The following is a 143211-nucleotide window of genomic DNA, read 5'->3' as shown; positions in this document are numbered from 1 at the left end:
GTGCTAAGGATGCAGCAGTGGACGGGTCAGGGGAAAAGAAATTCCTGCCCTTCTGCATGGGAAGCCTGGGAAGAACAGTATTTTTACGGAGCAGGGGAAATCATAGGCTTAGCTTGGGACTTTTCTTTTCTTTCCTTTTTCTTTCTTTCCTTCCTTCCTTCCTTCCTTTTTTCTTTCTTTCCTTCCTTTTCTTCCTTGCCTCCCCTCCCCCTCCCCTCCCCCCTCCTCCCTATCCCCTCCCCCTCCTCTCCATCCCCTCCCCCTCCTCCCCTCCCCCTCCTCCCCTCCCCCTCCTCCCCCTTCCCTCCTCCCCTCCCCTCCCCCTCCCCTCCCCCTCCCCTCCCCCTCCCCCCCTCATCTTCCCCTCCCCTTCCTTTTTTTTTTTTTTTGAGACAGAGTCTCATTCTGTTGCCCAGGCTATAGTGCAGTGGCATGATCTCGGCTCCCTGCAACCTCTGCCTCTGGTTTAGTTAATTCTTTTGCCTCAGCCTCCCCAGTAGCTGGGATTACAGGCAAGTGCCACCACAGCAGGCTAATTTTTGTATGTTTAGTAGAGACCCCCAGGGTTTCATCACGTTGGCCAGGCTGCTCTCCAACTCCTTACCTCAGGTGATCCACCCGCCTCAGGTGATCTTGGCCTCCCAAAGTGCTGGGATTACAGGTGTGAGCCACTGCACCCAGCCCTTTTTTTCTTTTGCACTTTTCAGTTTATTTTTATTTATATATTAATAAATACATGTATTTATTTTGTGAGCCTTTCCCCCACAAAAATATATTACGATCATCGAAAAGATTAGTCCAAAAAAGCCAGGTAAAACGAGTTTGGAAAGAGGAAACAGGCTGTTATGAAGAAGGTTGAATGTCAGCTTACCAGCAGGCAGGGTAAAGAAGGAAGTCATCTTGGTGAAGAGTTTTTCCACAGAATCTGGTTACGACTACTATTAGAGTATTGTTAGTGTCAGACACACAAAAATAATGCCTTAAACAGGATATATGTTTACTTCTGTCTTATGTTAAAAACAAAACAAAAATCCATCTGGGGTAGCTTGGAAGCCTTTGGTTGTGTGGCACTGAATATATTATTTTGAAGTGCAGATGTTAAGTAGTTGGACATGTGGGTTTGGAGTTTGGGGAGAGATGGGGCTGGAAATAATCATTTGTGAGTCATTGGTTGCAGATACTGTTCAAAGCTTTGGTGTCCCCAGGGAGACCAAAGCTGAGCTAAAGGCTTCAGTGGTGCTGGGGGCTGAGAGTTCATCCAGGAGGAGCTGTACCCACCCCACCCAGACAGGCCCCTTGTCTCCCGTAGCATGCCCTCCAGGACACTGGGGAGAAAACTGTGCCCAGACCTGCCAATGTCACCATGGTGGGACCTGCCATCCCCAGGACGGGAGCTGTATCTGCCCCCTAGGCTGGACTGGACACCGCTGCTTAGAAGGTACCAACAGAAGGGGAACTCCAGGCCCCTGCCTCCAACTTACCCCTTACCCAAAAAGGAGACTAGAGTTTCATGTCCCCTCTGATGCCTGCCTGCCTCCTTGGCTGTCTCCCCAGGCTGCCCTCTGGGGACATTCGGTGCTAACTGCTCCCAGCCATGCCAGTGTGGTCCTGGAGAAAAGTGCCACCCAGAGACTGGGGCCTGTGTTTGTCCCCCAGGGCACAGTGGTGCACCTTGCAGGATTGGTGAGTTTTTTGCCCCCTCCTTCCCACCCATTGTCTCCAGGGAACTGGGACCTAGGCCCCTCATACTGTCCCTACTTCCCTCCTGGGCACCTCTCCCATGCAGCAGAGCCAAGATGCCATTCTGAGTGACCGTCCCATCCCACACAGGAATCCAGGAGCCCTTTACTGTGATGCCTACCACTCCAGTAGCGTATAACTCTCTGGGTGCAGTGATTGGCATTGCAGTGCTGGGGTCCCTTGTGGTAGCCCTAGTGGCACTGTTCATTGGCTATCGGCACTGGCAAAAAGGCAAGGAGCACCACCACCTGGCTGTGGCTTACAGCAGCGGGCGACTGGATGGCTCCGAGTATGTCATGCCAGGTGAGTTGGCATGGGGCCTGGGGCACAGATGAGTGGCTGGCTCATAGGCACAAGAGTGGATGCTGGGCGTGACCCAAAGGGAAGATGAGGAGTGGGGAGGAGGGAGGAAGGGAGGTCAGGGAGGCCAAAGTACTGATCTCCAGGGACAGAACAGCTCTCTTGGACTCCTGCCCGTCACTGAGCTCACCCTGTGCTTGTGTCTGTCATGCAGATGTCCCTCCGAGCTACAGTCACTACTACTCCAACCCCAGTTACCACACCCTGTCACAGTGCTCCCCGAACCCCCCACCCCCTAACAAGGTCAGTGCCGGGGGTGGGGGTGCACTGTGGAGGGAAGCGTGCAGACCTGATTCTCTGGAAAGCTCTGTCCTTGCCTCTTGCTCTCCCTCTTGCACTGCCCCCTTAGGTTCCAGGCCCACTCTTTGCCAGCCTGCAGGCCCCTGAGCGGTCAGGTGGGGCCCACGGGCATGATAACCACACCACCCTGCCTGCTGACTGGAAGCACCGCCGGGAGCCCCCTCCAGGGCCTCTGGACAGGGGTAGGTGCCGAGAGGCCAGGGCCTCTGGTGCGGGTGGACGTGTGCAGCCCAGATGCCGCATCCGAGTGTGTGTGTCTGGAGGCGGGGGCTCTGGGCCCCAGTTCTAGAGGAAGCACGAGCCTGGGGAGGGGACAGAGGATTGATTACTGGTTGCCTCCTCCTTCTCAGGGAGCAGCCGCCTGGACCGAAGCTACAGCTATAGCTACAACAATGGCCCAGGCCCATTCTATAATAAAGGTATGGGCACAGGGGCAACGAGGGAGGTGGCTGAGCTGGGGCTAAGGAACCAGTGCCTCCGTGGAGCCTGACTTCTTTCCTCTATCCTTAGGGCTCATCTCTGAAGAGGAGCTCGGGGCCAGCGTGGCTTCCCTTAGCAGTGAGAACCCCTATGCCACCATCCGGGACCTGCCCAGCCTGCCAGGGGGCCCCCGGGAGAGCAGCTACATGGAGATGAAAGGCCCTCCCTCAGGATCTCCCCCCAGGCAGCCTCCTCAGTTCTGGGACAGCCAGAGGTGGCGGCAGCCCCAGCCACAGAGAGACAGTGGCACCTACGAGCAGCCCAGCCCCCTGATCCACGGTGAGCCCTCCCTCTCCACTGGCAGGAGCAGCAGAGAACTGGGAGAAGGGAGGCAGAAACAGAGAAGGAACAGAGGGAGAGGAGAAGGCATAATGTGGCACCAAGAGTGAGGCCTTTGGGGTCAGCTTCGGGGTCAAATCAGGCATGATGGGGAGGCGACGTGGCCTCTCAGAGCCTGTGTCCTCATCTGGAGAACAGTTTGGTGAACCTACCTTGCCGGACTCAGGATTGAAGTGGGGTTGTATAGCATCAGAGTGGTGGAGCTGGTACCCAGAAAAGTAGGGAGCCAGGCAGGTGATAAAGTCTCCTCATATTATGGGAGGTGGGCAGGCTGAGGTGGCTTTCTCCCCTGGCAGCTGAGGAACTAAGAGTGTTTTGCTTGGAGCCACACGGCCAGCTGATGGTAAATTGGTGTATGTATCCAGGCCCTTCTCTTTGCCTTGAAGAGGTTGAAGAGGAGAGGAGTGAGGTGGGAGTGGTCGGAGGGAGAGTGGTGGGAGGAGCCACTCCCTCTCATCCTGTCCTTTCTGTTTCCAGACCGAGACCCTGTGGGCTCCCAGCCCCCTCTGCCTCCGGGCCTACCCCCTGGCCACTATGACTCACCCAAGAACAGCCACATCCCTGGACATTATGACTTGCCTCCAGTACGGCATCCCCCATCACCTCCACTTCGTCGTCAGGACCGTTGAGGAGCCAGGATGGTGTGGCAGAGGCCAGCAGACCTGGCTGTTGCTGCCCAAGGCTGGGGACAGAGCCTAGTGTACCCCTGCCAGGAGCAGGGAGTGGACCGGCAGGCCGTGAACATGAAGAACACTTAACGGAGCAAGTGAATGGAGAGATGGGAGCCTCGTTCCCGGATTCCACCATGGGAAACACTGATCAGCAGGATGCCTGGCTCCCTTTTCCAACCCACTGCTCCCAAGGCCCCCAGGGCCCTGTGTATATAAACTGGTGGGTTGGAAGTTGCTGGGTAACTGATTTCAGACGTGTGTGGGGTACCTTTTCTGTGCACGCTCGGGCTGGGCTCTGTGCGTGTGTGTGTTTCTGTGATTTTAGAAGGGTACCTGGCACAGGTTCTGTCCTAGGACACTTACCTTTTAGTAGGGAGACAGACCCAACCCAATTAACTCTAGCAATAGCCTCCTAACTGGCCTCCCTCCATTCATTCAGTGAACCTTCCAATGCACGGCTCAAAATTTCAAAATACAGGCTGGTTAGTTACTCCCTACCTGAAAGCCTTCATAGGTGCCCCTTGGCTCTTCTGCCAGTATCAAAACTTTTGAAGGCCTTAAAGTCCCTGCTTGCCTGGCCCATCTGTCTCTCCAGCCTCACCTTAAACTGTGTTCCTGTCACTGCACGCCAGTCACACAGGCCTCTAGGTCCTCCAGTAGGCCACACTTCTTTCTAGCACAGGGACTTGCACACTTGGAGTGCCCTTCCTCCCCCACTCACCTGTTCACCCTTACTCTTCCTTTACACCTCCTCCTCAAGGAAGCACCCACCCTCCGTACGGGTTTCACAGCCCTGATTGCAGCTGTGTTCACTCACCAGGTACCTGCAGAAGGCCTATAGGGTGCCAGGCACTTCTTTAATGTGTTCTTTCTTTATGTGATTATTTGATTAATCTCTGCCTCCCCCACTAGACTGTAAGCTCCCTGAAGGCAAGAATCCTGTGCTCAATATTAGCTCTCCCTTGGTACAGAGTAGGCACTCAATAAATGCTCCCCAAAGGCTGAGTGGCTGACTGAATTAAAGTACCAGTGACATGCAGTAACTGCTAAGATAGATGAGCCACCTGTGTGCTCTGACAGTTATAGACTGAATAAGTTGGAGACTTCCCTAAACGGTGGCATTTCCACAGGGTAACAACACAGAGCTCAGATGTGGGAAGGTGCCAGGGGCAGGGGGGCAGAGGGGCTGGGGCTGAGGGCGGGTGAAGAGGCTGGAGACAGGATTACAGGAGAGAGTACAGGCATGCCTCGATTTATTGCACTTTACAGGGAGTGGAATTGTTAAAGAAAATGAAGGTTTGGGGACATATAGGTGACAGCAATAGGTTAAGAAAAGTGAAGTAAAGAAATTGAAGATTTATGTCAACACTGCTTTAAGCAAATCTATTGGCACCATTTTTCCAACAGCATGTGCTCGCTTTGGGTCTCTGCATTGCATTTTGGCAATTCTTGCAATATTTCAAGCATTTTCATTGTTATTATATGTGTTATAGTGATCTGTGATCAGTGATCTCTGATATATTATTGTAATTGTTTTGGGGTGCCATGAGCCGCACCCATATAACATGGCAAACTTCATCAACAAACGTGTGTGTTCTGACTGCTCCATCGACCAGCCGTTCCCCCACCTCTCTTAGGGCCTCTCTATTCCCTGAGACACAACAATACTGAAATGAGGCCAATTAATAACCCTACAGGGGCCTCTAAGTGTTGAAGTGAAAGGAATAGTCACACATCTCTCACTTAAAATCAGAAGCTAGAAATGATTAAGCTTAGTGGGGAAGGCATGCTGAAAGCCAAGACAGGCTGAAAGCTAGGCCTTTTGCACTAAACAGCCAAGTTGTGGATGCAAAGGAAAAGTTCTTGAAGGAAATTAAAATTGTTACTCCAGTGAACACATGAGTAACAAGAAAGTGAAACAGCCGGCCAGGCGTGGAGGGTCACGCCTCCCAGCACTTTGGGAGGCCAAGGCAGGTGGATCATGAGGGCAGGAGTTTGAGACCAGCCTGGCCAACATGGTGAAACCCCGTCTCGACTAAAAATACAAAAACTTAGCCAGGTGTGGTGGTGCGCACCTGTAATCTCAGCTACTCAGGAGGCTGAGGCAGGAGAACCATTTGAACCCAGGAGGCGGAGGTTGCTATGAGCTGAGATCATGCCATTGTACTCCAGCCTGGGTGACAGAGCAAGACTCTGTTTAAAAAAAAAAAAAAAGGTGAAACAGCCTTATTGCTGATAGGAAGAAACTTTTAGTGGTCTGGATAGATCAAATCAGCCAAAATATTTCCTTAAAAGCCAAAGCCTAATCTACAGCAAGACCCTAACTCTCTTCAGTTTTATGAAGGCTGAGAGAGGTGATGAAGCTACAGAAAAGTTAGAAGCCAGCAGAAGTTGGTTCGTGAAGTTTAATGAAAGAAGTTTAAGAAACCATCTCCATAACATAAAAGTGCAAGGTGAAACAGCCCATGCTGATGTAGAAGCTGCAGTAAATTATCCAGAAGATCTAGCTAAGACAATTGATGAAGGTGGCTCCTCTAAACAACAGATTCTCAGTGTAGACAAAACAGCCTGTATTAGAGGAAGATGCCATCTAGGACTTTCATAGCTAGAGAGAAGTCAATATCTGGCTTCAGAGCTTCAAAGGACAGGTGTTAGGGGCTAATACAGCTGGTAACTTTAAGTTGAAGCCCATGCTTATTTACCATTCCAAAAATGCTCAGGCCGTTAAGAATTATGCTGAGTCTTTAATGTGGCGTGGTGGCACATGCCTGTAGTCATAGCTACTTGGGAGGCTGAGGTGGGAGGTTCACTTAAGTTCAGGAGTAGAAGGCTATAGTGAGCTAGGATCATGCCATTGGACTCCAGCCTTGGTGACAGAGCAAGATCCTGCCTCTAAAAAGAAAAGAAAAAAAAAGGCCGGATGTGGTGGCTCACGCCTATAATCTCAGCACTTTGGGAGGCTGACTGGGGAGGATCACTTGAGGTCAGGAGTTCGAGACCAGCCTGGCCAACATGGTGAAACTTCATCTCCACTAAAAATACAAAAAAAAATTTAACTAGGTGTGGTGGCACACATCTGTAGTCCCAGCTACTGGAGAGGCTGAGGCAGGAGAACAGCTTGAACCTGGGAGGCGGAGGTTACAGTGAGCCAAGGTCGTGCCACTGCACTCCAGCCTGGGTGACAGAGCATTAATCCATCTCAAAATAAATAAATAAATAGAAAAGAATGCTAATTTTACCCTGCCTGTGTCCCTGTGCTCTGGAAATGGAACAAAGTCTGGACGATAGCACATCTGTTTACAGCATGGTTTACTGAATATTTTAAGCCCACTATTGAGCTCTACTGCTCAGAAAAAAAGTATTCCTTTCAAAATATTACTGCCCCTTGACAATGCACCTGGAGATATACAAGGAGATTAATGTTGTTTGCATGGTTGCTAATACAGTATCCATTCTGCAGTCTGTGGATTGAGGAGCAATTTCGACTTTCAAGTCTGATTATTTAAGAAACACATATTTGTAAAGCATGAGTTGCCATACATAGTGATTCCTCTGATGGATCTGGGCAAATTCAATTGAAAACCTTCTGGATAGGATTCACCATTCTAAATGCCATTAAGAACATTTGTGATTCATGATGGGAGGAGGTTAAAATATCCATGCTAACAGGAGTTTGGAAGAAGTTGACTCCAACCCTCATGGATGACTTGGAGGGGTTCAAGACTTCAGTGGAGGAAGTAACTGCAGATGTGGTAGAAACAGCAAGAGAACTAGAATTAGAAGTGGAGCCTGAAGATGAAGCTGAATTGCTGCAATTCATGATAAAAGTTGAATGGATGAGGAGTTGCTTATGAATGAGCAAAGAAAGCAGTTTCATGAGATGGAATCTACTCTTGGTGAAGATGCTGTGAGCATTGTTGAAATGACAAGAAACGATTTAGAATATTCCATAAACTTGGTTGATAAAGCAGTGGCAGGATTTGAGAGAACTGACTCCAATTTTGAAAAAAGGTTCTACAGTGGGTTACATGCTGTCAAACAGCATTGCGTGCTATTGAGAAATCTTTTGTGAAAGGAAGTCAATTGATGTGGCAAACTTCACTGTTGTCTTACTTTAAGAAATTGCTACAGGCACCCCAACCTTCAGCAACCACCACCCTGATCAGTCAGCAGCCATCAACATCAAAGCAAGGCGCTGCACCAGTGAAAAGATTATGACTCACTAAAGCCTCAGATGATATCAACATTTTTAGCAATAAAGTATTTTTTAAATTAAGGTATGTGCATTGGGCTGGGCGCTGTGGTTCATGCCTGTAATCCCAGCACTTTGGGAGGCCGAGGTGGGAGGATCACTTGAGGTCAGGGGTTCAAGACCAGCCTGGCCAATATGGTGAACCCTCGTCTCTACTAAAAATACAAAAATTAGCCGGACATAGTGGTGCGCGCCTGTAATCCTAGCTACTAAGGAGGCTGAGGCAGGACAATCGATTAAACATGGGAAGCAGAGGTTGCAGTAAGCTGAGATCACGCCACTGCACTGCACTCCAGCCTGGGCAACAGAGACTCCGTCTCAAAAAAAAAGTATATGCATTTCTAGACATAATGCTATTGCACACTTAACTACAGTATAGTGTAAACGTAATTTTATATGCACTGAGAAAAACAAAAGCGGTGTGACTCACTTGATTGCCATATTAGCTTTATTGCTGTGGTCTGGAACCCAACCCTTAGTATTTTGGGGGTATGCCTTTACTCAAATGGGGCCCACCAGAGCAGAACCATCAGAGTCTAGAGTAGGAGTCAGGTGATGACTTTGAATCCCAGGTTTGTAAGGAGTGTGACTCACCTTATAAACTCGTTAGCGGATTAACTGAGTCCCCAGAGTCCTCCAGGAGGCTAAACAGTTGGGGGTCGAGAATAGAAACCTAGCACCACACCAACTGGATGGGTTTTGCTAGACCCCTTCCGCCAGGTGCTCTCTCCTTACCGGACAGGTGGGTGGACTCTGGAAAGTGGACCTGCCCCCACCTGGATTCTCCCTGATGTCCTCCGACTGCCCACTACCCCGCCCTCGCCGAGTCCGCCCTGCTCCCCCGGGCTCAATTCCAGAATGCTTTGGATTGCCCGCCCTCGCCCTATCCCGGTCCCCGCTCCAGTCCTAAGATCCACTCGTTTCCCTCGCCATGGCTCCGCTCAGGTCCTGGGTCACCCTAGCCCTTCTCCCTTAGCACAGGTTTGGCCAGCCCTGGCCCTCCGGGGCCCATCAGCTCCTGTGATCTTCGGCCGCCCTAACCCTGCCTGCTCCGCCGGGCTCTACCCGCCCCTCCGGCTCTCGCTCCGCCATCCGCCCTCCCGGGCTTTCCCCTCGCCTTGCTCTGCCCTGCGGCGCCCCCTGTCGGCCCGGCGTGCTCTCTGCGGTTGCCCCTTTCCCTCGGGCCCTCCCGCCTCGTGCGGTTGTCTAGGAGAGGGACGCGTAGGCGACGCCACCCCGGACCGGTCAGATCCGGTCCCTGGACGCGGAACAGAGATCCCCTGATTCAGCCACCTCCAGAGTGAGCCCCATAGAGTGCGGTCCTACCTTCCCGCCCCGACGAAGGTCCCAGAGACGCTGCAGACAACACCAGCATGTCGAGCGAGCAGAGCGCGCCGGGGGCCTCACCCAGGGCCCCGCGTCCGGGGACCCAGAAGTCTTCTGGCGCGGTGACCAAAAAGGGAGAGCGCGCGGCCAAAGAGAAGCCGGCGACTGTTCTGCCTCCCCTGGGAGAGGAGGAGCCCAAAAGCCCTGGTACGCTGGCGCCGGGGTTGGGTGATCGGGCCTCCGGGCTACGTCTTCCTGGGTTCCCACTAACTACTCACTGCTCCATGGCTATGGCTCAACTCATACATACCCAGGTTGAGTTCCTGAATCTCGGCTTGATAGATGTTTGAATTGAACTTGATCTTAAAGAACCCACACTCTGGTTTGGGATGGTGACAAATACCAGTAAGATGTGATAAGATATAGAAGAGAGGAAGGCCCGGGGGTGAGGGCACCAGGGGGGTTGCCAGGAGGTGTCTTTGAACAGAGTTTACAGGTGTTCATTCACTGATTCAACAATTACTTTCCAAATGCCAGCCATGAGGTCAGGTATGTCACGGAGGAGAATGAGATGGACATGGTCCTGCGGGGTTTACATCCTCTGGGAAAAGAAAATGAGTAGAATGGTATAAGTAGATGTACGGCCCTTTTTGATGTAAGTGATAGAACCCCAATCAAACTAAGCATGAAGGAGAAATGTATCAGAAGACTTTTTGATACAAATCTGCCAGCTTCAACATCACGGGGACAAGAACTTGCTGTCTCTGGAATCAAAGTAAAACAACTTGGGAGAAAGCTCTGATGGTCCAGCATTAGTCAGGTGCTATCTCCTTGTCAGTGCTGGTGGATGAGGGGAAGGAATTATAAGAGCTGGAGAAAGAACATCTTCTGGAAGGGAAGACAAGACAGTATAGAATCCCCTACAAGTATGAAGCCAGTTACATTCAACACACACACACACACACACACACACACACACACACACCCCGATGGCTGCTGTATAGAAAATGGGGTGGAAGGAGGCAGAGAGATGAGTTACCAGACTATTTCAACAGCCTAGTCCCGGGACAGTGGGAGTTGGGATAGGGCAGTGAGAATGGTGAGGGGTGATTGGGTTAGGCCTCTCAAAGAAACACTTTTGAGGTAGAAGTAATAAGAGTTGGTGAAGGATTGGACAGGGTAGGGAGTGAGCAACATAGCAAGAATGATTCAGGCTTCTGGACTGGGCACTAGGTGGGAGGAGGTGCCATTCATGGAGATGGGAAAGCCCAAAGGAGGTGCATGTAAGGGAGGAGCTCCAAGGGGTGATGCCAGCTGGACAGCTGGACACATGGGTCAACAGTGACTAAGATAGGTTAAGGGTGGAGTAGTGACTTTGGAAGCTGCTGATGTTCTGGCATAGTTAAGTCCTGGCAATGAAAGAGACCCCATAAGGAGGCAGGGAGTATAAACAGAGAAGAGGAGAGGGCTCAGGATCCAGCCTTACAGGTAGTAGAGGATGAGGAGTTGGCAGGGGAGCCTGAGCAGCCAGCAGAGAGGTAGGAGAGAATGGGAGGGACACCTGCACAGGCACCTGGATAGGACAACATGGAGGTCACGGTGGCCTTAGCAGACATCACTGTGTGCTGTGGTAGGGGCAGATGTGGGCTCGTGTCCGGTAGAGAGTGATGGCTGATATAGGAAGGTGTAGGGATTTAAAGGACATCCTATCTAATGGCTTTAATTCTCAAGAAGCTATGAGGTGAGATCATTAGCGAGCATGAGCAAGGGATGTGGGAGGGAGAAGAGCTGTGCTGTCTGACAGGTAGCTACCTGCTAAAGTGCAGAGAGAGCCCATTTCCACCGCAGCATGAAGTACTGTGGGGCAGCACTGTTTTACAGCAGGGCTTCTCAAGGTGCTGTCCTTGGACCAGCAACTTCAGCATCATCTGGGAAGTTGCTAAAAATGCAAAACCATGGCCCTCACCTGGGCTACAGAATCAGAATTTCTGCAGGATAGGGCCCAGGAAATTTGTTTCAAGAGGCTCTCCAGGTGATTTTTAAGATGTTAAAGCTTGAGAATCTCTGTTCTTGAGAAGGGAGGTATGAGTGAAGCAAGGAAGCATGAGGGGCTCCCCCAGCAGAGGTAAGCTTGGGAGGGCAGGGAGGTGTGCAGGAGCCAGCCAGCCCAGGGGGACATTGCAACCTCCCTATGCCTTCTTATCTGCTTCATCCATTTGGCTGTGTGCCTGGGTTCCCACTGATGGCTGGACACAAGAGGAACATGTCTCTCATGCCTTTCCGCATGAACCCTGGAGCCTCTCTGCATCCTGCCAGCCCCGCCACGCCCTCAGGCAAACTCCCTACTGCTGAGCTGCAGGTGTCCCTCCCCCACACAGCTCCTGCAGCACCTGCCCCTGTGGCCAGCGTGGTGTTCCATGGAGCTCCAGTCTGTCTGGCACTTGGCAGGGACTCCCGTCCCATCTCTAGGAGGCACTTCTTCCTGGGATGCCCTCAAGTTCGCATAGCACAGCCCTCATGTTGGGATGTGGTGGGCATGTGTGAATTAACGTAACTCACAAATGAGTTAATATTTCTAAAGCATTTCAAACAGCACTGGACACTAGGAAGTGCTATATAAACACACTGGACAGGGGAAGTGTTAAATAAAAGTATCGTTCTGCCTCACTTGGGTGTATGCGTAGGGAAGGAGTGGGAGTGGAAAGGAACTCACATCGGGCCTGCGCTTCTTTCTCCCAGGGACCCTGAGCAGTTCCAGCAGGGAAAGAAGTCTTGTGAGAGGAGGCTGGGCTGGGGACACCTGGGAAAGGCGGAGGCCCAGGCTGGGAGTGGAGAGCAGGGGTGGCAGTGGCTTTGACCTGGGAGTGGGAAAGCCAGCACACAGAAGAGGCGACCCCGTTGTCTACCGTGCACGCATGCCCCTTAATCCCCTTTCTCCGAGCTCTTGCTTTCCCCGTTTCCTATCAAGTGTTTTCAGCGTACGTTTTTCCAGGCATTTGCAAGTTGAATGGCTGCAAAAATGTCGATCTGAGGAGGGCCCCTCCGCCTGCGCTGTGAGCTTGGGGATGCAGGGGTGGGCGCTGCCCCTTCTCTCACACCCCCGCCCGCCCCTGCAGAGGAGTACCAGTGCTCCGGGGTCCTCGAGACCGACTTTACCGAGCTCTGCACGCGATGGGGCTACACGGACTTCCCCAAAGTTGTCAACCGGCCCCGCCCCCACCCGCCCTTCGTCCCCTCCGCCTCTTTGTCGGAAAAGGCCACCCTAGGTGAGTGACAGTGGAGCTCCCCGGTGCCTGCCAGGGTCGCTTCGTCCATCCTCAGCCTCCCTTCCCGCTCCGGGCCAAATGGAGGGACGCGGGGCCGTGTGTGTGTGAGTTGGGGGCGGGGGGGATTCGACGAGGCCGGTGGGGAGGTGGAGGAGTCTCCCGTCTTCCTTTCCAAATCCCAGCAGAGGCGCGCGTGGCCAGAGAGGCAGCGCCCGCAGGCCGGCGCCTCCCGCGCTGGCGGTGTCCTCCAATCCCACCCGGGCACCCGTGGGCCGGCCCAGCGTGGGGCCTGGGGAGGTGGTTGTTCCCCTCCCTCCTCACCTCTGCCTTCCAGACGATCCGCGGCTGTCGGGGTCCTGCAGCCTCAACAGCCTGGAGAGCAAATACGTGTTCTTCCAGCCCACCATCCAGGTGGAGCTGGAGCAGGAGGACAGCAAGTCGGTGAAGGAAATCTACATCCGCGGTGAGCCCCGCTCCCCGCACCTGCCCCAGCTCCCTCCCGCTCCCCTGGCGCCTCCCAGGTCTGAGGCGCCTGCCTCCTCTGGCCCGTAGGTTGGAAGGTTGAAGAACGGATTCTGGGTATCTTCTCTAAATGTCTGCCCCCGCTCACCCAGCTACAGGCCATCAAGTGAGAGGCACTGGGGGGATGGGCGGGAGGCCAGAGTGGGAGCTGGGGCTCCTAGTGGCTTGGGAGAGAGAACCAAGGGGCATGGGAGACCCTGGAGACAGTGGGGAGGTGGGAGGTGGGGGATGAGGAAGGGCGCCGCTGGGAGGTCGGTGTAGGGAAAGTTTTCCAGTAGGAGGCAGCGTTCTAGCTCTGTTTCTGCACTTACCGCCCACGCCAGCTTTTGGAAGGTGGGGCTGACGGATAAGACCCTGACCACCTTCATCGAGCTCCTGCCTCTCTGTTCATCCACGCTCAGGTCAGCAGAGTGGGAGGCCCCTAGTGCCTGGGCAGCCTGGCTGGGCGGGTGGTCAGAGGGAAGCAGTGTGGGGATGGAAGTGGCAGGTCCCAGCTCCTGTGGGCCTGGCTGGCATCCCTGTGGAATCAGAAGCAGGCAAAGTCTGTTGGATCATGATACCCCCATTAGACAGGAAGCCAGGTCCGCTTTTCTACCCACACCAGCACCCAAAGAGCCTGACCTTCAGGGGCTCATCCTGTCTCCCCTGCATTAGTCTCATTACCCTCTACTCCCTCCCCAGAGGTTCTCACTCTCCTTCCTGGCTGCCTGGGGCCCTGGCCCTGTACTAGGGGCTGGTAAGGCAAGTTCTTATCCTTCAGGAACTCACAGTCCAGGGAGGGAGAGAAAAGGACAAAAGAATAAATACTGCAGGGCAATGTGGAGACTGGGGATGGAGGACTGGTTCATCGGGGGAGGGAGTGGGCAGAGAGAAGTGCTACCCCACTTTATGGATGTGGGGCAGGAAGACCTGGAAGACTGCCTGGAGGAGGTGGTACTGAGCTGAAGGAGGCCTAGGAGCAGGCCAGAGAGGGAATTGGGAAAGGGCATACTTGTATGGGAAGAAGCAGGAGCAAGGTATAGGGCAGGTAACTACAGGTGTGGTTGGGAGTGTAAGGGGCAAGGCTGATTTGGTCCTGCCCCTTCTCTAGACTCCCACATAACCCTGCCTCTTCTTGCTTCATGGGGGGGCTACCCCTCCGTGCAGTGGCTTGCCTGTCTTCCTTCTGTGGATGACATGGATGGTCCTTGAGGGCAGGGACTGTATCTTCTTCAGGTGGGGGTCCCCAGCACTCTTTGTAAAACACCATGAAACATGTTTCATTCCATCATGGGAATTAGCTAGCAGAAAACAACTATATGAATTCATCTGTAAATAATGTGTAAAAGTAAGTCATAGCAACATAAACAAATTTAAACTGAATGTAATCAAGTTTGTGTGACAGATGAGGCAGGCTGAAAGGTTGAACAAAATAAGAAATCATGGGAGCAAATAGTCATTTCTAGCCATTAGTTCAGTTTTTGCTGTAACTTAGAAAAGGACCTCCACTCTCACAGCACTGTTAGAGAAGCCACTGCTGTGTGGATGCTCATGTTGTAGTTATCTCTTGCTGTGTGATAAATTAACCCCAAGATTCAGTGGCTTAAAAGGACATACATTTATGATCTCATAGCTGCAGTGAGATGACCTGGGGGTGGGCTAGCTGAGTGCTCTGGCTCAGGGTTTGAGGTTGCCTTACAGCTGCCGACTGGGGCTGCAGTTACCTCAAGGATCAACTGCGGTGGAGAATCTGCCTCCAGGCTCACTTGTGTGGCTGCCTGGGCCTCTCCACAGGCTGCCTCGAGTGTCCTTACCACATGGCAGCTGGCCATTTGAGAGAGTGCCAGAGACCAGTCAAGATGGAAGCCACGGCCTTTGTAGCCTAAACCTGGAAATGCTGTCCCATCTCTTCTGCCATGTTCTATTCTTTAGAAGCCAGGCACTTCTTTCCCTCCACCCCACCCCTCCTCCTCCTCCTCCTCCTCCTCCTCCTCTTCTTCTTCTTCTTCTTCTCCCAGGTTGGAGTACAGTGGCACAATCTCCGCTCACTGCAACTTCTGCCTCCGGGGTTCAAGTGATTCTTCTGCCTCAGCCTCCCAAGTAGCTGGGATTACAGGCACACGCCACTACGTCCCACTAACTTTTTGTATTTTTAGTAGAGAGGGGGTTTCACCCTGTTGCCCAGGCTGGTCTCAAACTCCCGAGCTCAGGCAATCCGCCTGCATTGGCCTCAAAAAGTGCTGGGATTACAGGCGTGAGCCACCGTGCTCGGCCAGAAGTGAGTCAGTTCTAATGTGAAGTCCACACTCAAGGGGAAGAGATGACCCAGGGGCATGAGTTCCAGGAGGTGGGGACCACTGAAGGCCATCTTAGGGGCCACCCTACCTTGGGTCACCAACTTTGGGGAGCAGCCCCTTCACAACACGCACACCTGTGAATTTTTAGTCTGGGGAATTGTCACATATCTTTCCTATATTGGGGGCAATCCTTCACTCTGCTTGCTAGCTCCTCTCTGTTCCCCTCCCTTACCTGGCCTCAGTGGTACCTTCTAGTTCTCAGATCTCCCCTGCCCTCAGGAAGGTGTCTCTGGAGGGGAACCCACTGCCGGAGCAGTCCTATCATAAGCTCATGACCTTGGACAGCACGTGAGACTCCCTGCCCTCATACCCTTTCTCTGGGCCTGTCTCGAAATTCCAAGCCATTTTTAGTTCCTGCCCTTCCTTGTCCCCCTACCATCTCGGCAAGGGCCGTCGATTCCTGCCCCTACATCCTCAGACCAGACGGCCCCCTCAAGCCCTCAAGTCTCCCCTATTCCGGCGGGCGCCCTGTACCGTTTCCAGCGACCCACATTCTCCCTCTGGCTGCCCCAGGATTGCGCACTTGTCTCTGCGGAACAATAACATTGACGACCGCGGGGCGAAACTCCTGGGCCAGGCACTGTCCACGCTGCACAGCTGCAACCGGACCCTCGTCTCGCTCAACCTGGGCTTCAACCACATCGGGGACGAGGGCGCGGGCTACATCGCGGACGTGCGTGCGCTGCGGGGAGGGACCTGCTGGGAGGAGGGGCGCCTCGGGCGGCTCACGCGTCCCTGCCCGCTTCTTAGGGTCTCCGGCTGAACCGTTCCCTGCTCTGGCTGTCCCTGGCCCACAATCGCATCCAGGACAAGGGCGCCCTGAAGCTGGCTGAGGTGGGTGTGCCGACCAGGTAGGGCCGGGGCGTGGGCGGGCCAAGGGAGCCGACCCTGACTCCGCCGGCGTCCGACCGCTGAGAGCCAGCCTCGTTCAGGTCCTGCGCGCCTTCGAGTTGACGCACACGGAGGTGGTGGAGCGCCGGCGTCTCCTGCTGGAGAAAGGGACGCAGGAGCGCTCGCGATCGGTGAGGAGTCACAAGGCCCCAGGACCAGCCGAGAGCCCCTCTGACCCTCGAGCCCACTCCCCAAGTCCGCTGCTTTTCAGCAAACTGGCCATCCGGTTTAATCTCCACCATCTGTCGTGACTGTCTTTCCCTCCGATTTCAGCACAGACGTTTGCCAGGCCCCTGCTGGGCGGGCTCTAATTACAGAACCACCTTATGGGCAGTATACGACACTAGATTGAGAACATCTGGATTCACTAGATTGAGAACATCTGGACCTGAAATCCGGCTCATCCATATCCCAGCTTGTAATCTTGGGCAAGCTACTAAGCTTTTTTTTTTTAGACAGAGTCTGGCTCTGTTGCCCAGGCTGGAGTGCAGTGGTGCAATCTCGGCTCACTGCCGTTTCTGCCTCCCGGGTTCAAGCGATTTTTCTGCCTCAGCCTCCTGAGTAGCTGAGATTACAGGTGTGTGCGACCACGCCCAGCTAATTTTTGTATTTTTTTAGTAGAGATGGGGTTTCGCTACGTTGACCAGGCTGGTCTCGAACTCCAGGTCTCAAATGATCCGCCTGCTTTGGCCTCCCAAAGTATTGGGATTACAGGCATGAGCCACTGCACCTGGCCTGTGTTACTTAACTTCCCACTGCACCTGGCCTGTGTTACTTAACTTCTCATTAGTTTCCTCATCTGTAAGTGGGTAATTGTACCTATTTCATGACTGTTGAGAGGATTTAGTGACCTATTTCCTGCAATGCAGTTAAAATAGCGCCTGGCACTTAGCTCAACAAAAGCTGCTATTTTTTCCCCTCAATATGAGAATCTGAGACCCTGCCTCACCCTTCATATCACCCCCACCCAGGTCCCTCTGCTATTTCTTCCCCAGAGCATCTCACCCCAGAGGAGTCCTATACAAATTATTAGGCAGGGAGGTGGGTGGGAGGGTGCTTTTCAGCTCAACTGCTCCCCAAGTATGCGTACAGCTACCTTTCATGCCCCCACTGAGGCTCTGGCTTCTTTCTCCTTTCCCTCCCATTTGTGAGCACAGCCCTCCTCCTCTCGACATGGGGACTCCAAAACGGACCGTGAGAAGAGTCAGATGGTAGGGATCAGCAATAGTGCATTGGTGGACAAGACAGACAAGACACAGACAATGAAAACCCCTAAGGGCCTGGGCAAGAAAAAGGAGAAGTCATGGGTAGGTGTGCAATGGGACAGAGCCTGGGCGCTGGACGGACAGGGGAGGGGGCTTCCATCTTGTGCAGAAGCGGTGGAGGGAAGAAGGCCACATGGGCCTTTGAAGTTCCCCCTAAGGCTGCAGGTCCTAATCTGGGCTGCTTCCCTCACCACTGCCCATCCCCTCCGGAGGTGGGACTTCCACCTCTCTTCTCACATTCTCCACAGGAATTGGCCAAGAAAGAGGAGAAGTCGGGGTCTGGGCAGTCACCCACACAAGGAACACCTAAGAAAGAAGATGCCACAAAGGCAGGCAAGGGGAGTAAGTGCGGGCGCCCTTTGGCGGCACCTTCCTGTGTGGAGGAGGGAAGAGTGCCTGGACCGTGCAGGAGGCTGTTCTGGGCCTGGGTGCGCCTGCCTGGAGCTCATCTTGCCATGTCCCTCTGGGCTTGATTTCCTTCTCACAGAGGGATGATGTGGAGAGCCGCATCCAGCCCAGACATCCTGACCCACTGCTCTCCTCATCCCCTTTGTTGGAGCTGGAGCTCTGTGGCCCTGTCTTCAAAGAACTCACCCACCTAGCTGGGGCCCCCTCCAGTCATTTTTTTTTCTTTTCTTTTTTTTTTTTTTAGATGGAGTCTCACTCTGTTGCCCAGGCTGGAGTGCAGAGGTGCAATTTGGCTCACTGCAACCTCCGTCTCCTGGGTTCAAGCAATTCTCCTGCCCCAGCTTACCCAGTAGCTGGGATTACAGGCATGCGCCACCACGCCCAGCTAATTTTTGCATTTTGAGTAGAGACAGGGCTTCACCGTATTGGCCAGGCTGGTTGCGAATTTCTGACCTCAGGTGATCCTCCTGCTTCGGCCTCCCAAAGTGCTGGGATTCAGGTGTGAGCTACCACACCCAGCCCCCTCCAGCCATTTCTGTTGGACTCAAACCCAAAGTTGGGGGGTCTCTTTGCCTCACCTAGCCTGTTCTTTCTGGGGAGGGAGGCTGGGTGGCATTAGAAGTGTGCACTGTGCATTCTGGCTGCTCTTCTGGCCCCAGAGGTAACCATCCCTGAGCAGAAGCCAAGCAAGGTAAAAGGGATCAAGAGCGGGAGCAGAGAGAAGCGCAGCATCCTCCCGGAGTCTGAGGTAAGCTGCCAGGAGGAGTGGAGGCAGGGGGCACACCCCTGGGATTCCAGGCTTGCCTGAGACCTCTCACCCTAGCCCCTCCTGGAATGTGGTCTCCAGCCCCATGCTGTGGCAGCAGCCATTTACTTTCAAATTTGTCCTCCACTCCTGTCCCAACCTCACCTGAAACCCCCTCCCATCTCACCCTGGGCTTCTGTGGGAATAGTGGGAGCAGGCCCCTTCTACTTTTACTTGTCTATTAGTAGCCCACACTTTGGATCTGCTGTCTCAGCTCAGCCAGGCTGCTTCCCCAGAGGCCCTCAGTTCCTTATCACCACCTCCATCACTTGCTTGGACTGTTGCATAGGAACCAAGTGTCTTCTTTTTTGCCCTTCTCAGCAGCTCCCCGAGGAAGGCAGCGCATTTTTATGGTCATGGCACTGCCCCACGCTACCCTGTGCATGGGTCCTTCTTCAGACCCTCTCTCTTTTGCCTTTGGATCTTCTATGCCCCCTTTCAACTTGGACCAACTTGCTGCTTGCACTGGAAGTCTTCCTGGGCTGCCTGCAGTGCTCCTACCATCCCTCATCCCTCCATTCTGTCAGCTGCCTGAGCATCTGCCTCTCTGTATTTTTCTCTTCCATCGGAAGACTCCCTGCACACCCTAGGCAGGGAAGGGCCCCTCTCCTTCCAGGAGTCTTCTCTGGCACCCAAGACAAAATCTTACAAAAGAGGATGTTCAGAGGCAGGAAGAGGTTGGGGTTGGCTTTCAGTTTCCATTTTTCATCTCTGCCTCTGTCTTGATCAGGCTGCTGATTGTCACTAGGACTATTGCAATTTCTTTTCATCGCGCCTGTCATTGTCAGTCACTTCCCTCCAATCCATTCTTCTCATTGCTCTAGGTGTTAGGAAACACTTAGTAAAACCTGAATGTGACATACTGTTTCATGCTTCCAGAGCCTTTCCACCTGCTTTCTTTGCCTAGAACACCTTTCCCGTACATGATGTGCATTCACAGGAGACCCTTCCTGGCCTGGCCTAGGTATTTCCTTTCCGTGCTCCCACAGTGCTCTTGAGTTTGCCTCTATCAGTGCTCACTCTAGACCACGTTACTTTCACTTTCTGGCTCCCCCACACAAAGGAGCTTCTTGAGGGTACGGGCTTATTTATTTTTGTATCCCCAGCACCTGGGACAAAGCCTGGACTATAGCCGGCAGTCAAAACATGTATGTTGAATGAATGAATGAATGGCCTGTTGACCAGCTCCCCTGCTGTCTGCTGCAATTAGTATTCTGCTTTAGCAGCTGGTTGTTGAGGCTACTGAGGTGATCAACCCTCTCCTGGAGCCTGTGGAGCACCGAGATGGGAAAGTTTTCATGCCTGGGAACAAGGTCCTTTTGCACCTCAACCTCCTCCGTATGTCTGCCAACCTCCCCTGTCCTCCTGCCATGAGGCTACCTGGGTCCTGTCCTGCCTGAGGGTGTCTGCCCTGACTCTATGGAGCAGACCTGGTCCTCCCATCTTTGGGCTACATGTCCCCCAAGGCTCTCTTGCACAGGGCTTGAGGGGCCAGGGGAAGTGCTGAGTCTGGGAGGCTGGGGACAGGCTATTGGAGTAATGAGGGGAGTTAGATGGGGTGTGTGTGAAGAGCTGGGTGAAGGGCCAGGTCAGGGAAAGGTGTGCCTGGGCCAGTGAGTCTGGAGCGGGGAGCTGGAGGAACTGGGCTGCTGGGGATGTCTGGTGTGTCAGGTGCCAGTGAGGCCTGCGGTGCTAAGAGGCCACCTGTCTGCACCTTCCACCAGGGAACCGCATCACAGAGGTGGGGCTGGAGGGCTTCCTCGCCACAGTGCAGTATCAGATGCAGTTCTCCAAGGCCAAGAGTGTGTCCAAGGGTCCAGTGGGGCTGCTGTGGCTGTCCCTGGCTGTGAGTCCCTTTCACTCTCTCCTGCTGAAGCAGAGCTTGCCCCTATCAATCAGCTGTCACACTAGACAGCTGCTGCAGGCAGCTTGTGTCTCCCCATTTCCAAGGAAGCTCTGTAGTTTCTCTGCTTCTTTTTAAAAATCACAACATAACCTCCGTTCCTTTTGCTGGAAGATCAGCAGTATTAATCACTCGCTTTTTCTGCATTTCCCCCAGCCCCTAACCCACCCTGCCCCAGGACCATTTTTTTTTTTCTCCCAGAGGACTAATCTTCATTCCTCTTGTCAGATGTCAGCCTTCCTTTTCTTTTCAGAAAAACTGCTTCGCCCCACAATGTCCTGCGTACGCCATAATCCAGGAGCTGATGTTGCCAAGGGATCCCATCAAGGCCAAACTCAGGGAGGATGAGGCCATGGCATTCTTCCCCTAGCCCCTCCCACCTGCTTGCCTCTGAGACTCGGGCCACAGAAGCACCTCCTGTCCCTGTGTGGGCTGACCTCCCTGGGGGAGATCTCAGACCAATAACAAAGTCCGTTGCTATACTTTTCCTTGAGGTTGTCTGAAAACTTTCTTCCAGAACTACTTGGAACATTTAGATTTTGTGTCTGTCCATGTTACATGGCCAAGAATGGCAGAAAAGTGGTCTGAATTACAGTTCTGCTGGGGACGATCTCAGCCCCTCTGGCCTCAGTTAGCCAGGGGCATTGCCCTTCTGCCTCCTGGGAGCTAGTTCTTCCTTGCTCAGGCAATAGCCATGCCCCACTGTGTTCCCTAGGGGACATGCATGATGCCAGGGTTTGCATTCAGAAAGATTTGGGATAGGGATTAGTAACTGACACGCACAGGCTTGGGAGGAGAGTGGGAGCAGCAGTAGGTAAAGCAGAGGAATTAAGCAAGCTTCCCCATCTGGCTGGCCCAGGTGTTTGACTACTTCGGAGGAGAGGTAAGGTTCAGCTTAAGAAAATGAACAAAGGCTTGGCAGGCCACTTTGGGGAGGGTGCTAAACGCTCAACATCTACATAGTAAAGGCTAAGCATTGAACATGAACCCTAATAACCCGCCTGCAAAAGTCAGCAATCTGAAACCGGAGGTGTGAGGTTCTTGAGCCAATTCACGGTCCCCAAACCTTTACCCTTCAGTGCTGCCTCCACTGAGGTCACCTGCCATTGCCCAGAGAGCACAGGACTGGCTTTGGGGAGCCTACCTGTAACCTACAGCAGTGTCCGAGAAGGCGCAGATCCACAAGGACCAGGCTTCCTTCCTCACTTCTGAGCAGATTCAACCTGTTCCACATTCTCTAGTCCTACTTCCCTCATTCCACTGCCTCTGCCTACCTAGAATTCCCTTGTTCTGCCATCTTACTTTGTGTGGCTCAGTGGCGCTTAGGCCTGTCTCCTGCCTCTGAGTGCCTGGAGCCCTCCTAGTCTGACTGCCCCAGCTGTCTCTGCAGCTGGTTGTGGAGCGAGCTTCTCCAGGAAACACCCATCATTTCTTTGAATTCCCAACACTGAACACATTGAGGTGCTGGATGGTCACCCCAGCTTCTGCAGGGAACCTTGCCATGTCCTCCAGAGCTTTGGTGACCCCTTCAGCCCATATCCTTATCCCACCCTTCATCATTAATGACTCCTGTATCAATTCTGATGCCCAAATAGACTGTACCCTAATGAGGACACAGCTGAGGATTGTGAGAGGTAGGAGTCAGGGTTAGGGCTAGAAGAGAGTTTGTCACTTGAATCCAACACTGAATGCCAGGAGACAGAGGTGATATGGTTAGTCTTGGTGATGTGGCTGCGTCTGTGGGAGGATGTGGATGGATGACAGTGACGAACTGGCCAGGCCTGAGGCAACCCTCCCCCTTAGGTTTGGCTTTTGAAGTCCTCAAGCTCATTGAGGGCAGCTCATGAGACCTCTTGACTATGGTCCACTGTTCCTTTATATACATATATATGTGTGTGTGTGTGTGTGGAATCAGCGTCTTGTCATGTTTTCTCCATGGGGGTTGTAAAACTTAAGTTTGCCCAGCCTCTAGTTCAGCGAGTACACATCTGAAGCTCTGGGAGAGAACAGGCAAGACCTGGGTCTAGGGGTGAGAGGGCTCCCTCTGGTTCCCACTATCCAATCCTAACCAGTCTTATAGGGAACAAACACTGTACCTTTTATCACAGCAATTCCAAGAAACACACATACCACCATTGAAGAATATTTAACTTTTCTTAAAAAAAAAATCTTAACCATGAAAGGAAGAAAATAAGAGTATACATTATCTTAACAGCAAAACAGTCATTTCCATATCTATATTTTATATATTATATATATATTTATATATATATATGTATATATACACCTAGCACAGTGTGTATATTCTATTCATCAGGGAGAGTTGGGTGAGGACATGGTGATGGGGCCAATGCTGCGGTGGCCCCCTGGATGGTCCTGGGTGAATTCAGGGACTCAGCATTCAGACCCGCTATCCCCACCTCCTGGGCCCAGTCTTCAGCCCCGTACCTGCTTCACTGGTTTTCTACAGGGACAGGGTGGGGAAGGGGGGACATAGGTGGGGTAAGAAACTCCCCATGGTCCCCATCTTGTGACGATGAGAAGTCCAGGGAGGGAGGGAGTAGCCCGGCAGCAAGCTGTGGAGGGCAGGCTCTGGAGCCAGGCGGGACGGGGAGCCAGAAGACCTTCCCACTCACAGGGACAGGGACACTCAGGCCTGGCTCCCCCTTTAGGCTCGATCCTGGAGCTGGGTTGTTAACTAGGAGATAAAAGTGAACCCCCTCTTCCCTAAGCAGCTCCTTCCATATCACTGCCTCCAGCACTTCAGGAACAGGAACAAAAAAGGTCAAAGTTATTTACAATAGCAAAGATGCACATACGATACATACATATTTATAGGAAACCAAAGTGACAAAGAGGGGAGGGGAGGCACCCACCTCCGCCTGGGGTCTTATGGAGAAAGAGGGGAGGAAGAAAGTGCATTTACACAGAAGCCTCCTCCTTTCACTTGCATGTCTGAGGGCAGCGCACGTACAGGCGTGCACGCACATGTGGGGTGAGGGCAGACCATGGTGAGTGGGGGCCTTTCAGATGCAGTCAGCATGCTTTGGAGACACAAGGCCTTGGAGGGTTGGGCTGAGGGAGGGAAAAGACACTGAAACTTGACTCCGATTTGAGCAGACCAAGCAACATGCGGGTCTCCCCCCAGGCCTTGGCTAGATCCTAGTTTCCCCAACTGCCTCCTCCACAGGGAGGAGCGTTGGGATCCCCCCTACCCTGCGCCCTGGTCTCAGGCCAGTCCCTGAAGGAGGAGTGGGGACATAGAGGATTTGGTGGTTTGCACGGTTATGGTCCTGGTGACGCGGCTGCGTCTGCTGCGCTGTCTTCCAGGGGGGCGTCAGAGCCTGTGGGAGGAGGATGAAGGTAAGAACTGGCCAGTCTGAGGTGACCGCGTCCACATGTTCTGTCTAGAAAGTCTTCAGGCTCGCGAGAGCAGCCCCTTCAGCACCTTCCTTCTCCTCCAGAAACCCCAGTTTCTTGCAGGGCTTGAAAAGGGTTGTCTACTGAACTCCACTTTCATCAGCCCCTAAAGCCCTTAGATCAGGTAGGTACATGCCTTGTCTTCCTGAGTTATGACACAGCTGTGTCCCTGGCTCACCCAGTGCGGTTCTGAACCATTTAATCAGCACCAGTCTTAGGCTGGCACTGTGTGTGCACCTGCAATCCCAGCTGCTTCAGAAGCTGAGCAGGGAGGATCACTTGGGCCCAGGAGTTTGAGACCAGCCTGGGCAACATAGCCAGGCCAGCCCTTGTCTCGAAGAAATAGAAAATATTTATATTACATACACACACACACACACACACACACACACACACACACACACATATATAATTTTAAAAAGTACAGGTCTTAGATGTGAGACCAGGCTCCTCCTGGTTTGATACCTCCATATACAAGGAAAAAGAGGGCTCAATTCTAAGCTCCCCATTTTTCCGGGGAGCTTCTGTGGGACTTCCCTAAAAAGATCCCTCTCTGAAGCTGAGGGAATGAATTCGTTTCACTCAAGGGGAAACCAGACTCTCAGAACCACTATCTCTCACTGCTTAGTGATGTGTCCTCACCAGGTGGCGGACTTCTCCCCCATGGTAGGTACTGAGAGGGACCTGGCTTCACTCACCATCCTCAGGGCAGGGCCCCAGTTCATGGCTGTTCCTGGAGTCAGAAGCCAGGGGCTCCTTAGTGGGAGGTGAGAGGGAGCCGTCTGTCCATCTAGCTGCTTCTGTGTGGAAACTGCCCACAGGCGTGGTGCCACCAGATGACTCTCCCCCAAGGGACTTGAGCAGTTCTCTGTGGGCCAGCTCCATATCCTGGAAGAGTTGGTGGGGGAATGTCTGCTCAAGTCCTTCTATTCCTAAGGCCCCTGGGGAAGGGGTCACACTCTGATCTGTGCTGGGCCTTGGGGATGGGGGTGTGATTTAAGGGTGGCTGGGGGAAGATTCCCGGGCCAGGACAGGATCTAGGGCTCCCGCGAAGACACACATCTCACTCATGGGGAATGGTTTTGGAGTGATGGACTGAAGGCCTGCAGGGACCCAAGCCCTGTTTCCCTTACCTTGAGCCTGTTGAGCTTGAGGGTGAGCTGCTCAATGGTACGGAAGATCATGCCTACGTCCCTGAGGGCCAGGCTTGGGGGAGAGCGGCTGAGGCGTCTTGGATCTCCATTGCCTCCCTGCAGCTGAGGCTGAGGCTCTGCCTGCCCTGCAGGGACGCTGTCAGGCTGAGGGGGGCTTGTGGGTACCCCTGAGTGGTCGGTGCTTGAGTCCAGGGGTCCTGCTGGCATGCTGACATAAAAGCAGTTCCCTGTCCCCACAGTAAGAGAATGAGATCAGGAGGCAAACAGAGAAGTTGAAGCTATCCTCCCGCGCCTGTGGGATTCCCTAGCCACCTGACAGAGCAGGCCAGGCAGTCCTCTCCAGATGAACTTGCAGCACACGGGCCTTGCTCACTGTCTGCCAGCCCCCTAAAAGCCCTGCTCCCGAGACTCTTTTTTTTTTTTTTTTGAGACGGAGTCTCGCTCTATCACCAGGTTGGAGTGCAGTGGCACGATCTTTGCTCACTGCAACCTCCGCTTTCTGGGTTCAAGCAATTCTCCTGCCTCAGCCTCCCAATTAGCTGGGATTACAGGCACGTGCCACCATGCCCAGCTAATTTTTGTATTCTTAGTAGAGACGGGGTTTCACCATGTTGGTCAGGCTGGTCTCGATCTCATGACCTCGTGATCCGCCCGCTTCGGCCTCCCAAAGTGCTGGGATTACAGGCATGAGCCACCGTGCTCAGCCACTCCCGAGATTTTCTAGATGGCACTTTGTTCAGTCTGGCCCCAACCCAGGGGAGATGCTGAGTGGTGAACTCAAGGGAGAAGTGGCAGAGCTGCAGTATTTCATTTGGGGAAATCCGAGTGGCTCCCCGTCCTTGAGTAAACAGATTGTGGACTGGTTTCAGGTTCTTTTGAAAGGAGCAGGCAGCAGCCCTCCTGCCCTGCCTGACTCCAGCTCTGGATGAACTGCAGCCCGCCCTGCCCCTCTTCCATCCATGCCGTGATCCTCTGGAGGTCTCTTGACCCAACCAAGGGGTATCAGAGAGAGCTGGAGGAAGGGCATGGAGGGTTCCTGACAGGCAGGAAGCACAGAGAACCACCGTGGAACCTGGGGGGCCCTTTCAGCCGATTTCCACAGTGACACTGGAGCGGCGGCTGAGGTGGGGAAGTGGCTGCTCGAGTATCAGGTGAAGGACACTGGGTCCCCAGAACCAGGCCAGGCTTCCCTGCCCCTCCCACAATTGCACACAGGCATTTATCCCTGCCACTCTGAACAGGAGCCTGGCCAGGTGGACTCTTAAGGCAGCACAGGGCCTGTCCCTGTCTTTAGAGCCAGATCTTCCTCCTCCTCCCCATTCCAGGCAGCTGAGGGAGCTTGTGGGTGTGTGTGTGACCACGGGCAGGGGTCTGACTCTGCCCTCACAGGTTCCACACTCCAGTCCTGGCCTGTCTTTAGCTCCAAGGAGAAAGTTATTACCCGTAGCCTTTGTTCCGCCTTCCACTTCAGGTGGCCCAGGCTCTGACTGGCCACTCTCTGGTAGTGCAGGGACAACCTTGCTGCCTGCCACCTCAGCTGCACCGACACCACCACCACCAGGAAGAGGAGAGATCAGAAGACAAGGAAAGGGAAGGGAGAGAGAACAGGAAGGAGAGAGGGCAGGAGGTGGGGACAGGGGGAGGAGAAAACGGGAAGAACAAGGTGAACACAAGATCATACACGATGACATCCCAGGCAGTGCAGAGAACTTTCCACCAATTCACCGACAGAGAGAGAAGGAAGGTCAGTTCCCAGAAACCCAGGAGACAGGCGGGCATTGGGCAGATGGAATGAAAAATGCTGCTGGAAGGGAGGCAGAGTGGAACCTCAGGGGAGGGCAGGCCCACTAGCACGGAACCCCACCCCAGGTGTGCCCCAGGTTTTGTTCTACCTTTCTTGTCACCCTCTCAGACCAGCCCACTCTTCCCGGGGCGGGGACCTTCCTCCCTGGGCTCACTGCTTGGGCTGGGCAGACCTGTCGGCCTCCCTGTGAGCTTGTCTTGGCTTTTCTTGTCTCAAGGCTGCCCATGGTGTTTTGCAACCCGGGGTGCCCTCCCTGCCACCTTATTCACTCCCCATACCCCTCACTCGCCAAATGTCTTCCCAGCTTTGTCTTCCACCCCTTCCAGTCCCAGCTGCCACCTCTACTGCCCTAGGTGCTGTTGCCTGGTGTGAGGGGCTGCATGCATCTGCCCTGTCTTTCCCAGCCTGAGGCTCCTGAGAAGGGGGGCTCTTTTCCCTGGGACCAGATGAGTGAGGAGCGCTAACAGAGACTGGTGCTGGTAGCTGGTTTGCGCCAGGCAGAAGGAAATGTCCTTATGTGTTACAAAATGAAGTTCAGAGATGATTCAGAATTTTGTGTAAAGCCACACAGATATTAAGTGGCAGAGCTAAACTCTGAATCTCGACTGTCTAACTCCAAAGCCTGCCTGGTATCAGCGTGTCTCCTTCGTCCAGGACCAAGTGTAAGTCTCTGCTCACATGGTACCCAGGGGGAATATAGGGAAGGAAGCAGCTATTCGGAAGACTTATCTCACCTAGCAAGGGAGCTTGTCTCCCCACTGGACACTCTCATTTATTTTACCTTTTCTCACAACTTTGTAACCTCCTGCTGCCTCTGTGCTTGCAGCCTCTTCAGCCGGATTCCTGTCCAGTTCTGGAGACTCCCATATCCCAGAATTTCTGGTCCTTGGGGGTAGGTGTTCCAGAGAACAGAGACCCAAGTCCTCCTGCTCCGGCCGTTCACCCTCTGGCCCCGCAAGCTGGGTGTTGTCCTCTTGACTCCCAGGGGGCGCCTGCCCTGGGGAGCCTGGGTCCCAGGGGTGAGAGGTGACACTGATGACAGAAGGTGTGGGTGTCAGGTCGTCCTCGGGCTCCCGGGCAGCCTGAGTTTCCATGGTGTGACCTGGCAGCAGGCTCCACAGGATCAGGTGTCGCAAGTTCTCCACTGGAAGGGAAACAGGGTGATGTCTTCCCAGCATAGGATGGCACACCATGCCAGAAGGATCGCTGTGCTGCCCCACTGACCCCAAGGCGGTGACCTCAGGCACAGGTGAAGCTGGAGGGCTCTGGTCAACTAGCTGGTGGGGGTTGGGTGGGGAATGACATCTGTCTCTGCATCCATCTCTCCTCAAGCACACCAGGGAGAGCCTTCAGGAAGGTGGAGGGTGCAGGCGCCTGCCAGTTCACACTGGCTGTGCAGCTGGGGACCAGGGGCTGAGAGCAGGGCCTTGGAGCACTCACCATCTTCCAGAGCGGAGTCAGCGAGCCCTTCCATGAACAGAGGGCCTGGGAAGGCCAGGTGGATGGGGTTCCTTGTCCTGATGCCCCTGTTCTCTCCATCCAGGGATGTGGAAGGGCAAGGCAGGACACCCAGTTCTTCCTCTACACTGCCCTCCTGCTCAGGGTCCTCTAGCAGCACTGGGTGCTTCCCTTGGACCCTCTGCTGGGGCCCAGTGCCTGTTTTGGATGAGAGAAGAAGGCAGGGAAAGGGAGAGGGCTTGTATGGGAAAGCCTATGCGCAGCTTTGGAGCCAAGGGGCTGGGAACACAGATTCGTTCTACAGTTGTTTACTGAGAACTTCCTGTGGCCGGCACTGTCCCAGGCTCTTGGCATATGACAGTAAGCAAAACAAAAGATCCCTGCCCATGTTGAGCTTACATTCTAGTGGATGGACATACAAAAATAAGACTCTTCAGCCAATTATGTAGTTTGTTAGAAGGCAGTAACTTCCACGGGAAAGAGGAAGACAACAGCAGGGCATGGGGCTGGGGGCTGGGCAGTGCTGGCTACAGTATTAAACAGACTGGGCCAAGAGGACACTGGAATGAAGACACGAAGGAGGTGTGGCGTTAGGAGGAAAAGCATTCTAAGCAGAAGGAAACAACAGACACCCAGCCAGGAAGCCCGAGATTTCTCCTGAAACCCAAGACCCCAGGTTACTTCACACGCAAGCTCTCAATGAGAATGCTGTCCCCATCACAGTAACTGCATCTTAAGCCCTTTGAGCTCCCCAGCCCTCCATGTTTTCCATCCCCATAGTTGCAGTACGCATCTCTCTCCCCAACAGTAACCCCTGGAGGATGCAGGGCCCGTGGATCCCGCCAGACTGCTCGTCGTCTTCCATGGCTGACGCTGTCACCCAGAGAGGCTGGGTGGGAATCTCTGGTCAGGTGAGCGAGTTCATCCTTTCTTAAGTCCGTTCACTCTGCTCTCCTTCCTCTTCCATACTCTTCCTCCTGCCCTGTTTCTTCTCTACTCTTTATCAAAACCTCACACCCTGGGCCTCGATGGACTCTCCCATCATCCCCATACTCACACCCAACCTGTGCCTACAGAAAAAGGCCTGGGCAGGCTCCCACAGGACAGTTCAGGGCCCTTACCTCCAGGCAGCTCCTCGGGTTCGGGTTCACCATGGAACACATCTGAGTCATCCAGTTCTACCCTGAGGGAGGAAACCAACTCAGGGTAAGATGTCATGAGATTCCACCCCGGACTCGTGTGTTAGAATGGGCAATGCAGTAGGATCCGAGAAGGACGGTGTGGGCCTCCTCACCTGGCTGGTCTGCTTGGCAACCCGGAGAGGAGGGGGCCTACTGGCTGAGCTTCCCTGGTCCCCTGCTCTACATCCCCCTCACCCTACTTCAGGCTCAGCTCTATTACAGCCAGGTGGCAGACTGTGGGGGAGCGGACAGGGACAGGAAGCAGGGATGGGGGCATGTTTCTCCATCTGCCAGCGCTTGGAGCTGCCTGCTCCCTGCTAGCATTTCCCTGTTGTGGCTGTCCACCCCTGGGGTTGAAGGGCTTAGAAGCAGCAGGAAACAGGAGGTTTGGAGTGGAGAGAGTGCGGGGTCTGGAGGGCTAAGTGCTGCACCTGCTGGGTGTGAGGCCCTGGTGGGCTGGCTCCTGGGAGCCTGGGGGTGGAGGATGGATGGGCATCGGGGCAGCTCCGGGGTGCCTGGTGGCATTCCGCACGGCCTCTTCTAAGAGCTCCATCCATCTGTTGCTCGGCAGGAACAGAGAGGACTGTAGTGAGAGCAAGATAGTGGCACACACCACCCCGTACTGAGCTCACTGGAGCAGGGCTTCCAGGCCCTTCTCCAGGCCCTAAGAACCCTCTGCCTGGCAGGTGCCCACCTCCCTGTACATCCTCCGGGGCTGCTCCCTTGGGGTTATATTACTTGCAGCTACCAAATCCTGGACACCAACCCTTTGTTACGCTCTGGGCAAAGCATTCTGTGTTTTCTCTCTAAAGTAATTCTCTAACAGGTAGCATTAGCCACATTTTGAAAGATGAAAACCCTGGAGTTGGGAAACTGTCTGACTCGACCTGTCTCCTTCCACTGTACCACGCCACCTCTGGCAGCTGCTGTCAGAGAACATGGGTTGGGTGGGAGGCAAATGCTTGAGAAGGATGCATGAATCTAATTCGCCTGATGGTGAAGGGAGCAGGGCAGGAAGGAAAGCAGCAGCAGCAGCAGCTGCTGGAAGACTGCCAGAAACTCATTCTCCCAGAAGTGGGCCTGGTGACCAGCTCAGGGGTGATGACCCCTCCCAGCTTCTCTACTTCTGTCCTACCTCCCACTTCCCTTCCCAACCCCCTGTCCAGGCACTGCTCTGGGGCCCAGTCCTGGCCTTGCTCATACACACCACCCTGGTCCCAAAGGGACTGTGGTTACGGGTAACCCCTCAATCAATTCTCACGTGTTCTTGTCTGATGATGTCAATGCAACCAGCTCATAGATCTGGGGTGGGCCCAGCTTGGAGGTGCAGATGATGAAGAAGGCCCGTTTATCTGCGTGAGGAAAGGAAGGTAGAAGGGTCTGTACTAGGGATGGGAGGTGTGACTGCAGCCTGGGCCAGGGTGACAGAGTGGGACTCAAAGCCCTGACCCTCAACGTGGATGGATAGTGCAACACGAGACAGATGTGGATCATGAGGACCATTTAGAACCCACTTACACAAGGGACAGAGGAAATTCCAGGACCCCTAATGTCATCTTTCACAGCCACCCCCATTCCTCTCCTGCTCTAATAATAGTGAAGGCTGATGTGTGTATGGTGCTTAGGATTTATAAAACTTTTTGTTGTTTTTTGAGACGGAGTCTCACTGTCGCCCAGGCTGGAGTGCAGTGGTGCCATCTCGGCTCACTGCAACCTCCGCCTCCCAGGTTCAAGCGATTCTCTGGCCTCAGCCTCCCGAATAGCTGGAATTACAGGTGCCTGCCAACATGCCCGGCTAATTTTTGTATTTTTAGTAGAGACAGGGTTTCACCATGTGGGCCAGGCTGGTCTTGAACTCCTGACCTCAAGTGATCTGCCTGCCTCAGGCTCCCAAAGCTGTGGGATTATAGTTTATAATTTTATAAAACTTTTTCATACCTGTCATTCCTTTTGATGCCCCCAAGAGGTAGGGTAGGTATCACTCCTATCTTACAGACAAAAAAAGTGAATCTAGAGAATTTTGCTCCAGAGCTCTTTCTCACACACACTGCACTTCTCATTGAAACGTCTCTGTCCACTGGATCCAGCTCTGTACCGTGGGTACTAACATCTTCTGTAACCAAACTCTGCCCCAGTCACTCTTGTAGCAGAAAGGCTTGTCCTACTTATTCTGCCTAATCCCATTCTTCCCAATCCTGCTCAGACACTCTTACCCCATCCCGGGTGTGCACGTCCCATCCAAACCAGCACTGTGCTTGAGGACTGCTGACAATCCCTGTGCCAGGTTGTCTATCTTCCTCTTGGTCCCCATCCTAACCCTCATTCTACCCCACTTTGGGCCAGTCCTCTTGCTTAGGCTGGGACAGGAGGAAAGGAACACAGGTGGACAGGTAGGTCCTGTAAAGGCTCCACACTGACCCTACCTCACCCAGCACTCGCTGGACATGGTCCCTGAGCCCCAGGCCAGCCTGGACCATCTCCCCAGGTACCTGTGGCCACAGAGCGGATGAGCACAGCATTGAGCTTGAGTACGGGGCTGAAGGTCTGCTTGCTGTCTGAGGAGCCCACAGCTGTCTTGCTGTGGCATTTCAGCAGTAGCTTCTCGTCCTGTTTCTGCAGCAGCACTAGGAGGTCCTCCAGCAGCAGCACATGGAGGTCTGGAGGGGTATGGTTGTGGGGAGGCGTTCCCTGGTGCCCACTCATCCCTCATGAGCACAATGCAGGGCCATAGGCTCTTGGAGGCTCTAGGAAGCCCTGGGAGTCTGGTGACCCCATTTCTCTCTCTGGTTACTCCCTTTACATGTCCTGAGCTATCACCTCCAGTCATGTTTCAATGCTTGGGAAAGACAGAGAGAAGAGCCCAGGGAGGCCCACCCACTGCAGGTTCCCGCTCAGTCCCAGTCCCCTGGCACATACCCAAGGTCTTATCCTTGCTGATCCTCCAGGTCAGGGGCCCCTCGTGGATCATTTTTCTGGTTGTAAGATCCAGGCTCTGTTAAGGAGACACCATTCATTCATTCATTCATTCATTCATTTAAGTGTTTGAGAACCTACTGTGTGCCAGACATTGTGTTAAGGTGCTGGAAATTGGTAAGAAAAAGTCCTTGCTCTTACTCTCTTGTGGGGGATGAAGACAAGCAAAAAAGTAACTGTGAAGTCATGTGCCATGTGCCAGCGGGGGGATATACCAATGGCTCTGACTTGGGTCTCCCACCTGCCCCTACCATGTGCCAACTACAGTCCCAAGAAGATCACACACTGCTTTTCCTGCCCATGCCTCCAGCTTGATTCCCTCCCAGAAGATCTCCACCTTACCTCCAGTTTGACCCGATCCCCTGCTCTCTCAGGCTGAGTTCCAACATCTAGTCTTTCTTGGGTAGGGCTGTCTACCTTGTCCATCTAGGGACAGGGTGACAATCACAGGGTATATGCCTTCTGGGGCTCCATTGTGCCACCCTATCTGGTCTTTGTCTCCTACCTCCAAGACTCTCCAAGCCCTGACCAGAGTTCTGCTCCTAAGGGTGCCCACAAAGTGTGAGGGGTTGACTGTGATGCAGTCTCTGCCTCCTACCTTGAACTCTGCTGCCAGAGGGTTGCTGGCCCTCTCCAGGGCAGTGGCGTCCAGGCGTTTCTGGTAGCCCTCTAAACGGTGGCGGTTCTCTGTTTGCTTTACCGCTTCATTCACATACTTGAGAATCTCCCGGCACTGGTCCCGGGCCCGGCACAGCTTCTCATGCTCAGAGGTGCCACCTACCAAAATGGACAGAGGAGATGGTTGGGGCTCCTGCCTGAGAAGTCTAACATGGCATCAGCTATTATTTGCCTGAATTCATCCATGGCAACTGGCTTGCTTCAAACCAGCAGGCATGGGTGGAGGTGAGCCACCCTTGCCTCACACGAGGACCTCAAGTGGTAAGGGTAACTTTTACTGAGCATCTTCAGGTCTCAGACAGACCACTGCTTTGAAGACACTGATAGCTCTTGGGAATTCCTGCCTCTACCACAACCAGCTCTACAGATGCAAGGGACAGAGACTGTGGTAAATGGCCACAATTATGCCACTAGAAGGCCTGTTCAAATCAGACTGGGGTTCCTAACACCTCTCTGTCCTGACTCCAATGTCTGAAATTTGAGGGTAGTGAAAGATACCCAGGATCCCAGGGAGAGTGACAACCTAAAGCTAGATCCTCTCGTTCAGTCTGGTCCCCTGCTCCTCTAGTGTTACCATGTAGGCTGTGTCTTTTGTGCACTGCAGGGGGCACGAATGGGGATAAAATCCAGCTGCACGCAACCAGAGGGACCCAGGTACCCTTGAATGCCAGCCTGTGTTGGGCATCGGATGCTTTCCTTGGATTTGCACAAAGGCCCACACAGGTGGGCCTTCGATGGTGGCCCCTACTCCTCCCACTGTTAAACACCTTGTATTTTCCAAAGGACATTTACGATCATTTTCTTCTCTGAAATACCCCACAACAGAACAAGGATGAAGACACCAAAGACCACAAGGTACAGTGATTTGCTAAGGTCACAAAGCAGTGCCAGAATGAGGGTCTGGCACGAGGCCCGCTGCCTGTGACGCCAGCCCCTCCCCAGGCGCTACCCTCTGTGTGCTTGATGATGCTCTCCAGCAGCAGCGGGTACTTGGTGAGCCGCTGCATCTCAGAGATGATGAGGTCTCTCAGCTGCAGCCGCCGGCACTGAGGGTGGCTCTCAGCCTCCTAGACAGCAGGACACATAGAAGGGAGGAGATGTCAGCGTGGCTGGGAGCTGGCTTATGGGCTCAGGGCCAAGAAGGGTGTGAACATGACAAACAGGTCCTAACACCAGGTGGATCACTCAGAAATAGTAGTGGAAGCTTCTTCCTTAAAGATGTAGAGAAGGGTTTGTGGTGGCAGGGAGACACCAATCCAAAGTGATATGGTCAAAACAGAAGGGCAGGCATATTGCTGCCACTCCATAGACAAGGAAACTGAGATCCACCTCAGTGCACACAGGTGCTGGTGGGTGAGCCAGGCCTCTGACTGCTAATCCAGGATTCTTTTCAACAAACAAAGGTCTCTTTGTCTAGAGTCAGTCAGTTTTGAGGAGCTTGTGCAGAAGGATAGAGGGAGTTGCTGTAGAGAGGGAGGATGTGGCCAGAAGGACAGAAGTTCAGGAGATCCTTGGTGACCCTGACGGAGATGAAGGAAGGCCAAGGCATGGCCAGGGACGCACCTGCATGAAGAGCTGGAATCGACTCTCCTTGCGTTGCTTGGTCTTGATTAGCTCTAGGGCTATTGACTGATAGGAACAGAACTGTGCAGCCACTTGCTGGAGTTCCTCTCGGGCAGGGCCATCAAACTGAAGAGGCAGAATGGACATGGGGCCAGGCATCACACCCCTGCCTGGGCCCAGACCCCTGCCTATCCATTCCTTTGCCAAATTCCCTGGCCTTGGGTAATGAGACCCTGCCTCCCCCAATCTCCTCCTTGCCAAGAGGGAGAAGTTTGGAGCCATACCCGGGCCAGCATGAGGTCACTGATCTCTTTGATGATGGGGCCTTCCTCCCGGAGCTTCTTCATGGCTTCACACCAGGAATCTGGGGCGAGAAAAGAACAACTCGAAATGCCTGGGGTTGAGCTCAAGTGCCAGAACCTTTCTGACAGAGAGAAGCGAATCTCTGACAGCAGTGCCATGGGAAGGGTCTGGAAACCATTTTACTTTCAGGGTGAACTCCAGTGCTGGTTTCAGGCTGTCCACAGATCTTTTTCTCACCAGGGATTGGTGGGGGGTTATCTACTCAGGGAGGTCCTGGCAGTGGGGCCAAAGTGGAACAGGAAGCTGAAGGGAGGCAGAGGAGGAGTCTGGAGGGGCACAGGCTCCTTACTGTGAATCTCTATGAGTTCAGGCAGGTTCGGGAAGAGCCGGGCCAGCTCCTCCCGGGGCATCAGGTTCTCCTTCTTCATTCGCTGGTAGAAGATCAGGTCCAGGACCCGGAGTGTGCGCAGGTGGGAAGCTTCAGTCACAAACAGCTCTGAGTGGTGGTTGTGACAAGAAGGGTAGAAAGCCAGGGAGAACATGGATCAGCAAGTATCTAGAGTCCCTGCCTGGTTCCCACACCATTCTAATTTTGGGGGAGCTTCAAGTGCTGGTTTCAGATTATACAGCAACTGTTCTCTTATCCCAAGGGCCAGAACTGAGGGGGACCTATAGCAACAGGCAACATGGACCTGCTCCAGCACACAGGGGCCCCCCACCCTATTAACCTGTTTCCCACCCTTGTGTCTTAGGCATCCTGGACCCATTCCCACATGTGTGAGCGGAGCTGGGGGCAGTGGAGCACGTTCTCACCATTTATGACCTCTTGCCGGTCAATCTCCCTCTGGGTTAGCCCAGCCACCACATCCTTGCCCACTGTATGCTGCCAATTTTGGGCATCTGGCTCTGGCTCCAGGTCAGACAGCTGGCCCAGATCATCCTCTAGGAGGTGGGGAAGGAGGGCATCCGTGCAGAACCCCAAACTGGGGGACTCAATGCTCCTGGGGGAAAACAGGCAGCTCAGCTTCACTCAGGAGGAAGAACTCACATGGAGGGTTTGGCCCTCCCTCTTCTGCCTGACCTGCTTGCCCCGTGCACATGGGAAACCAGCAGGCCCGGAAGAGGAGACACCCACCCAACCAGCCCCTTGTGGGTAAGAGGAGCAGCTGGATGCGGATGGGACACAGAGACACCAAACAGAGGCATCACTGTGCCCATCACTTACCTGCGGCCCATTTTGGGAGTGAAGGGAGGGGTTGGGTTCTCAAGAGACCTGTGGAGGGAATGTCAACTCTCAGCAACCCTCTATCCTTGCACCCACTCCCGAGATGTCCATGGGTGCAGCCACTGTAGCCCTGCCCACCTGGTGGAGAGGCTGGAGGCAGAGGACGAGGCTGACTGGTGCAGGCGAGTAGCCTCCGCAGCAGCATCCATGTCAACATCACTGCGAGAGCGGGGCACGTTCTCCGCCTTTCGAGACCGTTTCATCTCTTCCCGGCCCTTGAGGCTTTCAGAGCGGCCCAGGCGAATCTCTGAGCGTGAACTGGGGGAAGGAACAAGAGACTTTGGGAGTTGGGAAGTCAGTGGGCCATGCTTACATCCTGGCCAGCTCTTACCTGTGACTCCATTTCGAGGATGCCTCCATGCCACAGGTTCTCCCCTTGAACATGGCCAAAGCACCTGGATGGCAGTGGAAGCTTCTCAATGATAGACCATTTTTGCTGCTCTACAAACTCCTCTCTCCTCAGCCTAGCCTGATGGATGGACACAGTCATCTTCCTCTGGAGTTATTAGGAAGGGATCCTAACAGGAAGATGAAATCTGGGGCTAATGGAATCCGAATTATAGTGTGTCCACAGGCCTGAGACACCATGCTCCTGTCAAGAAGGTGGTAGACATCATTGTCCCTCATCAGGGACCACAAGGTCCCAGCTCTCTGCCCATGGGGCCATCTAGTGGCCAGTCCATGTTGCCCTGCTTTGGAGTGGTTCAGCTGCCACCTTTAACTCTGCTTGAGGCGGACCTCTTTGAAGAGGTCTTAAGAGGACAGTAGAGTCACTACATTCACAGCTCATTTTAGGATTTTCCACACGGCCTGTCAGAAAGTTCTATCTGCTGCTGGATTCCTAGCCCTCCAGTTGTGATGCGATGAGTTCCATTCTTAACAGTACCGTTCCTAAGATTCCATTTCCTCTCAGGAGCAGACAGGCTTGTGCTTCCAGGGGCCTTTTTACTGACAGGCAGGACCTGCTCCTTGGCCTGCCATGCTTGGCTACTGTCTCTGGGGTTTGATGAGATGCTGATGACTGGGTGTTGCAGTCGAGTCCTGCTGTGCATCAGCCCGAGACAGCTGGCACCTCTGACCCCTAGCCACCCCAGGATGGTCCCCCCACCTCCATGCTGTGGCCCTGCTGGGCTGCTTCTCTGATATTATTAGTAATCTACATCCTGCTCTGCTTCTAGGACCACAGGAGGCCTAAAAATGTCTGCAGAGCTCTTAATAGCACAGCAGGTTGCCGCAACGAGGAGCTAAATGTCTTGGTCTCCATTCATCGTGCCCAAACCACCAGATGATCCAAAATGGAGCTCATCTCCTAGGGTCCTGAGGGTTTCATCTGCAGGGTTAGAAAACGTACTGCCCACTGATCCCTTACTGAATTCACCCCCCAGAATTCTGCTAGAACAATCCCAACCCAGACTAACTGAGAACACTTTTCAGTGTCCTAATGGGTCACTGTACCAGCACAATAAACACCCAGTGGAGCTACTGGGGCTGCAGAGCTAAGCACCTTCCTTCACGCACCCAGAAGTAAGTAACGCTCCCACCAAGAAGTGAGGCATATCATCCAGCTTTGCCCCCAAATTCCTAGGGTACTGCCTTCTAGAACTGGGGCATCTTATACCTGTTGAGTATCTACAACAATCTCTGACCCACCATACTGCTAATACTGTTTCTTCTGAGATTGCCAATGAGTTTATAATCATCAAATCCAAAGGTTTCTGCTTAGAGTAGCTTTAGGATCCTAGTGAGTGTCTTAGGGCAAATTTACCTAGCAATGCCAAGAATGCAAGTTTGTAAATGGTCTCAAATATTTTCTCAAAATGTTGATGTCTTATAATCTTAAAATATTTGATTTATCTACAACATCATGTGCTACCACAGGAATCACATAATGTGCATATTTAACTTACCCATTCATGTTAGAACTCAACCTTCCCCCAGTACAAATCTAACCTTTATCTCCTGTAAATCTGTCAGTTCTCATGGGAGCAAAATCTTTTCACACGTGTTAAGCTGAAAAAAGGCTTCATATAAACAGAAAGGAGTAACCTGCATTCAACCAGGAAAGCTTGGCTTATGGTTTGATAATTAGTTATTTCAAAGGCAAAATAGGCCAGGGGCAGTGGCTCATGCCTATAATCCAAGCACTTTGGGAGGCTGAGGAGGAAGATTGCTGTGGTTAGGAGTTCCAGACCAAGCTGGGCAACATAGTGAGACTGTCTCAAAAAAATAAAAATAAAAATAAATTAGCCAGGTGCAGTGGTGCATGCCTGTATCCCTAGTTACTCAGGAGGCTGAGGTGGGAGATCTCTTGAACCCAGGAGGTTGAGGCTGCAGTGAGCTATGATTGTACCACTGCACTCCAGCCTGGGTGACAGAGCAAGACCCTGTCTCTTAAAAAAAAAAAAATCCCCCAAACAAACAAAGGCAAAATGGCTTGAATATCCACACTGCTTCATACTGACTCGCTTTCATGCCTACCTGTACTCTAGCTCAATGCTCTGAGGCTTGAGTGTCCGCAAGATTATCTCCCTCCGCACAAGACTACGTTACTATACCTGTTTAAGTCACCTTTAAGGGTGGCACGAATACTTGTGACTACAGGCATGTGATTTGAAGTGCTGGCTATAGAGTTTTATACATAACTTGACTGGTGTCATGCCATGATCAAGAGCAACTAAGTCCAAGAACATGTTTTCATACCAGATGAGGACTCTAGTGAGAACCTGACCAAAGAAGAATATGAGAGATGCCAGTCTCAATTCCCTTTTTTCTTCTTGAAAAGGGAAAAACAGTTCATTTGTAATCAATCCACTTTGCCTGTCTTTGCTGAGGTGGACATCTGATGCCTAGAGTTACATCACTTGTCTTTAAAGGACCCAGCAGAACCTCATCTCTGGCTCTCTTCTTCACATGCAGACACGAAACGACTTTCTTTTGCCTGCCTAGGTCTTTTTTCCCCAGGACTCCCTCTTGCCCCCACTACAGTCTTCCTTATCCTTGTCACTTAGGGTTTCCTGATTGGCCTCTTTATAACATCTAGCTCGATCTTGGATGAAGGCTACTGAGTAGTCAGGTGATAGATCCAAAGGGAATTTGAAAAGTGTGTAGTTCTTGGGATGGAAGTCAGGGATCTGCTTGCTCTTCCACTGGCTTTTTCACCAGCACACAATGTGTCTCCTGAAGATACTATGGGTGGGGAGGAAGTTCTGTAGATGGAGCCTTAGAAGCTAGTGGAGAGGGGTAAAGTAGCTGGAATTAAACCCCAGCATCAGCCCTGCCCATGCGCTACTCTTCGAGCAGCTAGTGAGTCCCATCCAGCCACTGCTACCTGTCACTCTCCAGCAGGTCCTCGGGAAAACTTCCGGTCGAGAGTCGCTGTGTCCCAGGTTCTGGGGCGTCATACTGCTGGTTGTTCTCAAAGTGCTGAATGATGTTCCTCACATTGCCTGGTTTGACTAGAAGCAAAAAGAAAATGAAGGACATCAGGCTTGCTGTTCAGGGACGGCTTCTCAGGCCCAGACTTCCCCAGATCCCAGAAGACAGAGCAATGAGCAAGCGTGGATGAGAACAGCACTGGACCAAGAGTCAGGAGATGTGTTCTGGTCCTGGCTCTTCTATGAATACGTTTTGTGGCGCTGGGCAGTCACACTATCTTTCTGGGTTTATTCTTCCCTCGTGCACAAAATGAGAGGGTTTGGAAGTATATTTTCCATAAGCGTTCTTTTGGCTCTCACATTCTTCTGCTTGAAAGTCATGATTAGTACCCAGGAATACCAAAGCACATCTACATGTAATTTGGCCATGTTGCCAAATTATTAGGCATTTCTCAAATTTAAATGAATTTTTTGTTTTTCTCTGCCTCTCCTTCCTGTCCTTTCTGCCCTTCTCTGGCCTCCATCACTACATAATCAGACTCTTTAGTACTGTAAGAGATGACCTAGGAGGAACAGAGGGGAGACTTCACTGGCATTCAAATTCCAGCCCCCTTTCAAAGCTCAGACAGAAGAGAGCTGTGCTTGTTCAGACAAACAGAGAGGGCAGATGGGAGAGTGAAAAGGCACAGGTAATGCCACCTACAGCCCCTGGGGAACTCAGACCCAGAGTTCCGTGGCTCTCAGCAGGAGGGAAGAGAGATAAGGAGTTCACCTTCAAGTCAACTAGCTCAGTTCTGAGCCCAGCGATATTAGAACAGGGGTGGGCTAGAAATGCTGGCTGCCTGAGACTAGCGGAAAGGACAAGGGGAAATGGGGAGGCAATATCAACAGCCCAGGGTCTGGGCCCTGATCCTACTTCAGAGATTCTGACATCTACATATACAAACTTACAAATCTGTCTCAAAATCTGACTTTCATAAGAAAGCTTCTAAGTCAGAGAGAACAGAAAAAAATTTAGCTGCTGTCTTCAAAGTGTACAATTTCACGGCCTTTAGGCAAGTGGCTTGGGAATATTTTTCTAAAACTGTGCAAGTGGCTGTGGGTGCACATTACAGGAGTAGGGGCTATTACCATCACTCTCACTTTGGAGATTAAGAGCAGATCTGCCTGTCCCAGCCTGAATGTGCATCTGGGTCTTGAAGCCATGCAGATGCCAGGGTCAGCTGTGCAGCTGCAGCCCGGAGCCACCCTGGCTGGGTGATGATGTGGGAGCCTGGGAACATCCTATAACTGAAAGCCAGCAGGCTGAGTCCACTCTTCCCTTTCCCATGGGCCACTTGGAAAATGCTCAATTATGTTCTAGATAGAGTTATACCTTAGCTGTGGTAAAATACAGGCGTAGCCCTGAGAGCTGGTATAACTGAATGACCCAGAGTAACAGGGGAAAAACAGGTAGAAGGAAATGGATTTTTAAAAAGAGCAAAGTGGCTAGGCACACAGTGCCTCATGCTTATAATCTCAGCATTTTCAGAGGCCAAGGCAGGAGGATCGCTTGAGCCCAGGAGTTTGAGATCAGACTGGGCAATATAGTGAGACCCTCTCTCTACAAAAAATAAATTAGCCAAGTGTGGTGATGTACGTCTGTGGCCCCAGCTACTTGGAAGGCTGAGGTGGGAGCACTGTTTGAGCCAGGAGTTCAAGGCTGTAGTAAGCTATGACTAGACCACTGCACTCCAGCCTGGGTGACAGGGTGAAACCCTGTCTCAAAAAAAACAAAAAAAAACAACCAAAAAAACTGAGGAGTGGATTTCAAGGCCATTCTTTTTTTCCCCTTGTTTTATAAACTTTTTTTTCATTAATTCCTTATTTTTATTGCTTAAAATGGCATACAGTCTAGCAGTTTAGTAACTTTTAAATTAATTTTGAAGATAATATTTTTAATTTTCACTTTTATGTAAAACAAATTACACTAACAGAATAGTTTCCAGATTGCATCCCATTGCTATCTCGCTATCTCTCTCTCTATATTTATTGTTGAACCTACAAAGTGTTAATCAATTGCATGCATATGGACCTTATTAACAGGAAATGAACTTGCTCAATTCTGTGACATTTCACTGTAGGCTCTAAGCTTCTTATGGATTAATGTGTATCACATTAATGTTTTAAATACATGGATTCTGGAAGATACTAGGTCCTCTAAAATACATTTAGGGTCATTCTTTTTTCACTGCTGTGGTTATACAGTGCCGGTAGTTAAATGTCAAAAGAGATGGAGGTGCTATACTGAGGGGCTTAAGTAGATGATACGAACAAAAATACCCAAGAGAAAAACTGTTAGAGACCCATACTTTACATTAAAAAAAAATCACCTTCAAAAATGATATTTTTATTATTTTAACTGAAAACAAAAATCTGAGGCACTGACTGGGTGTGGTGGCTCATGCCTATAATCCTAGCACTCTTGGAGGCCAAGGCGGGCAGATCACCTGAGGTCAGGAGTTTGAGACCAGCCTGGCCAATATGGTGAAACCCCGTCTCTACTAAAAATACAAAAATTAACTGGGTGTAGTGGCACATGCCTGTAGTCCCAGCTACTCGGGAGGCTGAGGCATGAGAATCCCTTGAACCTGGGAGGCGGAGTTTGCAGTGAGGCAAGATCACGCCACTGTACTCCAGCCTGGGCGACAGAGTGAAACTGTGTCTCCAAAAAAAAAAAAAAATCTGAGGCACTTCTGCTTCACTGCAAGACCCTTCAATGTGTGAGGGTTTCCCTCACTTATATAGAACTCTGGATTTTTAGAAACTCATCATGGAGATGTGACTGAATTATAGAGAAAAGGCCTCAGGCTGTGGAAAAACCGCCAGAGGAACCAGAAGTCTAGTCGTGGCCAGAACTACCAGAAGGCGCTGTCCCTGCGGGAGAAGGGGCTCTGCCCCCTGGAACTCTGGGTTAGGAGACAAGGTCTCGTACCTGGCATGAGGGTGGTGCCCTCCCCAACCACCCACAGGGTTTGCAGCACACAGCAGCTTTAGCAACAATGAGCAGCACGTAAGAGAAATGGAGAGAAGAAAGAAAGGGAGGGAGGAGTAACAGGATGGGAGATGATGAGAAAAAAACAGAAAAGACAAGATTTGGGAGATGGAAACTCAATGCTAATGCAAAGACAAACCCAAAGAAAATGGTCCTTTTACCTTCCACAGGGGACAAGGGAATATGAAATGCTAAAAGAAAAACAAACAAAAACAAAAGTAAACCATGAAAAGTCAAATCAATGTTTTAAGAATCAAAATAAAAATTACATCAAGCCAGAAAATGAAACGGTAGTGGTGAAAACCAAGGCTGATCCAGAAGAATCCCTTTCCTTCTCCTGCAATGCAGCAATTTCAGAAAGGGCAGCCGGCCCACCCCACTACCCCTCACAGATTCCCACTGATATTGGGGGGCTTAAGGTACTGACTGGGAGGGGACAGCAACAATTTCCAGACAAATGACACACACTGGGAAGAGATCGATATAGCATCAGTTGAGTTTGGGTTACTGATGGCATTAGGGGAACCTCTGGGACCCAAACTTGCCCCCAACCTGACTAGTTCTACTCAATAGTGACTCAACCATCCCCCTCCTGCATCTGTACTATTGCAGTCCTGTGTGCTGGGACCAATTATAGACCCTTGGATGAAGGTGAAGGGAGTATTTACTGTCCACAGGGCGATCCTTGCCGAGAGGAAATGTTTCTCACGTGGTCGTCTGGTAGCTAGAACTGCTCTGGGTTCCTAGACTAAGACCCAGGGACTGGGACGGTTTCCTTGGCTCAGAAATATTCACCTGAACCTCAGAGATCCTGCACTGGATTTGGCAAGGGGAGAGAAAGTGGCTGTGGTCTGAGTTTGGATCTGCGGTTCCCAGAAACACAGGAAGGCCCTCTGCCAACATACTGGTACATGAAAGGGCTGAGGTCCCTGCCCAGGGAATGCCCAAGGCTATTGCTCCCCAAATACTCACTGCTTTGAGAAGAGCTTTTGGGCTTCCCAATGTATTTGAGGATGGGGTTTCGCTTCTTGTCCTCCAAGGCATCTTTTTCTTTCTTGGAATTGCTGCTCTGCTGAGACAGGAGACACTGGGGTTTGGAGGAGGCCCTGATACTCAGGCATGGCTGCTAATCAATTCTGCCATTGTCCCCCAAGGCTGGCCCTCAGTAAGTAACTGGAGAGTTGACTCTTGCTGGTACCCTAACAAGCACATTCACCTCTGACCTGGGTTTGGAAGGGACTGAGAGCTGCTCTAGTCTGGGTGTTCTCACTGAGTCCACATCCAGATGAAGGGATGTAGCCAGAGACCTGCAAAATGGCTTTCCTGACCTACCTCAGCACAGAGAACTGCACCAAGAGGAGATACGTTCCAGGATAGCTGTTACCTTCTTTTTATTTTTTTTGAGACAGAGTCTCACTCTGTTGCCTAGGCTGGAGTGCAGTGGTATGATCTTGGCTCACTGCAACCTCCAATTCTTGTGTTCAAGCAATACTCGTGCCTCAGCCTCCCGAGCAGCTGGGGTTAAGGCATGCACCACTACGCCGGACTAATTTTTGTATTTTAGTAGAGATGGGGTTTCACCATGTTGCCCAGGCTGGTCTCGAACTCCTAAGCTCAGGCAATCATCCGCCTTGGCATCCCAAAGTACTAGGATTACAGGCATGAGCCACCATGCCTGGCCCTCACCTTCTTGGTCTTAGGGAAGAAGGGTAGCCACTTGTCCTTGTCAGGAGCAGACTGGGCCTTTTCAGCTGTGTTGGAAGGTCGTGCCTCTCGAAGACGGATCCCAGCATGGCTCATGTAGGTATTGAGGGCAAAGTCCATGGGGGCGCTGTAAAAGAGGAACAGTGTCCTGAATCAGAGAGCTCAAGTTATCTTCCCTGTGCCAAACAATCTCTTCACCACCACCCAGTGGAGTGGGGAAGGGGTAGTTACAGGTGAAAGTATTCAAAGAAAAGTCTAGAATAATTAAATGGGACAGCAGGCAGAAGCTGCCAAAAGTTGGACTGTGTGTGACCTTCTCCACACAGTGAGCCCACAGGTAACCAAGAATAAGACTTCTACCAGGAGAAGTCTTACTCTTTCCCTAAGCAGAACTCTTCCCCATGAGCAGATGATGGTCAGTGGAAGAACACGCCAATTCCCTAAAATGTAAGTAAATAATTTCCTGCCTGGTCAAGATACAGGCAGACGTGGAAGACTGGCTGAGGTCTGCAGCTGATACTCTCAGGCATATGTGCAGGGGTGGGGAGGCCAGGGGAAAGGAGAAATGCCAGCAGCCTCTGCCAAGGTATACTGCCTTCACCATCCTCCCACCCCAGTACAGAGAAAAAGAGATGGAAAAGGAGCTGTCAAGTGGCTTCCAACTGCCACAAATGAAAATGTCCAGAGTTCTGTTTTAAAATGTCTTTGTATCCACAATTTGCTGGATGGATGATGACCCACTCTGCATTCAATGCAGCAAGGCTTCAGCTCTGTCTGTATTTCCCTCTAAAACAGACTCCTAACCCCATTTTCTCTCCCTTATTAGTGTGTATGCTCAGGAAATGCAGACTCATTTTAACCTTGGCTAATGAAAAACAATGAGATAAATATATAGGCTGCAAAAAAAAAAAAATTCTAATATGTGCCAAGAAAGGAACTGTGCTGCACACCAGCTCCCCTCTGCAGATGCCACTAACAGGCTGATTCCACAATTACTGTCATTACTTTAGGTAGTTTAAGGGAAAGAAGTGAGAAGGGAGACAAAGGGCTCATCTGGGTAGAGAAGCTGCAGCCAGGCATGGCACTGTGAGGAGCAATGGCAGCTTGGCGTCTTCCCACTGAGGAAGAGATCCACATCCCCAGGTGGTGATCCCTAAGCATTAGGGGCGTGGGCCTCATGAACCCTATGTTATGGTCACATAGACACCTGAGAGCTAGACTTGCAGGAACCACGGTCCTACGTGGTTGTACAACATGAGGGACTCCCCTGTGACTGTCAGAAATGGAAAGCATAGTAGCTCATCCCCACTCCTTCCACCTTGAAAGCTGCAAATGCATATCATAGACTTGCTTACCTCCTATCTTCCTCATACTTGGACCTGGAATGAAAGAAAAAACAGATTACTCAGACTGCAAAGACAGAGGCTGGTCACCTGGTTAGAGGCTAGGAGGAGGTAACTTTTTCCTAGATGAAAGGAGGGTTAGTGGGGGAAAAGGAGGGAAGTACGTTTGATGCACAATATTTGGTACATAGCAGGAACTCCATAAATATTTGCCGAGTTGGAATATCAGCCTTAGCAGAGACTGCATAGGTTTCATCTTCTTTGCTATTTTTACCCTGTCCTTGAAGTGCCCGGCTGTGCCGATGGATCTGACTTGTATGGAATGGCTTAACCAAGGTCACATAGCTACCTAGTAAGAAGCAGTATTAGGGAAAAAAATTACTTCTAAGCCTGAAGTGTCCCCACAAAGTCTGTGATACTGGGGCTTTCATCACAGGTGCCTACGACACTTTTGAAAATGGCGCTAGAAAAACGTAACAAAAGCAGCTGTGCCAGAAGCGTCTTAATATGTTGCACTAGTTCAGTTTTCTGATGTGGATTAGTAAAAGATGGTTCAATTTCCCCTAAGCCAGTTCTAGCTGCCTCCTGAAGGAACTTTATCCACTGGGTACACACAGCACTGGCCTCACTCTCTGTGACAGATAAGATCTTAGAGGCAGGAAGGGAGAGAGGTCAGGAAGCGGGCCAGCAGGGGAAAGCAGAAAGCTTACCACATTCCTGGGGCCCGTGGTCTGTCATAACCACCAAATGACTATCAGGAGCTGCAGGCTCTGCCACGCCCTTGAACACCTGCAGCCCTCAGCCTGACCAATGCAGCAGGAGGGCACGACTCCCCATCTTTCAGGGGCAGGAGAATCAGGCAAGAAGTGGAAGAGGTGGAGAGGTTGAAAGAACAGACCCACAAAATATGTCAACCTGCTTGGGACGTTCAGTGGGGTGGGAGGAAGCTGAAAGACTCACAAAATATCTCCAAGGGCAGCCAGCTGCTTCTCAGCCACTTGGCGCTCTCGGAGAGGGTCCCCATCCAGGTCCAGCAGGTCATTTTCACCATACAGGCTGCCCAGCCCCAGAGTGCGCTTCGTTCTAAGCCAGATAAACACAGGGAAAGAAAGAAATATACACAAATACTCAACAGATGGATACCCAGAAAGAACGAGGCAAACACATATAACAAGAGATATGTGCATGTCCCAGAGGGAAGGAGCCAAGGCCAAGAGGCGGAGGTGCGAGGAGAGTGGTGGGAGGGCAGCTCCTGGGCCAACCTGTAGTCATGGATCTGCTCTTGGATCTCAGGCATGGCTGCCTCTTGAGCTTCACAGAGAACACCACGGGCATCCTCGCTGTTCCGCAGGCGCGAGTCTGTAGTGGGAGACCAGAGAAAGCAGGGTGGGTAGGGTACTGGGGGTTGGGGGGAGATCACTTCTGTTGAGCATCTCAAGGCATTTCAACTCCCTGTGACACTGGGAGGAAGGGCTGGCTTTCTGCCCTGTTAGCCTAAAGGGAGAGGAGGCCTGGACCTCTCAGGTCATTCCTGAATTCAGGACTGGAATCCTGATATCCAAAGTCCAAGGCAAGGACAAAAATATTTTCTGGATGTTCTGTGCTCCATTAAGAGAAGGATTAAAGCCCCTCTTACTGGATGGGTCTAAGTATCATCTTCTGATATCCAAATGCAGACCTCTGAGAGGCTTGTTCCCCTCTACTGCTCCAGAAGCAGCTCAAAGCTAAAAGAGGCAAGCACTTCACATTCCATGAAACCTGAGCTCCCCAGTAGAAACCGAAAGATGTCTCTCCTCTAGTCCCTGCATCTAGCTCCACCCAGGCGAGGCTAAGTCCCTGAGAGTTGCGCTTTACTCTCACTCTGCTTTCGAGCAAGCTCTGTTCACCCTATGCCTGGGCTCTCCTCCCCGTCACACGTGCCCACAAATCATCTCTTTCTACATGCAGCTACCAATTCCTGTCCTCTAAAAAACTGCCAGTGATTAGCTTCTCAGGCTGACATCACCTTAGACTGCCTCCCCTTAATTCTTCTACTGATGATTAGAAGGAGAAGGGAGCTGGGCACCATCTAGCCTGCCTGGTCCTCACTCTGGACTCGTTGCTGTCAGTATTAGGGAACTTATAAAAACAAAAATAAAACACCCCCCACACTCCCCCCCACAAAAAAAAAAAACCAACAAGAAAAACCACTCTGGAGATTCCAACTCTGCAAGGAGGATGGAGTGAGGCCCTAGTTTCTGTATTTTTTGAGTTCCCCAAGGGATTCTTGATAACCAACCTGGCTGAGGAATCCCTGATCAAGTCTGATTTCCTCTTTGTACAGATAAGCCAATGGAGAACCAGAGAGCTCATGTAGAAGGCTGGCAGACATGAACCCAGGTCTCCTAACTCCAAGTCCAATGTCTTCCCATGACAAGCTCCTCCCCGGCAGAGTGAGTGCCTAGGCAGGGTCTGTCCCATATGCACCTGTCCATAAGCTACTGTGCAGTGTTCTGGAGCAACTGTCTCATGGGTCTTTTCCTCTATTAGAAGATGGTTGCCCAAGAACAGGAACTATGTCCCTTCTGTCCTCTGGAGTCTCCTGAGAGCTCAGGACAAGAAAGGCACCAAGAAGAGACTAACCGACCAATGAGCCAACTTACCAATTTCAGCCTGTAACATCTCAGGGATCTTGACTCTCAGAGGCTAAAAAATAGAAGTGTGGAGCAGAAGTGGTCAGGTCTGTACACTCCAGGGAGATCAACAGTGTGCCAGGCGAGGAGGGCTTGCCCATATGAACTTCTTGCCTTTCTGCCTACATCTGCCTAGCATTCTTCTCATTACTCCCCAACTGCACACCTGAATTCTAGGCTAGGGTTTCTGGGAAATGGAGTCTGAGGTTACACAGCAAGCTGGTACAATATTCTGAGGGCGGCACAGGCAGTTTTTTTTCACTCTTATTTCCAGGCCATTAAGAGTGCATGGAATGGCATGTTGTCCAAAACGTGGACCCATGCTGACTTAGCAGCAAGGGAAAAGCCTTTATTGGGCTATTTGGTGGACTTTCCCTCCCCCTCACTCCCATGGGAAAGCTAGCCTTGTGTCACCTAGCCTTGCAGTTAGCATGGTGTTCTGGCTTTTGCTACACAAGTCCCTGACACCTGGATACTGGAGAGGTTCCATAACAACCAACAGAGAACAACTGGCAGCTCTAACCTTCCTACTCAAGACCCATTTAAGAGGGCAAATAGAAAACTCTTAAGAAAAACCAATTTTCTCCAACCTCATTAACCCTACTAGCTTACTGCCAAAAGAATAAAGTTACCTTGGAATTAGTCTAGTTAACTAGATTAGAAAGTCTGGGATGGCAATTGCCCTCTGCAGGCAGAGATGCTCTTGCCAGCGGGATCCCTGACACACCCCTGGGAACTCTGTCCCAATGTACAGGGTGCCGTCTACCCCAGATACTCTGGGGCCTCCCACCTCTGACTCCTGCCTTTGGGCAGTAATAGCAACTCAGACTGAGCTTCAGAAACCGGGGTTCTCCTCTTGCCTCGCTGATCTAGATCATCTGATGTCTCTAGACCTCTGTTTCTTCAGCCTAGGGATGGGCAAAGCAGGGAGGGTTGGGAGGAACCAGGGCACTGAATCAGGGAGAATTTGGTACAATCTTTTCCTCTAAACATTCCAGGGAGAGGCAATGTGTATTCTATATGTGGAACAAAAGAGGTACTGCGAGATTTTTTGAGAGTGGCACTAGGAACAGAATCCAGGGATATTAATCTCTCAGCCTAGATTTCTCTTTAAGAACCTGTCTCCGTGTGGCCTGAATGTTTTGCTTAATTTTCCCTGCCTCTGAGTAGTTCAAAGAATATAATAAAATTATAATCCAATCTATGACTGCCTTACCGCATTTTTCTCCAGGAAAATATTCCAGATGTCTTTCCCCAAGTTTCGGGAATCCTTGGGGCTTGTCTGCTGATAAACTTCTGCACACAGGTAAAAAAGCTAGGAGAGAGAACTGGGTTAGAGCAGTGGTTCTCCCCCAACAGTGATTCTGCCCCCTAGGGGACATTTGGCCATATCTGGAGACATTTTTAATTGTCACAACTACTGGGCAAGTGTGGTGCTACTGGCATCTAGTGGGTACAGCCCAGTGATGCAGTCATATTTCCCCAAAGGCACGGAACAGTCTACAACAAAGAATTCTCCAGTTCAAAACAGTGCTGAGGTTGAGAAAGCCGGGGTCAAACTATTTCAGAAACTTGTGGCAAAATAATCCCCACCCCCTTTCCCACAGGCTCATCTTCAACACTGATCACTCCTCAACTCTGCATCCTCTCCACACGTGGTATTTCACTTGTGTCTTTGTGCTGGTTTATGTCTTGTTTCTTAAGGGTTCATGTTTTATTTCTCTTTGGGGTGTGCCCTGTCTTTATTCAGGAATGCTTCTGGCCCTTGAACTTGCACACAGGTGTTCAATCAATACCTGTGGATGGTTCTTCATTCTGGCTTCTGATGGTGTCCCCAGAAAGACAAAACAGCAGCCCATGCCCCAGGTGAGAAGTTTATTCTGAAGAATACAACCGCAACCCCTCTCCTCCATCTCCTCTTCCTTTCTAAGCAGCTGAGCAGAATGAGGAAACTGGGAAGGCTGCTGGCTCTGAATACTGTCCCCGGTACTTTGTTCTCCATCCCCTCACATTCCTTCTTGTCATCACCTTCACACGGAACACCCTTTAAGCCTTGCCATCTGCAAGTTTTCTCACAGGGCCACTCTCTCAACTCCTTAGTTGGTCTGTATCTGCCTTCAATTAAAAACCTCTAGGAAGAGCAACTTCTCCGAGACGATTTCCTGAACTGATCAAGAATGAGTTTTCCTGGCCTTGCTCTCTTGCTCCTCCCTAGGCAGCTGATGTAGTTAGTTAGCTGCATCATAGTGAAAAATTCCCTCTGCATAGGTTTCATCTTCTTGGCTATTTGTCTCTGTCCTTGAAGTGCCTGACTGTGCCCATGGATCTGAATTGTAACAGCCAGGGAGCAGAAACAGAGGCTAGAGGTCCTCTCTGCCCAACACCAGCAGGCACTCAATCAAGACAGATGCTTCTGACTTACCAGTGGACTGGGGTCTGCCTGAGAGAAGATGTAACGTAGAAAAACCCCCAGGTGAGCTGGCCGAGACTTCAGTTTCTCCAGATCCTGGAATATGATGTCACTCTGGAAGGCAGAAGGATGAGCATGGTGGGAGGCCGGGCACAGCAGCACAGCAGGTTCCAGCTTAGCTCCCATGTGATTCCCCGTCCTGGGTTCATAAAGGAGGCTCCCCGCCCCAAGTTCCCTTCACAGCTGATGCTAGTCAAACTGCTTCTAGTCAAAAGCAGCTTGTATGACAAAAAAATGATGAAAGGAGAAAACTAGGAAACCGTTACCTCGTTGTTGAAATAACCTGGGTCATAGTCTTCCTCTGGGCCAATAATTAAAGGCTTTGGGCTTTGATCTACACCCTGGGGGAGAGAGTCAAGTTGTAGAGATGAGAGGTTACAGAGGACAGAGAATTCAACCACCTCAGTGAAGTTTGTTTAGTTGCAGCACTCACAAAGCCACCCGGGTCTGGTGAACGTTGGCATCTCACTCCCGCCCCCAAATCAGAGCACAGATGAAATGATTTCCACTTGCAGGAAGTCAACTGCTTCTGGGTGGGGCAGGGCAGATTCAGAGAAGCCTGGTCACATGACATATGAAGATGGGAAGTAGGAGAAAAATGCTCTCTTCCTGTTTGCAAAGGTCTGGGGTGGGACTGTCAGTCAACAAAATAAGAGCCTATAGTTCCTGCTGGACTGCTGGGCTGGGGACTCTGTTCTCCTTAACAGACTAAACAGCCACCCCTACCCCAAACACACATCCTCCAAACCCAGTGTCTACCACAGTGCTACTGAACAGTTATTCTGTGCCTAGTAAGTACTGGTGGCTAAATTATGGGAGAGCCTACTAGTAGATCTCTGCCTCTCTGAACAAATGGAGATGCGGCTGATCTTTCTCTAACACCATTTGCATTATTTCGCTTGCCCGCTCAAGAATCTGTGGTAGATCCCCATTCCCTGTCTAAAATCCACATTTCTTAGTCTGGCTTTTCTTTCTTTCCCCCTTATACTAATTTAAGTAAAAACCTAATCCTAATGGACATGCCATGGATTAGGTATGATGAGAGAGACTTCGTATTGCATAAACTTCTCAGAGGCTTCACTGCACAAGTTTTTCTCCTAAAGGTTCCTTGAGCTTTCAAAGCTTTTCTGCTAACTCTATTTCTCACTCAACTGGACCTCCTTCATTTCTAGTGATTCCCCAACAAGGTCTCTGCTTCTGGAACCCACTCAGCTTACATGTGCCTACTTTAACCCAGGCCTATGACACCCTCCTAACCCACTTTCTTAAGGGGCTTTTCCTGACAGTTCCTCTTGATGCTCCTCACTCCTTTTTTGTTTTCCTGGGTATTTATGGCCTCTACGCCCAGAATGACTGAGTCACAGAACATGAGTGGCCCATAAGGTATCTCAGAAACTAAAGTCTAACACTCATTTGTAATTGAAAAAAGTGAGGCCCTGACAGACTGACTGGCGTGCTCAAAGCTGCAGAATCAGGCCTGTTGTGCTGTATTTGTATTTCCCAAACACATCCTGAGTATCCTCCTCTCCTAAATACCCTAGTCTCTGAACCTCTTGGGGTCTGAGCGCCCCAGGAGGTGGTGGGTGAGCACTTCTGGCTCTACTGAGCTCTCTGGTTAAAACCTGAAAATCACTAGGTTTTTTCTTGTTTATGGGGAGGATTTTTTTAAAAAGTCTTTACAAATACATATTCTTTCTGATTACAAAAGTAGAATATGCTTATTATTAAAAAGATCAAACACTATAGAACAACATAACAGAAAGTGAGAGTTCCTTCTGCATCCATTTCCCTGCTGCTGACAGTTTTATGGAAAGTATAAGTTTTCTTCCTATGCTGTTATTAACATTTATTACGATTAGGAAACTGGAATTATACTCTATTTGCTCTTAACACTTGAAAATAGCAACTTAGTTTTGAGAAGATGAAACAATTTCGAAGAGGAAAACAAGGGCTCCAAGACCACTGACCCCACACCTACTTCTATGAGCCACCTGAAGGAAAGCCTTTCCTAGAACAGGATGGATGCCTGACCCCCTTAGGAACCTGAACTTGGTCCTTCAGTTCTACAAAGACAGGGTTATAGAGAGGGCAATAAAAGAGTGGTTAGGATAGGAAAGAGCTCTGTGTTGGGGCCCAGGAGAACTCAATTCTAGTTCTGACCCTGCCGGTAACAAGGTTAGCCCTTGAACATTCCCTTAGACCACACGAAGATTCCAATGGCCAACTTTTTTCCTGATTGTGAGAATTACATGAAATTTTTTGTAAAGATCTGGCACAGCAGCTGGTACCTTAGGCATTTCAATATCCATCAGATCCCTTTCCCCACCTTTCCCCTCCACATTGTAAGAATAACCAAACTTTATACAATGGGTAAAATTAGAGTATCATATGTTGTCGTCTTTTTAAAATCCTATTTTTTGTGAATTCGGCAGCCCAACCAGAATAAGTTCAGAGAGGCTTGCTCATATGTATTCTTCTTTTGCACAGTAGCTCTTGATTAGAATTTTCCTTTGATGCCTGCATGACTCTAGATTTATAAAAACCATGTTCACTTAGGCCACGATCCTCTTTTCTACAGATCACACTGTGAAACTTCAGCTTCAAGAAACTTAGAAGCTCTGGATAAGTCCTCCCCTAAGATGCCACTCAGAAGACAATTTTGATTACTACTATTCACTCATTCATTCACTACACATTATGAGGCGGCTACTATGTGCCAGGTGCCTACAGAGATAAAGCAAATAAAGTTGAAGTAAGCCACATAGGGAAATAACAGCAGAGCGATAAATGCTCTAAGAGAAACAAGATGCTGCTTGGAACTCTGAACTCCAAGGTGAGAGGACAAGTTTACTAAAACCACAACGCCACCAAAGAGAGCTCAGCGAGCAGGATTATCATTTGCTTTGTTTTCTTCATTGTACCATTTCTCCCCCTTTATCCAAATTACTTTAGAGACCCCATGTTCTGAAGACCTCCTCCTGGACTCAGTGATTAATAGGCTCCCAGAGTCAAAAGAACTCCAGAAAGTAGGTTTCAAACTTTCTGTTGACCATGACTTCTAATAAATATGTTTTCACTGCAACTCAGCACACACATATGTAATGAAAACAGAAGTTTCACAAAGTTATACTCTTATTACATATGATGAATTCTGATATTTTCTTTTCATGCTATTAGATTCCACCTCATTAAAACAGATGCTGCTCATGACCTTCAATACCAATATCATGACTCACCAAAAGATGACAACCCACAGTTTGAAAATACCACCTGTATAACTCCTGACACCAGTGCTTTCCAGTGTGGGAAGCGGAACTCAAAATGATTTTAAGTGAGATGATTTCTGTTGAGGGTCCAAATGATTTTAGGTGATATCTGGACATGGCATTAAATAATACTGGCTCAGATTGTTTAAGAAAGTTAGTTTCTTTTCAGTTCTCATTCCATCCTTTTGATTAACCCAGGAAACATTTCAGCCTCGTGCCTGCATAGCTTTAATACCTTTAACCAAGGCAGAATTGGCCTCAAGCTTAATTAAAGCCTTTGACAAGCAATAGAACTGAGCTAGAGTTTATTTTTCAGGTTGTTTTAAATTTTGTCTCTACATTTTGAGTAAGTTACATCATGTAGTTTACAATTAAAAGGACACAAAGGGGTAAAGATAATAAAAAGTCTTCCATCCACTTCATCCTCAAGCCACCTAATTCCCCTCCTCAGAGGCAATAACCATCAGTTTCTTCAACATTCATCCAGACATGTCTTAAGAAAGAGGCTCCTTTTCCTCTTTTTAATATAAATGGCAGCTTTCTTCTACACTGTTCTATATCTTTCTACGTAGAATTTAACAAACTTGGTTCTAAACTTACATTTAGGGTTATAGTTACTCTGCATTTATAGTGTGTGATGCTGGTTTTCATTTAAGGTTCATTTAAGGTAATGACACATTTCCTTAAGATTAATTTAAGTTTAAAGAACTGAGTTGGCTTAAAGAAAAATACTAAGTAACATTATACAGGTAGAACACTGAATACTTAGATGTCTAACGTTATTAGACACGGTTAACAGTGTTTGAAAAACAACAGGCAATTCTCTGGCTCTCAAGTCCATGCCATTGCCAGACAGCCCAGCTTCTTTGAAAGCTGTTTGCATTAAGTCAAAACCCGTCTTCCTGAAGTCTCTCCTGGATCTAGCTCTATCCTTGAGAACAGGGCCTTTCAAATCAGGTTTTGCAGAACCTTAGGGCTCCATGGAAGTGCCCTTGAGGGCAGGCGGAGGTTGATCAGTAAAGGTCCTAGGGGAGCTGAGCTTTGTTTTTTTTTTTTTTCTTTTCTGTTAGGGTTCCAAATAATAAGACTTTGTTTGAGAAAAGGATTTTGCTAAGGAACGGGGAAACTGAAAATTAGCATCCTGGAGAAACACTGCCTAAACCTATTTCCTATTCTGTACAGACAGAAAGACCAGCTATCCGCTCCTTAGCTGTTACTCTTTACAGATGCATTCACCTACTCTCCACATAGAAATGGAGCCAGCCTTACTTTTGTATCTCTATTTATGCCATGTTCTCTTTCTTTACTGTTTGCTCTCTATGTAAGTGACTGTCTCAAAGTTTGGGTTGCTGAAGCAGGGGTTTAGCCTGATGATCCGAGACCATGTATTGGTAACACCCAGGCCTCCAAATCTCACTTCTGAGAAAAGAAAAGGAAAACTGCAGGGTGGCTCCGGATCACTCACCTGGTCACCGGTTGAGGGGACAGCTGCATCCGAGCCCTGCCGCCTGTGGTGCTGGGCCACCCTGGCCATGATCACAGGGGAGGTTCGAGGACTGTCTAGCCCAGGGTCTGACAGTATTGAGTTCCGATTCATCAATGACTAGAGAAATGAAGAATTCTGTGAGAAGAAAGACCCTCAAGGCTCAGCTCTTTGGTGTTGGTGGTGATGACCATACTTAAACATCAGCTGAGAGAAGTGCAGTATTTGCTCTGTGCCTGGCATTATACTAAGCCCTTCATTACATATTATCTCATTCGATTCTCACAGTAGCCCTTTGGGGTAGATACTATTATTCATCCCATTTTCACATGAGAAACTGAGACTCCAAGAGGTTATGAGACTTGCTAAGTCAGAGAGCTAGTCATGAAGTGTATCCTGGACTTAACCCAGGCAGCGTCAACCCACAGCATACACTCTTCATCACTAACTCCATGGCCTTCCAGATAATGTCAACTGCAGATTCTTTAGGATCCCCGTCCCACTCTACTTTCTTGGTGATTTTCCCACATACTGATCCTTTCACATATATTTCATCATTTTCCCATGGACAGGGCAGTAAGAAAATAAAATTGCAATTGTTACCTAAAATTAGGTTTTTAACATGTTTTCAACCACATATTCACATATTTAATTACTCTGGCTAAGCAAATATTTTGCTAACTTCATTACTACTTCTTCCACTCATTCTTACTTTTATAATGCAGTTTACAGTTTACATATGCAAACTGAGAACACCTGGAAGAGATAACCTTCGGGGTCAAAACCCGAAATTCTTTTAGTCATTCCAGAAAAGACAAGCTATTTGAGAAGAAAAAGATCCACAGCAAAAAACAGATTACCACTTCTGAGTAGGTTGGGTTCACTGTATTAATCTAAGATGATGTTATTCCTGGACAGGTGGAAATGTGTTTTGGTCAAGTCATTGTTTTAGATTATTTTGTTTCTGCTCTCTCACTCTCAAAGGCTTGCCATAGTTCATGCCATGGCCATCCTCTCCACCCTACTCTTTATATAACAGAGTTGACTATGATAAAATGAAAGCCAGATTTGATAGTCTTGCATGTTGGATGCATGTGAAATTTCTGCTTTGGAACCCAGAGCACAGTGATTACATCCTTGGAACTAGATGGATGGAAGAGGCACACAGAGTCCTCAGTGCAGCCAGTAGGCAGCAGAGCCTTGGGGCAAGGGAAGGGACCCCAAATGCAAGTTCTGAACGGGCCTTGCCCTGCTAGGACTCACCTCACTGAGGGAAGGAAAGCGTTCTGTCCCAGAGTCCAAGCCACTGTCCCCCTCTTGGGAATCCAGAGAGAGCCGGCCTGAGAAGAAAATAGTTTCTATAATACAGAAGGAGCTGTGGCCTGGGGGAAAGAGAGCCTTTATTCTGGGCAACTGCGCAAAGGACAGGAAGGGGAAGCTGCCACCTTTTTTCACCAGTTTCCCTTCAGCTCTCTCATCCCATGACCCCTAGACTTGGACACTTACCAGCATACCTCCCCTCTGCTCTCATCACATCTAGCTTTCACCTGTCTCTGCACCTGGGCACAGGCCATGTCACCTCCTGAAATAAGACTCCATAGCTCTCTCTCACAACTAGTTTTGCCCCTCAACTCCTTCCCAACCCTCTTCTGGTCACCACTCATTTCTTCTTACAACAAATATTTGCCGAATTCCTCAGCGCCAGGAGCTGTCAGGCAAGCTGCTGTCTGAACCATACTTATTCTGGTATTTTATTGGCCCTTATCTATCCTGGCTACTGCCTATACACTCATTTCTACTGCCTAAGTTGTATCCAGCTTCCCTGTGTATTTGTACTGCTTTCTCCCATTATTCTCTTTCTCAGAGGGCAGGCACTATATATTTTCTTCCCTGGAATCTGCCCCATGGGGAGGGTAAATAGATAAGAAACCTGGACTAGAGATATGCCAGAGAAAAAGGGGGTGATGGGGGACTTACCTTCTGATGGTCTCTGGCTGGTGTCACCATATAGTGGAAGTACATCCTGAAACAGAAAGCCCACAGGGTGGGCAAATTCTGTGAGCCTCTCCCCCTACGGTTTCCTTCCACCAATCAGTGCCTTATTTGCTTACAATTAGTGGCCTCTTCTGCTTCATTGCCTCAAAAATGCCCAGCTAGAAGAGATATTGCTTCATTTGTACAGTTTGAGGATGACAATGACCCCTAATGGTGGAAAGGGAGCTTTACCATTAGTGAAATTCTAAAAGCTAGCTTTATCTAATCACCCTGGACCTCAAAGCATCTACTGCCTTATTTGGATACAAGAAAGAACTTCTTAACCATCAAGAAGTATAAAAAAAAAAAAAAAAAAAAAAAACTCAAGCAGGTGACCGAGAGAAGATACAAAAGGTTTACCTTTGGAGGTCTTTGAGGAGGATGGACAGGCATTGGCCTGAGATCGACTAAGGTGGTGGGATGTGAAGGAAGCAATGTTGATAGTGCTTTGCTGTTTACAAAGCACTTTTCTAAGTCACATTTAATCTTTCAATGGCTCTAGCTTAGGCACATTACTCTCATGTTATAAATGAGGAAACAGAAGCTCAGAGATCTTAAGTAACTTGCCCAAGATATACAGCAGGTCAACCCTAAGGCCAGGGTTGGAGCTCAGACCTTCAGATTCCAAGCTTAGTTTCTCAGACTCATCACCTCATAGTACAACCAACAGTGCAGTGGCAGCAGCAAACATGTACAGTCCCTGTGTCAAAGGTATGCTTTAACTTTGACAACACTGTTATCTCCATTTTATAAATGAGGAAGCTAAGACTCCTATGGATTAATTAACTTGCCCAAGAGTCTTTAAGCTGATAAGAAGTGATGCTGGATTTGAATCCAGATGATCTAAGTCCCCAACCTGAGCTTCTACCTATCAACCGTGTAATATGAGAAGTCCTTCAGAAAATGAAGCAGTTTAAATGTATTTGCCTGTGTTTCCCAAACTTTTTTGATCTGGATATCCTAAAAGCAAAAGTAGATCATCTTTAAATAATTCCTATTGGCTTTGGCAAATGTTATTGTTGGAGACCTTAAAGTTTCTGGAGAGTTACTTCTTATTTACCCAAAGAATTAAGGCCTGATGGAGAGCAGTAAGACACTAATAGCCAAGTCCCTGAAGAGAATAGATAAAGAACCATCTACTCTCTGGAGTTTTTCATAAAATGTGGTTATCTGCTGATACAGATCCATCTCAACTGACTGGGGGTCTCTTATGTAGGCTGAGTTTAAAAAGTACTTGTATTTCTTTGAGAAGACTCATTACTTGATGATAGGTGGTGGGAAACGATACCAGATGAAATACTGGGTAAAACCAGTATAGAAATATACACACATCCACTATGAGGAACTACCTAGAAGGGAAGGATAATTCAGAGACTAACACTGACAGTCTGTTTATTTCATATTTCTTTCTTTCCATTGCCCATGTTGTCGGAGGGCAAGAAATAGACTTTTTCTTTTTATGGTGTCCCAAGTGTCACTACAGTGTTCAGCCTCTCTGGTGCTGACCTTGGTTTCTTTGTAGAATACTAAACACTTACTAGTTCAGCCTCGAGGTCCTGGCATAACCCAAGAAGCCTTCTGTCCTTGCTGCTTCTCTCACTCTACCCCCAGTTCCACTGCATGTGCCCTTACTAGAGCTGTGCCTACATCACTCACCACTGAGCCACCAGTCTCCTGCTGGATCTTCAGCTGTAACTGAGTGACTCGCCGCCGGGCACCTTCGATCTGCTCTTCCAGTAGGCTGGCGGGGTTCCGGCTATAGACCTCACAGATACGCTGGGGATGGGTGAGGAGGAGAAGGGGGAGGGGAAAAGGCAGAGGGGTGGTTAGTAGAGAATGGATGACTCACCAGTGGAGAGAATAGGCAGTTATCCCAAAACAAAGAGGATAGAGAAGAGGTCTCTGCCTCCAAGTAGATACACGCTATTTCAACATCATTTAGGATCAGAAAAAGATGTGATGAGAAAAAGAACACAGGAGACAACCACAGAAAGAGGACAAACACAAAGGCCTGTCCTAATCTGAGCCATTCTTCAAAGTCTGCCTTAAGTTTCACATCCCAAATGAGGCCTTCTTCAGCTACCACTCAAGTATGAAATATTAAAGTGACTGTCCAGACCAGAACATAAAAAAGTGCTGAAGAGGGAACTTACACACAATGAGAACCACAAGAAATGAGAGGAAGCAGTGTCGACTAGAACAGCCAATGCCTCTGCCAGTCCCACCCTCAGGAAGCTCCTGGAGAGCAGGTACCATCCTAGCCACTTTCCCAGCACTCCTCAGGGCACACAGCAGGGGACAGCACAGGGGTGGAGGGCTTCACAGTTAGGGACACCTGGCTTTGAATTCTGGCACCTCCACTTACTAGCTGTATAGACTTGGGCAAGCTTGAATACATCCTCATCGATAAAATGGAGATGACAATACCCGCCTCATGGGACGGGTGTAATAGTGGAGTGAGATTATGTATATGAAGTGCTTAGCAGAATGTTTAGCGCAAAGTCAGACACCTGAATACATGGCAGCTATTAACATTTCATTACAAAAGGAGATGCTCCATAAAGCTTGGTTAAATACATTGGGTTCACATATTACCTAGGCTCATCTGGGGCTTCACTGCTACCTGACAACCATTTTACAAATTCCCCATATTTAATATTTCATCTTCTCCATGCCCATCCAACTCCAACCCTTCCCTAGCCTTGGCTGATAATACCATCTGGTAAAAACCTTCTCAACTGTAGCCCATTTCAAAACATCTTCAGCCATCTTTTCTTCCTGGCTTAGAAGAGAAACTAAGTCTAAATCTTTTAAAAAGTTAATCTCTCTGACTGCTTTGGGCTCTTCTTGGGCACTGTTTACATATCTTCAAAGTCTCCTTTCTATCAATGGCTCCTTCTCTCCGTCCTACAAAATGTTCAAGTTTCCTGATTTAAAACAAAAACAAACCACCACAACAAAACTTTTTCAATTATTTCTGAAGATTCTTCAAGCCACTGCCCTATTTGTTTCCCCCTCTTTTCACAGCCAATTTTTTTTTCTTTTTTTGTAAAGGGATATGAGCCTGTGGTTTTCTGATTTTATTTTATTTATTTATGTAAATAGACACAGGGGTTTGCTATGTTGCCCAGGGGTCTTGAACTCTTGGCCTAAAAGTTCCTCTGCTTTGGCCTCCCCAAGTGCTGGGATTACAGGTGTGAGCCACCATGCCCAGCCCATAGCCAAAAGTTTCAACACATTAGTCTACAGCTAGGGCCCTGCACTTCTTTGCTTCTAGTCGCTCATCAACATATATAATCTAGTTTCCTCCCATTACTGCACAGGCTACTCTTCCAAAAATCAAATGTAATAGCAAGTGGTGTGATATTAGAGGTTGGTACCATGTGCTGTAGAAGCACATATGTCCCAAAAGTCCATCCTCAGTTCTCTCCTCTCTGTACTGGTACTCTGGGTGATCTCTTTCAGTCATCCAGTCCCCAGTTTCAACTATCACCTTCATACTGAGGATATCTGAATCTCTATTTCAACCCAGGCTTTTCTCCTAAGTTCAGCCCTGTTATCTCCATATGCCTGGTGGCTGGTTTTTATCTGAATGTCTCATGGGCACCTTACACTAGTATACCCAAAGCTGACCTTCATTTCCTTCCCCTCAACTCTGCTCCTCTCCTCTATCTCACTCTGTCACCAGTATCACCTGATCTACCCAGACATACAAACTTGGAGCCATCTTTTATTCCTTCTTCTCCTTCACCAATGGATGAGTTCTGCTGATTGGCCCTCTGACAAGTCTCCCATTGCTATCCTCTCCTTTTTGTTTGTACTCCTACCATTCTTGTTAAATCTGTCATTATTGCTTATCTACTGCAATAGCCTCCTAGATGGTTTCCTTACATTTAACACACTTCTCTAAAGAACACTGGTTTGAAAATGTGATCAGTCCCCCACTCAAAATTCTTTCATTCATTCCCACAGACTTCAAAACAAATTCCAAGCTCCTCATGGTATTCAAGGCCAATAACACCTTCCAGTCACAACACTCACTGCGTTTTTTCTTTTTCTTTTTTTTTTTTTCTGAGACAGGGTCTTGCTCTGTCACTCAGGTTGGAGTGCAGTGGTGCGATTATAGCTTTGCAGCCTTGAACTCCTGGGCTTAAGTGGTCCTCCTACCTCAGCCTCCTAAGTAGCTAGGACTGCAGGTATGCACCACTATGCCTGGCTAATCTTTAAAATTTTTTTAGAGACATGGTCTGACTATGCTGCCCGGGCTGGTGTTGAACTCGTAGGCTCAAGTAATCTTCCCACTTTGGCTTCCCAAAGTGCTGGGATTACAGACATGAGCCACCACTCCTGGTCCCACTGCCATTTTCAATATTCTATTAACAGGATACTGAAACCAATTCAAGCACCACCTCATGAAGCCTTCTGATTACTGCATAAATAATTATGCTTTGTTTTGGGCTTCAAGAGCATTAAAATTTTTTTTGTTATTCAGCTATAATTCATATGACATAAACGTCACCATTTTAAAGTGTACAACTTAGTGGTCTCTAGTATATTCACGGAGTTGTGCAGCCACCCCCACTATCTAATTCCAGAATATTTCCATAACTCCAAAAAGAAAGGTGGTACCTGTAAGCAGTCACCCAATTTCCCCTTCCTTCACCCTCTGGTAACCACTGATCTACTTTCTGTCCATGAATATGCATATTCTGGACACTCCATGTAAGTGGAATAATACGACCTGTAGATTTTTGTGTCTGACCTCTTTCACTTGGCATACTGTTTTCAGGGTTCTTCCATGTTGTAGCATTTATCAGTACTTCTTTCTTTTTTATGGCTGAGTAAAATCCCATTGTATGAACAGACTATATTTTGCTCATCTATTCATCAGCAGATGAACATTTGGGTTGTTTCTACTTTCTGGCTATTATTAATAATGCTGGTATGAATGTTCATGTACAAGTTTTTGTGTGAACCTATGTTCTCAATTCTCTTGGATATATACCTGGGAGTGGAATTGCTGGGTCATATAGTATCGCTGTGTTTCATGTTTTGAAGAACTGTCAAACTGTTTTCCAGAGTGCTTGCACTATTTTACACTCCCACCATCAGTGGCAGAATAGATTAGGATAGTGAATATGCAGACAAAACATAAACAAGTATTGTTTAGATTTCTCTACATCTCACAACGCTTGTTATTTTCCATTATTTTGGTTATTCTAATAGGTGAGAAGTGGTAGGTCATTGTCATTTTGATTAGCATCTCCCTGTGAATAACAATGTTGGGCATCTTCCCATGCTTACTGGCCATTTGTATGTCTGTCTTCTTTAAAGACTGGCTATTCAAATCCTTTGCAAAGTTTTTAAATTGGGTTGTCTTTTTATTGTTGAGCTTTTAAGAGTCCTTTATATATTCTGGTATTAGACCCTTATCAGACATATGAATTGTAAATATTTTTCCCCATTTCTTCTACGGGTTGTCTTTATTTTCTTGACAGAATGCTTTGACACACACAAGTTTTAAATTTTGATGAAATCCATCTTTTTTTGGGGGGTGGTTATGCTTTTGGTGTCATATCTAAGAAACCACTGCCCAATCCAAGGTCATGAAGATTTACTACTACCTAAAATTTTTTCTAAGAGTTCTACAGTTTTTAAAAATAGTCTTGGCTCTTACATTTAAGTCTTTGTCCACTTTGAGTTAAATTTTGTTTACTGTGTGAGGTAAGGGTCCAAATTCATTATCTGTATGTAGGTATCCAGTTGTCCCAGCACCATTTGTTGAAAAGACTATTCTTTCTCCATTGAATTGTCTTGGTACCTTTGTTGAAAATTAATTGACCATAGATGTATGGGTTAATTTCTGGAATCTGAATTCTGTTCCATTGATCTATAGGTCTATCCTTGAACCAGTACCATACTGTCTTGATTACTCTGACATTTGCCAATATATAAATATAAGCACTTACCATAATAGAGTATATCTTCATTCATTCATCCATATCCTATGAAATCACTAACTCATTAAAGGAGAAGTTCACCTCTTGCTTATCTTTGTAACCATTCCAACACCCACCCCTAACATTACTCCCATCTACTGCTCCAACACACACACAGTACCTAGCATATAGCAAGGACTCAGTGCTTGTGAAATAAATACATGTATTTTCATATCTTTGTGCCTTTGACCTATGCTGTCTTTTCACTAGCATTCCCTCCCTCATCTCTTTTGCCTACTAAAGTATCACTTTTCAAGGCCCAGCTGAAATACTATCCTCTATGTGAAGCCCTTCCCAATGTTTCCCATTATTAATTATTATTTCTCTTCTTTGTTCTCTTATTGTACGCTCTTTGTTCCTCCCACTCTCCCTCCTACTGTGATCTGAATTTCTTCCATTAGATTTTAAACATGTTGAGGGCAAGAACCATCTAATCTTTTTTATTTCTATATAGCCTAGAAACTAAAACAATGTTTTATATATGGTGGCACTTACATGGATAACTATAATAGGAATCTGGCTATTCCACTCCAGCAAATTCATCTTACTGTTCTCCGTGCACATCACTTCCTAGGCCCAAAAACTCTCTTCATCCTTCACCCAAGTGCTCCCCACCTCTTTCAGTCTGGCCCAGCACTCACCTACCCAGCCCTTTCTTCCTTCTTTTCCTTCCCTTCCTTGGAAATGTCCCAGATAAACTCCACTGACGTTTTTTTTTTGTCTACATATTCACTATCCTAATCTATTAGACATGGAAAATCCTACTCATTTTATTGGTGAAATTCTGCTTTAACAAATTCTACTGGCCAATGACAATTCTTTAGTGGTCCGGAAGTTTTATTTTTTGAGGTTTTACTGTGATAGGATATTGCCTGTAAATTAAGTTATATACATTGGCAGACTGCTCTGATAAAGTATTATTTCACTCAGGCAATGGCCAGTCTACCCCTGGCAGTGACCTTACCTGTAATTCTTTTTCTTCCTGCCTCAGCATATTCCTGAGGATCTGGGTGGCATGTTTTTGAACTTCAGGATCCTAGAGATGGAAAACATGGCAACATAAGAGTTAGGGACTAACTCAATAGCTTAACTCTCTTCTATCTGCTGATTCTTGGGCAAGGAAAGCTATGAGAGTACAGCCTGGATCATAAGTATGTTTTATTCAGTACCTTGATGGAATGCTATAAACACAAAATCTTATTTCGAGTTTATGCCTCAGTTTCTAGAAACCTTGGCTGTAATCACCTTCGGTATCAAGTTGCTCCCTAAAGTCTCCCAGGACTTGTGGGTTCGGTCTTCATTCCAACTGAAAAATCCTGTTCCCTATACTTGTCTCCATTTCGTCCCCCTCTAACTCTTCACATAGGTGTTCCTTGCTTCTAGAGTTCTCTTTCTACTTGTTTGTTTGTTTTTTCTTTGAGATGGGGTCTCACTCTGTCACCCAGGCTAGAGTGCATTGGCACGATCACAGTTTACTGCAACCTCTGCCTCCTGGGCTTAAACAACCCTCCTACCTCAGCCTCCTGAGTACCTGGGACCACACGTGCATGCCACCATGTCTGGCTAATTTTTTGTATTTTTGGTAGAGACAGGGCTTTGCCATGTTGCCCAGGCTGGTCTCGAATTCCTGAGCTCAAGTGATCCTCCCACCTCAGCCCCACAAAGTGCTGGGATTACAGGCGTGAGCCACTGCGCCTGGCCTCTACTTGTTTTTGTCCTTTTTTGATCCCTCCCTTTACTGAGTGGGCTCTATATTTTGCACCTTGAAGCAGGCTTTTTTCTCTAGAAAGCCTTTCCCCTACTCCTTGACTTTATACCAAACCCTGGTTAACACTGACTGGCAACGGTCTTGAACAGATGCATTCTGTCCCTGCCTGAAGTGTACACTCTCTCTCCGATGAGGAGCACTTTTGGACAGCATCCTTAGAGCCTTCTACACATTTAGGAAACAAACAATGTTACTGTGTGATAAAACCTCATATGCATTTGCATGGAAGGAGGACACTAAGGCATGGAACAACTGTTATTGTGCAGCCGCCATTTTTGTTCAACTCTTTCAATGGTCTTCCATGTGTCTTTTGGCTTGTCTCTGTCTACCACAGCCCCATTGGATTTAACCTGCTTTCCTCCCCAATGCGGAGCTTTTCAACAGTACATTAGGGTGAGCAAAGAAAGCCAGAAGGACTATTACCTGTAGAGGTTTGGGTCCTGTGATGCGTTGTGGAGGTGGCAGAGGTGGAGGAGGTGGTGGCTGGGGGATCACTGGCGTGATTCGGGGAGCTCCTGCTGGGAATGGGTCCTGCTGGAGCCCAGAGATGCCCACGGATGAAGGTGAAGAGCCCAAGAGGGTGAGTGCGACATAGGCGCCAGCTAGAGGGAAACAGAGAGAGATTTGCTCCAGGAGTGCTGTTCTGCAGACAGTCCAGCTATACAGGAGGGGGCTGTTCTCCCTTGTCCTGTCATTAAACTCATAATTCTGTAGATGAAGTTCTCCTCACTTTTAATGCCCCACACATTCTCTAATCCCTGCCTTCACGCCTTGCATTGACCCAAGTATTGCTTCCTGCCCTTCCTTCGTGCAGAGACCTCAACTAGAATTCCACTCATAAATATCTGGGAACACACCCCACAGGCCGCCTCAGCAGCCCCGTTTCCCTCTTTATCTCACTAAAGTAAGTAGCCAGTGTCATGCTCCGAGCATACTGCCCACATGGCACAGATCAGGCACTCAGATTCTAGCCCTCTGCTCTCCCCAAACTTCCCACATTCTTCAATTCTCTCTTCAACATTTGTTGTTTCTATTTGAATATTTGTGCAGACTCAATTGTTGGGCCTTCCTGGCTATAAACAGATTATTGTTGCTATTCCCTGCCAAATAGAAAACAAATGAGTAAGAATGCCCATCAGTGGCAGAGTGAATTGAAAGGTATTTGAGGGAGACCTGGTCTCAGTAGGAATGTGGTCTAAATGGGAGTGGCAAAGATGAATGTGGGTAAAAATGAAGATGTCTCATGAGAGCCTAGTACTGTCTCCACTTGAAATAATAGGGAATTGTGGCCATTTAAGTGGATCACGCCATGTTAAGATTAAAGATGTGACTTCAGCTGCCTCACACATCTACAAAGGAAACCTCCTGGGATGGCAGACCTGCCCTTTCCTCCCTGTTTCCTCCCTCTTGGACCATCTGCTCCCCTACTTTAGTTGTCACCTCTCTCCAACTCACATTTGATCAGCTTTACCACTTCCAAGTGTGAGCTATTGGTCACCATGGTGCCGTTGACCTGTTGGAGGGACAAACAGTATTGATTAATGGTGATGAACAGCTAGGGGATCCTTCTGTAAGTTCAAAATGCCACGTTTTTAGGAAGCCATTTTCCAATGCTCTTTAGCCTCCTCTGGTCACTTGTTTACTCAAATCACACTATGAATTTGGTCTCCAGCTAGCCTATGAGTTTTCAAGAATAAAACCTGTGTCTTCATTCCTTAGTTTGTTCATTCATTCACTTATTTTTGGTATACACTTTTCTAACCACTTGCGTCACACACATGTGAATGTCCACTCACCCAGTGTGCTTCCTCCTTACAGAGGACTAAGAAGTCTCTGCACCTAGGATTTCCTTAATGCATCCACTATGTTGCCCAGGCTGGTCTTGAACACCATTCTGTCGAAGAAAGGTCTGAACGACCAGAGCAGGTTACAGTAGTTCAGAATGAGCAAGGACCCCAGCTTGGCATTATATGGAGGAAAGAATATCAACCTGAGAATTGAAGTCTTGGATCCTTCACTAGTTACTAACCCTCCCTCTTAATCTTATTTTGGTAATTTGTGAAATGAGAATAATAAAACTTGTTGTAGAAGTTTGGTTGCTTTAGAGTCAAGAAGGGCCTAAAATACGGAATACAGCTATCCTCCTCCTTACTCTCTCTTATGCTATACCACTATGCTCCCTCGCATGGTACCACTCCTCACTCAGTGGCTGCCTGGCAGTTGGTATCAAGATGAAAGTGTGCAGGATGGGCCAAGGCCAGGAGTGCCCTGCACATCTATTTCCACTGCTGGGAGTGGGAGTGCGTGTTGGGGTCACTCACTTTGATGATCCGGTCGCCCTCTTTCACACCGGCCTTCATGGCTGCACCTCCTGTAAGGAGAAGGCCTGGTCAGCACAGCCCAACAACCTCTTCCACTGAAGCTACACCAAGGTCCCTGTCAGATCACCTCTCCTCTGAAATTTCCTCTTATTTCTCTGTGTTAAGTATCTCAAATTCTGGGTGTACTTTCTATTCTACTCCAGTGACACAAATACTCTAAAGCTAGAGTGAACTATATAAGGTCCCATCTCCTGCTCTTCCTTTCACCAAGATGCCAGACTTTTAATAGCCAGGCCAAGGCAGGAGCGAGGCAGGGCCAGGCTCTGGAAAGAGCACGTGTGCCTCACTCGAATGTGTCTGGATATGTTCCAAGGTCAAATCAGAGTTACTTTTTATTATCCGGGGGGAAAATGAGTTTACTGTATGAAACATAATTGTTAAAATAATAATTAAGAGAAATACAGAGAAAAGGATGAAAACAAGAGTTTCCTAAGTCCTGAGAGGTTCATAAAGATATTCTGGGTGTTCACATCATTAAAGATAACTGTTTTATTTCTTTAAAAAAAAAAACTGTTTTAAGCCATTTACAGTTTCTCTGCTCCTTTATTTTGTAGACAGAGTCTTGCCCTGTAGCCCAAGCTGGGGTGCAGAGGTGTGATCTCAGCTCGCTACGGACTGGATCTTCTGGGCTCAAGTGATCCTCCCAACTCAACCTTCCAAGTAGCTATGGGACTATAGGTGTGTGCCACCATGACTGACTAATTTAAAAAAAAAAAATTTTTTTTTTTTTTTTTTTGTAGAGATGAGGTCTCACTATGTTGCCCAGGCTGGTCTTGAACTCCTGGGCTCAAGTGATCCTCCTGCCTTGGGCTTCCCAAAATGCTGGGATTATAGGCGTGAGCCTCCATACTCAGCACAGTTTCTCCCTTTAAAATGGACCAAAGGAAGAGCTTCTGATGGTGACTGACTGTGAGGTGCTCAAAAGAACATGCTCTTGACTTTTTCAACTTGTCATTCAACTGGAGGCTACAGTGGTTTTGACCACAATATGCTTTGTTTGTTTGTTTTGAGACAGTGTCTCACTCTGTCACCCAGGCTGGAGTGCAGCAGTGTGATTTTGGCTCACTGCAGCCTTGACCTCTCAGGCTAAGCGATCCTCCCACCTTGGCCTCCGAAGTAGCTGGGACTACAGGCATGTGCCAACACACCCGGCTAATTTTTGTATTTTTTGTAGAGACAGGGTTTCATCATATTGCCCAGGCTGGTCTTGAACTCGAGCTCAGGCAATCCTCCTGGCTTGGCCTCCCAAAGTGCTGGGATTACAGGCATGTGTCACCACGGCTAGCCTCATAAGATAGTTTTAAATGATTTATATTCCTAGTTTAATTTATATCCAGGAAGCACAAAAAACACTAAAGCCAAAACAAGTTAATGAGAAGCATAAAAATTACATATTGTACATTTGCCCCAATGTGATCATTAAATCTGTAAGTTGCATTCCTCTGATCAAAACAAAACTCCCACAAAGCCCATCTAAATGTTTCTACTCTAAAAAGAAAAATACAGTGATGACTACATTCCAATTTGGCTTTTCAATACTGGGACTCAAGACTACCCTCATCTAAAGTGTGCTATTTATGGAAGAGTACTTGCAAATAGCTTAAAATTTCGTCTTATACATTCATTTAGAAACTAACATTAAAGAGAACAGAGCTATCTTGCCTGAATGTATGAAACACGTGAGGTGACTTCTAGTAACTTAGTGTTTAAAAAAAAAACTAAACTCTTCAGAGTAAAGGAACTTGAGCAGTTCTCAGACTTCAGCAAGCATGAGAATCACTGGGAATTTTTAAAAAGTATATTTCTTGGACCTCTTGCCAGAAAGCAATTCAGTGTTTCCGAGGTCAGCCCCAAGAAAAAGGATTTCAATCATCTTGGGCTTAGGTGATTCTAATACAAGCAGAACACAGATTATACTTTGAGAAACAGTGAATTTAAAAAACTTAATATGTACCTATAAAAGATAACCGCTGCTTTGCTACTCTTGTGACTTCAATGCCAATCCAAATGAAGTCTCTTCTACTCTCCTCCCCAACACACACACACACGCACATATGCACGCACACACAACTCACACACACACAGACTCTAGAACTCATATTCTCCTTGTAAGCCATCTTTTCCTTCTTTCCTCTCTGGGTCTGACTCTGCTCAGCCTAAGAAAAGGAAGAAGGTAAAGGAGAGCTGAACCTAGACTTCACTGGAGGGGATCCCATATTTTCTGTACCAGATTGACCGGCAGAGGAAAAGTACAAGTTACTGGCAGTTCTACTAACTCTGTCTCACCCTAGTCCAGGAACCCTGAGAAATAAGAAAAGCAAAGAATAAAACTATCTTTTTAGAGCTTCAGCCCAGGATATGCAAAACAAACCTCCCACTGATGTAAGTTTACTCCCAAACATAAGAAGCCATACTTATTTATATCCTTATATGATCCACATACCTCATTTTGGTCATAAATTTGAAATTCTCTTTTCATCTTTCCTGTGAACATATCCCATATCTTCCTCCAAAATCAATGCAAGTCTATTTTCCCTCCTGCTCTGCACTATCAGGAAACCTGCTCCCAATCCTTTCCTTGTGCTCTTGTCTAAGCCAAGCCTAGGATGCTCCATGTCACCAGCCCAATGCTACTTACTGCACTGAAGTTTACTCCTTTTAGGGACACTTCTTTACCCTTTAAGGACTCTTCTACTCCCACTGCCTTTTCTTTTTTTTTTTTTTGAGACGGAGTCTCGCTCAGTCACCCAGGCTGGAGTGCAGTGGCACAATCTTGGCTCACTGCAAGCTCTGCCTCCCAGGTTCACGCCATTCTCCTGCCTCAGCCTCCTGAGTAGCTGGGACTACAGGCGCCTGCCACCACGCCTGGTGAATTTTTTTGTATTTTTAGTAGACACGGGATTTCACCGTGTTAACCAAGATGGTCTCGATCTCCTGACCTCGTGACCCACCTGTCTCGGCCTCCCATATTGCTGGGATTACAGGCGTGAGCCACCGCGCCCGGCCACCCATTGCCTTTCTGATTGTCTTCCTCAGCCTGGACCACCAACAATGGTTCCACTACCTGGCATATGCTAGAGTTTGGACTGTTCACGCCCCTTCTATACACAACTGGTAACTGGATGGATTTGGCTATGATACCCACCCACTCTTCATTTCCTTCCCACCAAATTCCTATCCTGCTGATCTGCTTTTCATTTTCATCTTTCAAACTACTTCTAAAAACCCTGTTTCTTTTAAGAGGGCTTCCCAAATGATCACAAGGAAAATGGCTATGCCTCAAATCACAAACTACTCAAACTTCCAAACACCATTTCCCCTGACATCACATCCAACATATATCATTCATCTGTTTGTAATTTATTATTTAATGTTAATTGTATCAGCAAATGTGCTCTGTAATCATTTGGACCATTGTGCTTGTCTCAGGTTATAAAACTGTAGAAAGTGACCATCTGTGCACTTAGCCAGGTAACATGGAGGTAAATATGAAGAAAGGGGGTCTTTGATTCTTCCACAGAATCTTGTGACCCAGTATGAGGGGCTCCCTTTGATGGCAATCAGACATCTGCCTGATGACCTGACAGCTATTTTGCTGGTTTTTCACTTCCCAGCCAGGGAAGCAAGCACGAGCTGCAATCTCTAGAAATTCTGCCTGGGGGCTTAGCATTAAAGAGGCTTCCCCAGGCACCCATGGAGAACTAGTTCTAGAGTAATTCATTCATGCCCCACAGGAAAGCACGAGTGGCACTGTCACATACATGGTGGCTTTGCAAGAACTGTCCACCGTGGGCAGGAGGGATGCAGCACTCACCAGGCCGCACAGACTGCACCAGAACAATGCGATCCCCACTGACTGTGAAGCCGAAGCCATGCTGGTCCTTTTGGATAATGACACAGCGTTGAACGAGACCTGGGAGGCGGAGAGAAAGGTTGAGTATGCAGTGTCATTGGAAGGTTAGTGTACACATGCCAAGACCAACCCAGGGAAGCCTCAGTGCCTTTCTTCTTCAAGGAGCCTTTTCACATTAACCAAATTCCCTAGACTATTCCTGTCTAAACACTACTGCAGTGACACGCCTCCCTCGGTGGTTGGCAAAACCTATAACTTACTTTGTATTCCAAATAAGAAACTACCCTTCTCTGAGGTGCTAAAATGCTTGTCTCTCACATACATGTCTGTCCCTTTTGGTGTGTCTGGGTGAGACTGGTCAAAGAAGGGGCAGGACTAGGTCTAGCCATCCTCCTGAAGACTAATATTATCGATAAGGAGCCTCCCTGGGTTGAAGCCCAAGTTAGCCTAGAAGTTACATGTTAAGTGACATCCAATGAATGCAGCAAGTGGTATACCAATGCTTGTTGATTCTTTTTATAGAGCTGGGTAACTTATGCAGGGTGTCTTAGGAGTGGTCTCTTGCCAAATCCAGGGAAGGATACATGACAAGAAGAAAACCCTTTTATTTCTGAAATATTTTATTTTATTTCAGAAATAAAAGGGTTTTCTTCTTGTCATGTATCCTTTAAAAAAATATACAGAATTAAAAAACAAAAAGAAACAGAGGTTATGACTACCAAATGTCTCCATCCCTGTGAGTGTATACTAGACATTGCACATGTGTATGAGTATGTGTGGTTGCATCCTGCAATGATTAAAGCGTGGGTTCTAGAGTTAAAACAGAACTGGTTTCAAGTCCTGATTCTGTCCCCAATAAGCTTGCAATCTTGGACATATTTCTCAACCTCTCTGTGCCTCAGCTCCCTCATTTGCAAAATAAAGATAATAAAACCTAGCTTCTACGTTGATGTATGGAGGCAATTTATATAAAACCCATTAACACAATGCCTACTATACATCATGTGCTCAACATAAACACTAAGTTGCTTTACATTTGGAGTATACAGATCTGTCTGTATGAGTGTGCATCTCTGTATCCATGTGTTTTTTTTCTGAGACAGAGTCTTGCTCTGTCACCCAGGCTGGAGTGCAGTGGCACGATCTCGACTCACTGCAACCTCTGCCTCCTGGGTTCAAGTAATTCTCCTGCCTCAGCCTCCTGAGTAGCTGGGACTACAAGCATGCACCACCACACCCGGCTAATTTTTGTGTTTTTAGTAGAGATGGAGTTTCACCATGTTGGCCAGGCTGGTCTCAAACTCCTGACCTCAAGTGATCTGCTCGCCTTGGCCTCCCAAAGTGCTGGGATTACAGGCATGAGCCACCACACCAGACCATATGCTTTTTTTAAAAAAAAGAGATGGAGTATCACTATGTTGCCCGGGCTGGAGTACAGTGGTTATTCATAGGTGTGATTCCACTACTGATAAGCATGGGTATTCTGACCTGCTCCATTTCTGACCTGGGTCAGTTCACCTCTCCTTGGGCAACCCGGTAGTTCCCTGCTCCTGGGAGGTCATCATATTGATGCTGAACTTAGTACAGACACCTGACCGGCATAGCACACTACAGCCAGAGCTCTTGGGCTCAAGCGATCCTCCCACTGGTCTCCCGAGTAGCTGGGAATATAGGCAGGTGCCACCATGCCTGGCTGTGTTTGTGTGTTAATTCCCAAGGAGGGTACCTGTTGTCTCAGAGGCATCCGAAGGCTGGCGATGGTGAGAAGGGGACTTGCGCTCAGGTGCAGAATCTCCCAGAGAAGACAGGCTACTTAACCTGGAGAAGGAGTAAGGAAAGCATGTCAATGAGCTGGGCAGGGAGGGATCAGCCTTGTAGTAGATGGAGGCTCTGTCGAAAGGGGCCCTGAGTCTTGGATAATGAGAGACCAACCTACCCACCCTGTAACCCAATCTGGTAGGACATTAGCCATGTGTACACCACTGGTAACACAACCTATCTGGAATCCTGGGCTGGCAGGGCAAGCATGATCTCTTTAATACCCAGCAAGGTGTGAAGGGAAATAACCCTTCCTGGAGTTAGGCGACAAAGAGACAATAGCAAGCAGGGGATGTGCACACGTATACACGCTTGTTGGGTCTTACCAGGCTGCAATGGGGCTGATGGAACAGAACGGAGTGGCAGAGAAAATGAATGCAAGAAAAAGACAGGAAAAAACCAAACAGCCAGTTAGTTTTAGGTGATGATTTGCAAAGGAAGGGGAGACTAGAGGGAGGGACGAGGTGGGTCAAACACACACAGAGGTCTGCATGAGCACAGCATGGGGCTGCAGTGGCGGTAGCAGAGACAAGCTCCCCATTTAGCTTCATCTCTTTGTCCCTCAAAGTTCCACCTCTTCATAGTGATCTCCAGGAGGGTAAATGGGCGTGAGTACAAGCCCGCTGGGTAACCGGCAACTTGCACACTTTCTAGAACAGAGAGTAGAGGAATGGCCCAAGCCTCTGAAAATTCCATTTATCCTTTGGGTACCATGGGAGAACCGGAACCTGGTCTGTTTGGTGGCAGTATTCCAATCCCATATTCAGCTCCGTTCCCTCAGCCAGCCTGAGGCACTTTGCCTAATTGGAAACTATTAAAGACCCCAAACCTCCAAGTGGTACTGATCACCAAATCAAAGGATTCACTGCTGGATCTCCTCTTCAACTAGGACCCTCACAGGAATAGAAGAAATTTCAGTCATTGCTGTGGCACTCCTTTTTGGAAAAGTGTACAAGTTGCCAGCTCCTGAATCAACAGTTGCTGCCCCTCAGAAAGGGGCAATTCCTATCCTACCTATAGCAAATGACTAAGTAGAAGGCTACTCATGGAAGCAGTGTGTGTGATGGCAAAGCACTGGAAATAATCTAAATGTTCACAATGAGTGACTGGTTAAATACATTACAGCAATATAATGACAAAGAATTCAGTCATAAAAAAGAATGAAGAGCCTCTTTATACACGATAGAGAATGATCTCCATGATACGTTACTGAGTGAAATAAACAAAATACAGAATTATTTGGACAGTTTAAAAAAGTGAGTAAAAGAGAGAATAAAATTATGTGCTTATATATGTTTAAGTATTTGTTTACATATGCAAAAATATCTAAAATATCTCTGGAAGAATACAAAAGAAACCTATAACATGGTTGTCTCTGAGGAGGGAGACTGGGTGGCTGGGGCACAGCAATGGGCCTGCAGGGTTTTATTATATTCTTTGGTACTTCTAAAGTTTGAAATCATGTGAGGGAACAAGTAACTTATAAATATAAAGGAGGGGGTCTTCGTCCCCCCTCACAGTGGCACCCCTCTTACCTGGACAGGTGAGACTGCTTTTTACTGGCTGATCTTTGGATCAGAGAGAGAAGGACATCAAGGAAGAAGAGAGTGTGGGCCCAGGAGAGAGCGATGCAGGACAGGAGGAAGAAAGAGAAAGAAAAACAAAACACGACATAAACCAGACAAGACACTAGAGATGGTTGGTGCAAAGAAAAACCACAACAGAGCCAAGAGTGACCCAGGGGAGGCACCTGGTCACAAGGTGAGCTTACTAACAGCCATGAGCTTAGTAACATCCCCTGTCATTTTGCCGCTTAAAACCTTTTAGAACCTCCCCACCGTACTCAGGAGAACAGTCATCTGTCCTCAGCTAGGCCATTCACCACAGCATCTAACAGGAAGTATAATGCCTGATGCCCAGGGAAGTGCCCTTTGATGTTTTCCACAGCTCCCAGTATCTATCCTTCCTGCAGCTCAAATACCCAACCGAAAAAGCTGTTGTTCACTTGTCTGTAAAGCTGTACAAGCAAGGTTGCAAGGTCCGTGAAAGCAGAGAGGGTCTTGCTGCTGTGGTCCTCAGTGCCTGATGCAGTAGGGGCTCAGTCCTATTCTTGGTCCCTGCTCTTTACTGTCCTCCTTTCACTTGCTATGGTTTCTGGCTTCTGTCTCTGCCTACACTGTTCCTTCCTCCTACATGTTCTGCCTACTTTATTCTCTATGACTGCACAGGGTTATCCACAATAGGCTTGAATTTCTCCTCCTTCCTACTTAAAAAGAAAGCCCATCTTATCTTGGGACACCTCGGGCCTTCTTGCCTTGTTCTTGACCCCACCAGGAAGCTGGTTTCCTATGCCCATATTAAAGCCTAGAAGGTGCACTTGAACCTAAGAACCTGATATGGTTTGCATCTGAGCTGAGGCATAAGCAGTTTCACATAATCAAAGGCAAATGAACCAAAAGGTCCATGTCCCTGCTGTCAACAACTGTTAGGGGCATGGACAAAGACCATTTCAGCAGTCATCAAAAGTTTCTCTAAAATAAAATCACAGGCTAGGGCAGGTATGTGGGGGACAAGGAGTTGGCAACATAAGTATACTCGCAACAGATGCATAATTTTTTTTTTTTTTTTCCCTGAGAGCTTAAAAGAGAGAAAACTACCATTGAACTGAAGGAGGAAGAGATGCCTATGGAAGGCAGGCCTGGTGGACAGAATCAATGGATAGACTATTGTGTCAGCTGGGTTGTAAGTCCGAGTACATATTTGGGAGGAAGACTTTGGAAGGTTAAAAATCTGAGAAACAAGGAAAGGAGAGAGGAAGGTAGTTTGGCGTGAATTGGAGGCTGTCATAGATAGAAAAGACTTTAATGGTGGCCCCTCCCTCTTCCTGATGACATTCTCATCAAAATCTGACAGCAGAGCTCAGATTCTGCTCAGCCTAAACCTGGGGGTATGGAGGCAACCCTGAAGAGTGGAGAATTTCTCCCCAAATTTGTACTCTAAATGGCACCAGTGAGACAGATTTTCTGACCCAACTTCTCAGTTATCCCCTACTGCCAGTCAAAGAAACCCGTAGGTTCTTTATAATCTTTTCCCAGAGTCGCTCCTTTCTTTACGTAATCATTTACAATCATCCCTTTAAGCTACATGTCTAGTGCCTCATGCCTGGATTACTGAAAAAAAAACTCTTTTCCACTCTCCAGTCCATCCAGCACTCCACCACCACAGACTAACTTACCCAAATACTACTCCCTCAGGCCCTCTCATCAAGAACTTATTATCTACACAATCAGATGTGACTCCAATAACCTGGTATTAAAGGACTTTCATCCTGTGGACCCAAATGTCTTTTCAAATTCATCTCTGATTACTTGCCTGCTACCTACCTCTACTGGATCCTAAGCAATGCTGTACTCATTCCCATCTCTGACTTGATAGTTGCCATCCCTTGTCATCTCTGTCCATCTCCTACTACTTTTTCAAGGTCCTGATCAAATGGCATTGACTCCATGAGGAAATCCCTGACCACTGCAGCACACATTTCATTTACCCCAACATTTTATTTTGAAAAATGTCAAACTACATTAACATTGAAGAAGCAGCATGGTGAATATCTATATGCCCTTCATCTAGATTCAGCAACTAACATTTGTCACATTTGCTTTATCTTTCTATGTTTATACATTTTTTTCTCACTTGAAAATTGCAGACATCATGACACTTTACCCCTATTTTAGCCTATATCCCCTAAGAGCATTGAAATTCTTCTATATAACAACAATGCCATCAGCACACCCAATGAGTCTGATACAGTATTATCTAATATACAGTACACATTCAAATTTTCCCAATTGTCTTATTAAGTTCTTTATAGCTATTCTCCAATTGCTTCAATTCAGGAGCCAATCAAAGATCTCGAATTATACTTATGTCATGTCTCTTTCAGATTAATTTAATCTAGAACCCTCCCCACTTTTCTTGGTCTTGTCTCTCATAACACTGACGTTTTGCAGAGTCTAGGCGAGTTATCTTGTTGAATGGCCTACAATCTGGATTCATCTGATGCCTCCTCATGGTTAGATTCATGTTAAACAGTTTTAAGAGACTATTACATAAGTGATGTTGGACAGCTTGTCCCATTTTTGTGATGGTAGGTTTGATTACTTAGGTAAAGTGGTACTCCTGAGATTTTTTTCAATGGTAAAAATCTATTTTCTCATTTGAATTAATGAGAAATCTGTGGGATGATATTTTGAGACTGCAATAGATACTCTGTTTTCCAACATCTCTCATCTAATAGTTTTACTCTCCATAGACGATTCTTGCCTAAAGCGCTTATTTATTGCACTGGTGCCTGCAAAATGGCAATTTGCTAATTCTATTATTCCTTCTACATATATTAGCCAGTAAGCTTTTACAAAAAATGTCATCTCATCTCTTTTCTGGAGTAGTGCTATGAACTCACAGATCTTGTTTCTCCCCCCAAAGTAATACATTATACTCTATTACCCTTAAAAAAAAAAAAGTTTAAAATGTTCCAATTTGACCAGTGGGAGCTTCTGAAAGCCAGCCCCTGTGTCCTTTTAACATGTCACCATCTGTCTTTGATCATGTCCTTGCTTTCTGGCACAAAAAGGTACTCCAGGCTCACCTTGTACTTTCCCTATGCCAGACCGGAAATCAAACATTTCTCCAAGGAGCCCTGTTCCTTTTAGCTGGAAATGCATTTAGAAACAAGATCTGGCTGCTAGGTACTCATTGCTGCTGAGCTGTCCCTCGTTCCAGGCCCTTTTAATGGACAAGAGCTAGAAAAATTTATTATACATTTTTGAGTTCACATTGGTATCTCCAATTTGAACTCAACACAACAGGGTTCTTCATCTTCCCCATTCCATATTGCATCTTCCTTTTCTCATATTGAGAACCCCGTTCCTAAACAATACCAATATATTTACTCACTGCTCAATTCAATATGCAGAAAAGTTAGTTCCTGGAGTTACTATATCAATATCGCTAGTAACAACAAACCTATGAAGTTCAAGGTTTTCTTGCAGTTCTTTTTGTCCTCAGACTATATCCCAGTACCATCAGTAATGTGTGTGAAAATTTCTGGGTTAATCTGTTGGGTTTTTTGTTTGTTTTGTTTAGTTTTTTTAGACAGGGTTTCACTCCATCAACCAGACTGGAATGCAGTGGCACGATTACAGCTCACTGCAACCTCTGTCTCCTGGGTTTAAGTGATCCTCCTGCCTTAGCCTCCCAAATAGCTGGGATTACAGGCAAACATCACCACGCCTGGCAAATTTTCATACTTTTTGGAGAGATGGGGTTTCGCCATGATGCCCAGGCTGGTATTGAACTCCTGGGCTCAAGTGATTCACCTGCCTCGACCTCCCAAAGCACTGGGATTACAGGCGTGAGTCACTGTGCTCAGTCTTAATCTATTTTTATGTTATCAATTTGAGATATATTTAGGTTTCTTTTTATATTTGTACTGAATTTTAGGGTTTGCTTTTTTTCAAGCTTATCTATTTCATTTTTTGAATATATTAAACATTTACATGGTTGAAAATCAAAATGAAATTTTAAAAGTATATTCAGAGGTATACCTATTCTTTCTCCCCATTCCCCAAGTAACCATTTTCATTTGTTTTTGGTTTCCTTGCTGTGTTTCTTCTTGTAAAACTAAATAAACACCGATACATATTCTTATTTTCCTTTCTTCCTTACGCAACAGGTAGTATTATCCCCTTTTGCGCTTTGCTTTTTTTCACATACAGTATCTGCAGAGTAACCCGCAGAACTCTTCCTCTTCTTTACAATGCAGCCCGCATTGGCGCACACATTCTCCCCTCCTCCAAGGCTCCCTGTGTCAGTCCTGCCTATCTGCTGGAGGGCAGAGGTTGCAGTGTGGACTTCCCGGTATGCCTGAGTGCAGCACAAGGCACAAGCAGGTGCTTTCTAACTATGCATCCACATGTTCCTCTCCCCAGCCTACAGGGTGGGCAACAAAGCAAGGACATGCTTGGTGACCTTCCAGAGAGACCACATATCCTTTTTGTTGGCCTGTGGTGTGTCTGTGTGTGAATGTGTATGTGTGTCTATATTTTGAAAGTTAGTTGCTAAGCAATAAAATACAGATTTCTGACTTCTCTTGAAAGGTCAGTCAGAAGTTCTGGCATCCTCAAGCTTACGGTCTCACATAGTGACAATCAGCTGAAAATGTGTGGTGGCAGCCCTCTCCAGGTGAGCATACCTTACCTTTCGCAGTCACCACTGCCCATAGCTTACACTGCCCACTGCTTCACTCAGACCCCTACAAAGTATACGAGTTCGAACTTAAGGTGGCCAAACAGGACTGGCTTCTGGAGTTTAAAGAAACAAAGATAAGCAAACAACATTATGTCCTTTCCATCTGCCAATGGGAGGTTCCTGGTCAGCTCACTCCTACCCCATCACAAATATGTAAATGAGGACAAGGCCTAGAACATCCACATTCTGTGGTAATAATGAAAAAGTTCTTACTACCTACCAGGTGCTGTGCTAAGCACTTGATATAACCTAATCTAATTCAATCCTCACAAGTCTGCTGAAACAGGGAGTGCATCCCCATTTTCCAATACGTGAACAGAGAGGTTAAATAAATGAAGTTAAGATGTGCATAAAGTTGGTGTGACTTCAACGTCTGTGCTCCTAAACAAAAAATTATATGACCTGTATATGCCACATGTAGATTTGCTTGGTCTTTATTTTCTCTTTTACATACATACATACATACACATTCAAGACATATACACATATATACATCACATGTGCCCACACACATATAATATATATATGACATGATTAAAGATATATATAATACACATATGCTATATAAGTATATAAATACATAATACACATACATAAGATAGATGGATAGAGAAAGAGAAAAAAGCACACTATACACAGGCTGAGCTAGGTCTTCCTGAGTCTGGGGCAAAGTAATATTCCTGGGCCCTTCCCTAAAGACAAGAGCAGTAAACCAGGAAACAGCCACCCTACCAGGACCTTAGCTCCAGATAAAGTCCATACTTACAGAACTCTGACCTGGTCTTACTGGTTGGTTTCCCTTATCTCCCAGGGTGGAGTTTTCAGCAGGCTCCTGGGCACCCTAACTTTCTATGGATTCTGCCTCCGGGTAGAATTTTCCCTCTGGTCTGAGGCTGGCAAACACACCCTCCTAGGCTTGCATATCCCTACAGTAAGGGCTATGAGGAAAGACGCCTGTTTGCAGACAACCTCTGGTGATCTGTAAGTATCAATCCCTCATCTCTTAAACTAGAGGATAGACAAATGGTCTCTGGCAGTGCACCAGAAAAGGTTCACACCTCAGTTGGATCACTTCCTAGCTATCCAGTAGCATGTGAATCACTTGAGGCCCCACCCTCAGGGATCCAATTCAGCAGGTCTGTGGTGTGGAATCTACTTCACCAAGCAGCCCAAGCCATTCCTTATTCAGAGGACCGCAACTTGGAGAAACTCTTGAAACAAGTCCCTTAATATCTGAGTCTATCATCAGTCTATCATCTTTCTTATCTGCAAAATGAACACATATTGATATCATCTGTTAGTCTGTCTTCTCTTTTAGACTTTAAGCCCCTGAGAACAGGGACCTTGTATCACCAGCTGAGTTCCAGCACAGCCTGCTGCACAGTGAGGGTCACTCCAAACATGTTGGCTGAAGGACCATACATGTCCTTTCTTTCTTCCAGGGCTGATGTGAGGGCAAAAAAGATAATATTTGTTAAGTACTTTGAAAGTGTAAAGCCCTTTACAAATGGTTTTATTGTGTTTTTTTGCTGTTTTTTTCCTTTCCCCCAGGTGTACAGTAGGTGACCTATGCTTGAAAAATGTCAGGCGTGAGGGGAACAGAACTAGAATGAGTGAGTGAAAAATACCCCCAGGGTGTTCGATTCTAGGTAGGGCAGGGCCAGTAAACCTCACCTTTCTACTTTCATGAAGGTCTTAGACAAGAAGAGATTTTGGGATTTGTTTGACTATCAGAGTAGACAACTTGGCAGGCAGTTGTGTGTGGAGAAGGGACGCAGAGAACTGGTGTATTGAGAAGGCTGCTTAGCTTGATTCAACACTGAATACTCAGCACACAGGCCATGTGGTATGGTTTCAAAAGCACAACTTTAGGAGTCAAAATACTGGCACAAGCTCAGGCTCAGCCCTTTCTTGGCTATGCAAGTCATCCAACCTCTCCAAACCTTAGTTTCCCAATAACAAATGTGGATAATACTACCTTTCTCAAAGGGTAATTGGGAGGACTAAATCACCTTCACTGATACCTCAAAGCTACAACAGTCAAATTGCAATCAATCTCCCCCACCCTGCTCGTTTCCTCCTCAGTAAAACACTGCGGTGCAATTGCTCATGCCAGAAATCTGAGGTTATCTTTGACATCTCTCTGCAAATCCAATCAATCGACAAGTCCTACTGATATGACCTCCTAACATTCCTGAAATCCATCTACTTCTCCCCCTCTCTGCCACCACGATGATTTAAGACACCATCATCTCTCACCTAGAAGAACTGGCCTCCCCACGTCTACTCTAGCCCCCACTCATTCTTACACACAGAGTGATCTTTTAAAGAGAGAAATTAGAGGATATACACTCTTTCATGGTTTCCCACTGTCCTTGTATGAAGTTCCAAATCCTGCACATGGCTACCAGGTCCTTGGTGAGGTCTCATGCCTATTCTCAAGCCGTATCTGGTCACTCTACCTCTCAATCACTGTATTTCAACCTCAGGGGCCTTCTCTCCCACCTTGGCCTGGGGAACCCACACTCATTCCTCAGGGTTCAGCTTAAGTGTCTCTTTCTCAGACACTTCCTGTGTTGGATCTCCCTGAAATTTACCTTTGTAATGTGCCTAACTCAATAGTAACTACACTATTGTTTGGGTGCCTATCTTTCTTTCTTTTCTTTTCTTTCCTTTTCTTTTCTTTTCTCTTTTTTTCTTTTCTTTTCTTTTCTTTCCTTCTTTCTTTCTTTCTTTCCTTCCTTCTTTTTTTTTTTTTTTGACAGGATCTCACTCTGTTGCCCAGGCTGGAGTGCAGGGGTGCAATCATGGCTCACTGCAGCCTCGATTTCCTGGGTTCAAGCTCAAGCAATCCTCCCACCTAAGCTCCCTGAGTAGTTGCCCGGCTCTTTTTTTTTTTTTTAATAGAGATGAGTTCTCACTATCTTGCCCAGGCTGATCTCAAACTCCTGGGCACAAGTGATCCTCCGCCTCAGCCTCCCAACGTGCTGGGATTACAGGCATGTGCCACTGTGCCCAGCCTGTTTGGGTGCTTTTTTTAAATGTCTGCTCTTTTCCCACTTAATGATAAACTTCATGTATCTTGTTCTCTAGAGCACAGAGCAGCTCCAGAACACAGTACATAGTAGATATTCATTAAATATGTGTTGGAAGATGAAATCAGATATAGGTAACAGATCTTTAGACATCAAAATATCATAAGCATATACTTATCACAGCAGTTGAGAGAAACATTTTTGAGTGACCTCCACAATGCATATAAATTAGGATTAAATTCATAATTTCATAGTTTTAACAAAGACTAATAAAGTAGAAGGGTGTTAACATTTCCATGGACTTAGGCGGGGAGTATGACTGGTGACCCTGTAAGAACTGTTTAAGCTCCTAAATTCTTCAATGCCCCAGATTGCTAGAATTGAATTCTGCACATAAGACAGTGAAGCATCAACTAGATAAGAAACTGCATGTTCAAGTGTGTTGGTAGTTACAAAGTAGATTTGGGGAGGGGATGGCCAAAGAAGAAATCAGAGAGGAGGTGGACTTTAACCAGAGCCTTGGAGGAAGGGGAGGATTCTGACAGGTAGCTATGCTGTGGAAGGACATTCTAGGGGAGGAAGCAGCAGAAGGCAGAGGGAGGACACACGGACTCTGGGGAGGCTGTCAATGCAATATGGGAGTGAAGGGGATAGATCTCACAACAGGGAGTGTAACAGGAGATAAAATTTAAAAGACATGGGTCTCGGTCCTGATTCTGCCACTTACTAGCTGGCTGAGCTTAGGAACCTCTCTCTCTCTCTTTTTTTGAGACAAGGTCTTGCTCTGTCATTCAGGCTGTAGTGCAGTAGTGTGACCATAGTTCACTGCAACCTCCAATTCCTAGTCTTAAGTGATCCTGCCGCCTCAACCTCCCAAGTAGCTGGGATTACAGGTCTGCACCACCACATCTGGCTAGTGAAAAAATTTTTTTTTGTAGAGATGGGGTCTCCCTTTGTTGCCAGGGCTGGTCTTGAACTCCTAGGCTCAAGCAATCCTCCCGCCTCAGCCTCTCAAAGTGCTGGGATTACAAGTGTAAGACACTATACCCAGCCAGGAACCTCTCTTACACTTTTTGAGCCTTATAATTCACCTGCCCTGTCCTACCTATCTCACACAGCTGCTATGAGAATTAAGTGAGATAAAGTATGTCAAAAGGTTCTGCAAATACTAAAGTAACATATCATTGCTAGGGAGTATGATGGAGGGAAAAGACAGGTTATGGAGGGCCTTAAATGGTATCTAAGAATTATAGATTTGATTCTTTACAGATGGGGGAGCTGTTGAAGGCTTTCTCGAAGGAGTAATAGGATCAGGTTTAGCCTTTAAAAAGATAAGTCTGACTGCAGTGACTAGAGTGGCCTGGAGGAGGAAAGGCTGGAGGCCCAGAGACCAGCTGCGGCAAAGCAGATGTGCACCTGAAAGACAGCAATGCTGTGGAATGCTCTAGAAAGCACAGGTGAGTGACAGACTGCTGAGAGTGGGTTACTAGGAGCTGCCACCGGGAGCACCCTCTAGCCCTGCACTGTCTTAACAGGAACCACAAGTCACGTGTGGCTAAGAGCACCAGAAATGTGGCTGGTTCAAATTGAAATACACTGTATAAAATGCACATCAGAGTTAGAGTTTTAGTTAAAAAAAAAAGTCTCAAGAACATTTTATATTATATAAGAGTATTTTGAATATATTGGGTTAAATGAACTATATCATTAAAATTAATTTCACCTTTTTTTTTTTTTAACTATGGCTACTAGAAAATGTTAAATTAAACATGGTTTGCATTATCTTTTTATTGGACAGCACTGGTCTGGCCTCCTTTGGCCACAGCTGCACCACACTTCCACCTTCTCTCCTGTGGTGAGGCCTCCTCGCCCTTCAGAACAGTCAAAGAAAACTAGAAGCCTGCCCAGAGTCATCACTCCAAGAACTTCTGTCTCCCACAGCACCTGGTATATATTTCTGCCAAAGCACCTCCTCCCACATTGTCGACCTCTCTCCTTGTTCGCTGGACTGTGAGTTCCTAAAGAGGCACACCAAGCTCATCTGTTTCCCAGGAAGGAAGCAGAGCCCGGCTCTGAGGGCACCATCTTCATCCCTTAGTAGAGAACAATCCAGCACTGCCCTAGGCTGTGTACTCTTTTCTCCACTCAGAACCCAACACACCCCATCAGCCTCGCAGGCTCCATCAGCATGGGTATCGGCACAAGCTCACACCTGACTTATCTAATTTGTCACATATTTCTCAGAAAAAGCTCAATGCCCAAGCTATGCCCAGGAATTTACATTGATATTGAGGAGCAGTGTGGTGAAGTGTGGAGTTAGAACAGGCCTGGCTCTGCCTCTGGCCATCTGTGGGACTGAGAGCAAACTATTTTCTGTGAACCTCAGTTTTCTCATCTACAAAACGGGAATACTAGCTACCTATCCTATCAGGCTGTTTTAAGAATTGGTGCAATGTAAGTACAGTATCTAGTAAAACGCCTGGCATACTGCAGTACTTTAAAAATGGGTGCTATTCTTTGCTGTAAGACCCTAAGTCAGACATAAATTAGTAAGCTACTGCCAAAGCAGGCACATCTTGCCTTGAAACACAAAATCAACAAGTCTTGAGTTATCTAACACGTAACCATCTTACAGATCTCCTAAGCTCTCCTAGATGATCTACTGCCGAATATTATGTTTAGCCCATATTTATTTGCTTTTGTCATGGAGTCCTCCACCAAACTTACGTTCAATGAAAAGAATAGCATCTCACGACATCAAGAGGAAGCCAGGAGACCTAGATATTGGTGCTAATTCTGCCATTTACTAGCTGTGCAACTCCAGACAACATAAAGCAACTTTCAGGAAGATCCAAGATCTGGTTGTTAGGAGTAGAAGTCGGGGGTGAGGAGCAAAGCCACAGGGAGGGAAATCATGGAGGCTGCCCCAGCAGGAGGGAGGGGGCAGGGCCTTCTGACAAGAGGGCAGGACTGACAGCTGACAGCCTAGACATCTGGGTTCTAGACCCACTCTGCCCTTATCTTTTTATATATTCTTGAAAAGGGAGAAGAAAATTACATATAGTAAGCGTGTGTTATAGGCATTTATTTAATCCTGACAACCTAGTGAGATAACCATGTTATTTTCCTTTACGGATAAGGAAAATGAGCTTCAGATCAGTTACATAAGTCGCCCCAAGCCATACAGCTATTAAATGGTAGAGCCAGGACACAAGTTCAAGTGTGCCTGATACCAAAGTCCCAGCTTTCTCTCTCTGTGCTTTGGCCCTATTATTTCCACGACGAGGGAGCTGAGCTAGGTCATCTCACGTCCTTTCTTAATTCTGCTAGATTCTTTGTCCCTCGTAATTCTTCTTCAGCATATCAGGTCTTTGCACCCAGGCAGAACTACATCCCTAGCCTGGAAAGGAAAGATTCTCTCTAAAGAATAAAGGGAGGGCAGGCCACGGCCAAATGCATTTCAACTGGAAAAGAAACAACAGACACCATCACCAACCATGATCTAGAAGCAATTCTGTGCCTGCAATGCTGATATCTACAAGATGAATAAGTATATCTTCATTTGAGTTTCCTGGTTTTCAACAAAGGGCAAAGGAGACGAGCAGAATCTAGAACCTACAAGATAAAGAACAGGCATCTGTCACAGGGACTTGTCATGGTCGAAGGGAAAGGCCTCCATCTGTGGAATGAGGCTTCCTCCTCGCCACGTCATGGCCACTGTGTGGCACTGGGCAAGCCACACCACTTCTCAGTCTCAGCTTTCCTAACAGTAAGATGGGAAGACCAAGCCTTGTACTTTTTGCAGGGCACTGTGATAATTAAATTATTTGTCATCCTAAAACCACTCTACAAGAGTATCTTTTAAAAAATTTTTTTGAAACAGAATCACACTGTCACACAGGCTGGAGTGCAGTGGTGCGATTTCAGCTCACTGCAACCTCCGCCTCCCAGGTTCAAGTTATTCTTGTGCCTCAGCCTCCTGAGTAGCTGGAATTATAGTGTGTGTCACCATGCCAGGCTAATTTTTGTAGTTTTAGTAAAGATGGGGTTTTGCCATGTTGGCCAGGCTGGTCTCAAACTCCTGATCTCACGTGAGCCACCTGCCTCGGCCTCCCAAAGTTGCTGGGATTATAGGTGTGATCCACCGTGCCTGGCCCTACAGGCACATCTTGTTTTACCTAATGTTTTCCTGAAAAGATACGTAAATATGTTCTGAAGTAAATCATCCTGAACGTGATAATACCTTAAATATAAATTCTCAAAAGACTGGGTTTTCTTCAAAGAAGGCATACTTTATACCTTGTATAAACAGAATTGTTACTGGAGTTGATTTTTTATTACTGGCACAACTAAAGGACCAACCATAAAACAGGTACCCAGGATAATGGCCAATCCAAGAAGTCTTCATTTTGCTTTTTAAAAATGTGTCATTTGGCCCAGAAGATTCACCTTTCTAATTTACTTTCTTAAGGTGGATTTTAAATTAGCTCCCTTTCCCTGAGTTCATACCAAAATTGATAGGAAAGTCCTGGGTGGCAGAGGAAAGTTAGTGTTCGGCTTTAAAACCACTGAGGTTGAACCATCAAATGGGTAATTCGTGGAAGTAATGGAAGTTGACGGTGTGAGGTCTGCTTGTCTTTGCAATCCCCCTTCCTACCTTGGGGAGGCTGTATACAACCTGTTCTTCAGCTGAGGTAACTGCAGGTAGATGCAAATTGAGTCATGGCAACCTAAGCTCCCAACTGTAATGGGGGGCAGAAGCGGGAGGGGAGCCAAAGCTTCACAGGCTGAGTCCATAACCTCCACATTCTTGGCTGCTGACTTCAGGAAGCCCTGCCAGAAGTAGAAGAAAGAAGGGCGGGCAGGCAGGGGAGGTTATTCTCCACCCCGCAACAGGTCCCCCTGGAAATTCCTGTTCTACCCTTCTAAAACCTGTCCGGAAGCTCCCCTCCTTTAGGAAGCCTTCCTCAATGAACTCTCGAATGATGACCACTTCTATTCTTTGCATCCCCTGGCCCTTAAGCATCTGACTACATCCCTAGTTTGGAAAGGAAAGATTCTCTCTAAAGAATAAAGGGAGGGCAGGCCACGGCCAAATGCATTTCAACTGGAAAAGAAACAACAGACACCATCACCAACCATGATCTAGAAGCAATTCTGTGCCTGCAATGCTGATATCTACAAGATGAATAAGTATATCTTCATTTGAGTTTCCTGGTTTTCAACAAAGGGCAAAGGAGACGAGCAGAATCTAGAACCTACAAGATAAAGAACAGGCATCTGTCACAGGGACTTGTCACGGTCGAAGGGAAAGGCCTCCATCTGTGGAATGAGGTTCCCTCCTCGCCACGTCATGGCCACTGTGTGGCACTGGGCAAGCCACACCACTTCTCAGTCTCAGCTTTCCTAACAGTAAGATGGGAAGACCAAGCCTTGCACTTTTTGCAGGGTACTGTGATAATTAAATTATTTGTCATCCTAAAACCACTCTACAAGAGTATCTTTTTAAAAATTTTTTTGAGACAGAGTCACACTCTGTCACACAGGCTGGAGTGCAGTGGTGTGATCTCAGCTCACTGTAACCTCCGCCTCTCAGGTTCAAGTGATTCTTGTGCTATCATCACAGATCCCTGCCTGTGTACTGCTTTTAAAAGAAACTCACATATTCTACCATGTGATCTGTTTAATAAAATACCTGTTCTGAAGGACAGACTTACATCTTCTATTTTTTGTTTTTTTAGCACTAACTCTCCAACAACCTGAAATGGGTCTCTCAACCCATAGACTGAGCTCTACAAAGTATACCTGATATACATAGTTGGCTAGGATGCTGACAGAAGGCCAGCCAGAGAAAATCAGAGCCAAGTTTTCCAGTAGCCAGATCCCTGCAGCTCTCGACACTGTTTCATCACCCAGGATCCACTCTGGAGCTCTCTGCTGCTTACTCCATCCCCTCACATTGACTAATGGGCCTGGGACCACTAGAACATTAGCCACTGTGTTTATGACAAAGACAACCCCAAGCAACAAACTCAACATGTAGCTGCCTGATAGGAGGTACAATAGGCAGGCCACAAACCAAAAGAATGCTCCATTGACTCTGGTTATGCAGGCACTTTGCAGGTCTAGATCATACAAATGGAGGGTGCCCTCTCCACTGGGGGAGATCCCAGACCATTCTGTGGGAGGAGAAGTGGTTTTTAGAGCAGTGGCTCCTACCACTTCCAGCAAGTGTTGCTGTCTCTTACACTCTTTCCCACTGAATTACAACTTTGATATTGAGGGGCTTGCACAACAGCTAAAAGGGTGTTAGGAAGACAAAAATTATTGGCACTGGGATATGGGCTTATAATTCCCTGTGTAGGTTTACAAAAATGGTAGACATTTGTCCTAGAGCACTTAATTTGACTCACAATTTACTATCACGCAGCACAGTTTAAATAAAGTATCCTAAAGGTCTGAAGATTTGGATTATAGTCTTAGTTCTAGGCCTTATATTTCTCCTAAGCAAAAAGTGTGGTTGCATGTGCATGCGTGGGATTGGGGAGCAGGGCGGTGAAATCATGGGAGAGGGGACGAGATGAATGAACCAAGTGGTCCCTGCAGTTCCTTTCCAGGACCTGGACACATATGATCATTCTATCCAGGCACAAATCACATGATAATGAGGCTTTATTACATCAACAATGGACCACCTCGAACAGGGCAATAATAGCATTTCAACTTGGAAACTGCTAGTTCACAAAACACAATCTCCAGGAAATGAAACTGGATTGGCCAGGAGAGAAACAACGGCGACTGAGCAATCAATTTGGATATTATTCTCCATCAAGTGAGGCACATAGGATACACTCAACGGAAATCTGTTGAATGCTGAATGTCCAACCTTGAAATTCTAAATCCTCCCAAACTCTAGTGCTCCAAACAGCTCAACCTTGCCCTTCAGCCCACTTTTCTAGGGCTGAATTCAAGGATTATCATCTCCAGTAAATTTTCTAACTAGTCCAATTTACCCAGTGATCCTTTCAGTAACTAAGTCATTTTGAGTCCTGCATTTTGAGTCCATACGATGCTATTTTGCACTTGTTATCAAATCGTTTCATCCATATTGCTCATATCTCACTCCAACTAGATGATACACTCCTCATGAGCGGAAATCCTATCACATATACTTTGTTGACACAGCCCGCAATAACGAATACAGTGCTAAGCATATACTCTTAGTAAATCCTTGTGACTGACTGATAAATGGGAACTCCTGATGATGATAATAATAAGAGCTAGCAAATTCTTAAGGCACTTACTGAGACAAGAATGTAGGCTCCTGAGTTCCCCTCCCAGATGTAAACCCTGGCCCTGACATTTATTAGCTGTGTGACTTTAGGCAAGTTACTTAATCTCTTGCCTCAGACTACTCATCCAAAAAATGGCGATAATAATAAAGAGAATTCATGAGAACGTTAGGATTCTATTTCATGAGAATGTTAGGATTAAATTATTTAAAACACGCAAAAAACACTCAGGCCAGGGCCTGGTACTCAGTTGATTGTTGATTATTCATATTAGCCATTCTTATTTATTACATTTAATCCTCATAACAACCTCATGAGTTGGCATTATTAATGTTGCCATTTTACAGATAAGAAAATGGGCTACAGAAAGGCTGAGCCACTTGCTTGATTTCATGCATCCAGCAAGTGAGATGAAGCTGGCATATGAACCCAAGCAGTTTAACTTCAGAGCTTTTACTCTGCTAATGCTTTGCACTCTGTCTAGAGAGAGTCCTCACCATCCATTTGACTTTGCCATAGATCCATCTTTAACTTATGCCAGTGTTCTAAAACCTCAGATCACAAATTTAGGAGGGTAGGGACTGGGGCTGCTTATTTTGAGTCTATACTATGCCACTTATTCGAATTCCCCTCATTCAAATTCAGATTCTGCTAACATACACTAAGCGTCTGCTGAGTAGCAGGTGTTGTGCCAGATAGTATCTCACTTACCCCTCAGAACAACTATGAAAAATATGTTTCATTAATGGAAAACAGGTTCAGAGAAGATAAAGGACTTGCCTGAGGTCCCAGGGTTGGTGAGACCTAGAGCTAGGACTTGAACTCAGATTCTCTGACGCCAAATCCAACAGCCAGCCTCACTAAGCCAGTCTGGCTCTGAGTGTTTCCTGACACAAGCGAGTAAAATGCAGTGCAGACAACTATTTATATGTCTGCTAGCCAAATGCACAGGCTTTAGAATCCTGATGCTGACACTCACTGGGGCCATGACCTCAGGTAACATATTTAACCTCTTAACCCCACGTTCCCTTAGCTATAGCAGAAGCAACTATTACATGGGATTGTTAAGAAATTAAATGGTAGAATTCATTAAAGCGTTTAGCACAGGGCACACATTAAGTGCTTAAAATATGTTAGCCATTATTATTATCACCACCATGGGAGAAGGGGGACTTAAGTTGCTCCTTTGTATTGGTCTAGCATTTCTCCACCTATGCTTAAGGGACATCCTTGTTAGAAAAGACAGATATTCAAATCAAATCACTGATGGAGAAACTAATGTCTAAAGAGATTAAATAACTTGTCCTAGGTTAGGGACACAGTTGACATTCTAACTTTAAGCATACAACTCTTTACCAGGTCCTGCTATGCCGCCTCTCTGAACTTTTCAAAAATGTCTAGCATTTCAGAGCATACAACCTCTCATTCAGTTCCAAAGGAAGACCTTATATTCCTACCACTATCCTAATTGCTCCTTTTGAGCTTTAGGGATTCTCTGCTCCCCAACCAAAATGGGGGCTGGGCAAGTTGCTCCAAGTGGAAAATTCAACTCCATCCCAGGCGGAAACCCCAAATCTCTGCTGTGCCAGCAGATTTCCAGGACGTGCTGGCTCCCAGAAACCACAATTACAGGCAAGCTCAAGGCAGGGAGTAATTAGGCCCATACCATCAGCTCAGCAGTCTCCTGGCCTCTCCCTCCAGGGCTGACTCCATCTCTCTACTTCTCCCATCCCCCCTCACCAAAATCCCCATCTGAACCACTGCATAGCCGAAAGAGATGCAATGGGAATTTCCATCCTTTCTCTCTTCCAGCCCCCATTCCATTTCCAGGAAACTGAAGACGGGTGGGGTGAGGTAGGAAAGAAGCCATCTCATGGATACAAGTAATGTTGAATGGCACTAAGAGCTGAAAAAAACTTTCACAGAAAGAGAAACATTCTTGGGGCCCCTCCCCTCGGTTCCCTCCTTTACATCCCACAAAGATGACATCAGGAAGGAATTCCCTGGGTGAGACCCCCCAAATGTAAAAATAAAAGGGATCTTGTGAAATAGGAAACAACTTCAATCTCTCCAGAAAGGAAGAGCCTTGGCTGGAGACAGGATGTGGAAACGATGACATCCAGAAGGCCAAAGTAATCTAGGACTCTAACTCTTACCCCCAAGATCATAGAGGAGTCCTGCAGAAAATCTACCCCTCCCACAGCTCCTTCCAACCTTGGCTAACAGGAAGGAATGCCAGGCCTTGCCTTAGTTTCTAAATATGCTGCTTTTCTATCCTAAAATGTAGGGCTGATGTTCCCATTATTTCAAACTCCAGCACACTCACACTTTGTATAGTACTTCCCTTCTTCCTTCCTGTGTTACTGCCCGTTGCTTGGGCAGTGGATTTGCTCAGCTTAGTTTGATGACTGCCTTATACCCACCATTAAAAAAAGAATGTTGTCCCTTACAGCTCCCAGTAGTCTCAGGGTTGGCTGCATCCCCCCAACCCGCACAATGTTGATTGCCTTCAGTGGGTCTGGGTTCCCTGGAGTCACCTCTAGGGACTTTCAGGAGGTGAAGTTAATGTTGGATAGTGCAAAAGATGGATGGAGGGCATCTCAAATAGGAAGTGGACTTCAACATCCTAAAGGTCTTTTGAACAGCGATGGCTCAGAGGTCAGAACTGAAAGTTGTCAAGGCAGTTTCTCAAGGCCATTCAGAGCCCCCAGAATTCTCATTGATAGAGTAGACTGAGAAATGCCCCCAAACAGTCTGATACTCACCCAATTCCATCAAAACCTAACTTAAAATGCATTAATCCCATGAAGCTTTCCTTGATTCAGCCTCTCCTAACTTCAGTCCTCACAAATTTATTCTTGTACTGCTACTTAGTCTCTTACAACAAAATCAAAGTGAAAAAGTCAACACAAACCCATTCAAACCATTTATTTCAAGTTATATTTCACACATTCAGCATGACCAAAACTATGAACTTTCCCTGGAGTTCATTCTAAAGAGACCTGATGTCTATATTAAAGGGCACTTGTTTTAACACTCTTTTTCTAGGTATTCTTAGATCAATATACTTCTACATCCCTGGTTTCCCCAACTAAGCTGTAAATTCCTTGAAAGAAAAGAGTATGTCTCCCATTTTTGAAATTTTGCATTCTCCTCTGCCGGCCAGTGCGATGAAAAACATGTTTTTGCATGGGCATGTGTGTATATGTACCTACACATAAAACATTCACTATAAAATATAGAATTCTACACAAAGCATTGTTTAATCCACTTGTGTGGCAAATCAGTTGACAACTGATGGCAGCCAGGACATCACAAATCTATTTTTTTGGGTAGAGATAGGGTCTTGCTATGCTGCCCAGGCTGGTCTTGAACTTCCTGGCCCTTCAAGTGATCCTCCTGCCTTGGACTCTCAAAGCACTAGGATTATAGACACGAGCTACTGCACCTGGCCCACAAATCACAAATCACAAATCTAAAAGACCAGATAGCCAAAGAGAAACTGGAGCTATCCAAGATGGAATCACACAACCACATGGGCTAAGAATCGGAGGGCCAGTTTAATTAGATGACTGCCAAGATTCCTTCCAATCCTGAGTTGACTGATTTGAAGACGGAGTGGGACTGTGAGAGGGAGTGAGAGACCTAGGATGTATCCCACCAAAAGCACCATAATCATAGAGTAGAAATGGGTAGAATCTAGTTTCTCTCTTTCCTGGGCTTAGAACAAAAGGGTTCTGAGGACAAGAGAATTGCTCTCTGATCCTGTCTGCCCTCTGGTGCAGAAGACAGCTCTGGCCTGGGACTCAATGCTCTGGTTCTTGGTAACAGCATGGGAAGTCAGGCAGATCTGGCTTTCCAGACACTTGGATAGGGCTCAGGTCAGAAAGGCAGTGAGAAGACAGCAGAGACTGAGAAAAATTTCACCATCTGCTGGCACCTCCTTCCCTGGATCACATTGAACCTTTAATGATTTGACTGGTATGTGATGCCATCCCCATAATACACTAAGTGTAACGTGCCAGGAGCCTGAGCCAGAGGATGAAGGGCCCCAGTGAAGTACCCTGAGAACTGCAGCATGAGCTCTGTGCCACAGGCCTAGTGAGGGGCCGCTCCTGCAGGGCCAGGCTGGCTAAGGTTGGTAGCCCTTTCTAATTGACTTGTGTCAGAATCTCTCCCCTCAAGGGTTCTGCATGCTCAGGCAGCACAGAGTTAGGGGGAGGCGGCAGGGCATAACTGACTGGGGAAATGAAGAGAACTCCTCACCTGTGTCACACCTGTTCTCCACATACATTTCAGGGTACAAGGGAATGACAGGATGGGAAGGAGGAGAAAAAAAGCAGAAGACTTAGAGATGGAATAAATACAGACACGAGATGAAAAAACAAAGAAGTGGGGGGAAATGTGGAAGTTACAAAAGAAAGGGAAGAGCAAGAGAATGATAGAATAAAATGGCTGGGGATAGATGGTTATGTGGAAAGATGTGGAAAAAGGAAAGAAAAACCAGCAAAAGAGAGTAAGAAGCATTGAAAAGGGGAGTAAAGGGCATCAAAGTATTTAAACATCAGATTGTCTCAGGGGCTGGTACAGATTCTAAGCCAGCCAGACTTCCCAGACTCAGGCAGTACTGGCAGCAGGGGTGTTCAATGGAACTTCTTATTACAGTCCTTGGGTTGAGATTTATAAAAGGGCTGTGAAATCATTAATTAGTATAGAGTGTCTGGCACAAAACAGAATGACAGGGTTGCGGCGGGGGGAGGAGTATGTGCACACAGAAGTGAGTTGTCAGCATCTGGGAGCAAGAACCAGGCTACCGTAGGATTTTAGGTTAAGGCGCTTTCCCTAGCAGGGTCTCCGTTTCTAATCTGGCACACAGAATTCAACACTCTCTCCCCCTTCTCGACACAAATACCACCTAAGATGATCTTCTCTCTGACTGCCTTATCTAAAATTGCAATCCCACATTCCTGATACTTTCTATTCTGTCTCTGTAACCACTATTACCCACCACACAGTAATATCTAACAAATAATTTTCTTATTTAATTTGTTTAGAATGAAAGCTCCAAGAAAGCAAAGGTGTTTTTTGTTTGTTTGTTTGTTTGTGTCTCTTTTGTTCTCTGTTACAGCTCCAACGCTTACAACAGTTCCTGGAACACAGTAGATGCTCCAAAAATGCTTATTAAATAAAAGAATAAGCCTAACTCTATTTAAACCTAGCCCTATTCAGTTCTCAGTTGCCCAAGAAAACATAGGGGGAAACATTTCATATAACTCAAACTAGAAAATAATGCAAATCTACTTCTCACAGAATTATAAATGATAAAAGCAGGAAAGAATCTCAACACTCTCATTTCACAGACAAGGAAACTCAGGATCACAGCCTTTGTTATGGACTGAATGTTTACGTACCCCAAAATTCCTATGTTGAAGCTCTACCCTCCAATGTGATGGCATTTGGAGATGGGACCTTTGGAGGGTAATTAGGGTTAGGTTAAGTCATGAGAGTAGGGCTCTCACGATGGGATTGGTGCCCTTCTAAGAAGAGACATCAGGAAGCTTGCACACGCACACACACACAGACACACACACACAAAAGGCTATGTGAGCACACAGTGAGAAGACAGCCATCTACAAGCCAGGAAGAGGGCCCTTACCAGAATGTGACCATGCTGGCACCTTGATCTTGGATTTCTAGCCTCCAGAACTACCAGAAATAAATGTCTGCTGTTTAAGCCACCCAGTCTATGGTGACCCAAGCTGACTAAACCAGCCTTTAATTGGATTTCCCCCAAGTGGCAGAGTGAGAACTAGAACCTAGGGCTCCTATCCCAGGAGGCCAGTGAATTTTCTATTACACGAGGCCTTGGAATGTGTTTATGTATCAATGTAGCGGTGATGGCCATTCTGGAAATAACAACACTAGAAGAAGCTGGAAGAATGGGTTCAGCGTCTCTATCTCACCTTTCATTCAATTTCTCAGAGCTTCTTACTCTAAGCTGGGAGCCAATGGTATCACCTCTGAGAGGGATCCAAAGGGAGCTGTTCTCCTAAGTCCTACTTCATTCCTTCACAAGGTGGGGAAAGGAACAAAAGGTAAGGCATGGATTTGTTTTCAAAGGCTTTTCCTCCTAGCTATTGTTGAACTACAAATTGCACTCAGTAGGGGTTAGTAGAGAAGCTGAGCAGGTCCACAGGAAGTAAAAAGGCAGACTGCCCCATATATCACCTGTAGATAATTAAGAATGAAACTAAATAAATCCTAGGGGCAGTTGAGTATTAATGTCTCTGCACATTTTTAAAAACCCAAGTGTGTCTGTGTCAAATCTTAAAATTATGACTTTTAGGTGATCTTCACCTCTATGAAAAGTCTGCTTATCCAGTATAAAATGGACTTATACTTAATATGCTCCCCAAATGACTCAGGGATCTTTGTATTTATGACCACATTTACCTTTATCAACAGTTAACAACTATTTACTGGTACAGAGAAATGCTGTGACATTTGAGGCATATATTAAGGTGCAGGCATCGTTCTTGTCCTTGGGAAACATACAATCTTGAGGAGTTAGGAGACACAGGCAAAACGGACTTAAGTCTGTGCAATGTACAAATAAGAGAAGTTAAGTCCAAATCCACAAAGTGCCAACAGTACACAGAATGTACTAAGTAATAAACACAGTCATCAGAAAATGGAACTCATCAAGGAGAGCTATCCTAAGGTTGGTGGTACTAAGCTAGGCTCTTAAAAGGTACCCACAAGGGATAAACACTCATCTTCTATTTCTCCTGGATTCTAAACCTGACTCTGAACCACGATTTGATCTAAATACGGGACTCCTTACTAACACAGATTCATGAGCTAGTCTAAGCTAGCTGGAAAACTTCTGTGGAGGGTGAAGCCAGTCTACCTGGCTGGAAAGGCTGAAAGACACTAAGATGCCCAGGACCTGTAATCTTATTATTTGCCACTTCATTCCAATATAAAAAGGCTCCCATTCTCCCCATGCACTCGATTCTATATGCATCAGCTGAATCTCAATCTGAACCTCTCTTGTTTTCTTCTCAACATGAACCTGCTGCCTGGAGTACCTATCAAATTCAATCTCACCCTTCCCTCAAAAACAAATGAAAATCCCACAGCTAACATCATACTCACTGGGGAAAGACTTGCCCCTAAGATCAGTGACAAGACAAGAATATTTGGGCTGGGCGTGACAGCTCATGCCTGTAACCTCAATACTTAGGGAGGCCAAGGAGGGAGGACTGTTTGAGCCCAGGAGTTTGAGACCAGCCTGGGCAACACAGTGAGATCCCATCTCTATAAAAAAATAAAATAAATTTTAAGAAGACAAGAATGTCTGCTCTAGCCACTTCCATTTGATGTTGAACTAGGGGATTCTGGCCAGGGCAATTAGGCAAGAAAAAGAAATAAAAAGTTTCCAGATGGAAAAGGAAAAACTAAAACTCTCTCCGTCCACAGATGATGTGATCTTGTACACAGAAAATCCTAAGGAGCCCACACAAAAAAATTAGAACAAAGTTGCAGGATGTAAGATCAGCATATGAAAAATCGTATTTCTTTTTTTCTTTAAAAGACAGGGTCTTGCTCTGTCACCCAGGCTGTAGTGCAATTGTGTGATCGTAGCTCACTACAGCTTCAAACTCCTGGGCTCAAGGGATCTTCCCGTCTCAGCTTTCCAAGTAGGTCATCAGCCTGGCTAATTTTTATTTTTAAATTTTTTTTAGAGATAGGGTCTTGCTACATTGCCCAGGCCAGTCTCAAACTCCTGGCCTCAAGTGATCCTCCCATCTCGGCCTCCCAAAGTGCGGGGATTATAGGCATGGCCCACCACACTTGGACTGAAAAATTGTATTTCTATACACTAGCAGTGAACAATACAAAAATGAAATTAAGAAAACAATCTCATATTAATACCAGCAAAAAGAACAAAATATCTAGGAATAAATGTAACAAAATAAGTGCAAGACCTGAATACTAAAAACTACAAAATATCACGGAAAACAATTAAAAGACATCCATGTTTACAGAGTGGAAGATCTAAGATTGTTAAGATGGCAACATTCCACAAATTGATCCACAGATTAAATGAAATCCCTATTAAAATCTCAATTTTTTTGAAATTGAGAAGTTGACCCTAAAATTCATATGAAAATCAATAGCTAAAACAATCTTGAGAAAGAATCAAGTCAGTGGACTCATATTTTCTGATTTCAAAATCTACCAGAAAGCTACAGTGAGCAAGTCAGTATGGGACTGGCATAAGGATAGACATAGATCGATAAAACAGAACATCCAGAAATAAACTTTCACACTTATGGTCAATTCATTTTGACAACAGTGCCAGGACAATTTAACGGAGAGGTAATAGCCTTTTCAATAAATGGTGCTAAGACAACTGGATATCTACATGCAAAAGAATGAAGCTAGACCCCTGCCTCACATCATATATATGAATTAACTCAAAATGGATCATTGACCTAACTGTAAAACTCTTAGAAGAAAACATAGGAATAAATTTTTGTGACCTTGAGTTAGGCAGTGGTTTTCTAGATATGACACCAAAAGCACAAGCAACAAAAGAAAAAAATATATAAAAACTGGACTTCATCAAAATAAAAAACCTTTGTGCTTCAAAGGATACCATCAAGAAAGTGAAAAGACAACCCACAGAATGGGAGAAAATATTTGCAAATCACATATCTGATAAGGGACTTGTAACCAGAATACACAAAGAACTCTTACAAATCAACAATAAAAAGACAACACAATTAAAAAATGGACAAAGATCTGAAAAGATACTTCTCCAAAGAAGACATACAAATGGGCTACATGCATATGAAAAGAGGCTCAATATCATTAGTTATTAAGGAAATGCAAATCAAAACAACGAGATGCCATTTTACATCTACTAGGATGACTAGAACAAAAGTAATGGAAAATAACAAGTGTTGGTGAGGATGTGGAGAAATGAGAAGCTTAATACATTGCTGGTGGGAATGTAAAATAGGGCAGCCACTTTGGAAAATAGTTTCGCAGTTCTTCAAAATGTTAAACACACATATGCTATATGACCCAGCAATTCCACTCCTAGGTATACACCTAAGAGAAGTGAAAAGTGTTCACACAAAAACTTGTACATGAAGCTTCATAGCAGCAGTATTTATAAAAGCCAAAAAGTAGAAAACTACCCAAATGTCCATCAACTGATTAACAGATAAACAAAAAATGGCATATCCACGCAATAATGTGTTAACTGGCAATTAAAAAAAGAAGGAAGTCTTGATACATGCTACAACATGGATGAACCGTGAAAGCATTATGCTAAGTGAAAGATGCCAGTTACAAAGATTTCATGTTGTATGAGTTCATGTATGTGAAATATTCAGAATAGGTGAATTTCATACAGACAGAGAGTGGATTAATGGCTAGCTGGGGCAGGAATGAAGGAGTGGGGAGCAGAAAAGGGAAGAGCATAGGGTTTCCATTTGGAACACTATAAAATTCTAAAACTAGGATGTGATAATGGCGTAATTGTGAATATACTAAAAATCACTTAACCATATAATTTAAATGGATTAATTTTATGATATGCGCAATATATTTAAAAAAAAATGATAACATACAAATAAAACAAAGAACCAGCCCTCTACTTCCGTGCTTTTCTGGTTTTACAGATACGAAGAAAATGTCTTTCCTAGTACTCTCATAAGAGATTCTCAGAAGACACTACTTTCCTTACTGTCTACTCTGAATGGATAACTGTTGCCCATATACCCAAAGTAAGTAGTTTCTCTGTCTAGGTATTAGTTCAGTATTTTTGCCTCATCACCACCATCCTCATCATTTCTCGGCCATTCATTCAACAAAATTTACTGTCTAATGTACATGAAGAAACAAACATATTATAGCTAGTTCTCAGGGAGAAGAATAAAATAGGGCACAAGCCAGATCTCCCTTCCTTGTCTGGTGCAAAGTCACTGCAGGTCTTTAGATAAGGGTACTTTTTGTGGGGGGTTGACAGGGCAGTGATGTGGAAGGGGAGGTATATGAAGTTGATAGGCTAATATTCAGGTGCACTCCTCATCTTTTGCTCTGCTATTTAGTCCTGGATGCCTACAACTGACTACCTCTGCCTAGACCTTTAACCACTGTTGCTCTATTGTATAGAAAGCTGGTTTATTTGCAGGGCTGAATTCCATTCCCCTTCCATCATGTACTTGGGTCTGTCCCCAACTCCTCATAACTCCCCACTATCTCACACACACACACATCAAGAACCTTCTCTGGTGGGTTGGTTTTTTCAAAGGCAGTTTTGGTTTTCCCTGTGCCGCTGTATATAGCACAGCCAAGTCTCACCATGCCTACTCCTTGGATGCCTGGCAAAAACTCCTGCTTATTCCTCAAGCCCCTATGAATTCCTCAAACATTAATCCTTCTTGGTGAAGCGTTTCCCTGCCTCTCCCCCAGCATGGCTGCTCACACCTTCCTTTTGGCCCCTACTTTACTTGGTATTCTCCCTCCCTCTATTACAACACCTTTCATTCTGCATAGCAAATCTCCATTTATGGATGTCTCTCCTTCAACCCACTTTGAGTTCCTTTTCTTCCCTTAATTTTCATGACTTTCGCTCCCATCCCCACCTCCACTACTCATACCCAAAACTACATGTTGAATCTTGACATTGCTCACAACTTCCACCTTCAAAAACACAGGCTCCAGTTTCCCCTCATACATTCAATCTTACCCCATTTGCTCTTCCTGGTGACATCACCAGACCCTTGTCTTTTCCTCCCAGGCATCAACCTCCTCTCAGCTTCTCTTCCTTTTCACCTAATTCCACAGCTGATCACCTAAGGCAGCAGTCCTGATTCCTTTGCATCCCCAGTCCTCCCATCAAATTTGTCCAACAAACTAGCACTGCAGCAAAGCTACCATTTTCAGGTTTTACTTCAACTTTGTTAGCTGCTCTCAGCTAGGGAAAAATCACACCGCTGTGTGATCTAACACGCAGATTGAAGGTCTCCAGCCTTGCTCAGGCCTTTGGTGCCTCTAATCACGGTTTTATTAGTGTTTCCATGACCTTTTCCATCACAACTCTAAAACTTTACAGCTCCCCTCAGCCTCCATATTTAAAGCCTGCCCTCTCCCTATCACTAGATTGTATTGCCTCTTACCACATAAAAATAACTGGAGCCTTTAAGCACTGTTCTTCTTCAACTTCCTACCTCTACCTACAAGCTCCTCGCACTCATCTTAGCCTTCTCCCTCTAGTTCCAGCTCAAATCTCACTCATGCCCCTCCTAAATATTCAAGGTCTAATTCTATTGGCTCTTCCTCCTCAGCCCATAAATTCATCCGATTCTCTCTCTCTCTCTTTTTTTTTATTCTCCTCTTTTTGAGACAGGGTCTTGCTCTGTTGTCCAGGTTGGAGTGTTGTGGTGCCATCCGTAGCCTCAAACTCATAGCCTCAAACTCCTGGGCTAAAGTGATCTAATTCTCTCTTAACCTGAGGAAAAAATATTTCCTTGACCCAACAATCCCCTCTAGCTGTTACCAATCAACCAATCTCTTTTCTCCACTTCTCAAGCAGGCTCCTGGAAAGAGTTGTCTACATTGACTGTCTCCAGTTTCTCACCTCCCACTTACCCCCTCAATCCACTGCAATCTAGCCTCTGCCTCTAGAACTCTGATGAGATTGTTTTCAGTAAGATTACCAACAGCCTCTCAACTGAGAAGTTCAGAGCATTTTCTTTTCCAGATCTCATCTCACTGGACCTCTCTCTGCATGCAACAATGTTGATTCCTCTTGCTTTCAGACTTGCTACTTTATCCTACCCTTCCTTCTTAGGAGACAGTGCCTGCTCTCCTTTTAACCAACTTTTATAACAACGTGGACTGTCATTCTTGTTTTCAGCCTTTAGTCTCTCTTAGGTTTCAGGCTCCAAATGGAACTTTCTGGGGGACAACACAGCCAATAGATGCTCAAACTCAACACACTGACAAACTCATCTCCATGCACCACACCTCTGTCCTTCTCTTGTATTCTCTCACCCCCCAGGTAAGAACTCTGGCAATCAATCTTGACTCTTCTTTTTCTCTGACCACAGAGCCAGTTAAACAATACATCCTGACAATTTGATACAAATGTCTATGCTTCTCATACTTCAGGAATTTTAGAGACTGATATAGTGGTTAAGAGGACAGAACCTAAGGCCACACTGCCTAGATCTGAATCCTAGTTCCACTACTTACCAGCTGTGTGACTTGGGTAAGGTACTTAATGCTGTCTCATTACTTGCAGCTATGAAATGGGGACGCTCACAGGCTGCTATGAGGATTAAAGGAATTATTATGTGCAAAGTTCTTAGAACAGTGCCTGGTACATAAGTACTATATGAGTATTTATCAAACAAACAAGCAACCCCACTCTCCTCCCCTGGCTGGGTTATCTTTACCGTGCTCCTAACTCACAGGGCACATCCCCATCACTGCATTCATCTTGCACTGTAGTCACCTATTTAATGGTCTCTGAGCTATTTGAGGCAGGGATTGTCTTATCCATCTTTGCAGCCTGAAGGTCTACTGCCATAATTACACTCTAGGTCCTCAGTAATGCGCAGTGTGCGTCTGCTAATGGTCACAATATCCTGAAGGGCCTTACCGCATGCAGCACAGGCACGCGTGGATCGGTGTCTCTTTCCACTGCAGAAGGAGGAAGCACTGGGATGGAAGGTCAGCCATGGGGCTCTTGGCGATCCGGCCCAACGAGTGTGTCTCCCAGGGGAGCCAGATACACTCATTCACCCAATCAAAAACATTTGCTGAATTTCCACCAGGTGCCAGTCACTTTGCTATTATGGTCCCTGCCCTCTGGGAATTCTCAACCCAGGAAGGGGAGAGACACCTTTTCACAATAGGGGGATTGGAAGAGTGATGTGATGACTACTGCAGTCTTAAAAATAAATCAGGAGTGTGGATATCTCTAAGATTTTAATCTGTAATTAAACAACAAAAGAACAGTAGGAAATACACTTGCCAGGAGTCAGAATGCAGCCAATCACAAATAAGAACTACACCCCCAGGTGCCTATTGTGAGGACTGAATGAGGCCGTGGATCCACAGAACCCATTACAGGCCTGGCACATGGTCAGCAAGCAACAAAAGGGAGCTACTTCTAATATTACTGTTTTTATATGTTTTCTTTTTCCCTTTTTTTTTTTTTTTTTGAGACAGAGTGTTGCAATCTTGTGGCATGATCTTGGCTTACTGCAACCTCCACCTCCCAGATTTAAGCAATTCTCCTGCCTCAGCCTCCTGAGTAGCTGGGATTATAGGAATCTGCCACCATAGCCAGCTAATTTTTGAATTTTTAGTAGAGACAGCGTTTCACCATGTTGGCTAGGCTGGTCTCGAACTCCTGGCCTCAAGTGATCCACGTGCCTCAGCCTCCTGAAGTGCTGGGATTACAGGCGTGAGCCACGGTGCCCAGCCTAATATTCCTGTTTTTAAAATTCTTTTTCTCTGTTGTTAGGTTGTTTGGCGTCTGTTCATTTTGTGTGTGTGATAACAGTATTGTGGCTGTATTTTTAAGCGTTTTCATCTTTTAGAGATACATACTGAAAAATTTACAGATAAAATGTCTGTAACTTGCTTCATAATCTGATGAAGGGTATGTAGGAGTGTAGACAAAATGAAATTGGCATGAGTTGATAACTGTTGTTCCTTATCTCATCCTACTCTTGTTTGAAATTTTCCATAATAGAGTTTGTATTATTTATTTATTTATTTGAGAGAGAATCTTGCTTTGTCATCCAGACTGGAGTGCAGTAGCACAATCTCAGCTCACTGCAATCTCTACCTCCCGGGCTCAAGCGATCCTCCCACCTCAGCCCCCCAGTAGCTGGGACTATAGGCACGCCCCACCACATCCAGACTAGTGAGATTTAAGGCTAGAAGCTAAGGCTGCTGCCATACCATGTAAGATTTAAAAAAGAAAATAGGAGGGAGAAGAAGAACTATTGATAAAGATGTATTCCTTTCAGACTCCCCATAATAATAAAGCAAATATGGACAATCAGGATGGGGAAGAGGTAGAATTTCCCCAGAGAGCTCAGTTTAAACACTTTCTTATCAATGACCTCCAAGTATTCCTCATGCGGTCATACCCTTCCAGGGCAGCAGGGTCTGCAAAGATCATCTCACTGCCCAGATTCTGAACAGTCCTGCCTCTAAATTCCCAGCACACTCTGTATCATAACTACCATGGCACTTATTACACTTACTTGTTAATTATTTGTTTATATGTCTGTCTCTTCCATTAATCACTGGTGTCTGATACAGTGGGTACTAAATGTTCACTGAATTAATAAAGAAATGGAGAAGGCTGGGCACAGTGGCTCACACCTGTAATCCCAGCCCTTTAGGAGGCCGAGGCAGGTGGATCATGAGGTCAAGAGATTGAGACTATCCTGGCTAACATGGTGAAACCCCGTCTCTACTAAAAATACAAAAAATTAGCCGGATGTGGTGGCACACACCTGTAGACCCGGCCACTCGGGAGGCTCAGGCAGGAGAATCGCTTGAACCCAGAAGGCGGAGGTTGCAGTGAGCTAAGACCGCGCCACTGCACTCCAGCCTGGACACAGAGCGAGACTCCATCTCAAAAAAAAAAAAAAAAGAAACGGAGAAGAGGATTTAATAATCTCTTTTCTTTTGATTTTTAAAGAATTTCTGGTAAGAGAGAATCTAACATCTGCTCCAAAGGTCTACCAAGAAGTTCTAAAATCCTGATTTTCTCCAAAACTCATAAAACATTTAGATTGGAATGAAGATGTAAAACTGTAATATTTCCAGACAACATGACTTAGAATCGAGCAAGCTGATTCTAAAATCCTAGAGAATTAACAAACAAGCTATGAGAGAATAGGTAAATTTAGCAAGGTTTCAGGATATGAAATCTATATATAAATATCAAGTATGTTTATACATACCAACAAAAATAAATGAAAATTGATATTTAAATACTACCAGTTAAAACAGCCTCAAAAATATGAAATACTTAGGGATAAATTTTATAAGAAATGTATAAGACTTGACACTGGCCGGGCGCGGTGGCTCAAGCCTGTAATCCCAGCACTTTGGGAGGCCGAGGCGGGCGGATCACAAGGTCAGGAGATCGAGACCATCCTGGCTAACACGGTAAAACCCCGTCTCTACTAAAAATACAAAAACTAGCCGGGCGAGGTGGCGGGCGCCTGTAGTCCCAGCTACTCGGGAGGCTGAGGCAGGAGAATGGCGTGAACCCGGGAGGCGGAGTTTGCAGTGAGCTGAGATCTGGCCACTGCACTCCAGCTTGGGTGACAGAGCGAGACTCCATCTCAAAAAAAAAAAAAAAAAAAAAAGACTTGACACTAAAAACTACAAAACATTGCTGAGAGAACTTAATGACCTAAATAAAAGAAGAAATACATGGTATTTATAGACTAACAAACTGAATGTTGTTAAAAATGCCAATTCTCTCTGAACTGATCTATGGTTTCTGCACAATCCCAGTCATAATCTCAGAAGGCACTTTTACAGAAACTGACAAGTTGATTCCAAAATCTATATAGGAATGAAAAAGATTGGCCGGGCACGGTAGCTCACGCCTGTAATCCCAGCACTTTGGGAGGCTGAGGCAGGCGGATCACAAGGTCAGGAGATTGAGACCATCCTGGCTAACACGGTAAAACCCCGTCTCTACTAAAAATACAAAAAAAAAAAAAAAAAAAAAGGCGGGCATGGTGGCAGGCGCCTGTAGTCCCAGTTACTTGGGAGGCTGAGGCAGAATGGCGTGAACCCGGGAGGCAGAGCTTGCAGTGAGCCAAGATCGCACCACTGCACTCCAGCCTGCCGACATAGCGAGACTCTGTCTCAAAAACAAACAAATAAACAAACAAAAGAAATGAAAAAGACCTAGAATACTAAAACAATTCTGGAAACAGAAGAATAACATTGGAAGACTTGATTAGCTGATTTTAAAACGTATTGTAAAACTACAATAATCAAATCAATGTGTTTCTGATATAGATCAATGGAACACAGTAGAGTCTGGACCACACATATATGATCAATTGATTTTCAGCAAAGATGCCAACACAATTCAATGAGGAAAGAATATGATTTTCAAGTAATGGTGCCAGAACAACTGGACTTCATATGCAAAAAATAGTAATAAATTAACCTCAATTCTTCTCTCACACACTACACAAAAAGTAGCGAAGAATAAATCATAGATCTAAATGTAAGAGCTAAAACCATAAAATGTCTAGAAGAAAACAGAGGAGGAAATCTTACTGGCTATGAAATTGGCAAAGATTTATTCATTAAATACAAAGAGTACAAACTATAAAAGAAAAACCTTATACATTGGATTTCATCAAAATTAAGAACTTTTGTTCTTCAAAAGACAAAGCATTTTACTGTATGCAAATTTAAACAAGTTTTAAAAGACACTGAAAATGGATAAAAGACCCAAACAAACACTTCCACAAAAGAAGACATATACACGACAAACTGACACATAAAAATATTATTATTAGTCATCAGGGAAATGAAAATTAGAACCACAATAAGATGTTACTATGCATGTACTAACATGGTTAAAATTAAAAAGACTGAACTTACCAAGTGTTGACCAGGATACAGAACAACTGGGAATAGGATACACTGCCAGTAGGAACCACTTTGAGAAACAATTTGGAAATTTCTTACGACATTAAACACACATCTACCATATGACCCAGCCATTCTTCTAGGATTTAGAGAAGAAAAATGTAAACATGTCTGCACAAAGACCTGTACATGAATGTTCACAGCAGCTTTATTTGTAGTAGCCCAAATGTCCATGAACAGGTGAACAGATATACAAATTACTCATAAAATGGAATACTACTCAGTAATAAAAAGGAACACACTATTGAAAGACACATCAATATAGATCCACGGCAAAACAATTGTGTTGGTTGAAAAAAGTCAGACAAGAAATGAGTATATAGTGTATGATTACATTTACATAGAATTACAGAAAATGTGAACTGATCTACTGTGAGAGAAAGGAGGCAAGTAGTTGCCTACGGAAGGGAGAGGGGAGAAAAGAAGAGAGAGATGCACTTTGGGAGGCCGAGGTGGGCAGATCACGAGGTCAGGAGTTCAAGACCACCCTGGCTAACACGGTGAAACCCTGTCTCTACTAAAAAATACAAAAAATTAGCCGGGCGCGGTGGCGGGCACCTGTAGTCCCAGCCACTCGGGAGGCTGAGGCAGGAGAATGGCATGAACCCGGGAGGTGGAGCTTGCAGTGAACCGAGATCGAGCCACTGCACTCCAGCCTGGGTGATAGTGCGAGACTCTGTCTCAAAACAAAAAAAAAAAAAAAAAAGAAGAGAGAGACGGATTACAAAGGAACACAAGGAAACTTTTGGAGGTGATGGGTATGTTTTTTATCTTGATTGTGGGGATAGTGTCACAGATGTACATGTATGTCAAAACACATCAAATTATATACTATAAGTGTGCACATTTATTGTACATCAAATATATCTTAATAAAGTAATTAAAAGAAAAAAACAGCATTAAGAAAAAAATTATTCGGGGTCCATGTTAGAAACTCAACATTCTCTTACTCAATTAGAGATGCAGGTACTCGCTCTTTTTAGTGGTAATATAAGGCTGTCCCAAGACATTCTATTTCTTGTCCAGGTCATAGTGCTGCTAGATCCTAAAATGAGGCTATGGTCTTTGAATTTAAAATGGAAGAAAATGACAATATGTACATACACTCTTGCATTTTATCTGTTTGTACATACATATGATTATTTAATCAATTAATGCACAGGCAAGTTCCAAACACACATATTAATGGAGAGGCAACACAAATAATCAGCAAAGACAGATAATTTTTACAAAGCACATTTTCATTTGCCTTTGTAATATAATACAGGGTTTTGTTTTGCAGCAAATATATTCTTAGGGATATTGGGCTTTGACTAACATTAAAATGAACTGTCATTTTTTTCCTATTTTATACTAGAGCAAGAGCTAAGGAGTTCACAGCAAGGATAAATTGCAATGCTGACATCGATAAAAGCAATTTCATTATCACCTCAAAAGGATTAAGTCCTGGTTAGGTCATCACGTGATGACAGCATTAACAAGACCACCCTCTGAAAGTTTTCTTTTCTTTTTTCTTTTCTGAGACGGAGTCTCGCTCTGTCGCCCAGGCCTGAGTGCAGTGGCCGGCTCTCAGCTCACTGCAAGCTCCGCCTCCCGGGTTCATGTCATTCTCCTGCCTCAGCCTCCCGAGCAGCTGGGACTACAGGTGCCTGCCACCTCGCCCAGCTAGTTTTTTGTATTTTTTTTTTAGTAGAGATGGGGTTTCACCAGGTTAGCCAGGATGGTCTTGATCTCCTGACCTCATGATCCACCTGCCTTGGCCTCCCAAAGTGCTGGGATTACAGGCTTGAGCCACCGCGCCCGGCCCCTCTGAAAGTTTTCAATCCAAGACAGTAATGATGGTGTTTCATAAAAGGAAATAGTTTAAATAAATGGAATCAACTGTGGGTTACAGATGCGAAAGGAGAGGCCAAGTAAAGCAGTGGAAAAAAAGTTAGACTAAATTCAAAAGTCTTGCATTCCTGTTCTAGTTTGACACTATGTGGTCACAAGCAAACAACTTATGCCTCGGTTTCTTCACATGGAACCTAATCACACAGGGTTGTTTCAAGGATCAAATAAGACTCCATTTGCATAAATCCTCATCAAAATATCAGTAAATTGAATCCAGCAATATAGATAAAGGATTCTTTACCATGACCAAGTGGGATTTATCCCAGGAATGCAAGGTTGGTTTAACATATGAATCTCAATTTGCGTAACACACTATATTAAGAGATTAAAGAACAAAACCATGATCATCTCAATAGATGTAAAAAGAGCATCTGACAAAATCCAACACCCTTTTGCAATAAAAAAAAATTCAGCAAACTAGAAATAGAAATCCTCTACCTGATGAATATCATCTATAAAAAAGCCAAAGCTATCATACTTAATGGTGAAAAACTGAATGCTTTCTCCCAAAGATCAGGAATAAACTGAGGATGGCCACTTTCACTACTTCTGTTCAACAATGCATGGAATCTAGTCAGGGAAATTAGACAAGAAAAAGAAATAGCCATCCAGGTGGGAAAGGAAGAAGAAAAACTTATCTCTATACATGGAATGATCTTGCATAGAGAAAATCTAGGGAATCCACAACAAAATCTATTACAACAAAAATAAAGTCAGCAAGGTTGCAGGATGCAAGATCAAGATACAGAATTAAATACATACAAGATATAGAATTGTATTTCTATACATTAGCAATAAAAAATCTGAATGAAATTTAAAAGAAAATTTCCATTCACAATAGCATTGAAGAGAATATAATACCTAGGAACAAATTTGAGACTTGTACACTGAAAACTAAAAACCATCATTGAAAAAAGTAAAGACTTAGATAATAGAAAGACATCCACATTTATGGGTTGGAAGGTTTAAAATTGTTAAGATGATACTACTCCGCAAAGTTATCTACAGATTTGATGCAATCCCTATCAAAATCTCTGTTGATTTTTTAATAGAAATTGACAAGCTGATCCTAAAATTCATATGGAAATATAAGTGACCCAGAATGGCCATAATAATCTTGAAAAAAACTCAAAGTTGGAGAACTCACACTTTCTGATTTCAAAACCTATTACCAAGCTTCAGTGTAGTATTGGCATAATGACAGAAATCAATGGAATGGAACTGAGAAACCAGAAATAAGCCATCACTTTATGGGTCCACTGATTTTCAACAAAGGTGCCAAGATGATTAAATGGAGAAAGAATAGTTTTTTCAACAAATGGTGCTGGGACAATCGGAAATCCATAAGCAAAAGTATGAAGTTGGACTCCTACCTCATACCATACATAAAAATTAACTCAAAATAGACCATAGACTTTATGAGTTAAACTATGAAACTCTTAGAAGAAACATGAGAGTAAATCTTTGTGACTTTTGAGGTAGGCAATGGTTTCTCAGACATGACACCAAAAGCAAGCAACAAAAGAAATTAGACATAATTAAAATTAAAAAGTCTTGTGTGTCAAAAGATACCATCAATAAAAGGGGAAAGACAATCCATGAGATGGGAGAAATTATTTGCCAATCATATGTTTCTGACAAGGGTCTAGTATCCAGAATCTACAAAGAACTCTTAAAACTCAACAATAAGGGATGAATAATTCAAATAAAAAATGGGCAAAGGATGTGAACAGATATTTCTCTGAACAAGATATATAAATGACCAATAATCACATAAAAAGATGCTCAACATCATCAGTCATTAAGGAAATGCAAATCAAAACCATGAGATCCTACTTTATGCCCACTGTTCAGCTATAATAAAATGACAGATAATAGGCCAGGCATGGTGGCTCACACCTGTAATCCCAACACTTTGGGAGGCCAAGGTGGGCAGATCACCTGAGGTCAGGAGTTCGAGATCAGCCTGGCCAACATGGTGAAACCCCATCTCTACTAAAAATATAAAAATTAGCCAGACGCAGTGGCACGCACCTGTAATCCCAGCTACTTGGGAGGCTGAGGCTGGATAATCGTTTGAACCCAGGAGGAGGAGGTTGCAGTGAGCCAAGATCATCCCATTGCACTCCAGCCTGGGCGACAGAGTGAGACTCTGTCTCAAAAAAAAAAAAAAAAAAAAAAAGATAATAACAACTGCTGGAGAGGATGTGGAGAAACTAGAACCCTCACACACTGCTGGTGGGAATGCAAAATGGTGCAACCACTTTGGAAAAGTTTGGTAGTTCCTTAACATGCTAAACACAGAGCTACCACATGATCCAGCAACTCCCCTCCTACACATACAACCAAGAGAAATAAAATCATATGCCCACATAAAACTTATACACAAATGTTCATAGCAGCACTATTCATAATAGCCAAAAAGTAGAAACAAGTGTCCATCAACTGATGAACAGATAAACAAAAGGTGGTATATCCACACCACAGGATATTAACTGGCATAAAGAAACAATGAAGTATTGATACATGATACACCACAATGAGCCTTGAAAGTATCATACTAAGTGAAAGAAGCCAGATACAAATGACCACATTTTGTATAATTCCATTTATACGAAATGTCCCAAATAGGCAAATCCATAGAGACAAGGCAGACTAGTGGTTGCCTGGTGGGACTGTAGGAGGGGGAATGAGAAGTGACTGCTAACGGGCTTGAGGTTTATTTTTGGGGTGATGAAAATTTCTGGAATTATAGACAGTGATGATGGGTGCACAACCTTAGGTGAATCTTATGGCATATGAATTATATCTAAAAAACCTGTTATAAAAGAATATATATGAAAATTCTCAAACTATAAAACTGCAAGTGCTACACATACATAAGCGATTATTATGAAACAAAATAAATGGCTATGGATTGTGAAGTCATGAAGGTTAGATGAAGTAGCAATTAAATCAGCCAACTCGCTAACCTCAAAAAACTTGTCTTCAGGTATAGGTGGTGCCTAGCCTGCTATGCTATGTAAATATCTTCTAATGTATTTATCTCTTGACTTGCGGGTCCATTTATAATAATCTCCTTTTCATCTCTGACCAAAAGCCATATTAAAGATACGATGCATCGGGGAAAGGAAAACAAAACAAACGAAAACATGGAAACCTATCTCTTTCCACAGTTAAAGAAGTCTGTATCTGTGCCACAGTTAAAACAACAGATTTTTAACTCCATAATTATGCCCATCATCTCTTGACTAGATTACTTTAATAGTTCTCTCATGTCTTCTCTTGAACCCCTTGTCTCTTCACAACACTAGAGAAAACCTTTTAAAAGTGTGTGTTAGATATGTCACTCCTCTGGCACCTGGAATGACTATTCCTTTCCTATTTTTTGAACACATACCTCATGTTAAGTATATTCTTATAAATTAAATCCCCACAGCCTCTGTCTAGCACAGTGCAGGCACATCAACTTAGGATCAATGAACATCTCTTGCTGAAGTCAATTAATTGCCAAATAAGACTTGCAAGTAAAATCAGAAAGAAGGGGAGATTTGTTATCTCCACCAAACTGATGGTATAGACAGTAAGCACTCCTGCTGTGGGCTGTGGTGCCTTTACTCTGCCTTTCAAGTGAAGCACTCTGCTGCTTCCAGGTTCTTAGGTCTTTTGCAGGTGCCTTTCCAACAAGCCTGAGGTTCCCTAAAGGCAAGTCCACTTGTCTCCATTATCTTCCCCAATGCATATTGAAGGTAAATAAGCACACAATACAAAGTAGGTGTAGATACTGACTGAGACGATGGTAGCTGAAATGAGATGGGATATAAATCTGGTAGAGAGGGAAAAAGGACCTTGGATTCCACGAGTATCTGTGCTGCCAGCTAGTTATCTCATCCTTCCCTCCTCACCACCCCTCCCCTACATCTTCCTGAACATGCGGGTTCCTAGCCTGAGTTGGTAATCTTTCTGCCCTAGCCAATTTATTTTCTAATCTTGTAGCTTTCATATAAAGGGCTCTCCGTGAGATTGATGATGACAGTCTGGGCAGCCACACAGATGAGTGGGCTCCCCTGTTAATTACTACCAGGGAGGGAAGGCACTCTATTCATGGGAGGACAGATCAAGGAGCTAAGTTATATCAGAAGGGGGCAATTTCAAAAGCTGGAAACAGCTATCAAAAAAGTGTGTCCTAGGGGAACCCAGGCAGAAGGAAGGAGAGGAGAAAAGGGAAACTAAGTCACTTGGAGGGATATGGCTCCTTCATCATGCCCAGGCTCTTCCTCACAAGTCTGTGATGAGGGTAGGTATAACAATAGATGGAAAGTGCTTTAAAGAATAAAAATGCTATATAATGCTTGGTACTGCGAGGATTATTATATTAAGTGGATTCTTATCCTTTGCCTGGTTTATATCCTGTTTCTTGCAATGGCACCCTAACTACATTCACCAAATATTTCATCATCAAGACAGGAAATAAAATGAAGCCAATTCTCAGTGAAGAGTCCCTGACGACATAAGTATCATTCTGCAGTCAGGGGCAGATACCAGCAGAGTCAGAGGCAGAGACAGCATCAGTTTTGCATCTGCCTGTTCTCTCCTCGACTGAAGAAAAGAGAATTTCAAAGTTACCAATTCTTTTCTCTACCTTCTCTAGCTACTTCCTGTCCTTTTGCCCATTCTGTGCTTCCTATTTTATTAAGCACTATTTCTCAGACAGTCCTCCTAGAACACACTTACTTACACACACACACACACACACACACACACACACACACACACACAGAGTTTCCCCTAATGGGAGGGCATTTTTTCAAAGTAACCAAGCTCATAGGGCGCCCAAGCAACACAATCCCCAGGGTAAATAATCAAAGCAGCAGAGGCAAGACCATGTGAGGAAAACAAAGCTCTGAGTCCCAGATCACCCAGATGATTATAATAGAGAAAGTAGGGCTAGAACTGTAGAAGAAAGAAATTTCATCAGAGTTCAGTACCCTCAACAAAGACTGGAAGGTAGAAGGCAATTTCCGAGATCCAGTGGGGAAAAGCCAGAGGCCTGCCTCAAGCAAGGAGAGGAAGTCCAGAATTTAGGGTCAGAGCACAGGTTCAATGCTACGTGATTTCAAGTACCAACTCCCATGAACCTCAGCTTTCTCACTATTAAGGAGAATAATAACTGTAACAGCTATGCTTCAGAATGCCTGTTGTTAAAGCACTTTCCAAAACCAGTAAAGTGCTGAACAAATGCTAATTGTTATTACGGATCTCTCCTGACCCTCTGTCTCTCAGTGTCTATCAGTCTTTATACCTAGATGTGATAACACGTGAGAAAACAAAGGGGCAGAAAACTTGGGCTTCCCTAAAGTGCAGGATGGACCAGGGTTGGGGGTCAGTCTGAAAAAGTGTGAGAATTTTTAACGCCGAGAGAACCAGTCAATATTTGATCACTAGCTGATTAAAGTTATTGGAAAAACCCTAGTTGGAGATTTTTAGTACACCCTTTCAGGTAGCTGGTCAACAGTACTTAAAGAGTACTGTCTAGGCTGGGTGCAGTGGCTCACACCTATAATCCCAGCACTTTAGGAGGCCGAGGCAGGAGGAATGCTTGAGCCTAGGATCACTCGAGACTAGCCTGGGCAACATGGCAAAATCCTGTCTCTACAAAAAATACAAAAATTAGCCGAGTGTGGTGATACGTGCCTGTAGTCCCAGCTACTCGGGATGTGGGCGGATAACTTGAGCCCAGGAAATCGAGGCTGCAGTGAGCCAAGATCAAGATCACACTCCTGCACTCCAGTCTGGGTGACAGAATGAGACCCTGTCTCAAAAACAAAGAGTACTGTCTGGTTTGGGTACTGTGGGAGTATTTATAGATACAGAGGCACAAGAATAGATAACTGGATGTCATATAAAAATCAAAAGGGACCTACATGGTGAGAGGTATAGGAGAAAGAAGAAACCCATATCAAGGAGAGTTAATAAGGTAAGACTTCACTAGTAAGTTAGTTTTGAACTGGTATTTGAAGGAGAGGAGGGACAAAAATTAACAATAAAGGAGTTAAATAATTGTGGCAAATGAATTTTCCAAAAGTAACTGCAACAGTAGTTCCCATCCCTGATGCTCTTCCACAGCCTTGCCACTGCCCATCAGGAGGTAGAGTCTACGTCTTCTCCCCTGATCCTGGGCTGGCCTTTGTGACTGCCTCAATAGACCCCCAAGGCTCATCCAGACATCACCTCTGCAAATGTCTTGTGATGCCTGCTCTGAGAGCCTTCACCTTCCTTTTAAGAAGTCAGCTACTCTGAGGTCGCCATGTAAAGATAATCTAGAGATTCCAGAGAAAGGGTGGTGGGAAAGAGAAAGAGAGATCCCTGAAGAGCCCCAGCTGTTTGAGCCCTCCCAACAAAGGTGCCACAGTGAAGAAGTCTTTGGAAGCCCAGCCCTGTCTCTATATGACTACAACTGAATGAGAGACCTCACGTGAAAACAACTGCTTGGCTCAGCTCAATCAACCGCCAGAATTCTTGGCAAAATAAACGATTAGAATTATGTTAAGCCCCTGTTTGGGAGCAACGGATAAACTGAACAATACTGATCTGTGCAAAGTCTCCAAGATCAGGACAAGCAAGTCACATCCAGGGGCTGGGGAGCTGGCTTGTTAACTGGAGACTAGAAGACATGAAGTAATGATATAATAATAATAGCTGACATTTATTGAATTCTTAATTACATCAGGTATTTTGCTAAGCACTTCACATACATTATTTTTATTTAATCTTCAGAGGAACCTCTTGAAAGAAATACTTTTTTTCTCATGTTCCAAAGGGAAAAACAGGCTTAGAAAGGTTAAGGAACAAGAAACTTAGGTTGATTCAACATAAAAGTCATACCCCTAATAACCAGACTGGACTGCAACATGGTAGTGAGTAGAACCCTAAAAGAGCGACCAAATTACCAAAGATTAAATAATATTATATTTGAATGGATCTCAGAGATAAAATCCAACTTCCCCACTTTACAATTTATAAAACTGAGGCCAAGAGAGGTTAAATGACTTAGCTTAAAACGCTATCCATTCCTCAACAATAAAAGCACAAATAACCCAAATCTTTAAATGGGCAAAGGATTTGACTAAACATTTCTCCAAAGAAAATATGCAAATAATCAACATAAAAAGATGCTTGGCATCTTTTTTTTTTATTATTATACTTTAAGTTCTAGGGTACATGTGCATAACGTGCAGGTTTGTTACATATGTATACTTGTGCCATGTTGGTGTGCTGCACCCATCAACTTGTCAGCACCCATCAATTCGTCATTTATATCAGGTATAACTCCCAATGCAATCCCTCTCCCCTCCCCCTCCCCATAATAGGCCCCGGTGTGTGATGTTCCCCTTCCCGAGTCCAAGTGATCTCATTGTTCAGTTCCCACCTATGAGTGAGAACATGCGGTGTTTGGTTTTCTCTTCTTGTGATAGTTTGCTAAGAATGATGGTTTCCAGCTGCATCCATGTCCCTACAAAGGATGCAAACGCATCCTTTTTTATGGCTGCATAATATTCCATGGTGTATATGTGCCACATTTTCTTAATCCAGTCTGTCACTGATGGACATTTGGGTTGATTCCAAGTCTTTGCTATTGTGAATAGTGCCGCAATAAACATACGTGTGCATGTGTCTTTATAGCAGCATGATTTATAATCCTTTGGGTATATACCCAGTAGTGGGATGGCTGGGTCATATGGTACATCTAGTTCTAGCTCCTTGAGGAATCGCCATACTGTTTTCCATAATGGTTGAACTAGTTTACAATCCCACCAACAGTGTAAAAGTGCTCCTATTTCTCCACATCCTCTCCAGCACCTGTTGTTGCCTGACTTTTTAATGATTGCCATTCTAACTGGTGTGAGATGGTATCTCATTGTGGTTTTGATTTGCATTTCTCTGATGGCCAGTGATGATGAGCATTTTTTCGTGTGTCTGTTGGCTGCATGAATGTCTCCTTTTGAGAAATGTCTGTTCATATCCTTTGCCCACTTTTTGATGGGGTTGTTTGTTTTTTTCTTGTAAATTTGTTTGAGTTCTTTGTAGATTCTGGATATTAGCCCTTTGTCAGATGAGTAGATTGCAAAAATTTTCTCCCATTCTGTAGGTTGCCTGTTCACTCTGATGGTAGTTTCTTTTGCCGTGCAGAAGCTCTTTAGTTTAATCATAACCCATTTGTCAATTTTTGCTTTTGCTGCCGTTGCTTTTGGTGTTTTAGACATGAAGTCCTTGCCCATGCCTATGTCCTGAATGGTACTACCTAGGTTTTCTTCTAGGGTTTTTATGGTATTAGGTCTAACATTTAAGTCTCTAATCCATCTTGAATTAATTTTCGTATAAGGAGTAAGGAAAGGATCCAGTTTCAGCTTTCTACTTATGGCTAGCCAATTTTCCCAGCACCATTTATTAAATAGGGAGTCCTTTCCCCATTTCTTGTTTCTCTCAGGTTTGTCAAAGATCAGATGGCTGGTATTATTTCTGAGAACTCTGTTCTGTTCCATTGGTCTATATCTCTGTTTTGGTACCAGTACCATGCTGTTTGGTTACTGTAGCCTTGTAGTATAGTTTGAAGTCAGGTAGCCTGATGCCTCCAGCTTTGTTCTTTTGACTTAGGATTGTCTTGGCAATGCGGGCTCTTTTTTGGTTCCATATGAACTTTAAAGCCGTTTTTTCCAGTTCTGTGAAGAAACTCATTGGTAGCTTGATGGGGATGGCATTGAATCTATAAATAACCTTGGGCAGTATGGCCATTTTCACGATATTGATTCTTCCTATCCATGAGCATGGTATGTTCTTCCATTTGTTTGTGTCCTCTTTGATTTCACTGAGCAGTGGTTTGTAGTCCTCCTTGAAGAGGTCCTTGACATCTCTTCTAAGTTGGATTCCTAGGTATTTTATTCTCTTTGAAGCAATTGTGAATGGAAGTTCATTCATGATTTGGCTCTCTGTTTGTCTGTTACTGGTGTATAAGAATGCTTGTGATTTTTGCACATTGATTTTGTATCCTGAGACTTTGCTGAAGTTGCTTATCAGCTTAAGGAGATTTTGGGCTGAGACGATGGGGTTTTCTAAATATACAATCATGTCATCTGCAAACAGGGACAATTTGACTTCTTCTTTTCCTAACTGGATACCCTTTATTTCTTTCTCTTGCCTGATTGCCCTAGCCAGAACTTCCAACACTATGTTGAATAGGAGTGGTGAGAGAGGGCATCCCTGTCTTGTGCCAGTTTTCAAAGGGAATTTTTCCAGTTTTTGCCCATTCAGTATGATATTGGCTGTGGGTTTGTCATAAATAGCTCTTATTATTTTGAGGTACGTTCCATCAATACCGAATTTATTGAGCGTTTTTAGCATGAAGGGCAATTGAATTTTGTCAAAAGCCTTTTCTGCATCTATTGAGATAATCATGTGGTTCTTGTCTTTGGTTCTGTTTATATGCTGGATTACGTTTATTGATTTGCGAATGTTGAACCAGCCTTGCATCCCAGGGATGAAGCCCACTTGATCATGGTGGATAAGCTTTTTGATGTGCTGCTGAATCCGGTTTGCCAGTATTTTATTGAGGATTTTTGCATCGATGTTCATCAGGGACATTGGTCTAAAATTTTCTTTTTTTGTTGTGTCTCTGCCAGGCTTTGGTATCAGGATGATGTTGGCATCTTTAAGCATTAAGGAAATGCAAATCAAACCACCATGAGATACCACTTCACACCCACAAGCCTAGCTATAATCAAAAAGAAAGTATTGGTGAAGATACGGAGAAACTGGCTGGGCACGGTGGCTCATGCCTGTAATCCCAGCACTTTGGCAGGCTGAGGTGGGCAGAGCGCTTGAGTCCAGGAGTTCCAGATCAGCTGGGCAACATGGTGAAACCCCATCTCTATTAAAAATACAAAAAACTAGCCAGGCATGGTGGCGTGCACCTGTAGTCCCAGCCACTCAGGAGGCTAAGGTGGGGCAGTCACCTGAGCTGGGGAGGTGAAGGCTGCAGTAAGCCGAGATTGTGCCACTGCACTCCAGCCTGGACAACTGAAGTGAGACCCTGTCTCAAAAAAAAAAAAAAAAAAAAAAAAAAAGAAAGATATGAAAAAACTGGGCCCTCACAGATTGCTGGTGGGAATGTAAAATGGTGCAACCATTTTGGTGGTTTTTGTTGTTGTTGTTGTTGTTGTTCTTGAGACAGAGTCTCACTCTGTTGCCCAGGCTGGTGTGCAATGGCGTGATCTCAGCACACTACAACCTCCGGCTCCTGAGTTCAAGCGATTCTCCTGCCTCTCAGCCTCTTGAGTAGCTGGGACTACAGGTGCCCACCATCATGTCCGGCTAATTTTTGTATTTTTAGTAGAGATGGGGTTTCACCACGTTGGTCAGGCTGGTCTTGAACTCCTGACCTCAGGTGATCCACCTGCCTCAGCCTCCCAAAGTGCTGGGATTACAGGCGTAAGCCACTGTGTCCGGCTGTGCAACCACTTTGGAAGGCAGTTTGGCAGTTCCCCAGAGTTCCCATATGATCAGCAATTCCCCTCCTAGGTATACACCCAAGAGAAATGAACATATATGTCCACACAAAAACCTGCACACAAATGTTCATAGCAGTATTATCCACAATAGCCAAAAAGTGGAAACAATCCAAATGTCCATGAACTGATAAATGTATAAACAAAAAATAAGTCTATCCATACAATGGAATATTATTCAACCACAAAAAGAATGAAGTACTTACACATACTAAAAAATGGTTAAATCTTTAAAATATCACGCTAAGTGAGGGAAGCCAGACACAACAAACCACATACTGTATTATTACATCTACATGAAATGTCCAGAATAGGCATAACCATAGAGGAAAAAGTAATTAGTTGTTTTCAGAGGTTAGGGGAAGGGGGCAATGGGGAGTGACTGCTAATGGGGCAAGGTTTATTTGGGGGTGATTAAAATGTCCTAAAATTAGACATTGATGATGGTTGCACAACTCTGTGAATATACTAAAAATCACTCAACTCTAAAGCAGTGGATTTTATTGTACGGTATTTCTCAATAAAGCTGTTAATTAAAAAAACTGTATATATTTTCAATAAAACTTTACTGAGCAGTCCCAGGCACCATAGTGTACACAAAGATAGGGCCCCTGAGTAGCTTAAAGATGCTGCGCCGCTAAGTGGTAGAGTGCTGAGCCACTTTTGAGGAGATTGCATCTTTCCCAGCCTCACTGAAACATTACCAGCCCCAGCGTGCCACTCTCCCCACCATTAACCAATGAGGAGGCAAAGAAGAGGGACTTACCCTTTTCTTAGACAGTGAATGCAAACCTCAAGTCAAAGGGGCCATGGACAAGGAAATTGTATTGGGAAGAGACAGAAAAACTTGGGGGACTTGACTCCTGATTTACCTATCTCTTTCCTAGAGGTTACTTTTCACTACTGTCAGGCAAATCTTACGACTGGCTCCCTTAAGAATTACACATTTTTAGCACCAAGCCTTGACAGGGGTACAGGAAAAGAGGATCAGCACTAGCTTAGGGCTCAGTAGGCACAGAATTAAAAAAAAAAAAAAAAATCCCAAATCCATTACTTCTTAGTTTCTGGACCTTAAGCAAGTTACTAAAGCCTCCCTGAGCGTGCTTCCCTACCTATAAAATGGGAATGAAAATCTTTGCCCTGGACCACCTCAATGAGATAATGGACAAAAGACACTTTGCCAAATACATCTTGTACTGCAGAAATACAAAGAAGCCTCATCATCACTGCACTCTTATCTTGGTCCTCAAGCTTCCATCCTTCTCTTCCCATGAATTATGCCCCCACCCCCGCCGGCCCACTTTAAAAACTTACTTCTCTTCTTGACTCTAATCCTTCCTTTAATCCTGTCACATCTTTCCTCCTGCCTCTCCCCAGCAGTTATGAACCCAGGTCTTATAAAATTCATGTATACGCTGGATCACAATAATAATAATTTTAAACATTTGTTTGTTGTCTGTCTTGCTCCACTAGAGTGAAAGTTTCAGTGTATCCCCAGTGCCTGGGATGCTGCCTAACACTTAATATGTATTCAGTAAATGTGCTGAATGAATTTTAAAATTCCCATAGGCCAGACCAACAAATGGGAAGTAGGATCTTAACAAAGGAGTGGTCTCTTCCCCCCATATCTTGCCCCGTTCTTTCTCAACCTGCCAGGCCTCAAGTTCAGGATTAGTAAACGGATGTGTCTCCAGGCATGAGTTCCAGTAGAAGTGTAGCTATTAGCTCTGAACTAGGCTGAGCTAAGAGAACTAGGATTTCTTCTGGGTTTCCCATTGCTTAATTAAATGATCCTAAGGCCTGAAGTGTTATTTAGGAAACCCTTTGGCACAAGAATTGCCAGGCCATGTTATGTACCTACCACTATCCTCTGACCCACACCTGCATCTCAGACTCAGAGCCATTGGTCTGGAGAACCTGGAGATGATGAGAAATGGCCCACTAATGCACAGGGCAAAAAGAAAAGCAGGAAAGCAGGAAGAGGCTTGAGGGTCGGGGGCTCTCAAAAACCACAGTAGTGTGGTCCCTGAACCCAATTTCAAGGGGAGTGACAAAGGCCCTAGAACAGAACCCCAGAACTGCATGGGATCCCTACTCCCACTCATTGAGCAGAGAAGCCATAGTGGTGGTGTGGACTCCTGCAAGGGTAGAACAACTGATCACTCTGTGGAAGCATGTTGTGGAGCCCTAAGCTCTTTCAGTGCAGCAACCACATGTTAAGAGCTCTAACAACATTCTAGGAGGCAACAATGACATTCCAAGGATCCTTACCACTGGAAAATTCAGAACCTGGGATCAGTTGGAGAAACCATTTTAGGAAATTTATTCTCTCAATCCGAAACTGAATTATTGAAATTACATATATTTGATTTTGACAATTACTATAAGCTTTGACATTTCTCTTGTGTATGACTCTTCTGGGCTTTAATTTTGAAATTACAGAAAATCCTGTAAGCCCACCATCCTTAAAGATCTCTAGTAGATAGGATTTATTTGCACCTATGTCAGAGGTAGACAGAAATGGGCTAAGCAAGGTTTTCCAGACGGGGAACTGACATTAAGCTTACAAAGTCTGCTCCAAGGTATTCACAATCCACTGAAGCAATTCCCAGCAGAGTAGAGCCACTGACAAGTTTTGAATAGACAGTGAACAAAAGTTCTGTTCTGAGAACACAAGAAGAGTCCATTAAGAGCGCAGATGTCATAAGGCAGTGGCTCTGGAAGCACAGAATGCCAGCATCTGGGAAGTTGTAACAATGCATATCCTCAGGCCCCAAACTCAGCTCAAACACACTGAGTCAGAACATCTGGGGTGGGGCCCACACACCTGTATTTTAACAAGCTCTCCAGCTGATTCTAAAGTATTCTAAAGATTGAGAACCTTTGACCTAGGGCAATACATCCCTACCTTGAAAAAATTAAAGTCCTGACAGGACCAGGAGCAACATTTTTTTCTTCCTTTCTGATGAAACTTCATGAAAGAATTGACTAGACTGTGTCCATCATCATTTCCTCATCTCCTATTCTCACTTGGACCTGCTAGAAACTGGCTCCTTCCCTTGCTACTGCCCAGAAACCATTCACGGAGGCCATGAACATCCTCCTAGTTACTAAGTCCAGACATTTCTCTGTCCTTTTCATCCATGACCTCTTAGGAGAACTTGACATTGTTAATCACTCCCCCGCTTCACTTCGGAGGTTCCTCACTGCCCTGGTTCCTTCTGTCACTCCCTGCCAGTCTCTTCTGCACCTCCCTTTTAAATGTATGCTTCTCATCTTCCTTCACCTCCCTTTTAAATGTATGCCTCTCAGGGTTCTGTGCATAGCCCTTTCCTCTCTCTATATCCTGCCCCTGGACAGTCTTATGCTTCTGCTGCTGTGATGACCTGCTAATGTGATCCTCTATCCCCTCCTGACCTCCAGCCTGAGCTCCGGTTGTCTGCTGAGCATCTTTCCTTGGATCTCCCACAGGCACTTCAAACACAACATGTCCAAAGGGATGCTGACCCCTCTCCTCCTCTCTCCCTCAACCATCTTATGTTCTTTCTCTAGAGTTCCCTTTTTTAAACTGAATAGTACTGTGCAGTAGCCTAAGACAAGAGTAAGGGTATCATCCTTGCCCAACACTCTCCTTCATGCCTCCCCCTACCCCTATATAATCAACTTCGTAACCTCTGATTTCTCATTTTTATCCATCTCCGAAGTCACTTCCGTACCAGAGACCACACTCAGCTCTTGTCCACGTTACTACAAAGGTCTCCTAACCCACCTTCCCTCTCTCCACTCTTTCACTACTCTTTTAATCCCATGTCTGCACTGTAGCCACGGTGATCTTGTTTTTGTAAAAGCATATCTGATCATGTCACCCTCTATTTAAAATTTCAAATGGTCTTCCATTGCCCTCAGGATCAAGTCCAAAACCTCTAAGACAGAGCATTACATGGTCCTCAGGCCTTGGCTCCTACTCATTTTCCTTTTCTCCAGTTTCACTTAATCAATGGTTCTATGGTCTCGCTACAGATCACAGCCACTTGCAATTCTCACAACACCATGCTCTTTCTTGCCTGAGGCTTCTGTACCTGCTGTTCCCTCTGCCTACACTTTCCCTTTCTCCAGCCTAGCTTTTATTTTTTGGCCTCAATGTAAAGGTCCTTTCTCCCAGGAAACCTTCTTTAGGTGTCTCTCCCAGTGCTTCAACTGTTATCACATGAGTAAGTTTGGGTGCTATCATACTTGTCTCCCTCCACAAAACCATAAGCTCCTTAAGGGCAAGGTATGCAGCGTATTCTGGTTGAATCCTTGATGTCTAGCACTGCGATCAGTGAAGATTTGTTAAACAGACCAAGCTTCTTACTTGAGGGATGGCATGAATGTTTCCAAACCTGAAACCCTGTTCCTGTGAAGACACTGAAATCCTAGTGGTATTTTTCCCTTCTCCCTGGGGCTCTGAAGGGAAGAGGGTTTGTGGTTCTAGCTGCACACAAGGTCCCATTCACATAGCTATTTACTACACTCTCTCCAGCCACCTCCCCCCAGAACAACAGTGGCCTTTCTCTGCAGCAGCAGTCTCTTGGGGGAAGCTTCTGAAGGCCCTGCTCTGGGAAATGAATGGGGCCAGCCTGGGGCAGGCGGGACAATGGCAGGGTAGGCCTTGTGCCCATCAGACCCCTGCAGGGAAAGGCAGACCGGAAATCAAGCCGCCAATGGGGAAATCCCCAGAACTCTGAGAGGCTGAAGGCAGGCAACCCCAACAAGGCTGCTCTGTCCCCGCAAGAAATACCAAGTACCAAAGACCTAGCACCCAATGAGAACAAGAGGAATTTTGCTCTTAGTTCCTGGCAGGAGTGTTTAGAGCTTGCTTTCTTAAAATCCCTTGGCTAGGCATGGAAGGAATCAGCAATATCAAGAATGAGCTATGTTCAAGTCAGGAAAGAGCACATAGGGAGTATACCTTGTCTAAAGAGAACTAAGCTGGGCCGAAGAAGACAACCCAGAACAATGAGGACACGCTGCTCTTGAACCCTTAGGAACAGGATAAAACACAAGAACCATATGAGAGAATGGAAAAGAACCAACACAACAGTCTACCACATGCTAGATATTCTGCCAGAACTTTTACACAAAGCATCTTATATAAGCAAATAAGATAGAGCCGAGTTGCTATATGTATGTGCAAAGGAATGCTGAATAATATAAAGGTGTAGGGTTTGGTGATATTAACCAGCAAAGGCTTCCTTGAAGGAAATAAGAGTAATGGAGTTGGGAGAAGACAGAGAACACTGATATAAAGGTGTGCAAAGAGGGATGTGGGCCCGGGAATCGTGCTGGTCTACCTGAAGCAGGGTGACAGGGTACAGTAATGGGACCTACAATTATTGAGATGTGGGCTAAAATGAAGAAAGAAGTCATGAATCCCAAGCTGGGGAGCTTGAGCTAGAAAGGAAAGACATTGTGGGTTTCTAGCAAAGGATCTGCCTTGGGATGAGCGCTTAGGCCCCTGATTTTTAACTAATGTCCTGTGTTTGTTCACTATGGTCCCATAGTCATGCCTGTCTGTCCTTAGTTGAGAGTCAGCACAGGACTGAGGGTAATTCAAGCATGGATATTCTAGTGGCAGCTGAGGAGAGTTTAGGACAATCTGGGGTCCCTGCCAAACCAAATGCCCTAATAACACTCACCATATGTTTGGCACCATGGAATTCACAAAATGCTTTTTTTTTTCTTTTTTGAGATGGAGTTTCGCTCTTGTTGCCCAGGCTGGAGAGCAATGGCAGGATCTCAGCTCACTGCAACCTCTGCCTCCCGGGTTCAAGCGATTCTCCTGCCTCAGCCTCCTTAGTAGCTGGGATTACAGGCATGCACCACCATGCCTGGCTAATTTTGTATTTTTAGTAGAGATGGGGTTTCTCCATATTGGTCAGGCTGGTACAAATTATCCTGATCACATAGCTAGTTAGTCACTCAGCTGGGGCTCACTTAAAGTCCTATATTCTCTACATTAGGCAACTAGAATGGTTTCCACATAGATGGCCCTCCAGCCCTAGAGTTTGGTCGGCTATGTGGGAATGAATAAATATACAGCTGATTAATCATGATCTATCAAATATATGCTAATCTCCTCAAACCATGACTCAACTTTCTAAGGGATCTCCCAGAACTGACTACCCACTTCTTTTTTTGTTGTTTTTTGTTTGTTTGTTTGTTTGAGGTGGAGTCTTACTCTGTCGCCCAGGCTGGAGTGCAGCGGTGCGATCTCAGCTCCCTGCAACCTCTGTCTCCCGGGTTCAAGTGATTCTCCTGCTTCAGCCTCCTGAGTAGCTGGGACTACAGGCGTGCACCAACACATCTGGCTAATTTTTGTATCTTTAGTAGAGACAGGGTTTCACCATGTTGGCCAGGCTGGTCTCAAATGCCTCACCTCACGTAATCCACCCATCTCGGCCTCCCAAAGTGCTGGGATTACAGGCGTGAGCCACCACACCAGGCCTCCTGCTTCTCTTAAAGAGCTGTATTGAAGAACTCTAAAACTATCTGGTAGAAATGGCCTAACCTAAGGGTCTTAGGAAAGTTAAGTATCCACTGTATTCAGTAAATTGCTAGGTACCAATGGCAGACAAAATGACTTTTACTGAAGATCCTATTCTATGACTAGCACTACCCTTCCTCCAGTCCACCAGTCTCATAAATTTGGGAATAAAATTTGATTCAGGGCAGGGCACGGTGGCTCACACCTGTAATCCTAGCACTGTGGGAGGTGGAGGCAGGCGGATCACCTGAGGTCAGGAGTTTGAGACTAGCCAGGCCAACATGGCGAAACCCCTTCTCTAATAAAAAATATAAAAAATTAGCTGGGCATGGGGTCAGGCACCTGTAATCCCAGCTACTCGGGAGACTGAGGCATGAAAATTGCTTGAACCTGGGAGGCAGGGGTTGCAGTGAGTCAAGTTTGTGCCCTTGCACTCCAGCCTGGGCAACAAGAGTGAAACTGTGTCTCATAAATAAATAAATAAGTTTGATTTGGCCTTAAAATACTGGTTAATTCTGCTACCAAAACGTCTTGGGAATCCTGCTACTCCTCTTTGTCCCCACCATAACCATTCTGATTCAGAAGCTCATTATCTTTTCCTAAGATTGCTAGTAAAACTCCTAGGCTCCCTAATCCCAAGCACTCTTCTGCTCTATATATTAATATCGGAATTCTCTCTTGAAACACTATTTTTATCACTGTATAATACATAAACCTTCCCCGGCTCCCTTTCTACTACCATATACATAAAGTCTGAATCCCTTCATTCTCCCTACCCTACCCACCTCATCAATCTAATTTCTCTCTGCTCTACAATAATCTTAACACTTGGAGACCACACCATGTTGGTGCCACCCCAGACAGAACCTTGCTCATGTTGCTCCTCTAGTCTGAAATGGCCTCTTCTCTTTCTTCGACCTGAATAATTCCTAACTACTCTGTCTTTGACCATTCTCATTAGCACCAACCTTCCGCTCTTCTCTAAATGTACATTTTGGTGAACATAACAATTCAGCAATTATGTACCATCTTTTTATTTTGTGTTGTTTTGTTAATAACATTTCCCAACAAGACTGTAGGCTTGAGGCCGGGCACGGTGGCTCATGCCTACAATCCCAGCACTTTGGGAGGTTGAAGTGGGTGGTTTACTTGAGGTCAGGAGTCTGAGACCATCCTGGCCAACATGGTGAAACCCCATCTCTACTAAAAATACAAAAAGTAGCTGGGTGTGGTGGCAGGTGTCTGTAATCCCAACTACTTGGGAGGCTGAGGCAGAGAATCGCTTGAACCCAGGAGGTGGAGGTTGCAGTGAGCCGAGATCACACCACTGCACTCCAGCCTGGGTGACAGAGAAATACTCCATCTCAAAAAAAAAAAAAAGAACATAAGCTCTATGTTCTTGTGTACTATCTCTCAGAACACTGAGAAGTGCACTGAGCACTGCACTGAGCCATGTGATAAATATTTCAAGTCCAACCAACCGTCAAGCGCCACAGATCACAGGTCATCACCAGGAGGGCTGCTAGATTGGTTCCCTACATGATTTGAGGCCAGGCTGTGACTGATGACTACAGATCCCATCACACCATTTTGTAGTGGCTGCTCCCAAATACTGGAGAGAAAGGAGAAAGGGCTGGAAAGCAAGACTCTGAAATTACAAAGCCCCTTTCTCACACATTCATGTTTTAGTTTGCTATTCTTTAAAACGAGGAGGAAAATCTCAAGGAAGTCAACAAAGGTAATAGAGGAATACTAGTGACTTTAAGGCCTATGCTGAAATCACAGTAGAAAGACAAAAAAATGGTTTTAAATCGTGGCAGAGGAAGTTTCGCATCCAAAGGGATTTCTAATTGTTGAACTCATGGAACCATCCTCCAGAGATCATTGAAAATGAGAGAGGCCCTTAACCTGTCTTTACTAGCTTAAGAGACACGCTATTTGGAGTCAAGAGGAAAGGGCAAGAGGATCCCTTGAAGTCCTGCCAGATTTTTGTGATTTTTCCCTGAAATCTGTCCAACTGTTTTAATACAATAAATTGGGGTATTCTTCCAGACCTTAAGAATACCTTCCAGGCCTGGCATGGTGGCTTGCACCCATATCCTGGCACTTTGGGAGGCCGAGATGGGCAGATCGCTTGAGTTCAGGAGTTTGAGACCAGTCTGGGCAACATGGTGAACGTCATATCTACAAAAATTAGCCAGGTGTGGTGGCACATGCCTGTAGTGCCAGCTACTCAGGAGGCTGAAGTTGGAGGACCACCTGAGCCTGGGGAGGTCAAGGCTGCAGTGAGCTGTGATCATGCCACTGCACTCCAGCCTGGGCAACAGAGTGAGACCCTGTCTCAAAAAACAAAAAACAAAACCACCTTCCAAATCCTATTCCAATTCTATTAGGGGCCATGGATTTCTCAGTTCCTCCCCATGTTTCCATGTCCCTGTACTTCCGTCTTCTCTCCCATTTGATCAGGCACCTTTGTTCTCTGTTCTTTTCAAACTTTCATTTTCACTGATTTTCAGGAAAGTCAGATACTGATTTCTGAAAAACCATTTGGCCCACTGAAAGGACACAAAGCATTCTGGTTTCAGAGGCTCAAAGAATGTAATAGCTAAAAGGAATCAAATCTTAGAGGCTGGCTAGCCTAATTCCCTCATTTTTCCAGATAAGAAAACTGAGGTCCAGGGCAGGTAAGCACCTTTGCAAGGTCATTTGCCCAGTTGCTAACAAAGCTGGCTCCAACATCCACATCTACTAACTCAGATGCTGTATTCTTTCCTCAGAACTCCAAATCTCCTTTCAGAAAAGATCTAACATGACTTTTTATGAAGTTACACTTTTTTCTTTTTGAGACCAGGATCAGCAACTTCTTCAGTCCTGTTTACCCCATGGGCCAAAGGAGTGATCTTGCATGCCACTAGCAGGTGTATGCTTGGGTCTTTTATCAATATAGTGATTGACAAAAGAAGGAAGAACACAATCCACAGCAAAAAGAGTTTCCAAGCCACATGATATATCTTTGAATTAACTTTAAAAAATAATAAACCAATAAAATTAATTTTTAAAGGCAATGCCACTCTGAAGAGGTGAAATAGATTCAGTCAATATAGATTAAAATAGCTCCTCTTATGTTTACAGAACTCAACAGTTAACAAAGCATCTTCACAAACATCAGAGTATCAGAACTTCAAAGCAGCAAGAAACTAAACTCCATTCCACAGAGGCTGTGAGCTTCCAGAACTCCTTTACCTTTATACTAACTTGGGGATTAGCTATGTGCCATTCGCAAAATACTTTTATTTTTGATGAACTCGTATTGTCATTTAATTTTTCTTATTTCTTGCCTACTAAAAAAGCTAAACAAATACATTAATAAAAGGGTGCTCTTTCAGAAATGTTTTTGAGTATCCGAAGTTAAGCTTAGCCTGCTCCTTCTCATAATGGTGATTAATCGCCAAATGTTTCAGCTGCAAATCCATTGTGCCTCTCATCTCACACTCCCAGATGGGAACAAGGGTACATTTTGGAAAAGACTCAGCATTTCAGGGGACTTACCATGCGTAGCTCTGGATCCCTGTCACCATTCTGGGAGGCCAACCTTCTAATCTAGGTAGGAACTCAGCTAAATGTCTGGGGACTTCTTGGTCCCAGGGGTCAATAAAGACCAGAAGCCAAGGTGCGAAGAGACCCCTGACAGGGCACAGTTGCTGGGTCTGGATTTATTTTGAATTAGGAAAGTCATATGCTTTTAAGACAAGGAATGGCCAGAGATCACAGAACAAATCCTTTCTATCCCCATCACTGACAGACATTTAAGGTGAGCCAAGGTAGATGAAGTCTCTCTCATTCATCAGAGTTCCTGGGAAGGAGATTCAGTAATCCTTTTCTTCTCACATTCTTCTAGTACCCTAACTATTGGAAAAATATTCCTTCCTCCTGACCCCATGCACTTCTACAACAATAAAGCTAGTTCACTCTGCTTAAATTCTTCAAAATGATATAAAGATTTCAGTCACCTTTAATTTGTTTTGGGCTACTTAGCTCAGAAAGTTGGGCACGAAGCTAAATCAAATCTGTGAATTTACCATCTATAATTTATATAGAGTTTACAGTTTAGAAAACAATTTGAAATACATTATCTTGTTTGATTTGCTCCTTTCAATAGGCCTGTGAGAGAGATGAAATAAACATTATAATCCTCAAATGACACACCATATAAAAATGTTTGAGAACTGGATTGTACTTTATAGAAATGAACTACTACTGCTTTACATGAGGAAGCCAGAGGAGGCATGTGACTTCCCCAAGGTCACATAGTTAAGGGGAAAGCCAGGACTCAAACCACAAACTCTTGGCTTAAAGTACTTTGGTTTGACCCTCACATGAACTTTGGGCAGAGGAAAGATGTTTCATGGGTGCAAACCCCTAACCCACCTGTCCATCTCAAAAACATGTGCTATGGGGAAACCAGGCTAACGGATATAGATGGCTTAGCAAAATTCATGATCACTCCTGTAAAAATAATTCAGTATCATTATCTCTGTTAGAAATAGCAAACACATTTTTAGAAACTCTTGAAAGGACTATATATTAATGGGCAGTAAATTGCTCATGGACAAAAACTGAAAGGGACACGAACAGCTACACTTTAGCCCATCTTTCAGTAATAACTGATTAACACTGAAAGATAAAGATTAGTTGCAAATACTTTATGCCTTCTATGGATCCAGGAGTCACTCTTGAACAGGGTGCTACAGGAGATAAAAGAATGCCAAGTAAATATTCCAAAGTTTTCTTACTCTCAGCAACAATCTCTTTCCAAATACATGGTCCTTTATTATGTCATTCATTTTCTAGAAAATACCCATCACCTAGGAAACCTTCTCTAATTGACCACATTTGACTACATCTGAAATTAACAGGTGAATACTGAAACAACCTGAAATGAAAGAATTTACACTTGCTGATCTTTTCATTCACTCTAACTAACATTCATTTGTCAAACTTCTTGAGTACTCACCTCACGCAAGACACTAAGCTAGGCACACAGGATATCATACAGGCAAACCAAACTGTCCCTGCTTGTGAGGAGCTTACAGTCCGGTGTTGCTTTCTGTGGTCTTCAGGAGTCTTACATGTTTCCCAGTCCCCCAGCTGCATGCTCTCTCTGTGAGCAAAAACTGTCCACCTTAATTTTCTAAAACTCTCTTATAGCACCTTACGCTAGGCTCTCTACACAGCAAACTGATAAACTGAAAGAATACTAGACTCCATAATCTGCAGCATTTTATTCCTTTCAGTGCGATTTAAGACTGTAAATTATTTAAAATCCATAGAGTCTTGAGGCTGATGTCCAAAGTTCCAATCGAATAAACCTACAGCTAAGGGGGTAAGATTCAATGCAGCTAGCTGGGGATGTCTGAAGGGGATCTGAGTCCTACCACTCTTAATGGGGAAAAGAATCAGGCAGGGTGGAGGTGAGGAATACCCTTACCCTGCAAAGCTGCACTGTCTCATAGGAGAAAATAGTACTTTAACTATAGGACTTACAGGTATAAGCCCCAAGACTGAACCCCCAAGGTAGGAGCCCCAAGACAGAAAAGTAGAAGGGAAGACCTTGACTGCTGACGGGCACTTTACCCTACTGCCAAAGAGAAAGAAGAAAACGGTGCCCCACACATTCTACAGGACCAGTATAGAAGCCTAGTTAGACATGATGGGGCAATGAAAGAGCCACAAATTCAGACTCAGAAGACCTGTGTTTGAGTCTTTGAGTCCAGATTCTGCCACTAGCCAGGCAAGATGGCACTGGGCAAGCCAGGTAGCCTCTGAGCCTCAGTTTCCCCTTCTGTGAAATGTGAATAACCTCTGACGCTTTTGTCTACCACATAGAACCACTGTGAGATTCAAATGAGATATGTTCTACAAAAGCACTTAGGAAACAAACTGTAATGTGCTGGGCAAATCCTGAGATTTTTATCTATGAGGCTATCCAAACCCCCAGGAGTGTCTCACATTAATCCAGGAACCCTCACCACCTCCTCCTTCTTGCACCTCCCCAAAACTTGGGTTCCCATCTTCTCAAATCCCTGCATTTACCAGAAAGAGTTCACCATCCAAATCTTAAAAAGGCAAGTGCACTAATTCTCAAACTCCAAGATTATGAAAAGGGAAGAAGGGCAGCCATGTAAACCATTCCAATTCCTCACCTTGACACGCCTCAGTTCTCCCTTTCCAAGGGTCAAACTGCAGCGGGGCCAACAGAAAGGGGGAGGGAGGTCTGAACTGGCCATATATCCTTTGTGGCTGTCTGCCTCCTCTTCTCCACTGCCAAGTCAGTTCCCATCTAGGGATTGCTGAACTAATCTAAATGGGACTCTGAGGCAATACAGAGATTAGTGCTTGGGAGAGAGAGATTATATGCATTTTAGGCCACATTCCACAGCCAAAAGGAAATTATTATTAGCATGGATAACCAAAGGTGGACTGGGCATGGAGGGAGCAATTGCTCCCTTGCAAATATTCTTCCCTATCTCTCCAATAATATTTTTTCCAGGCTCTGTCCTTTCATTTGCTTGTTCAGTCCTTCAACCACCCATCTATCCAGTTAGGATGTGTGCAGTGCCCACAAAACACACCCCCCCCAGCAAGGTCCTCATGGGGAGAAGGGCTGAGGAGGGGTAGGGGAGGGAAGAAAAAGGCAGGCACCTTACAAAGTTGTACCAATCATTTGCAGGCAAGAATTGCAACCACACTGTAATATTACCAGTGATAGAGGTGGCTGGGCAGACTCTTGGGGGAAGGGGTGTCATGTGTTCAGACTCTGAGGGCCAGTGCTGCTGCCCAGCAGGCCTACGAGCCCAAAACAATTTCTTCTGGCTGCAGGCAGAGGGAAGGCCCATTTTGCAGAGTCAAGCTTATTAAGAACAGATTGGAAGATTAAACCTAGAGCATCGGCCGGTTCGCAGGTCTCAATTTAAACTCTAAGCTTGGAGGAGAGGAAATTTTAATGTGACCTATGCATTTTGGGGCCATGTCAGCTACTGGTAAAAATCCAGACCTGCATGGGTGCAAAGGATGTTTCTGTCCCATCATTCAGGCCAAGAACATCCTCTTCATTTCTAGAAATGGGATCCACCCTGTCCCCAAGCCCCACCATTCCATACCAACCAGCCTGGCGGAGGCCCACGCCCCTGCCAGGGCCCTTCTCCCAGCAGCTCCAACACCTAAAGCCAGTCCCCCTAGTGCACCCCTAGGAGCTCACAAGACTGGCTTGTGCCCACTTGAGCTAGCAAGTTGGGGGGACTCAAATTCAGCCTCTACCCTGGCAAAAGTCAAAAGCCACTGGAAACACATCCTCCTCCTTCATCTCTCCTGGCTTCACTGTTTATTGCTTATATTCAAAAGACGCTGAATCAAGAGCTGTGTTTTTAACATAGACACACAGAAAGCACATAACCACACAGGTTGATGGTCCCCAGAGACTAAAGCTCCTAGTCCCAATTCCCACAGCCCACCTAGACCCTTATTTTCAACCATTTATTAAAATGCAACACCACCCCTCCCAGTCTTTCAGACAATGCTGAAAAATCAAATTATTAGCAAACCTACCTGTCTATACTCTGGGGTAACCTTACACTCATGGTTTCTCAGTGTCTCCACGGTTCCAGAATCCTGTGGCTTCGGTGTGTTGATCAGGATTGAATCGCTTGCAATTTTTGAGCAAGGTGAGAGGAGGGCCTTCCAACTTGAAGACTGAATCCTTTCTCCTCCAGCTCTCAGGACCCTGGTAACTGATGCTCCACTCTACTTCTACCAGTGAGCATGATTTCCTTTCTCAGCCCCTCTTCCCCTCCCCAGCTTTAAAAAAAAAAAAAAAAGAAAAGAAAAGAAAAAAGAAAAAAGGAAAAGAGGAAAAACTATGACCTTCTCAGAAACCAAAAACCCAGCCACAAATCTCCTCAAGGTTAGCACTATGGGCTAAAAAAAATGAATCACAGAAAAATGTGCCTTCAAAATATCACTGTTAACTGCAAAGTACAGATAAAACCATCCTTTAAATCCAGTTTTCTCAGCTGTCCTTCTGTTGGCAAGAGACCCTCTAGCTCAAAGGGGGAAAATAATTTTCCAGTCTCCAATGCTTAATATGACAACAGCAAATATCTTTGAGGAAAGGAAAAAAAAGGATTAATAAATCCGAAATGGCACTTGGGAAAAATCTTCCAGCTGATTTGCACAGTAAAAAAATAAATAAAACCATACAATAGTATGTACACAACAGCACTCCTTCCAAGTCCAGTGCAACCCTGGGAACCAAAATTTATGGACTTCCTTAAAAAAAGAAAAAAGAAAAAAAAAGCTTTTACATTAAATGTTTTGAAATTCTTAAATGAGCCAATTGCATCAAAAAAAAAAAAAAATCAAAGAACACCTGAAATGCAATGCTTTTTACCTTTAAGATGGTAGTAATGATTAACAAACCAGAGATAATCTCTGAAAATATTCTCTCCTTTTCTTTTTCCTTTAAACTTGCAGGTTCCTCCACCTACCCCAGACTGATTCTCAGACCCAGCCTACGTTCGGCCTTTTTCTGAAAGACAATTTCCTGAGTTAGTTCTGCTGTTGGGCTCCTCCACATCCAGGCTCCGAAATTTTCTCTTGCCTCAGCCTCCATGAAACGGAGATTTCGCTTCCTCCCGTTCCCCCTTTTCTCTCCCTCTCTATCGCCCGGCCAGAAAGACGGCTCCCTTATTATTCGTTCGGATTATGATTGTGGATTTGAGTTCGAGGTGGGTTTTTCTTCCACACCAGCCTCCTGGAAAATCCGATCGCCTGTTTCCTCTCGGCCTCTCCTTGCCTCCCTTTCCGCCCCTCGCCTAATCTCGCAGGCAGGAGCCCGCAGTGCCTCGCGCAGGACGCCTGGCCGGGCCTCCGGCTACCGGCGCCGCTCGCCCGGCGCCCGACCGCCGTGTTCCGGCCTTCGCGGCCGCTCGGGACGCCAGGCTCGGCGCACGGGGAAGGCAGCGGCGGCTGCGGCAGGCCGGCACGAGCGGGCGTCCGACTGCCGGCGTCGCGGCCGCGCTCGCCTCCTTCCGGGCCCCTTCCCCCTCGGCTCGCCGTTCGCTGGGGCGCAGGCCCGGCCGGCCGCCCCCTTCCCTCCCTCCTTCTTCCCTGTGAGCCTTTCTCCTTCCCTCGCTCCCGCGGGGCGGGGCCGCAGGCTCCTCCTCCTCGCGGCGCTGCCCGCCACCCGCCGGCCTTTCCCCTCACGCCGCGGCGGCCGGGGGCGGGGGCGGGAAGCTGACCGCCCTTCCCTGCCTCGGTTCCCGCTACCGCGACTCCTGCCGACCCGCCCGCCCCTGTCCCGGCCTCGCTGTGCGCCCTGCCCCCAACAACCCCTCGCCGTCGCTCCTCGGCCGGTCCCCTCCGCGGCCCCTCAGTCGCCAGCCCTGCCCCTCGGCGCGGCCTAGCGGGTCCCAGTCTCTGCCGGATCCCCGGCTTGGCCCGCAGGCGACCCCGGCCCGACCCCGCCAGGCACCGCGCACCGTTCCCGCCGCCACCGCCACCGCCGTCACCACCACCGCCGTCACCACCCCGCCACCTTTTGCAGGCTTTTCCTCGTCTGTTTTCCCCCCTTTATTGACTTCTGCGCGGGAGCCGACCTTTGTTTCCTACCCCCTGCCCGCCCCGCCACAGTGCCCGCGCCCCGTGCCCCTGCCCACAGGTGCGGGTTTACTTCTTTGCGTCCACTGGCATTACCCCGGCCCCGCAGCTACGGCTCACCCTCTCTCCACCTCTCTTCTGATCTTATTTTTCAAACATTTGTTGCGGCCTCCTTCGTGGTGTCAGTTCTTTTAACTGTTTCCTCCCGTTTCTGTGGTCCTTCCCACTTACAATACCACCGACTTAAGGGGAAGACCCTTCGCTGTTTCCTCTAGGCTTGGCTTGGGCATCTTAATACCAGGCTGTGTAAAGTGTCTTTGAACTATGGAAGAGCCTTTCCAGAGCAATTCTATTTTCATAACCCCCTCTCGTAGAATCACAGTTTCTAAATCTTTACAAGTAACATGACATTTGTCAGAAGGTCCTGGGCGTTGATTAAAAATCATTAAGGCCGAGGCTGGGGGGTGGGGAGATCACCTGAGGTGAGGAGTTCGAGACCAGCCGGGGCCAACATGGTGAAACCCCGTCTCCACTAAAATTACAAAAATTAGCCGGACGTGGTGGTGCGTGCCTGTAATCCCAGCTACTCGGTAGGCTTGGGCACGAGAATCGCTTGAATCCGGAAGGCGGAGCTTGCAGTGAGTCGAGATCGCGCCACTGCACTCCAGCCTGGGCAATAGAACGAGACTCCGTCTCAAAAAACTAATAATAATAATAATAATAAAGTTTTTTAAATTATTGAAATAAAAAGGAAACTCTCACTAGGATTGGGGAGTGGACTTTGCCTTCTTGCCTAGGTAAATGCCATTGTAAAATACTCTGCAGGCAATGGGGTGTTTGCATATGTTCTCTTCCTTTCACACTACCTGGATTGTTCTGGGAGGGTGGATATGTATATGTAAATTATCTATACACATTCGTGAACTCTGGAGTGACCTCACCATTGTTGGAAGTGGTAGATATGCAAATTGCAAGAGGAAAAAGCAACGAATAAGCATCAATTGAAGACCTACTATGAACTAGGACCTTTCCCTTTAATGTATATCAGGTATAGGTTGGCAAATAAAAGAACTTGCTTCCTTCACCCTGTCTCCACCAACTCCTAGGCCGGAACTCCCCAAAATAGGTGATCTGCCCAGCATTTGAAGCAGAGTCTAGATTGTTGCTGACTTAATTGTGTCTTTTTTTCCATACTACCGGCAAAAATGATGCTGTCAAATGTGGACACTGCTCTGTGGTGACAAAGCACCAGTTGCCAAACATTTTAAAATAATATTTTCTTGGCGGGGCGCGGTGGCTCACGCGTGTAATCCCAGCACTTTGGGAGACCAAGGCAGGTGGATCACCTGAAGTCAGAAGTTCGAGACCAGTATGGCCAACATGGTGAAACCCCATCTCTACTAAAAACACAAAAAATTAGCCAGGTATGGTGGGAGGCGCCTGTAATCCCAGCTACTCCGGAGGTTGAGGCAGGAGAATCGCTTGAACCCGGAAGGCAGAGGTTGCAGTGAGCTGAGATTGTGCCACTGCACTCCCAGCGTGGGTGATAAGAGCGAAACTCCATCTCAAAAGAATAATAATGTTTTCTTAATATATGTAACATTTATTTTTTAAAGCAAATATTTACATGTATTTTATTACATATCTTATACAACATTGCCTAGTGTAGAAATAGTAAAAGGTTGAAATTTTAAAATGAACATTTTTTATATCACGCTTTTTAGTGAAAGTTAATTGCTGTCATAACTGGAAAAGATGCTTGTCAAAGATAGGTAGATTCAAACAGATTAAGTACGCCCTTGATTGCATTTATTAAATCATGATACTTATTTTCCAGTCCCATTCATCAACAATGCAAAGACTTCTAATTGAAATTCAACTAGTAAATTTATATCTTAAGCTAAAAGCCAATCCTTCTTGAATGATTGGAAGGTGTTACATTTTTATATTCTTAACAAATGGGTTCCAGCCATTAAGAAATTTCGTTTAAATTTAAAAAATAAGTTTTCAAATTCTGTTTCCTAGTTTTTCAAAGTGTGCAAAGGTTTTGATAGGTGAAACCATTGTTTTTGGTAATTAAAAAAATCACAATATTGGAACTATTTCCAGTCATCCATTTTCAAAATACTTTTTCCTAAATATGTGTTTCTTTAGAAAAGCAGTGACTTCCTCGCTTATGGATAGACTGTCATCTTAACCTTGAAGGGAGAGATTAAGCGGCATTTTTGTTGTTTGTTTTTGTTTTTGCAAGTAAGTGCTAGGTAGCGTACTCTTGACAGCCATTTATCATCGTAAAACACTGAAATAAAAATGTGCATCTCCTCCATGTTCAATAGCTCATTTTGGGCTTTCCCCAGGAGATTGTCAATCTGCACAGCAAAGATTTTCATGGTCATTCTCTGTCATTACAAAGAATTGTAAAGTTTGTAGCAGTTAACAGGCTGGTTTGGGCTGGTGGATAGCATACATTATGAAGAAAAGGAATGTGAATGGTGATGTTACGTCTAGTTCTTGGAACCTCCTTATATACTGTGTGTGACAGATGACTTTTGACATAGTGACTGAGTGAGAATGCCAGGTCATTAGTATTAGTAAAACGTAATTATTTTTGGTATAATTATTATGACGGCATTTTAAAAAAATTTTAATTAATTAATTTATTAATTTATTTTTGAGACAGAGTCTTGCTCTGTCGCCCAGGCTGGTGTTCAGCGGCACAATCTCGGCTCACTGCAAGCTCCGCCTCCCGGGTTCACGCCATTCTCCTGCCTCAGCCTCCTGAGTAGCTGGGACTAGAGGTGCCCACCATCACGCCTGGGTAAGTTTTTGTATTTTTAGTAGAGACAGGGTTTCACTGTGTTAGCCATGATAGTCTCGATCTCCTGAGCTTGTGATCCACCCGCCTCGTCCATGAGTGCATTCTTAAACATTTTCCTCATGCATCTCCTTGCACACTCCACTTTGAAGATTATGAGGGTAGCTTTAGTAAGATAGAGTTCCCTGAAGTTAGTTGGCCATTTAAGTAAACTGCAAGTCTCAGGTAAAAAACCAAAATAGATTAGATTGTGTCCTAGACAGACTGGGTTGTTAGAATCTGGAGGCAGCTGGTGATCAATGGAAAGATCACTAGACTAGGAGTCCGGAGAACTAGATAACTTTGTCATCTGCCATCTGCAGTTTGTAAGGATTTGATATGAATAAGCCTGGGCTCTGTAAGCTATAGAGTGCTGGGCAGGAAAATCAGGATAAATTTTAGGGAGCGATACCTTAAAACAACCTTGTCCAACCTGGGGCCTGCAGGTACATGTGGCCCAGGACAACTTTGAGTGCAGCCCAACACAAATTCATAAACTTTCTCAAAACATTATGAGTTTTTTAAAAGCTCATTAGCTATCGTTAGTGTTAGTTTATTTTATGTGTGGCCCAAGACAATTCTTCTTCTTCCAGTGTGGCCCAGGGAAGCCAAAAGATTAGACACCCCTGCCTTAAATGAACATAGACCTTTGAACTTTTTTTCCCACAGAACTCTATCAATAGATGAATGCTTTCCTCTGCCCAGCATCCTGGGGAATAGGTAGGGCAGTAGTTGTTATATCTGTTTACATTGAGGTTAAGGAAACTGTGGCACAGAGAAGTTTTAGGTGATTTGCATGAAATCCCATTAATTGATAGATTGAGGCTAGAAGTCATATCTGATTATCTTTAAGTAGTGAGAAGCAAAGAAAAAGGTGGATAGGTGGGTATGGTCAGCTTTTATTTCTGGGAGAGATTCTAGAAACTCAATGCTTGATTGAATAGCTGACGGAGAGCAGCGATGAAAAACCTTGAATGGTTCACGATGTGAATTCTGGATAAGCAGCTTCTCATCCATAAGCAGACATCCGCATCCCAGACTGGTGTTTCTTTTAAAGAGAGGAACTCCAGGTTGCCGTCATTCTCCTTCTAGGGTGCTGTTAAGCGACAGGGCTGGCAAAATAAAATCACCACTGGAGACATAGTGCCTTTGTTTCACTGATGATCTTTCACTCCTCTTAAACCTTTATCAATTGGGAAAATGATGTGAGAGGCTTAATTAAGATATTGCTTACTCCTAAGGGTGAGAAAATTCTGTGGTTTTTTCACTAGCTGATTTTGATTTCTCTAGAATAATTCTGGGTAGCCAGAACAACCAATCCTAAAATCTGTGTTACAGATGTCATTTCATTGTCACTCAGAATATTATGTTCATTTAACCTGTTGAATTCCCAATGAAATTTTAGTATCAGGTAATCATACCCAAAACATATATAGTGTTTGCTATGTAAATACTGTTCCAAGCAAACTACAAGAATTAACTATTTGATTTTCTCAGCACTCTTTTGAGGTAGCTACTATTATTATGTCACCCTCATTTTCAGATGGGGAAACAGAGGCCCAGAGAGGGAGAATAACTTGCCCAGAGTCACAGAGCTGGAACCCAGGCAGTCTGGCTCCAGGGTCTGTAGTTAGCTTTCTTTTTATTACCTGTACTGCCTCCTTGTCACAGGCACCATGCCAGACCCTGGGGAGAAAATGATAAAACCAAAGAACGATGAATTTGGCAGAACCTTCTCAGAAAGATGGGAGAGGTGCAGAGCTTTTTGAGGAGAAACTGGGGAGGGTGGAGCTACAAGCAGAGTCCATTGGTTTAACTCCTCAACCCCCCAGAGAGTTCTTATTCCCATGGGGCAGTGGACCAGCAATTTTTCTCTCAGTTCTTTGTCTTCCGTCTCAATGTCCCTTAAGTTTTTTCCCCCAGAGATTTGGTCCCTCATCTCTCTTGAGGATCGCAGGGAATTTATTGGAGAAGGAGCTTCTCACCTTTACTCGCAGTGAGAGGTCTGCATTGTTTGCAGGGTCACCTTCCAGGTGTGCCCTTCAGCCTCTCCAGCTTGCTACCTTCCTGTCTGTGGTTACCTTAGAAACCAGGCTCTCCCATCACACTCCAAGTGGCTGAGACAAATTGAATAACAGAGAAGGTGCCAAGATAAATTGTAAAGAAAAAAAATGTGTGAAAGAAAGCCAATTTTAGACTGAAGGCTAATATTTTGGGAAGTTGGATGTGTCGTAGTGTGTGTGTGTTTCCTTCCAAATAAGACAAAGTTCCCAGCATCAAATGTGAGAAACAAAAAAGGTGAGATGCCAAGGGGAAGATGATAAAAAACTGCCCAAATCCTGCTTTTAAAACTGAAAAAATACTGTGAGGTCAAGACAGGAGGATTGCTTGAGTTCTGGAGTTTGAGACCAGCCTGGGAAACATAGCAAGACCTCATCTCTACTAAAAATCAAAAAGATTAGCCGGGTGTGGTGGTGCATACCTGTCGTTCTAGCTACTCTGGAGGCTGAGGTGGGGAGGATCGCTTGAGCCCAGGAGATCAAGGCTGCAGTGAGCTATGATCATGGCACTGTACTCCCACCTGAACGACACAGTGAGACCCTGTCTCAAAAACAAAATGAACAAACAAAACTGAAAAATATCCTTTTAAAAACTAAAAGAAATTTATTGACATGCAATAAATTATACCTATTTAAAACGTATAGTTTGATAAGTTTTGACACATACACACATGAAACTGTCAGCACAATCAAGATAATGAACATTATGCTGAAGAGTTTACTGTTGCTGCTTTCTAATTATTTCTTCCCAACCCTTCCCACTGGACACACTTCCCTATTCTGGTCCCCAGGCAATCACGGATATACTTTTTGTTTCTATAGATTAGATTCCATCTTCTAGAATTTTATATAAATGAGATCATCTAGTATGTACTCTTTTTTAATGACTTGTACTCAGCATAATTATTTTCAGATTCATCTGTGTTGTTGCTTTTATTTATTGCTGAATGGCATTTTTTTATATCAATTTCTGATTGCTTACTACTGGTACATAGAAACACAGTTATTTTTGTATATTGATCTTGTATCTTACAATGTTGTAAACCTACTTATTAGTTCTAGTGGGTATTTTATAAATGCCATCAAATTTTCTGAGTAGATGGTTATGTTACCTGAGAATAATAACAGTTTTATTCCTTTCTTTCTAATCTGCACTCCCTTTGTTTCTTTTTCTTGTCTTATTGCGCTAGCTAGAACATCTAATGCAATGTTAATAGAACTACTAAGATAAGACATCCCTGCCTTGTTTCTCATCTTAGGGGGAAGGCAATTGTTTTTTCACAATTAAATATGATACTATCTGTAGGTTTTGCTTAGATTCTTTCTATCAGGTTGTGGAAGTTCTCTCCTGTTCCTAGTGTGCTGGGAGCTGTCAAAGAATAGTTGTGTTTTAATGTACAACATGAGGACTATAGTTGAAATTGTTTTATATTAGGAAATTTTGTTAAATAAGTAGATTTTAACTGCTCTTGTCATACAAAAAAAGTATGTGAGATGATTAATATGGTAACTTGCTTCACTATAGTAATCATTTTACTCTTAATATGTATCCCATAACATCATGTTATAAACCTCAAATATACACAATAACATTTGTTTTTTTAAAAAAGAATAGATGTATTTTATCAAATTCTTTTTCTGCATTAGTTGACATGATTATATGGCTTTTCTTCTTTAGCCTGTTGATATGGTGAATTTTCAGTGTTGAACCAGGCTTAAATTTCTGGGATAAATTCTACCTCGTCATGATGTATTAACCTTATTATACATTGTTGGATTTGATTTGCTAAAAATTTGTTAAGGATTTTGCATATGTGCTCATGATACTTATGATAGATACAGTCTGTAGCTTTTCTTTTCTTTTTTTTTTTTTTGAGACGGAGTCTCGCTTTTGTTGCCCAGGCTGGAGTGCAGGGGTGCGATCTCAGTTCACTGCAACCTCTGCCTCCTGGGTTCAAGCGATTCTCCTGCCTCAGCCTCCTAAGTAGCTGGGTCTGCATGTGCATGCTGCCATGCCTGGCTAATTTTTGTATTTTTAGTAGAGACGTGGTTTCACCATGTTGGCTAGTCTGGTCTTGAACTCCTGATCTCAGGTGATCCGCCAACTTCGGCCTCCCAAAGTGTCGGGATTACAGGCGTGAGCCACTGTGCCCAGCCACTTTTCTTGTAATGTTTTTGTCTGATTTCAGAATAATGCTGGCCTCTTATAATGAGTTGCGAAGAATTATCTCTTCTTCAACGTTCTAGAAGACGTTGTATGGAATTGGCATTATTCCTTCTTTAAATGTTTCATAGAATACCCCAGTGAAACCATTTGGATCTGGAATTTCCTTTGCATAGGAAAGTTTTAACTAAAATTTCAATCTTCTTAGTAGATGTAAGAATATAATAGATATAAGAAATAAGT

The 143211-nt window shown here is 45.9% G+C and overlaps 3 protein-coding genes across 39 annotated transcripts in view; 2 read left to right on the top strand and 1 right to left on the bottom strand.

The window, feature by feature from the left end:
- The window catches only part of PEAR1 (platelet endothelial aggregation receptor 1), a 22728-nt gene extending 17257 nt beyond the window's left edge, over window positions 1–5471 (top strand). For all 13 annotated transcript variants that reach the window (XM_033196777.1, XM_033196776.1, XM_033196779.1 and 10 more), the window contains 8 exons: window positions 1310–1438; window positions 1555–1683; window positions 1831–2043; window positions 2255–2343; window positions 2450–2582; window positions 2751–2819; window positions 2911–3159; window positions 3697–5471. In XM_033196777.1, the coding sequence (XP_033052668.1) occupies window positions 1310–1438; window positions 1555–1683; window positions 1831–2043; window positions 2255–2343; window positions 2450–2582; window positions 2751–2819; window positions 2911–3159; window positions 3697–3848 (1163 nt within the window). In that variant the 3' untranslated portion in view covers window positions 3849–5471. The remainder of the gene's footprint in view (window positions 1–1309; window positions 1439–1554; window positions 1684–1830; window positions 2044–2254; window positions 2344–2449; window positions 2583–2750; window positions 2820–2910; window positions 3160–3696) is intronic.
- Window positions 5472–9318: 3847 nt separating this feature from the next.
- On the top strand, window positions 9319–21352 carry LRRC71 (leucine rich repeat containing 71). Of its 10 annotated transcripts, none has more exons than XM_033199934.1 (16): window positions 9319–9675; window positions 12585–12734; window positions 13069–13197; window positions 13287–13362; window positions 13580–13657; window positions 15812–15880; window positions 16106–16265; window positions 16343–16426; window positions 16525–16614; window positions 17641–17790; window positions 17997–18090; window positions 18816–18904; window positions 20068–20109; window positions 20185–20274; window positions 20686–20807; window positions 21118–21352. In XM_033199934.1, exons 1-16 carry the CDS (start codon window positions 9516–9518, stop codon window positions 21155–21157), a joined length of 1623 nt encoding a protein of 540 aa, XP_033055825.1. In that variant the 5' UTR covers window positions 9319–9515; the 3' UTR covers window positions 21158–21352. The 10 variants fall into 10 exon arrangements, with proteins under 10 accessions (XP_033055825.1, XP_033055826.1, XP_033055824.1 ...); XM_033199929.1 differs by having other exon boundaries at window positions 9321–9675; window positions 20188–20299; XM_033199928.1 differs by having other exon boundaries at window positions 9321–9675; window positions 20185–20299.
- A 1647-nt stretch (window positions 21353–22999) lies between these two features.
- Window positions 23000–135325, bottom strand: ARHGEF11 (Rho guanine nucleotide exchange factor 11). 16 transcript variants are annotated; one of them, XM_033199912.1, is made up of 42 exons: window positions 133842–135325; window positions 75418–75450; window positions 73791–73882; window positions 72026–72124; window positions 68152–68201; window positions 67286–67343; window positions 66254–66432; window positions 65027–65098; window positions 59720–59839; window positions 58007–58052; window positions 57293–57369; window positions 56012–56149; window positions 51547–51621; window positions 51233–51334; window positions 50027–50125; window positions 48781–48823; window positions 47401–47497; window positions 47099–47221; window positions 46151–46174; window positions 44778–44922; window positions 44064–44163; window positions 43253–43282; window positions 40012–40138; window positions 36762–36941; window positions 36624–36671; window positions 36212–36399; window positions 35748–35894; window positions 35380–35459; window positions 35096–35221; window positions 34482–34599; window positions 33453–33631; window positions 32798–32873; window positions 32371–32538; window positions 31143–31233; window positions 30313–30438; window positions 29822–29883; window positions 28683–28898; window positions 28024–28386; window positions 26880–26975; window positions 25418–25665; window positions 24983–25172; window positions 23000–24208 (listed from the first exon to the last, which is right to left on the bottom strand). In XM_033199912.1, the coding sequence occupies exons 1-42, from the start codon at window positions 133871–133873 to the stop codon at window positions 24150–24152; spliced, it is 4722 nt and encodes a 1573-aa protein (XP_033055803.1). In that variant the 5' UTR covers window positions 133874–135325; the 3' UTR covers window positions 23000–24149. The 16 variants fall into 16 exon arrangements, with proteins under 16 accessions (XP_033055803.1, XP_033055804.1, XP_033055811.1 ...); XM_033199913.1 differs by having other exon boundaries at window positions 44064–44160; XM_033199920.1 differs by lacking the exon at window positions 26880–26975.
- Between the last annotated feature and the right edge of the window lie 7886 nt (window positions 135326–143211).

Source organism: Trachypithecus francoisi, unplaced genomic scaffold, assembly GCF_009764315.1.
Source record: "Trachypithecus francoisi isolate TF-2019V2 unplaced genomic scaffold, Tfra_2.0 Lachesis_group5, whole genome shotgun sequence".
Lineage (NCBI taxonomy): Eukaryota > Metazoa > Chordata > Mammalia > Primates > Cercopithecidae > Trachypithecus > Trachypithecus francoisi.
The sequence above is the reverse complement of the archived record's forward strand: the minus strand, read 5'-3'. Positions and strand labels throughout refer to the sequence as shown.

Bases quoted from the DNA above. Each gene is read 5' to 3' on its own strand.
- LRRC71 (XM_033199928.1), top strand. From the start codon at position 9,516: ATGTCGAGCGAGCAGAGCGCGCCGGGGGCCTCACCCAGGGCCCCGCGT. The intron at 13,363-13,579 runs GTGAGAGGCACT...CGCCCACGCCAG, and splicing joins ACCCAGCTACAGGCCATCAA to CTTTTGGAAGGTGGGGCTGA. The intron at 20,300-20,685 runs GTATGTCTGCCA...ACCTTCCACCAG, and splicing joins TTTGCACCTCAACCTCCTCC to GGAACCGCATCACAGAGGTG.
- ARHGEF11 (XM_033199912.1), bottom strand. From the start codon at position 133,873: ATGAGTGTAAGGTTACCCCAGAGTATAGACAG. The intron at 59,840-65,026 runs GTAAGGTCACTG...ACCCATCCCCAG, and splicing joins AGGAAGAAAAAGAATTACAG to CGTATCTGTGAGGTCTATAG. The intron at 26,976-28,023 runs GTAAAATAAATG...GTGTCGGTGCAG, and splicing joins TTACAAAGTTGTGAGAAAAG to CTGAGGTGGCAGGCAGCAAG.